This window comes from Zonotrichia leucophrys, unplaced genomic scaffold, assembly GCF_028769735.1.
Source record: "Zonotrichia leucophrys gambelii isolate GWCS_2022_RI unplaced genomic scaffold, RI_Zleu_2.0 Scaffold_38_522144, whole genome shotgun sequence".
NCBI lineage: Eukaryota > Metazoa > Chordata > Aves > Passeriformes > Passerellidae > Zonotrichia > Zonotrichia leucophrys.
The window spans coordinates 309305-416590 of record NW_026992243.1 but is presented as its reverse complement, the minus strand read 5'-3'; the positions used below and the strand labels follow the sequence as shown (position 1 = coordinate 416590).

The window sequence follows — 107286 nt, the reverse complement described above, 5'->3', positions numbered from 1 at the left end:
CAGGAGCCATTGGCCTTCTTGGCCACCTGGGCACACTGCTGGCTCATGTCCAGCCTGCTGTCCATCAGTCCCTGCAGGTCTCTTTCTGCCTGGCTGCTGTCCAGCCACTCTGTTCCCAGCCTGTAGCACTGGGGCCAAATTGCAGGGCCTGGTACTTGGATTTGTTAAACCTAAAATTTCTGGATCCAGCCCCTCAGTCCAGCCTGTCCAGGTCTTTCTGGAAAGCCCTTCTGTGCTCCCACAGATCAACACTCACATCCAGCTTGGTGTCATCTGCAAAGATATCCTTGGTTCCATGGGACCCCTCAGTGTCACAATGGCCACTTGGTTACACCAGGCCCTGCACTGTCACACTGATTTCTTTGGTTCCAGTAGACCATGCCGAGCAACAATGGTCTCCTTGGTTCCATGTGGGTGCAAAATGTGACAATGGTCTCCTTGGTTCCATGGGGCCCCAAAATATGACAATGGTCTCCTTGGTTCCATTTGGCCCCAGAGCGTCACAATGGTCCCATGGTTACATGAGGTCCCACGCTGTCACCACGGTCTCTGTGATTCCACAAGTCTCCTCAGTGTCGCAATGGACTCCTTGTTTCCACAAGGCCACACAGTGTCAGAATGGCCCCTTGGTTCCACTGGGCCCTGGAGTCTCCCAAAGATCTCCTTGGTTTTGCAGTGTCAAAATGGTGAAACCCCTTGGTTACACAAGGCCCTGCAGTGTCACAATGGCCTCTGTGGTTCCACGAGGACCCAGAGTGTCACGGTGCACTCCCTGGTTCCATTTGGCCCCAGAGCACAACAATGGACCCTTGGTTCTGTGGGGCTGCACAGTGTCACCATGGTCCTCTTAGTTCCATGAGGCCCTGCAGTGTCACAATGGCCCCAGAGTGTCCCATTCATCACAGAATGACAGAATCAAATAGGCTGGAAAAGACCTTTGGGATCATCAAGTCCAACCAATGCCCTAATACTGCCTTGTCACCCAGACCATGCCACTAAGTGCCTCTGGAGAGGGACAGTGACTCTGCCACCTCCCCCCTGTCCAGCCCATTCCAATGCCCACTCATCCTTTCTGTGAAGAACTTCTTCCTATGGTCCATCCTAAACCTCCCCTGGTGCAGCTTAAGGCTGTGTCTTCTTGTCCTGCCCTCCAGCAGATCCACACTCACACCCCAGCTTGGTGTCATCTGCAATTTGTGAATGGTGGACTCAATCCCCTCATCCAGATCATCAGTGAAGATATTAAACAGGACTGGGCCCAGCACAGATCCCTGGGGGACACCACCAGTGCCTGGACACCAGCTGGGTGCAGCACCATCCCCATCACTCTCTGGGCCCAGCCTCCAACCAGCTCTTAAATCTCCCAGCAAGGAGAACCTGCCCAAGCCGTGGGCTGCAGCTTTTCCAGGGAATGCTGTCAGAGACAGTGTCAAAGGCTATGCTGGACTCCAGGCACACAAAATCCACAGCCTTTCCCACATCCACAGGTGGGTCACCAGGTCATAAAAGGAGACCAGGTTGGTCAGGCAGGACCTGCCACCCCTAAATCCACGCTGGCTGGCTCTGATCCCTCGGCCATCCTGTGGGTGCCCTGGGATGGCACTCAGGGTGATCTGTTCCATAACCTTGCCGGGCACCCAGGTCCAACTGACAGGCTTGGAGTTCCCCAGCTCCTCCTTCCAGCCCTTCTTGTGGATGGGCTCACACTGGCACCTCCAGTCCTCTGGGACCTCCCTGCTGAGCCAGGACTGATGGCAAATGATGGAGAGCAGCTTGGGGAGCTCATCCACAGCTCCCTCATCCCCCTAGGATGGATCTCATCTGATCCCACACACCTGTGAGCATCTGAGAGACTCAGCAGGTTACCAACTGCTTCCTCCTGGATTACAGGGGCTGTTCTGCTCCCTGTGCCCATCTACCAGATAAGAAGAACACTTGTCCTGAGGACAGCCTTTCCTAATACTGAAAATTGAGACAAACAAGGTGTTAAGTAGCTCAGCCTTGTCTTTATCTCTAGTTACTGTATTTCCTACTGCATCCAATAAATAGTAGAGGTTCTGTTTGTCTGGTGTTTTGCTATAATTTTATTTATAGAAACATTTCCTATTATTTTTCACAGAAGTGGCCAGGTTAAGCTCTAGTTGAGCTTTCACCTCTTTCCTTTTCTTTTTGCATAACTTAACAACATTCTTAAACACTTTCTGAGTTCCCTGTTCCACTTTTCAAAAGTGATGCACCCTCTTTTTACCCCTGAGTTCCCACAAATGCTCCATGGGCAGCCAGGACAGTAATTTTCCTCACTAGATCATATTTTGCCACACTGGCAGAGGCTGCTCCATCCCCTTAAGATTACTTTCTTGAAGCGTGTCCATCCTCCCTGGACCACTTTGTTTATAAGGGCTGTTTCCCTTTAAAGAATCAGTACCTGATTTGGTACTCCCCAAATCAGCATCCTAAATAAGCCAAAGTCTCCCCTTCCTAATTCCAGTGTAGAAGTTTTGTTGCTGCCCCTCCTTCTTTCACAGAACATCGAAAACATTATTATTTCATGGTCACTGTGCCCCAGGCAGACTCCAAGCCCCACATCTGCCACCAGCCCATCTCTGTTTGTGAACAGCAGGAGACAGAGCTTTCCTTGGCAGTGGGAATCTTACTAAAAATTCTGTAAAACAGAAAAGTCCTTAACCCTAGTGTAGCATTTAGAAACACCATTCTTTATTCAGTGGGATGCACAGGGAATAGCTCCTCTCAAAGCCGTGCATGCTGAGTACAGGAAAGTTTCTGTTCATTTTCTGTATTTTGCACACAAATTCATTGATTGCCCTGGACTAAACACACATATGATAATCATTTCTCCAAAATCATTACCACATTTCCTCTCCCCACTACCCATGCGTTGTTCTGTCCTGGAGGTCTCTCTGCTGGTCCCTGTGTTCACAGACCCCGATGTTCCAGTGGGCCTGACTGAGCTGACAAGACACTGAGGGTGGTGAGTTTCCAGTTCCCCTTCTCACACAACGGGCATTATGTGGTTTCCATAGGCCTGGGGTTTTGGAGAACAAGCTCCAGGTGTCAGCTCAACAGGTGGAGACAATTTATCATCTGGTAACCTGAGGTCACAGAGTGGGCTATGATATCACAAAGTGGGGGATGTGAGGTCATGGAGGAGCTGTGACATCATAGGTCATACCTGTGACATCACAGGGCAGCAGTCTGACATCACAGAGCAGACTATGTCATCATAGAGTTGGTTGTGACATCAGAGACCAGCTGTGTGACATTAGAGAATGGGCTGTGACCTCACAGACCAGGCAGTGACATCCCAGAGAAGCTGTGTGACATCCCAGCAGGGCTGTGTCAGGTCACTGGGTTGGTCACTCCGCCCCAGCTCCCCCTCACAGTTTCTCCCAACAAGTCCAATGCTGTTCATGCCCAGCAGGGTCCCTGTCCCCTGGGATCCTCCCAACCCACCCGGAGTCACAGCCTCCAGCAAAGGATGTTCCGCAGCATCCACCCCAGAGCCTGACAGGGGACAAGGGACCAGGGCTGTGTGACCAGGACATCAAGGACGCGGATTATCCAGGTCACTGTGGCCTGGGTTGGGTTCCCCAGGGCAGGAAAGATGTCTGGCAGCTGGAGCAGGGTCTAAGAAGAGCCTCCAAGGTGGGGCTGCAGCCCATGGGCTGTGAGCAGAGGCTGAGGGAGCTGGGCTGGTCCAGCCTGGAGCAGGGAAGGCTGAGGGGCTCCTCATCCCAGCCTGGCAGTGCCAGCAAGGAGGGGATGGAGAACACAGAGCCAGGCTATTCACCGGGGGGGCTGGTTGGAAAAAAAAATCCAATGGGTGGAAGGGGAAAGAGGGGAGATCAGCCAGGACAGGAGGAGATGAAATGAGTCAGGCTGGTTTCAGCACTAAAAGCAGCCTGACCTCCCTTCTCCATCCAGGACTGACAGCTTTGCAAATCAGGATTTGTTGGAGCAGTTTTTCCCCCACTCCAGGACAAGAATCCTGATAGAATAACTAATTGTGTTTGTATCTATCATAGAACCATGTTTGTCTGAAAGTAGTTTTAATATGGAAATCACCTGTGGATGGTGGACTCATCAGATACTGCTGGGATGTTGCACATTGCTCAGGGAAGGGCTGTGATTGTTATTAAATTGTGTCCTGTTCAACTGTGGTCTGTTGGCCATGAAGAGAAACTTTCTGTGCCTCTGAGTCTCACCAGCTCCTGACCCCCAAAGGTCAAACCTGATGAGTTGTGGTTCCCACTCCAATGGTAGCACCTGCATCTTCCTCCATCCCCAGAGCAGAGCTCCCTTAACCCACAAAGTCCCTGGCAATGCAGGGATGAAGGAAACAGGACAGGCTGTGGGTATCAGGTGCAGGGCAGACTCAGGGAGAAGAATGACTTTTGCATTTGATGGAGCTGTGTCTTCCCTTGGCTTTGTTGGCTGAAAAGAAATGAACATCCCTCTGTGTCTCAGGAAGCTCCTTCTCCAAGGAAAGCAGGTGGGAGTTGGAGCCAAGGAGCTGAAAGCTGCAGGTGCAGCCTGGGCTGGAGGGAGCTGAGATTTGCACAAGGCTTCTGAGTGCCAGGGCTTGGATGGGGGAAATGGTGGGGTGGGTGTAGGTACAGAGTCTGATTGATTGTCAGCCATGAAGGGTCTTGATTTTCATATCTATTCAAACTGCATGAGGAGCTACTTAGATTCAGTGTCAATAAGAGACTGCACAGTCTGATTTATGAACAGGAAAAAGTCCCAAACAGGACCTAAAAAATGTTTTCTCACTGTCTTTTTAAATATAAGGCATTCACTTAGAACACACTACTGAAATCTATCAAATTAACCACAAATATTTGAACACTTAAACTCCAGAGGCTTGGGTTCTTAAGGTGTTCTGAATGTTAATGAGCCCTGGGATACTGAATTCCTGCACTGAAGACCTGAAGGCTGAACAAGCCTCTGGAGCAGTGAAATTCAGCAGCAGCCTCCAAGTTGCTGAGGATGTCAGCAGCCCCCACTGAGGCCATCCCTGCCCAGAGACCGTGGGCGAATGGGCAGACAAGGAACGCGTCCCTGGGGCTGGGGCAGCACAACTCAGAGGCAGCAGCGGCTCCAGCTGGGAAATGGAGTGTGGAATGTGGCTGGGAAAGCCCTGCCTGGGCTGGGCCAAGCAGGACACACAAGCCCTGCTCCCATCCACTAAAAAACAACTCTCTCAATGAGATATTTATAAGAAATTACAATTGTTTGTGTACTCTGAGGTGGACTCTCTAGAGAAATACCAACAAGAGATTCTCAGGAGCTCAAAACAACAAATCAGCCTTTACTGGCAACTTTAGAAAATCAGACAAGCTTTACCAAAAGATTTATTATGACACTGTAGTGGTTTTTGGTTTGTTAATTTAAGATTTTTCTAATCTTGAGATTTCTTAATTAATGTATTGATGAGTGTGGTGGGTTTTAGTTTCAGTTAATTATTTATGGATTTACTTTTATTACTTTTTAAAACTCTTCTATGTCAAACTAGGGCAGATATTTGATCAACAAAAAACCCTTCTCAAAAACATTGACTTGGCCCATTCAACTTCACACTCTAAACCTGGTTAACTTAATGTTAATCAAAATTTGCAGGAGCACAGAAACAGAAGAAGAAGATAGAAACAGAAAGATAGAAACAGAAGACCAAAAAGATACAGAGAAGCACACAGACAGCTACCACCTTCTGGATTCCAGCAGTGTTCAGATGGAAATTCCAAGAGGATTCAGGGTCCAGATGTGTGCTTGCCTTGTGGTCAGCCTTCAATATCCCTTGGTTTCCCTGGGCCCTTTCCCCAGCTGGGCCTTGGGGGCATTTGGTCCCTCAGGAGCTGGGCTGGGGCTGCAGAGGTGGCTGTGGAGCATTGCTTGTGCTGTGCCAGGGACTGGCAGACACTGCTGGGCTGGGATAGAGGCTCTGGGGGGATTGGGGTTCCAGGGCAGGGCAAGGCTGGACCTGCCCCTTCCTCCCCCACACACTAAAAGTTTCACGCCAAAAATCTTCTCCAGTCTGCCACAGTAAGGCAATGTTGGACGTGAAGTCCCTGGCCATGGGCACCTGGCCAAGAAGGACAGCTCTTTTCCATAGGAAGGAAAGCACAGAATCTTGCCAAGTGTTTTGGGAACAGATGAGAGTGACCATCATGAAACCACTGCCAGCCAGACTTGTCCTGGCAATATTCCTATGGGAACAATCCCTGGATATAAGGAAATTTGGAGGTGAAACTCCAATTCTGGCCATACGTGCCTGGAGCAGAATGTCCGATCTTTTCCATAGGAAGGAAAGCACGGAGCACCACTGTATCAATAGTGGATGAGACCCTCAACATGCCAAGGTCAGCCTGACCTCTTGGGAGGTCAAACCAGCCAGACCTGTACTGTATTCCTTTGTTTTTATGGGGCCCTGAAGTGTCACAATGGTGCCTTGGTTCTGTGGGGCTCCACACTGCCACAATGGTTCCTTGATTTCAAGAAGACCTGAAATGTCACAATGGACCCCTTGTTCGATGGGATCCTATTGAAGTGAAGGGAGACGACCATCCAATTGATGAGCATCGACTCCGATTTATTGATCAAACCAGGCACCTTTTATAACAGTGTTAATTCACTTCATGCATATTGCAAAATCTTAGCTCCCGATAGGCTGTAGAGAAAACTTCAGCTCCTCCTTTTGTTTACAATACCTGAAGTTTGTTTATTGAGACTAAGATCAGTGTTCTCACCATGATATGAAAAGTTCTCAAAACCTTTATATCTGTTCCCAGAATGGCCATCTGTTCCCAGAGCAGCCAAGGACAGAATATTTGCCTGTTTTTGAGAAAACAGTCTGAGAATCTTGTTGTTTATATAAAAGGTGGCTGAGAACCTTAATTATTTACAGAATCAAGCCTGGGAACTGCTGCTTTACAGCGGCCTTTTATTTTTCCCTTAGTTGAATACCTTCATGGCCTCTTTCTTTAAGCCATGCTTGAACCAGGCTCTCCACACTTCCCCCGTTTCTTTCTTTTTGAGAAAGGAGGTTAGTTTGCCAAGTTTTCTCTATCATCCTACCAACCATATTTTGAATACAACCACAAAGACAAGGTAAGATAAGTAAAAGTACTAAAAGCATACCTAATATCCCTATAGCATACATCACAATTCTTAACCATGGTCCCAATCCTAAACCTTTCAGCCATTCATCAATTCCCAACCCTTCTTCTTCTTTAAGATTGTGAAGACCTTGCTGTAGCTCTTTTATCTTAGTATGAATTGATACAGAATGATCAGATAAATTCATGCAACACATCCCTTCAAACTCTTCACACCCATGGCCTTGTACTAGAAGCAGAAAATCTACAGCGGCTCTATTTTGTAAAACAGCATGATTAACACTTTGCACATCTGCAGTTAACATATCTAATATCTGTGAAGTCTTATTTAATTCACCCTTAGCCCAGCACCCCAGTTGTTTTGCTAAATTCATCGCTTTGTTTGCAGCACCTCCTGGCAGGATAGTTGAAACCACCACTTGTTTCAGTTTACTCCAGAACCATGGGTCTCCTATTTGACTACAGTCTAGGTCATGTCAGCTACGCTTTTGTCTGCTTGCATTTTGGCTTAGTTGCATTAACACAGATATGTTGGGGTGAAATAATGATAATTTACCCAAGTAACAAGGTCCACCCTGTGGCTGGGCCGGTACACCATTCCAGGCTCTATCTCCGCAAATTAAAAATATCCCAGTGGGTAATTTCTTAGGTGTCATGATACTAGAGCCTTTACATTGGTTATAAAGCTGTTTGGATACCATGTCCAAGCCCAGAGATGAATCCAGAGTGGCCCAGGTTCCTCTATGCTGATTCACCTTTGGAGGGTTTAAAGAATTAAAACTGAACCATCCGCCGTTTGAAGTGCTAGTCATGCTGGCATTTGCACTTCCAAAAAGATCCAACTCCTCAGGAGGGGAGTGCAAAGGAGTGTTAAGTGATTGAATTAATAAACACTGGCGGTAGCCGTCACTCTGACTGTCAGTGTACCCTCTTTGTAGGGGCAATTTAATGTTAGTCATATTACGCATGCATAGAGTTCGGTTATTAATAAGACTGCAAAATTCTTGAGGAGACCATACTGGAAGTCCTACCAAGCATGTTCAAAATGGGTTAGTAACTCCTCCAAGACTGAGACAAAGCGATGACTGATTAATCTGTCTAGCCAGTGTTATCCATATATTATCTCTAGGTTGATTAAAATGTGTTACCCTTACTTCTTCAGCTACCACTATGCTAAACAGTATGACAAACACGAACCTCATTTTTCTATTCTTCCTCTTGCCTTCTTTTTCTTGTCAGTTTTTAACCTTGCTGTTCCTGATACTTGTAGTCCACACCTCTGTAATCTCTCAATGCAATGATCTAACGCCTTATTGGGATCTCCGCTTATGGGCCCTATAACAGAATGTTGTGTTAAGGGCACCAGTTTTCTGCACCTCGCAGAGGCTATATATGACCCACTTTGAGCTTTAACCCTTTTCAAAATACACTGTACCTCCCACCGATAGTAGGCTAAGATTTTCTGTTTGTGGGATTCATAAAGGCTTAAAGCTGAGGCGGTGTTTAGCCCTGTCTGACTCCGTAGTGCCCATTCCCAATCATGTTCCCATGTATGTTTATAGTTACAGGGGTTGCACCACAAACGAAAGGGTAATGGCTGTTCCACCCAAAAAGTCTTATCACAACCCCTACAACACAGTGCAACCCAAGCAGCACCATTCGGGCTATGGCATTCAAGACAGTTCTCCCTTGCTGGTCCTCTTATGTGGAAAGATGACAATGATTCGATAATGTCAATCAGCTCCCGGGCTGTCCGGCAACGGCGTGTTATTGCCCTGTCGATCGCTTTAGAGTGTCCCTTCAGTTGTAGCAGTAGGGGTCGCAGGATCAGGGGCAGCTTCTTCTCCAGACGTTCCTTGTCCTCTTCCGTGAGGTGGTCCACCAATCGCTGCATCAAGAACAGGTTTAGTCCACTTGGCAGGTACCCACAATGCTCCTGCAGGAGTGGAAACACAAAGATATCATCTTCCCCAGTACAGGACCTTAGCAGGATCCTTCCATAACCCTGTCTTAGGATCTCGATATTTTACCCATATTTCCTTTTTCTGCTCAACAGTTTCCTGTGGCTTATAGTGTAATTCTGCTGGGGGTTGCCCTGCTTCTCCAAATACACATAAGTGATTAATCATGAATAGACTTTTTAGCAATCTTGCCTGGGGGTCAGTTACTTCCTCATGCTTGGCTAAGTACTTTTTCAAGGTACCATTGGCTCTTTCGATGATAGCCTGCCCAGTTGGGGAATTTGGGATACCTGTAACATGTTCAATTCCCCAATTTCTTAAGAATCTCCCTATCCTTTGACTGATATAGGCAGGACCATTATCTGTTTTAATTCTTTTTGGTGTACCCATTACTGCAAAGCAACTGTACAAATGCCTTTCCACGTGTATAGCTCTTTCTCCCGTCTGAGCTGTTGCCCATATATATTTGCTATAAGTATCAATAGATACATGCACGTATTTTAGCCTGCCGAAACTAGGGACGTGTGTGATATCCATTTGCCATAACTCGCTTGTTTGCAGGCCTCGTGGGTTTACACCTATGCCTAAACCAGTCCCCCCATTATGGTGACTACAAGTTGGGCAGGCCCTCACAATGGCTTTTGCTTCTGTCAGTGTTATCTTAAATTCCCTACTTAAGACTTTTGCGTTTTGGTGAAACATCGAGTGGGCTTCTCGTGCCAATTGGTGACTTGATAGAGGTGTGCTTTGTGTGATGGTAACCAATCTGTCTGCCCTATCATTCCCTTCTCCTAAATCAACATCCCATTTGTGACTTCTAATATGAATTACGGCATAAGCGTGCTCCCTGAATCTTGTAGCTTTTTTCAACTGCATTAATAGTTCATATAGTCTTTGATTTTGCACCTCTTTTATAGAAACATCTTCAATTCTTGCTACAACTCCCGCAGCATACAAGGAGTCTGTAACAACATTCAAAGGGTCCTTAAGCTGTGCCATTGCCCATACCACTGCTAACAGCTCCATGGTTTGTAAGCTGTCCACTGCTTCCGCTTGCAGAATGTGACGTTTCCATACTCCCTTTTCCTGCCAGGTTATTGCAGCAGTTCTTGACTTCCTGCCAGCATCTATAAATGCAGTAATGACACCTGATATAGGGGAATTTTCTCGCTTTGGGCGAATTATCCAGTCCCAGTCCCTTATCCACTGAATCAAAGCTGGCCAAAGCTGATCTGTTTCAACAGGGCAACATGCACCTAAGAGGGCTTCCTGCAGTTCTTCTGAATTAGTCAAACACCAGTCCAAGGTATCCTTTTTCATTGGTATTTTGATGGCAGCTGGTTCTGCCCCAGCCACCTGCAGCATCCTTTCTCTGCCCTTCTTTATTAGATCTGCTAACATTTCAATTTTTTGAAGAAGAGTCTTAGTTTGCTGTAGCAGGGGGGAGATCCATTCTAGTATCCGTGTTTCCCCCGTTTCCTGTTTACATTGCGTAAGTGCTCCCAAAAGATATTGTGGGCCATTCCAAATGGTCAAATTTATGGGTAAGACTGGATCCCTTCGGTAAACATGCCCATGTGTAACACAGTCCATGATTTGCTGAATAGCCCGCTGTTGTTTGTTGGTGATACACACTGAATGAGTTGGGTCAGTTCCTTTTAACAGTGGGCGCAGCTCATTGAGTAGTTCATTTGGTATTCCCACCATTGGTTTTAGCCACTGTAAATCACCCAAGAATTTTTGAGGATCATTTAAAGTGGTTATTTTTGTTTTTAATTGCAATTTCTGAGGTTTGATGGTTTGTTCTGTCATGGACCATCCCAGGTATTCCCAGGGAAGAGTTGTTTGGATCTTTTTAGGAGCTACTACTAAAGAATATTGTGCCAGTGTGGTCTTTATTTTCTGGACTTGTTGTTGTGTGAAAGGTATAGGCTGAGCAAATAATACATCATCCATGTAATGATATATCACTGTATCAGGCCATTGTTTTCTAAGTGGCTGCAATGCTGCATTGACATAAAGCTGACACAAGGTGGGGCTGTTGCGCATGCCTTGCCGAAGAACAGTCCACTCAAACCTCTGATCAGGTGCTTCTTTGTTGATCGTAGGTAATGTGAAGGCAAACCGTCACATATCCTGTGGATGGAGGGCGATAGTAAAAAAGCAATCCTTTAGATCAATAATCAGTAGAGGCCAATCCATTGGAATCATGGCTGGGTTAGGTAATCCAGGCTGTAATGAGCCCATAGGTTCCATTTGCTCATTAACAGCACGCAAATCATGGAGCAACCTGTATTTTCCAGACTTCTTTTTTATTACAAAGATTGGAGTATTCCAGGGGCTGGTGGATAAGCACAAGTGTCCCTGTTGAAACTGTTCTGAGACGAGCTGATGTGCATGTTGAAGACTTTCCCTTTTCAAAGGCCATTGCTTAACCCAAACTGGGGTGTCATCAATCCAGGTAATGGGAATTGGGAAAGTCCAAGCAATGGCTTTTACTCCAAAGGGTGTTCATTAGTCAAGACCAGCCCCAACTGGGCCATAATGTCCCGCCCTATAAGGCATTGCACTGTAGGTGGCAGCTGGACCACTGAAAAAATTGCTGTGAGCTGTTTTCCATCCATGTAAACTCAGAGAGGAGGCGAATGGCTAGCCAGGGTAAATCCTCTGACCCCGGTTACTGCAGTGGTTGCTGGCTTCAGAGGCCAGTGTTGAGGCCAACAGCTAGGACTAATAATGCTGGAATCTGCCCCAGTATCCAGCAGGCCTGAAAGTGACCTTTTTTGTCCTTTGAACTCTACTTCTACTCTTTTCTTGTGTCTTTAAGAAAGGTTTAGAGTTAACAAGGTAAGGCCTCCTGTAGAGCCAAAACCACTTTCTCCCCTCTCTTGATCTTTTATAGGTTGTATTCCCTTAGTCATTTGTTCAAGTGGTACCAGCTGAGCAATCCTTTGTCCTTTATTAACTTGAAGAGGGGGAAAAGGTGTGTATGCCATCACCATAATCTCTCCCATGTAATCTGCATCGATAACGCCAGGCAAATAAAATAGTCCCAACATAGAGGGAGATGATCTTCCGAAGAGCAAAGCACCCACCGCTTTATTTTGTATGATAATAGGTCCCTGGATCCCTGTCCGGATTTTATGCAGGTGCGGAGTCATCAATGTAACATCTACTGCGGCTGCCAGGTCCATGCCGAGGCTCCCTGCTGTGGCGGGTTGGAGGCAGGAGGGGGTGCGGCTCCCTGCTGTGGTGGGCTGAAGGCAGGAGGGGGTGCTGTTACTGCAGCAGCGATGTGTGTCGGGGTGCGGCCACTGCGATGCGCACTCCTGGGAAAATTTCCCAACTTCCGTCTACAAGTGCCCGTATTGTGAGTGTCTGAACGGCATTTCTGGCACCAGAGTCCTACAGCCTGGCATTCCCGGCGCATGTGGCCCATGCCTCTGCATCGGTAGCATTTCATGCGGCCTCCTCTATTTGCTGTTGCCAATGCAGCTGATGCTTGGAGAGGTGCAAGAGCGGCTAAGACTTGTGTCTGAGAGGATTTTGCCTGTTCTTGTAAGCCTATTCCTAACTGCTTAATCGCATCTACCACAAAAGCCTGCTGTCTGGTAGGTATGAGAGCCATCCTCTCTAATGCCTCCTCTATAGTCCAATTGGCACCTAGGGTATTAAGTACGCTCCTAGTAGCAGAATTACAATTTTGAAGAGCGCACTGTTTAAGTAGGGCCCCACGCATATATTCAGGTACCCCAGCTCTTTCAATTGCAGAAGCAACTTTATCAATAAATGAGCCAAACGATTCTTCTCTGCTTTGTTTGATTCCCATATATACAGGTACCCCTCCTGGTTCTTTTACCCTTTCCATAGCAAGTCTAACTAACCTCATAGCCTCCCGGCACTTCTCCTGGCCCAATAGAGCCTGTGCCTCAGTACGAAGAAAGGGTCCCAGGCCAATAAACTCGTTAACAGTAATACCATGGAGAGGGTCACCCGGCTGCCTCTGAACTGCCACACACTCGTTAACTAGTGCTTGCCAATGAGCATTAAATAACAACTGCTGATGTTGGGTAAAAATCAATTTAGCTAACCCATGACAATCATTAATCAGCAGGAGACTAGTATCAAATATATAGTCCAACATCTGTTTAACTGGTTCACTTTTAACTCCAAACTGACTGACAGTGGCTCGTAATTGAGACAGCAATTTCCAATCGATAGCAGTGATTGTCGCCTGGAGGCCCCCCCTGTCCTGAGGACTGAAGATAACTGGACAAGCCAGCTCGCTAGCTATAGTAATGAACTCCTGATCTCCCTTTTCCATCGCATCTCTTGCCAAGGCAGCCCACGCATCCCGTATTTCCCTCGCAATAGTCTCCGCTAGGTTGTTTTCCGCCCCAGTGATCGACTGATTGCTTTTTCAGAACTGACTATGCGTTTTTGGCCATGGCTGCTGCGATACAGCGGATACGCGAGGCTCAGAAGTGCTCTGTGTAGGCTGCAGTAGAGAGGGTAACAAAGTATTCTGCACAGCTGGGCTTGTTAAGGGGGGCAGCAAAGCCTGCGACGAAGCGGGCAATAAAGCATTTTGCGGCAATAAACCGGTCTTCGTGGCCTGGCTTGTCGCCTGGCTTGTAACCTGGCTTATAGCCTGGCTTGTTGAGCGGGATGGTGAGGTAGGTAATGAAACCGTCCTCATTGCAGGGCCGAGAGGAGTTCCCGACTCTTTATCAAATTCCCTACTTGGTCGTAATCTTTATTACGATCATGAGCAGCACTACCCTGGTGAGCGGCCTTTTTTTCAGCCTGAAAGTGCAACAGTTCGTTGTTAATTATACGCCATAATTTACCCCACTTCTTGGCAGTTTTATCATCTTTTAAAGTAGCCTGCCATAATACATCACCAAATTTATGCCATTCTGACAACTCGTGAACTGTGTGGGGGTTAAGGAAAATTCCCCTTTCGTAACCATAAACTATAAGTCCCGGTAATTCTTTCTGTAAATCTATCCCCTTCACCTGTCTCTTCTGTAAAAAAGCAATAAAAAGATCATATGCGGTTTGCCTTTCCATTACCTCTAAATCAAAAGCATCCTCTTTGCAGCTCCTCAAGGTCTCAGCCACACGTTTCGGCCAGGCTCGCCTGTTACGATCACCTGGAGCACAGCGTGTCTCGGTGTCTTTTCTTCCGCTTTTTTTTTTTCTGCACGCTTTTGCTGTCCCGGCTGCTACTTTTGGACTCAGAACCCGACCCGTTTCTCCACTTCTCGTGGTGCCGCAGTATGACATCCAGGGTCACCATATATCGAAGTGAAGGGAGTCGATGCTCATCAATCGGATGGTTGTCTCCCTTCACTTCAATAGGATCCCACAGTGTTACAGTGGCTCCCAGGTTTCACAATGATCCCACTGATTCCATGAGGCCTTGCAGTGTCACAATGGTCTCCATGGTTCCCCAGGCCCCACAATGTCACAGGACTCCTCTGTTCCATGAGCCCTGCAATGTCACAATGGACCTTTAAACCCTGGAGGTTTGCAGTGTCACAATGGTCTCATTTTGGCTCCACAGTCTCACAATGATCCATTGATGACAGGAGGCCCTGCAATGTCACAATAGACCTTTGGCTCCATGCAGCCATGCAGTGTCACAAAGGCCTCTTGGTTTCACCAAGAGCCATAGTATCACAATGGTCCTCTTGGTTCTGTGGTGACCCCCAGGGTCACAATGGTCTCACTGGTTCCATGAGGCCTCACAGTGTCACAATGCTTTGCTTATTCCATGGATCCTCATAGTGTCACAATGATCTCCATGATTCCATGAGGCCCCACAGTGTCACAACGGTCCCTTGGTCTCACAGGGCCCTACAGTGTCGCAGTGGTCCCTTGGTCTCTAACAGCCTCACAGTGTTAAAATGGTCCCTTGGTGTCAAAGGGCTCCACAGTGTCACAATGGTCGCTTGGTCTCACAGGGCCCCACCGTGTTACAATGGTCCCTTGGTCTCACAGGGCCCAACAGTGTCACAATGGTCCCTTGGTTCCATGGGCCCTGTGCTGCTGCATTCCCGCCTACCCTTCTCAGGCCACCCTGCCAGCTGAGAAATGCTCCTTGGGCCTCGGCCTTGGCCAACAGCCCCTGGGCTCAGCTCCTCTGCAGCTCATCACAAACACTGTCTGCTCCAGGCACTGCTGCTGCCCAACCAGCTCCTGTTTTCTGTAGGAGCAGCCCTGGGAACTGTTTTTGTTCCCTCAGTGGCACAACATCGCTGTTCTCACACTGCCAAAGAAAGCTGTTGATGCCAAGTGCGGTCAGGATGAACCATTGCTGGGACTGAAGCCCCTTTCTTGGGGCCCTGCAAACAGCGCTCCAAAAGGAGCCCTTGGAGTTCTCCTGGGCCAGCGACTCCCTCTGAGTGGGGCCTCTCCCAGCCGGGAAACTCTCCCGTTTGCTGCACTCGGGGATCCCCAACAATGACAGAGCCTGGGCCGATCCCCCAACTCCTCCAGGCTCAACCCTTTTCCCTTTGCTGGGGAGATGCCAAAGGATCCACAGGGAGCATTTCCTGCCCTCAGGGGAATTGCTCACAGGTGCCTTGCACTGACTCTTTGTGTCTGTGTGCACACAGGAGTGCCTGTGCTAGGGAAATGTGGCAGAAATGCTGCTCTCTGAGGGGTCTGAGTGCCTTGGATAGCTGAGTCAGTCAGGTCTGTAAGTAAGGCTACATTATGACAAATAAGTTAAGTTAAATGGTATTAATAGGGGAGTTTTTTTGCAAAGTTTACTATGTTATAAACTAAGTTGAATATTGTTTAATGTTGTTCCACTATTAAATCCTTAAGTCATTGGTTGTGAGGTTAAATACTGTTAAGCTCTGTTCTTTTCCTAAATTGTGAAGTTGAAGGTATCAGTTAAGGTTAGTGTATCAGTGAAGTCCTGTTAAGTTTGACCTCTGTCAAGCTTTTATTTCGTTATTCATTTTATCCTTGCCCTCACTGTCCTTGTGTCTCACACACAATAGGACAGTTCTCAGTTCATTTCTGATTTGATTGCCTGGATTCTGTTTGGTTTTGTTCCTGCTTTGTTTCTTTGGTGTGCCTGAAGTGTCCAGTCAGGAGCAGAGTGACTCTTGCCAAGGAACTTTGTGCGACTGTCCCTTAATATTAAATCTGTTTTTTGCTGATCCCTTGCTGGGGATTTTTTCAGCACTCTCAAGGCCTCGTTCATAACAGGGTGAAGGAGCCCTGGCCCAGGCTCTGGCCCTGGGGGACACGGGGACACTGCCGGGGGGTCCCTGTCCCCCTGTGCCACCCCCAGGGCCCCGGCCCCCGTCCCCGTGTCAGGCTCTAGGGTCCATCTCGTGGAACATCCTCTGGGGGAGGCTGCGGGGCCGGGGGTGGGGGGACCCGGCGGGACAGTGGGGGACCCTGCTGTGCACGAGCAGTGTTGGACTGCTCTGGGGGGAGCTGTGAGGGGTGCCGGGGCAGAGTGACCTCCCCAGGGAGCTCGCACTGCCCCTGTGATGTCACACAGCTCTTTTGCAATGCCACACAGCCACCAGTGATGTCACAGCCCACTCTGGGTTGTCACAGAGCCCCTGTGATCTCACACAGCTAACTATGAGATGTCACCCTATGATGTGCTACATCTGCTTTGTGATGTCACAGAAGTCTCTGTGATGTCACAACCCACTCTCTGATGTCACAGAGCCACCCTCGATGATGGCAGAGTCTGCTCTATTGCCTCACACTATGATGTCACAGACAGCTTTGTGATGTCACAAACCCCTCAGTGATGCCACGAGACCTTTTCTGTGATGTCATACTTGCACTCTTTAATGTCACAGCACATACTTTGAACCTCACAGCCAGCTCTGTGATGTCATCCAGCCATGCCATGGTGCCACAGCCTGCTCTGTGATGTCACAGAATCCCCTCTGCGATGCTGTAGCTGCTCAGTGACTTCCACAACAAACTCTCTGATGTCATAGACCAATCTGTTGACTTCAAAATTGCTTCCTAGAGCACTATATTCTAATAATTGATAAAGCTCCTGAACTGTGGAGTAAATAACTCGGGTTAAAATCTTTCTGTCCAGTCATGATCAGAATCAATCACAGCTGTATTTATATAAATATATCTGTTATTCCATCATTATTCCTGTGGGACAAAGAGCGTTTAAGTTCAATTCCCCCTTTCCAATCTTTTACACATAAACCTTTGACAAATTCTTGGGCTGGGATTGGATCCAGCTGTTCCCAGTCTCCTCTCTTAGAAGAAATTTCAGCAGTCTGGGAGCCCTGCAAGGGTTTGAGGGTCCATGGTGGCTGTTGGGTGTACTTTCACCTCAGGGCTCAGCAGGAGTTTCTCCAATAAAGAAATAAAGCTTTTGCCTGAAGCCCCCACTGTGCCCATGACAGGAACCCCTGTGACAGTTTAGGACATCCCAGCTCTTTGCCAGCCTGGGGACTCCTGGGATGTCATCATGGAGCCCCCGTGAGTGCCTGTGACAGATTGGTGCCTTTGCAGCCGAAGGTCCCCCTGGGATGTCACCATGGAATGGCTGTGACTGCCTCTGACCACACGTCTCTTTACCATCCCCAGAAAGCCCTGGGAGATCTCCATGGATCCCCTGTCTATGCCTGTGACATTCCAGCTCTGGAACAGCCTGGAGACTCTTGGAAAGTCCCCATGGAACCCCTCTGAGTGCCTGTGAAAATCTGATCCTTAGCAGGCTACCAGCCCCCTGTTGCTATGGTCAGTTTCCATGACAACCATCATAAACTCCCTGTTACTATGGTCAGTTTCCATGGCAGCTCCATGGATACTCCTCGCCAGGCGTGGTTGCCATGGACACCAGCTCAGGCCTGCAGCCAGAGCCCGTTGCCGTGGCAACCATTTGCAGCCCCATCCCCAGGCTCATGGGATCCCAGAACCACAGAATTGGCTGAGCTGGGAGGGACCCATCAGGATCCTCCAGCCCAACTGCTGGCCCTGCACAGGGCACCCCAACAATGCCACCCTGGGCCTGACAGCGCTGTCCAAATGCTGCTGGAGCTCAGAGAGTCCTGGAGCTGAGACCCTTCCCTGGGGAGCCTGGGCAGGGCCTCAGCAGCCTCTGGGCAAAAACCTTTTCCTGACATCCAACCTGCGCCTGCCCCAACTCAGCTGCAGCCGTTCCCTCCACTCCTGTCCCTGGGCACCAGAGGGAAGAGGTTCCCACAGCCCCAGCCAGGGACCTGCTCCCAAGGCTGTTGCCATGGCCACCAGGGCTGGGACCAGCTGAGATGCTCGCTTTCCACGGGCCGGGGTTCAGGAATGGGATTCCCCAATTTCCTGCTCCTGCTAAAACCGCGCTGCCCTCACTGCCCTCCTGCCTCCCATGGAAAGCACAAAAGGCAAAGATCCTGGGCTGGGATAAGAACAATTTATTGGGAACAGCAACGAGATAAGGAAAAAATAGAACAGAAACAATACTGATAACACAAAGAATAAATGAAACTGTTTACAGGGAGAACTACAATACAACTTCCTGGCTCTTCCCAACAACATATATCCCTTTCCTGGAAATTTCAGCCTTCTCCTCTTCTCCTCCCTCAGTCCCTTTCCTCCCCTCTGGCAATGACCTGAGGTGAGAGTGAATGTAATGACAGGGCCATGGAAAGACCCTCATGTACTTCAGTTCTACACCATGTCATTGAGAGGGGAAGGTATTGGGGCAGTTGTCTTCCCAGCATGGATCATAGAGAACATGGATCACCCACACTCTTCCCAACGTTAGACCTCCATTGGGGATGAAGCTGGAGCAGTCCACGAAGCTCCTCCTGCAGCTGGGGCACTCGCAGGACTTCCCTTAGTGGTGCCTCGGTTGATGTTTTGTCATGTTAGAGCTGCTGGTGAAGCTCTTCCCACACTGGGGACACTCGTAGGGCCTCTCCCCAGTGTGGATGCACTGGTGGGTGATGAGGTGGGAGTTTTGCTTGAAGCCCTTCCCACACTCAAGGCAGCAGAAGGGCCTCTGCTCTGTGTGAATGTGCTGGTGGTGGAGGAGATTGGAGTTGCTCTGAAACCTCTTATGACACTGGGAACACTCATAGGGCCTCTCTCCAGTGTGGATGTGTTGGTACCTGATGAGTTCTGACCTGTAGCTGAAGCCCTTCCCACATTCCCCACCCTCGTAGGGCCATTCCCCAGTGTGGATCATCTGGTGGCTGATCAGGGTGCTGCTCTGCCTGAAGCTCTTCCCACACTCCAAGCACTTGTGGGGATTCTCCCCATCATGAAGCTGCTCATGGACCACCAGCTCTGAGCTCCGGCTGAAGCTCTGCCCACCTTCCTGGCTCAGGGTGGTTCTTTCCTCCTCAGAGCACACTGGGCTGGGTTTGGAGCCCATCCTCCTGTGGAATCTCTGGTGAGTTTCCTCCCCGTTGGATTCCTGTGCCCTGGAGTCACTCATAACAACCTCTTTCACAAGGTTCTGCTGTGGGGATTTGTCCTCTCTGGTCCCAATCCTCAGCTTCTTGTCTGGGGGAGGAAAGTTAAGGAGAGGATGGAATTTGCCTCCGTGCCAGAGGGAAGGGCAAGGAGATCCCCCCAGTGCATCCCCAGCAGGACGGGGTTTGCAGCAGGGTTGTCCTACAGCCAAGGGCTGTGCTGGGCTGGGAGATGGAGCAGGAGAGAGGGGGAAAGGGGCACTGACTTCCTCCTCACCTGCCTGGGTTTCCGGGGGATCCTACCTGTTCCTCACAGCCTCCTTTTCCATCTGGCAATGGTTTGGGGATGGGAAATCCTGTTTTGGGAGAATAACAAGGGATGAGCACATGGAGATTTGTACTGGTTTTAAGGCAAATATGGGGAACGTCTAAACCAGAATTGCAATTAAATAACGAAATGAAGATCAAGGCAATGATACAGAAACCCTGCCTTAAACTGACAGAGTCAGGATATAACCTGACACCCCTGTTGGTCAGGGTGATGGCAGCAGTCCCAATAAATGGTGGCTGCAGTCCTGTTGGAGTGATGAACGTGATTCTGTCAAAGCAGTGATTTTGTAGAAGGGTCTGGTCTTCCTCTGAAGGTCCAGTGGTGGTTCTGGAGCTCTTGTCCTCTGGGAATCCAGTAGGCAAGGCAAGATGCTCCTGGTTGTAGCAAGGCTCAGCTTATGTCCAGGTAGGAATGCTTGGATCCTCCCCCTGGGCGGAGCATCCCACAATAGGATGATGGAATTTTATCAGTCCTGCAGTGTCACACAATGGCCCATTCACAGAAGATATCTCCCCTGGAGGGCGTTATCAGGGGTGAGTCATGGAAGAGATAAAGAACCCTGCCCCACCTGTTTATAGCAGTTGATGAAGATGGTGATTGAAAGCACGCATTTGGTTACATCTTGCATCTTACATCAACCTGGAACAGTGGGGTAATCCCTGCTCAGGGGGTGAACACCACCCCCCTTACCCAAACTGGCTCAGGTGTAAAACCCCCACCCTGGGAAGGCCACACACACAGGGGAAAATGTCACACTTGCCCTGCTCCAGGGGAGGTCTCTGTTCCTTGTTACTCCCTTGCTCTCTCCTCTTTTCTCTTTCTTTCCATCTCTCTCTCTATCTCACATTTACTGTTCAATAAAATCCATCTTGGATTTGGTCACGTTAGCACCTTAATTGGAGCAGTGGCATCCCTCTGACAATTTTCTTAACCATATTGCCATATTATTTTGGCACAGTGATTTCAGGGCACTTTTGTCTGACCTCAAGTGCCTTTGACAACAGCATGGTTCCCTCCTCTGAAGAGGTTGTGGTTCTTTCTGGAAGAACTCTTGGAAACTTGGACACGGTTTCTCCTTCCTCCTGGGGAACTTATGGGAGCAATAATGAGGAAAATGGCTTTTATGGGTGGCCAGTGTAAAGAAAATATTTTGTTGCCTTTCCTTATAAAGTTGTTAAAATCACTGGAGGAAAGGGAGCAAATTTTACCAGCCAGACAGACAAGGTTCATTCACCCCACGGTGAGGAACACAAGGTGGCGGAATGTCCCACAAGAAGCCCAGATCAAGTAGCTAAATTTCCGAATAAGTCTTGAATTCCCAGGCTTGGGGGGCTTTACCAAATGTGAGAATCATTATTCTCTTTATCCCTGTCACCTTTGTGACAGCTACTGAGACAGAGTAGGGATCCTCCTGAATTAGGTGAAGTGTCTAACAACGGTGAAAAGTGAAACGGCCAAAGCTGAAGGAAAAACTCGCATGCTGAGACAGCAGGGAGACAGAGAAATAAAAACAGAAAAGACCACGAGGTCAATTTGCCCCCGACCTAGAAATTCCTTTGATAAAGAAGAACTGGTCCTAAGTGTCATGCGGGATGAATATGTATGAATTTATTGTGAAACTGTATGCATATGCATTTGGAAGGGGGATAAAAGGAGGTCTGAAATTTTCAGGGGTACGCATGCCTTTTGAGGAGAATTTTTCTCCATGTGCGTCCGGCGCCGTAAATAAACATACCGAGCTTTACAACTTTTATAAAGTTGTGAGGTTTCTTCTTTTCTCCATAAAACATTATGGCAAGCCAGCCAAGAGTTCTCTGTCCCCTTGGGGGCAGGGGGGATAGACGGACCTCCAAGGCGCGTCCTAGGATTTTTTTTCCTGGTGGGGCTCCGCTTGTCTCAACTTGCCACCTGCGAGGACAGACAATGACTCACTGGCCTGAGGAGGAAGATACGGTATGTACTAAGGGGCCCCAGGGGGAGGAAGGAGAGAAAGGGAGTAAACCACCCAGAGACGTCTGGGTTCATGGGTTTAGCTGATAGAGCAGCTGTATTAGAGACAGGGTTCGTCGTTCTGATAGAGCAGACCGCTAGCGGCTTTGGGGGTAAGCCGGGTGAACCCGTGTATGTGTGTATTGGGGATTCGTAGTTCTGATAGAGCAGAACTGGTGAGCCCGTGTGTGTTTTGTTTGTGTGTGTGTGTGATGTCCGGACACTGTGTTGCTGTATGGTTAATGTGTGTAGTCAGTGCACTGTGTTTATGATCGTGCAAGTGATAAGTCTATGGTGTATAAAAGAGAGTAAATCTACAGTGCCCTACAGTGCGGGGGGGTCAGTACTCCCCATGTTTGAAGCAGCCGAGTGAGGCCAGGGGCGCCGGCTGCAGCAGGTTGCGGGGGCAGGGAGAGAAGTGCCCTGCGGAGAAGCGAGTAGAGGAATGTCAGTGATGATATTTATCATGTTTGAATGTAGTGATTTGTGTAGATTTGGTGCATTTTAACCGTGAGTATGAGCTCAGAGAGTTCCTTTGCCTTGGATGTTTGGACTTGATCTCTAGACTGTGTGCTGTTACTTTGATTGTGTCCAGGAAAATTTGATTTGAGTAAATGCCGAATTATGGTATGCTGTGTTGTGTTGAGAAAAGTGAGCACTTTGAGAAATATGCCCTTTCCCAGTGATTTTGTGTGGTGATTTTCTTCCGCTGCATTGTGGTAATTTGATTCTCAGATTGTATAGTGGTGTTTGTGGAGATTTTAAGATTTTGTTGCAACAAGAGTAGCATTTTACATAGGAGAACTATAGTACGGTGATTTATATTTAACTTCGATAAAGTGAGTTAAAGGAATTCCAAGAATTCTCCCCCTCATAGTAATTCAAGCCTTGGCTCTAGTGAATTTGAGATAAAGGGTGGGGGGGAGAGTGCGTGTGTCTGTGTCTGTGGGCATATCAGAGTTTTGGCAGTGACTAGCACAGCCTTTTTGCAAAGCAGCAAAACAATTGTAAGTAGACACAGTGCTTAATTAGATTGTGCAAGAAGAGAACTAGAAAAGACTGATATTTTGTAAAACAGAGTTTATATAGAAGGGATGAATGAGATGAATTAGTTAATGAGACTTATGAGATTTATGAGACTTTGGTTGGTACTGCAGTAAGTCTTTAATGGAAAGAATCCGCTGAAAGGATTTAAAGTTCTCTGTAACAAACAGAATAGCCTGCCTTTGTGAGCAATTTCGGGGAGCCTTTGGTACATCAAGAGGCTAGCAGGCTGTGTGAGGTGACAGTGGCTGTGCCCTGGGCACAGGGACAGCTCTGGCTGCCCCGTCTCCCCAGGGAACACGGGAATGGCCTGTGGGCAAGAGCTGGATGTGCAGGTATTATTGCAGTGCGGTGTTTATGAGAAACACTAGTATTGCTGTTTTGCTGTTCTAATAAGTGTCAAGGCACACGCCCCAAGTGTAAATTAGAGGTTTCTGGTCAAGCGGATTCAGAACCTAAGGTCTTAGAGCTTGTGTGTGGGAATCACATCTGATACCTGCCACCTGGAACTGTGTGTATAGGAGGAAAACTGAGAAACTACTGTGAAGGTCTGTAAAAAGGTTTGAGTGGAAGCGAGATAGGGCAAGGAGAAATAAATAATGAGAACTGATCAGAGCAAACAGGTTCCTAAATTAGCCCCTTTTGGGAGGGGCTCACTGGGAGGAGGTTGCCAGTAAGAGCAGCTCAGAAAATAAAAAGATTTACACTGCTTCATTGCTGTTAGTACCATTTTATAATGGGATAGAGTTTTTGCATGCTGAAATGTCTTTTGTTCTAAGAAATCACCCAGAATGACAAAGAGACTGTGAGATCGGACCGCCCTCTGGTCTTGGCCCTTGAAAGGGAAAACAAGGCAAAGAGAAAGCAAATCAAACATGTTGTTCAGCATGCAGCATAAGATAGCAACGTATGAAATCAGGCAAGGATTATCACGCTGAAATGCGAAGCAATCACAGTTCGCAAAATGAGTACATATGATTTGCTAAAGGCTTCCTCCCAAGGTAAGGGAGGAGGGGTAAAGGTGACCTTCCCAAAAGGGAAGAATTTTTGTCGGCACAAGGGTCATATGTTCAGTTTTAAATAAAGCTTTAGTACCTGTGGAGAATGTTTATGTTGTAGTGTGGGGAATGAACAACTGGCCAGTCTGAGAAGGCATACTTTTGCAAACCTTTAAAGTAACATGTACTATGTGTACCTAAAAGCTTTTGTACAATTCGCTCAATTTGCTAAACATTCTCAAATGAGAAAGGTTAGTCTGGAGGTAAATAATATAAAGATGTTAGGCTTAATATTAACAGACACTGAAATTAAGAAAGACATTAGTAAGGAGATATTGGAATAAGTAAATAAGTGTTTTCAAGGGTATGGGCCTCTGCTGCACCAGGGAGAGTGAAAGATGCTCCCCCTTGGGATGCTCCCCCATGGGATGCTCCCCCATCAAGCTTAATGAAAGAACACAAACAGTGAGAACTGAGTAGTACCCTCAAAGGGAAGGTAAGGAAGGAATCAGTCCAATAACTGATAGTACTGGATTAAGGGCTGTCAATAAGATAACACAGAATTTGTACCCTGTGGTAGCAAATCCATAGACCTTACTAACTTGTTTAACACCTGAGCTAACCTGGTTCACTGTTTTAGGCCTAAGAGATGCCTTCTTTTGCCTCCCTATCCACGAAGCCAGCCAGAAAATTTTTGCATTCAAACACAAGCTCACATAGTCCATGTGCCTGAAGGCTTCAAAATTCCCCACTCCGATTGGAGAACAGCTTGCAAAGACCCAGAGTCCCGGGAAGCTCCACAAGAGGAAAGGAGGCTGTTGCAGTACGTGGATGATCTTCTAGTAGCCACTTGGACGAGGGAAGCAAGAGAAGCCTGGATGGTAAGCCTTTTGAATTTCCTAGGACTCCAAGGATGCAGAGTCTCGAAGAAAAAGGCACAGGTAGTGAAACAGAAGGTAATGTACCTGGGGTAAGAAGTGAGTGCTGAGGAGCAGACTTTAAGGCAGGGAAGCCCTATGCCAAACCCTGAACCCCAGACAACGAAAGAACTCCAAACCTTCTTAGGCATGGCAGAGTAGTGCCAGCTGTGAGTTTATAATTATGGACTGTTCGCCAGACCCCTCTACGCTCTTATTGCCAATGGGAACTGAGATCTCCAGTGGACAAGAGACGCCACATGGGCCTTTCACCAGCTAGAGAGTGCCCTCATGTCGGCTCCAGCTTTGAAACTTCCAGATGTAAGTAAAGCATTCTTTCTATTTTTCCACGCAAGGAATTGCCCTGGGAATACTGGCTCAGGACTTGGGTCCATACCAGAGGGCAGTTGCTTACCTCTCTAAGCAACTAGATGCAACAGCCAAAGGATGGCCAGGCTGCCTCAGAGCTGTAGCAGCAGTTGTGCTGAATATTCAAGAGGCACACAAGTTTACCCTGGGACAAAAATGACTGTGCTAGTGTCCCACACAGTGTCCGCAGTACTGGAAGTAAAGGGTGGCCACTGGCTTTCACCAGAGAGGTTTCTGAAATACCAGGCCATCATGGTAGAACAAGATGATGTAGAGATAGTGGTGACTAATATTGTCAACCCAGCTTCTTTTCTCAGTGGAATCAAGGAGAAGCAGTACACCATAGTTGCCTAGAGACCACTGAAGCTACCTATTCCAGCCGCCCAGACTTAAAGGACACTCCTCCAGACGATGCAGAGACCTGGTTCACCGACAAGAAAGCGACATTGCAAAGTTCACAGTGACTACCTGCAGAGAGGTAATAGAGTTTGGACCCTTACCAACAGGTACCTCTGCACAGAATGCTGAGATAAATGCGTGCACCCATGCCTTAGAAACAGCAAAAGGCATTCAGAGTTGTGCATGCGCATGGAGCCATCTGGAAGGAGAGGGGACTGCTGACCTCACAGGGAAAGAAGAGACAATCCAGCTGTCGGAAGCAGTTCAGCTACCTGAAAAGGCATATTAAGGCACATCAGAGAGTGAGCTTAAAATTGGAGGAAAGAAATGAGCTGGCAGATGGAGAGGCAAAGAAAGCAGCAAAGAGTGAGGTACAGATTTTCTTTGAAGGTAAGCCATAATACAATAATACTAATCAAAAGAGACGTACAACTGCAAGGGGTGGGCTACCATTGAAAGAGAGCTAGTAATCCCTTCCCATTTTCGTGGTTACTAGTGAAGGAAGGGCACTAGAAAACACACTAGGGCCTAACTACCTAAAGCCTTTTATAGAGTGTGTCTCCTTTCTCGAAATGACCAAGGCTGCGAGTGATACAGAGTGCATTGAAATGAAGTGTTGACTTTGAAGTAGTAATTCCCACCAGCTTTCTAGAACACACATCTGATTGAAAGAATTGTTGTATCATTGTTAGGAATTTATATGCCACTATCACTCAGGTGAGCCGATAATGTGATCCTTGCCTCCAGACTAACCTCAAAATACCCCCCGGGCCAAAACTCGGTCAGACTAAGAGAGGCCATGGGCCTGTACAGCAGTGGCAAATCAACTTTTCAGAACTCCCAAGGAAAGGGGGGTATCAGTACTTACTGGTATTAATAAATACATTTTCAGGGTGGCCAGAAACATTCCCCACCAGAGCTGTCAAAGCTCAAGAGGTGACCAGATCATTTTTACAAGAAATAATACCATGCTTTAAAGTTCCAGCCACAATATCCTCAGATAAAAAATCATATTCCATTTCCAGAGCAGTGCAACAGATCAGTAGCCACCTGGGCATAGATTAGGAACTTTACACCCCATATCGCCCCCAATCAAGTGGCCAGGTGGAGAGAATGAATCATTTGATTAAGCAGCAAATCATAAGACTGGGGCAAGAAGTTAATCTACCCTAGCCCAAGCTCTTCCACTAGCACTATTGCAAATTCAAACTAAACCTTTTGAGCTAAAGGAATGCTGAATCCTTTTGGAATGCCTTATAGAAGACCATATAGAATACAAGGGGAATGTCCTGAATGTCCACCTACATGGTGGCATTAAGCAAACAGCTCAGAGTAATTGAGAAACATGTGGCTGGAACTCGGAGCAGCGAGTTAGATAGCCTGGGGATGATGTATATGTTAAGTCTCTTACAGAGAAGACTTCGGAACCATAGTGGGAGAGACCACTGCAAGTACCTCTCACCACCTTCACTGCAATCAAAATCAAGGAGCAGAATGCCTGGATCCATCACTCTCGGGTGAAGAAGGCACAGAAGCCCCTTCAGGAGTGACACCAGGAGACAATGAACTGAGACTAAGACTTACTCGGGCAAAATGAGTATATTGCGGTCAGGAGTAGCTCCTACTTTAGTGTACAGAATTGTTTTGTATGGAATTATAACTGAAGTTTTAGAACTAGAGAGTACCTCTACCCAAAGCAATGCTGAATGGCCTTGGTCCCTGGCATTTAATCAGTATACTGGATCCATGGGAAAACCTTCTGAGATAAAAGATTTAAACATATCTACTGTAGTAATCCACGAGAATCAGGTATGTGAGGAGCAAGAATAGCAGGAACAGGAACTGTGAACACTTCAAGGAATCTGAGGAGAAGAAATCAAAGTAAAGTGCTGGGTCATCAATAGGATGGCTTATGAGAGACCAGATGTAATTAGTGTCTGAACCTCCCCTGGTGTATATGAACACCAGGAAGTCTGTGATAACCTAAGTGAATCAGACTGTTGGTGTAATTTCACCCTGATACAGCCTGTAGAAGCGACCTGCCTTTGAGCTCGAGTTACTATCAGACTTTCATTTGAATTCAAAGTGGACACTGCACTTTTTGCTATTTTTACCACATCGGGGCCTTATACACCCCATACTAGTTCAGACTCTACTCAAATTCCAAACTTGAACCTAACGTAGTAAAGAATGTGACTGAACAAGAGCTATTATTCAATCCAGAATGGTCTCTCAAACGTGTGGAGTTGATAATGCAAATTAACATCTCAAAAACCCAACCAGCCTGCTCCTCCTTCCTAAAAACATCCTTTGAGGGCTGGACAACATGGTCACAAAAACAGGCATATCTCAGGAGCAGACAAGAAAGGAAGGAGCCAGCTCTCCTGGTGCCTAAAACCAGGAACACCAAGAAATCAGTTTCCTTAGGTCATTTTCCAAGCTGGTTGGCTGAACCCCCAGGCAATGGCTGGTAAAGGGTGCGGAACTGCCGGTGGTAAATTAACCCAAGCAAGGAAGGTGATTATTTATAGCTATCCCTTTTCCTACTGAGATTTGGATCAGTGATTGTCCCAGTCTGAGGCAGTTGGATTCTGCTTAAAAGAGGTAGAGAGAGAGACCCCCTCAGAGCTCAGCAGCAGGCTGTAGGATTTTGAGCATCACTTTTGTGCTGAGTGTTTCAAGTAGCAGAAACCTGATCCCAGTTTCTTCTGAGGCACTGCAATGAATTTAGGCTCTTCTCTCAAGATTTCTCCTCCATTATCTTCTGCCCTGAACACAGTCCACAGCTTGATCCTAGCTAGGGGCAAGGTGGGTGAGGTTTTGTAGACCAGGAGAGACATTCCTGCTTGCCACATATCTGAGAAATCAGGTGCTTTGGAGGGAAAGGGAGAGGTTAGATTCCCTGAGGTCTCTATATTTCAGAACAAACATCTGCCTCAAGTATGACCTAAACCTCTGTCAGATACACTTGTGAAGTGTGTCTGAATTTGCAGTGTGAGCCCAGCACATCCCTCTGGCCGGGAGGGATGGTCATGGACAGAAAGCCGTTCCTGTTCCCCATAACAAACATCTAACTGGCATATTAGGGACAAGATTAGGAGTTTTAAATGGAATTGATTCAGAAATACTGATGAATAAACTGGCTACTGCAGCAGGTAGCCTAACAAAATTGAAGCAGCCTTTATAGTAATCTCTATTGGCATTAGGAACTAGCCAGTGACAGATTTCAAAAGTACTGCCAAAGTAAAGAAGTATGAAGAGGCCAGGGACCAAGACCACAAATTGATAGTAGAAGCACTTAGTATAGTTCAAGATAATGTGCCTTTAGCTTTCAGTTATATACAAGCACAGTTATGGATACAAACAACAGCAGCTCTGATCATATAGGAAATGAGTGAAGGCAATTTTCCAGCTGAAATTTGGAAAATTGAGTAGGATAATGCAATTGATTTTGAAAGGAAGTTTCAATCCTGGTGGACTATGGTGAATTTCACCTATGATACTGTTTCTAATGTGGCCACTGCCTTTGTGCTTACCATATGTAATGCCACTGTTTATGTTATCCATCCCATCACTGCCCTAAGATTAAACCATGAAAAGACAATACTCTATCCTTCAGAACATAGTGTGGGCACGAAAAGATGAATGGAAAGTGGCAGACAGTAAACTTAGAATCCTGCATTACTAGAGAACAAATGAGATTCATTTGTGAAAGCAATACTGCTAATGCCTAAGATGTGTTTGGACACTGAACAGAGTATTTGCCACTTTGAAATTCATCCAGTCACTGACCAGAAAACTGTGCTCGTATATACTGGAAAAGGGTGTATGCTTGAGAACTGCTTGTGCTGCTGTAAAAATTGATAGCAATGATGTTATTCTGTCTAGTAGAAACCATTCTAATCTCTGTATTTGTAATTTTGTTAAGATTACTGAGTGTGATTTTTCGTATTTGGTACCAGTAACATCCCACCAGCTGATTACAGCCAATTACACAGTGTATCACAGTCTACCACCTACCCCTATTGGGGTGAACCTTACATTGGTAAAACAATTAATTAAGCACCAAGACCTATTGGAAGTCTTGAAAGAAATCCAAGAAAGTGGAAAGAAAACCTTAATTACTGTCCAACATGATACAAAGGAGATAACCAGAGTTCTACAAAAATAAAATATGGATCATCACTGGTGAGATGTGATCTTTGGGTGGTCACCAACTTCAAAGGGAATCTTTAATAAGTTGTGCCACCCCATTGTAGTTTTAGTAATATTAGTTGAGATAAGCTTAAATTATATTGTTAATTTGGAACTGGAGAATGCTACAACGAATGGCTGTACTAACCTCTTTATCAAACATACATAGTGAAGCATTAGAAGACACTTATTGTCATGAAGGTTTTCATTAAGTAAAAGAATTTACTTATTTCCTGGGAAAGGGGGGAATGAGACAGAGTAGAGATCCATTCTGAATTAGGTGAAGTGTCTAGCAGCGGTGAAAAGTCTGTGAGGCCAAAGCTGAAGGAAAAACTCACATGCTGAGACAACAAGGAGAGAGAGAAAGAAAAACAGAAAAGACCACAAGGTCAATTTGCCCCCAACCTAGAAATTCCTTTGATAAAGAAGAACTGGCGATAAATGTCACGTGGAATGAATATGTATGAACCTATTGTGAAACTGTATGCATATGTATTTGGAAGGGGGATAAAAGGAGGCCTGAGATCTTCAGGGGTAAGCATGCCTTTTGAGGAGAATTTTCTCTGTATGCGTCCGGCGCCTTAAATAAACATACTGAGCTTTACAACTTTTATAAAGTTGTGAGGTTTCTTCTTTTCTCTGCAAAACAGTTTCTCACTACCTTCCCTTAATAAAAACCTAGGAGAGACAATTATATCTCTGTGTTCAAAAAAGGTGACTCTGGTCATACATGCCATGCCATACATGACACATGGTTTCCTTCACTGGCATCCCCAGGGCTGTGTAAGTGCATTTGTTAATGGGGCCTTATGAGAAACTCTGTAACTGCTGGTCAGAATTCTCAATTGACAAAAGAGGGAGAAGAAACACCTTTTGGTCCTCCTCCATATACTGAGGTGGCCATAGAGGTTCTCTAACTTCCATCAGAGATCTTTGCATGCATCCTCATCTCCTGAATGACCCGGTTTTCTAACAAGAGTGTAGATGTCAGGAGGGAGGAATGCTGGTGCAGGCCTGAAGAGAACATGAACTCCAGAAGTGTCTCTCACAAGGAGTGAGCTCACCCAGGAAGCCCCTGCAGAGCCAGGATGGAGCTGTGGGACAGGGCGGGGTGTCAGTCACTACTGAAAGACAAACAGGACATGGCAGAAGCAGAGGGAGGCCCTCACCAGACCCTTGAGAAATGCCACCCCTTCCCTGTCAGCTGCCTGAGAGGCCGTTGGAGCTTCAGTCCCAGATGGCCCCTGATTGTAGGGCCAGGGTCACTTTGGAATCTTTGCCTCCCCTCAAACAGAGAATGACCCAGGAGAGCAGCAGCACAGTGCTTTGGGAACGTGTGAGCCCAGCAGCCTTTGAGTCTTGGCCCACAAAGGGCGTATGGGAAGTTGAAACCCATCCTCTCTTGCTTTCTGTGCCGGTGCTTCTAGAGAAAGAGCACGAGCACACTGCCTCATCTGAGATGCCATGTCAGACTCAGGGAGAGCTGTTCCCTGCCTGAGAGCAGGAAGAGCAGCTCAGGCAGCAGGTGGAAGAGACACAGGATAATGGCCAGGTAAGCCTGACTGGCCAGGGCACAGAGGGAAGGGCAGGAAGAGGGGCATAAACCAGAGCTCTTGGGACTGAGGAGGCCAGGAGTCCCACAGGCACTGGAAGCACTGAGCCTTGCAATCTGCAGAGATCAGCGCCAGGACAGGAGGTTTGCAATGGAGGCTGATGTGGGGAAGGAAGCAGAAAGAAATGGCTGAATAAATGTGATTTTGAGGCTGCAAGAGGAAAAAAGCTGAGCCTGATGGCAGCTCCCAGTCCCTCACTCTGCTTTTGTGTGTACAGAACATCAAGACAGAGCCACAAGCAGAGCTGCCTGAAGCTCAGAGTGACATCATGGCAGTGAAGAGAAAGAACAAGGAAGACATGGGAAGAATTCAAGAGGAGAATCTCCATCTGCAGAGGGGCGATCAACAAAACCAGGTGAATGAAAGAGTGGCAGCCACTCCACTCATGAAACATTGTCTCTTTTGTTTGTTAGAGAACATGAAGGAACAGCTGGATGCAGAGCTTCAGACAGCTCACACCATGATCAAGGCAAGGCATAAGCGGCTGGAGGAAGAAATGAAAATCATCAGAGAGAAACTTAATCGCTTCCGTCAGTCTCTGCAAAACCAAGTGAGTGAAAGAGGGATGCAGCCACTGCAGTCACCAATCTGGTGGTTTCTGCCCGTCTTGCCTTTCCAGTGCAGAGCAGTGGGGAGTGGGGTGATGCCTCTGAGTGCCATCCTGCTGTATTGTGTATCACAGTCACTCTGAAGGACATTTCCTGGTGTGCTGAATCTCAACATCTGCCCTGGACAGTGAAACTTGTCCTTTGGCCTTTTGGCCAGCAGTCATCCAAATTGATTCCTGCTGACCTGTTCCTGCTCTCCGTTTTTCTTGAGGTGTTTCTACAGTGGAATTTGGTGACCCAGATGGAGGATTGAAACAAGCTGTTGTATCCCCTGTCAATCTGTTCTTTGCCTTTCCTCACAGTCGATGACTCCTGGCTGACAGGGACAAGCTGTAGTGTCTGACTGCTTTGTTCTGTTTGACTTGAGGTGCGAGTGTTGCCGTCTCACTGGGCAGCCTGCGAAGACTTGCAGGGAATATCTGGCAATGAAGGACCCCAAGTTAGAAGTGAGGCACAGGAACAGTGCCCACCAGAAATGCTCCAGGTCCAGCACATCATGGGCTCTGAACCTGCTGCTGCAGCAGCATCACCTCGAGGAAGCCCTTCTCTTAAACCTGGGAACTCAGGCTCAGGCAGTTCCTGGGAACAGGAAATTGAGGAGGAGTACCTGGAGCTGCTGGGTACGTCTGGGGTGTTTCTTATCTGAGAGACAGTGTGTTGTGTGCAGGTGTCAGCAGAGCTGCACCAAATGCTCTTCCTGAGTTTGGTGTCACAGGGCCATTTAGGACTCCCCAGAGGAAGTGCTGTGCTCCGAGGCAGCGAGAGAGCGATCTGGGTGTTCCTGCTGCCTCTGAGGGACCTGGGACTGGCTTGGGTTTGCCTGAGCTTCCCTCTCTGCTAAAGGCTGAAGCAGGGATTGTTCTTGGATCTGCAGAGGGATGTGACCTAGCAAATGATCTAGGCAAGCCCTGTATGCTAGTGGCCAATTTTTAGCTTCCTAAATTCTCCTTAGACTCCTGACTCCTGACTTCCAACCAGTCATCAGAGCAAAAAAACTTCACAGAAATGGACTGGCTTTGGAGTTTTGTCTTTTTGGTTGGGGATTATTTTTTTGGGGAGGGGGATGGGATTGCTTTTGTGTTGTTCATTTTTGGTGGGGGTTTTTTGTTGTGTTTTTCTCCATCCTGAAGGAGCCCTTCTACCCCACGTCTTACTGATGTCATTTTTATGACTCTTACTGTTACCACTAGTACATCTGCAGTTTATTTTCATGAGAATTCTATACTTTTATCAATAAGAGAATGCTATCTTTTTGTCAATAAGAACTACTTTGAAAGAACATCAGGTTACAGGACAAATAGAGAGCACGAGGTATTTTCCATGTGCCCCCAAAGAAAAAACAGAGACTTTGATAACAACCTTCATTTAATCTTCTAGTTTTATGCTTATCAAGATGTGTCCAAGAGACACATCCAAGTGGCGTGATCAAATAAAACTGTACTGCAGGCATTTCTCAGGAGAGAGCCTCCAGCCCAGCCATGGTATATTCCTCAGATCCATGGCACTTTTCCGTACCCGATTCCCACTCTTTCCCATGACTGTTAGAATCCTACCCATTGGCCCAGGCCCCGCTCAGATCAGTCTCTAGGAAAACACATCAAATCCTTTGTGGTTCTGCAGCACAACCCAATGAATCTGCTTCTTGCCCATAACAGCTGCCAGTGCTGTGCTCTCAGATGAGAGACCTGGTGGGGCTGAGACCAGAGCCCAGTGGATTCTGTGTCTGTCATCACCTGTTGGGACAAAAAGGGCACTGATCTGCACCTCGGCGTGGCTGATCTCAAAGCCCATCCTGTTATGTCCTGAATGGGGGCAACAGCTTGTCCAGGGCTCAGGCTCACTCTGGCTTCTTCCCATCCGTGCCTGTCAGTGCTCATGCTTGGGCTTTGCCAGCCTTGTTGTGGTCGCTGCCGTGTCCCTGAGGGCTGGAGGGACTGCAGAGGCTGGAGCCTTCCTTAGCTGGGAGAGGGGCATCTTTGAGCTCAGCCTGCTCATAAACAGGTCAGGGTCCTGATGCTGAAAGCCCCGTCAGGATTGGTTATACCTTGAGCTACTCTGGTTTACAAATGGAAAGGCATTCCTTTTGCAAATTGCTGAAAGGTGGGGAAGATGTCCTCCTCTCCTGGGATTGCACGTCCCTGTGCTTTGTTTCCTGTCAAGAGAACTCTTCAAAAGACTGTACAAATCAGTCTCTGTGCTCGCCACCTGTGGTGCAGAGCTGTCTGCCTGGTTGTGGTCGTTGTTACCCAGCTGACCACAAAGGGCTCAGAGCTCCAGGCACTGGGGCTGCCTTTTGTATCTCCTGGAAGCTGGGATCTCAGCTTTAAAGTCAGCATCTTGCATTTTGTTTCTCTCAGGGAGAATGGTGAACCCCACTGAAAATCCCATGATGAAATACATCCATCTGAAATATATTGGCAGCGGGTGAGTCCAACAGCAGTTACTGCTGCACAACCATGACCCAGGTGTTTTTGGGGTGGAATTTCTATCCAGCGTGAAGTCAGGCCAGCTGCAAAGATGTTCACACACTGGGGCTAGATTGTCCCATCTCTCAATGCTTCTCAGAATTTGTGAGTGGGCTCAGAAGGCATTGTCAGAGATGCCTTGCTACCGAGGTCTTGCCTGCATCAAGGAACAGGACCTGGAAGGTCTCCTTGTCTCTCAAGTGTGGGACAGCTCTGTGTTAATTTCTTTAGCAGAATGTCTCAAAATCATACTGGCACACTAATGAAAAGAGAAGAAACTTGCTTGCCTGGAAGAGCAACCTACGCCCTATCAAAGCTGTGAGATAACAGTTCCCAGGAACAATTCTTTCCCCTGGTTTAAAGAAGGAAACACTCTGTGGTCAGGATAGGAACTACACCGTTTAGACAGTGAAACCCAAGAGGAAAAACTAAACTCCCTTTAGAAGTTGAACCCCAGTGCTTCAGGAACAGGCCCAGTGCCCATGCACTTGAGAGGAAAATGCATCATCTGCCTTCCGGCAGAGCCCTCCTGCATCCCACAGGTTTTGACACTTCCAGCAGAGATCTCCTGTGTGGGCTGGCTTTCACTGCAAGATCTAAACATCTTCTCCTTTCTCTGCTTCTGTTTTGTTTCTAGGACTTTTGGAGATGTTTATAGAGCACTCGACACTACCACAGGAGGAGAGGTAAATGTCAACAGCCCCTGCAGACTCTGCTGCACTCGAGGGCTTTCCCCTCTGGTGTGGGCTGTGGCTGGAGCTTTGGGCAGAGCTGTGCTGAAAAGGCACAAGAAGCACAGATTGGTGCCAGCCCACAGAACAGATTTGGGACTTTGTCCTCCTCAGCTGCTGGAAGGAAGGCACAGAGGGCAGCGGTTCCTTTCAGAGAAGGACGCGCTCACTTGCTCTCCATTGCTAAAACAAAGGTGGTGCCTTCAAGCACCTCACTGCTCTTTGGGGCTACAGCTTCAGAGTCCCGAATTCTCATTTCTGGCTGCCAGCAAATCCATCTGAAAGTTACTGGTAGTTCCTTAGCCACCTGCAGTAGGAACTGCACATAGGGAGAGATCTGCAAGGCATCCCTGAAAGCCCTAAGCCCTGCCCATATCACAAGATGTATCCACAGAGTATTAAGGCAAGGATTACTTCTTCTGAGTCCCAAACAAAGCAGCAGAGAGTGTGGTCAGAGGTTTGTGGGTGATAGTTGAGACACTGCTGTTACCAAGTGGACAAGGCAAAATGTCAGTGGCCCCACGTGTCCTGTAACTGGCTCCCAAAGGAGCAGAGAAATGGGCTGTTGGAATGTCATTTCCTAATTACTGCAGTGCCTAATCACAAGGCAGTTTGGCACAGCTCAGCTGTGTCATTGCAAAATCACTCGCTCCATGTGCCTTGTGGTCTCATGCCACCAACCTCCCAGGTTACTGATTTTCAATGTCATTTTAGGTGGCAATAAAAACAAAATCTTCAAGGACTGAGGAGGAAGGAGCTAACCTTTAATGAAATAATGATCATGAAGAGGTATAGGAGTCCCAATGTTGTGAATTATTTAGACAGGTGAGAGGTCGTGGTCTTATCCCATGGATGTATGTTTACGCAAAGCAAACATGAGAGTTTAAAAACCCACTTTGGTTAGTGGCAGCAAGTAGAGCTGTTATTTTTATTTATTCATATTTCTCTACTCATCTCCAATGGATGAGAAGAGAGTGCATCTTGTCTGCATGAGTCTTCCCTGGCATACCTAGTTTGATAATTATTCAAAAAATGTTCAAAACCTGGATCAGCTGTATCTTCCTAACTCAATAGCCTCAAAGTTCACTGCCTCCACATTTATTTGGGATTGATTTTTTAAAGTTTCTTAAGTGCAGATGAACCATCCTAAATTTCCCTTGGATTGTGGCCCCTCTTTGCCATTGCTATGCATGCCAGGAAGACTAGGTGCTTATTTCCAGAAACACCATGCCAGGTTTTTTTATCTGGGCTGTTTCTAAACCGCACTTTTCATTTGCTGCCCATCTAAGACATCTCCTTTTTCACAGATGTGTCTTTCTCTTTGAGACTGCACAGATTGCAAACAATGCACAGCCAAGAGGGAATGTCTATTCCTTTGATTCTGTCCTTGTCACAAAGGCATCTGGAAATAAGAAACCTGGAAGCAAAAAATCAACACCGCCATGCATGTTCATCTCCACGCCCTTGTTTCCTTCTTTCAGCTACCTTCTGGGTGAGGAACTGTTGCTGGTTATAGAGTACATGGATGGAAGTGTCCTGAGCGATATTGTCAGCCAGACCTGCCTGTCTGAAGCTGAGACAGCAGCCATCAGTCGGGAGGAAGGTCAGCAATCCCATCTGTGTTTCCAAGGGCTTGGGCAGGATTTTCTGGGAAACAAGGGCTCAGAACAGGAGAGGTTTCATGTGCCAAGCTTGTTTCTGTGTTGCTGGTATGCTATGGGCAAGTAAAAGCATCTCAAGTGAAAGGCCTGCCAGTGCCCCTGCACTCCCTGTACTCAGTGTCAGTACTCTTATCTCCTGCTGTTGTATTCTCGCTCTGTCTCTTGTATTTGTATTTGCTGTTCTCCGCCTTGTCTCTCTAAATATTTGCCTGGAGTCTGTCTTCACTGCATTCCTTGCCTGTAAAAGCAAAGGTGCTGGTGTCAGGATTTGAAACAAACAGCAAAGAAAAAAGAGAGAGACTCGTTTCTTTCAGTCCTCAGCTAAAAAGGATAGGAGTGCAGCCAGAATGCTCTTTGCTTCTGAGCACATGCACTGCAGCATGAGTCATCCTGGCTGGTTTGCAGGGCACAGTCTACAACGGCAGGTGCTTTTGCTCTTTCAAAAGCTGACGTGCCTTTCCTCAGAAAGGTCCTGCTCTGCAGGTGTTGGAGCAGCAAGCTCTTCCTCTCAGTGGCCATTACTGTTCTGCCATTTTCCCCCACTCTCCTGGAGAGGGAATCTTTTGGAGCTCTTTCCTTTCTTGTGTGATGAAATCACATCACTCATTTTTGCCCTCCTCTTTCTGTTTTCTCTCTCAGTGCCTGCAAGGACTGGATTTTCTTCATTCAAATGATGTGATCCATCGAGATGTGAAGAGTGACAACATCCTTCTCAGAACCGACAGTTCTGTCAAACTGGGTCAGTATATTCTTGGTCAGGTGCAGCATTCCAGGGATGTGGGTGTGGGGCTGCTTGGAGTGACTGCCAGCTCCCCAGAAATGGTGCTGGTGGCAGTGCAGGGACCCCTGCGGCGAGCTGAAGGCACAGTTGCAACATGCACAGAGGTATAAGGAGCCACAAGCAGCCAAGAGTGGCCTTGCTCTGTGCGTGTCCATTCCAGAGGGAGGGAGTTACAAGTCTAAAGTTTCCAAAGAACAAAAGCCACTGCTAAGCAGTTAAAAATGGGGATTTTTAAGTCACCATGCCAGGAGATTCACAGCACCCAATTTCAACTTCTACTGAGGAATTATTTTGCTAGCTTCCTAATTGCACAGAATTCAAATAAAACACAGTATTTTGCTTTCTCTCAGCTGATTTTGGCTCTTACTCAGCTCAAGCTGAGCAGAGCAAATGGTGCCGTAACCGGGACTGCCTTGGTGGATGGTGGGCCTGAAGTGGTGACAGGTCATACATATGGCCACACAAATGGACATATGGTCTTTTGGAATTGTGGGAATTGAAATGATAGAACAAGAACCTCCTTACTTGAGTGAAAGTTCTGGCACGGTAAGGAGCAAATACTCACTGATCCCACTGTCTTTCTCACCTGTCCCCTGTCCTGTGTGCCATTGGACAAAATCCCATTGCCATCTGCTGGAACTACTTCCACCAAGGTCCCCTCCTAAAAATGTCCCTGCAACACATCAGCATCTGCTGTAGTTTTGGTTGCATCAGTGGGGGAAATCAAGCCTTACCACATGCAAACAAACTCCAAACAAACTCTATTCTCAGGCAACACTTTCCTTTGGGTTAGTGGTTCCAGTTCTTTCGTCTGTGTAGATGGCCTTAATAACAGGAAAAAAGCATCTTAAAACTCTTGTTATCTTTCCAGAAATGAAGGAAGGAAACCCAAACCCAACAAAGTTTCTAAAACCATGGTCTTTGGAGAGGAATCTAACCCCATGTGCAGTTTCTTCTCACTGGGAAACATGGGCATGAGGGTGTAAAGGCCACAGAGTCTCTTCTGCTTCTTGTGCATTACTGCTGAAACACTCAGTGACCGTGTTTCTCTCCTAGCCCAAGACACATTCTCCGCATCACCAAGCCAGAGCCTGGTGATGTGGAGAGCCTTCCAAAACCTCCTGTTGTTTTCCTGGCACTTTCTGGGATGGGCCTACCATTCATGCATTGACTTGAGTAGCCAAATGACTAGAGGGTGGCCATAGGGATGAAACCTCTCCTTCTTCTGACCTAGACAATTTTTATTTTGCTGCAAAAAATGGGAAGCTGAAATTTTCAGACTGCTGAGAGACAGAGCTGCAGGTGGCTCCTGTGTGCCCAAGCAGGCATTTTCATCCCAATACATTTGTGCAGGCATCTTAATGTGTCTGTGTTGAAGAGGAGATGGTAAATGTTTGTTTCCCTACCTGGGTATTAACTGATGGATTTCCTTTCTTTTCTTCCAATTACCATTGTTTTCAAGAACAGCACAAAAAGCTTGATGAGTTTTGTTCTAGGGCACGTGCGCTTAAAGGACCAACAAGCACTGCAGAGATGTCTTTCATGTACTAACCCTTGAAATTAGTTAGTATAGCAAAGTCCCTCTTCCAAAAAGCCTCTCAAGCTGGCATGAATCCTCAGAGAAGCAAATGTCCTTTTGCTGATGTAGTTCCCACTAACTAGGTCAGTCAATGAAATCAGCTGCCAAGGCAAGATCTGCGGGATGGTGGAAAAGCTGTGGCTGCATCGGGGTTTGGGTTTTTGGTTGGTAAAGGAAAGTTATCTCTGGGTCTCTGCCAGGGCAGAAAGTGCCACTGCAGAACAGAGGTTAAACAAAGGGATCTGGGAGAGCCTTAGAGATGTGAAAGCAGGAGGTGGAGCCTGGTGTCTCCTTTTTCTCCAGGCTACACACCTGATAGCCACAGTAGGGACTCCACAGCTGCGGCAGCCCAAGCTCCTCTCGGCTTTGCTGCGTGACTTCCTGAGCTGCTGCCTGCAGACAGACGAGGAGCAGCGCTGGTCTGCCAAGGAGCTCCTGCAGGTAAAATGTGAAGGGGCTGCAGGTGAAACAGGCTCTGAGGGATGGGCTCCTCCTCCACTCAAGTCCAAGGCATCAGATGAGCCCCCTTCCTCCTTACCTCCACTCTTGCTGCTCTTCAAATGAAAACAGTGAGGAATCCTAGACTGGGCTGGGCTGGCAGGGCCCTGTAAATGTCCTCTGGTGCAGGTGTCCTGCAATGAGCAGGGACATCTTTAAAGAGATCAGGTTGCTCAGAGCCCTTTGTCACCGGAGCCAGAATGGTTGCAGGGATGGGTCACCTACAAGCTCTTGGGGCTAGCTGTGCCAGGGTGGCACCATGCTCCAAGTAAACAAGTTCTTCCTTAGACCTACTCTGATTAGATGCCCTTTGTGTTTAGAAATATTTGTCCATATCCTATTGTAACTGGCCCTGTTAAAAAAGATGTCCCCCACTTTCTTCAAAGCCACTCTGAAGTCTTGGAAAGTGGCACTAGTCTCCCAGGGGTCTGTTCTTCACAAAACTGAATAACTCCAGCTCCCTCTGCATTTCCTGTGAGGAGAGGTGCTCTGTCCTCTGACTGTTTCTGTCACCCTCTTTTGTGATTTGGTGGGATGTTCAGTTTTATCTAATGCAAAAGAATTGAAGTAGAGCAATGCAGGGTACAGAGACATGAAATGGTGGTGGAGGAACCCAAGGAAGCTAGTCCCAGCCTAGGGGTCAGAGATTTGGCTGTGGGCAGGAGGGGCTGTGGGGGGCTCACTGTGAGCCTCTGAGGGGCCCTGGTTTGTGCCCCCCAGCCCACCCTTAGAGGTTTCTGCCACGCAAACAGGGACAGCTGGGAGGGACTTGTCCCAGCCCCATCTGCTGCCTGGCACGCTCAAGCAGACGGGAACTGTGCCAGGGTTACTGCCAGGTTGTGTGGCAGAGAGGGAACTGCAGGGCCCAGTGCCACTGGGCTGGCCCTGCTGGGAAGGAAGGTTCCATCCAGCACACGAGGGGCAGGGCATGGAAAGGCAGACACTGCTTTCTGTCCCTGTGGGAATCAGCACAGTGCCCGTCTTTCAAAGGCAGGGGCCTGTGTGAGTCATTGGAGTTTCCTGAAAGGAAGAAAACCCAGGGACAGAAAGCGCCATTTCTAGAGCACTGGCAGGGCAAAAATCCCAGCATGATGAAGAAATCACAATAAACAGATGAGTGGGATTCTGGGCCAGGTTTGCCTGTGATGGCAATGTCTTGCACACTGGAGATGACTGGGGAGCAGATGGTCCCATTGCTCCTCTTTCTGGGTCTTTCCAGGAACTTTATGTATCCTGACTGAGTCCCTGAAACAATGAGCTTGGAAAGTAATGGTTCACTGTTCTTTGTTGTATTATTTTTTTTTCCAGTGAACAGCATTCATTTGTAACTTCAGCCAAGCCACCATTCATCCTGGCACAACTCATCAACTCAGTGAAGAAGACAAATAACCCTAACCCTAAACCCTAACCCTAACCTTAAATGCTAACCCAAACCCTAACCCTGTCCCTATCTCTAACCCTTACCCTATCCCTAACCCTTACCCTAACCCCAACCCTAAGTCTAAGCCTAGGCCAAAACCTAAGCCTAAGCCTAAACCTAAGCCTAAGCCTAAGCCTAAACCCAAACCTAAACCTAAACCTAAGCCTAAGCCTAAGCCTAAGCCTAAGCCTAAGCTGAAGCCTAACTCTAACCCTGGGAGACTAGAACATAGCAATCATGTCAACATGTTATCTCTGTTACCAATTTAGAGTAGGATTGTAGAGTAGGGTTTCTGAAGAGATTTGTAGCATAGAATTATAGATTAGAGTTGTAATTAATAAAGTTTCTGAAACATCAACTCATTTGGAAGATTCTCCTCCTTCTGACCCCTTCAGAAAATTTAACATTTCCTTCTGAATTACCAATTGTTTTTTATTGGTGCTAAGTCATACATATGGCTTCTTTTGTATGGTTTCATAAGTGAGGAGGGCTCTTCTTCATTCATCCTCTCCAGACCATACTGCCTTTGGAATATGACCCGGAAGCTGTCTCAAAAACATTGAAATCCAACTAAAGTCTTCATAAACACAAGTTAATAGCTTACTTTTTGTTAAAAACAGAAGCTGAAAGGGCGAATGGCTCTTGCATTCAGTAATTCACACATTTTAAAAGAAGTGGCTCTCTCCTCTTCCTGTGGCTATCTTGTCTCTTCAGGCTAGAAAACATTTCTGGGAGCATTTTCTTGCTGCTCCTATATCTCTACGCCCTTGGAATCTGATGCTAATACTATATTTTTCTAAAATTAGAAAATTTTAAATTTCTGTAGGCCCTTTCATTTTGTAATTTGCACCTGTCACTCGGGGGGAGGGAGGGGGAAGTCTGATAAGTTTTTTTTCTTGTAGGCCTCTCAAATTGCAGCCCATTGCACTTAGCTGCAAAATCCTAGGTCATGCTAACAGGATGCCTGAAATGGACACTGGTAGAGGGTAAAAAAAATTGCCTGATACAGATGCTATCAACTATTTTTAGTTCCTGACAGTCCAGTATTTCCCTTACCGAAGGGATACCTGTTCATATTTCTTTCTCTTTTTCTTGCAACTCTCAGTTCTGTGATGACTGAGAAACAAAAATACAAAGTAAGGGTGTGCAGAGTAGATGGACTTTATGAGAATTAGGGGGCAATTTGACTATACACTGATCTGTATGATTGCCTTCTTCTGTGAGATTGTAGTGGTGTTGTAATATATGTTGGGAAATAATTCATGCTCTAAAAGCATGTATTTCATAAAGATTGCAAAATCCAAACAAGTCTCTGACCACAAGCAGCCTGAGAGGCAGACCTCTATTCAAAATCCGAAATTCCTGAAGGTGGCCTAGATAACAATCGGCACTTTAGCCCAAGAATAGACACACCCAGTGCGATGATCACCATTATCCCGAGACATCTTCATGTCATGGAAGACGCCTAAATGTGATCATTGCCCTGTTGATAACATCGATCAAGATAGCCAAAGTCGCCAGAAAGATACGTGTGAATACGTGACTTCCCTGAATCTGATCAGCGCTGGCTATCAACAAGGAAATGGCGATTGTCCAGCTCTGCACACTGAAAGAACCAGCTATGAATATGCAGAGTTACAAAAGAAACTGGGACTTCTTTGCTCAGGCATAATAAACTGTATAAAGCATCCCTACAAGAAGCAGCTCTCGTGAATGGTGGAGGGTCCGATGCAATAGAGCAGCCGGGTTCACCCAGCACAGAACCCGGGCTTGACACTGTCTCTTTGGCTGTGGTGGTTTCAAAGACCATATTTTAGTCGCGGAAAAAGATAAAGAAATCTTTTCGCATTTTTTTATAATTTGGCTTTTGACTGATCATTCATAACAGTTCCATATAGATGATTCTACATTTGGTGTCTTGCTGCGTAAATCAAGAGCACAATCAGTTCATGATAAGCACCAGTACAAGCTGGACTTCCCAGAGCAGCCAACTGAAAGAATCTGAAAAGAAGAAATGCAGGAAATGCCTTGGTAAACCTTGCCTGGAAGATGGGTGACTTTTTTTCAGTAATCTATAATCCATTCCCTTGGCCTTTGGCTTTCTTAACAAGGCCATTTGCATCCCAGATTCCCCATGAAGTGCGAAGCCTGAGCTTGTGGAAGTGCCTGAAAGATGCCCTGTTTGTCTGCAAGGACATTCAACTGGAACAGGAGCCGGAGCGCTGTCTGGGGAAGCCTCCTCTGAGCTGGAATTTGTGCCATGCTGGGAGAGGAGGAGGAAGGGGAGAAGGCTGGCGCTGTGTGGCAGGAGCAGGAGGTTTGGGCTGCAGGACATTCCATCTATGTCGCTGCCCCGCAATTGGCAGCCGTGCCCAGGGCTCTGGGCCTGGCCCTGCGTACAGTGAGCTCCCTGGGCTGGGCTCAGGTTCCCGCTGGGACTGGGCAGAGCCTGGGCTCAAACTGGGGGCAGCAGCCTTACAAAAGACATCTGGGCATCTGCGTTTCCTGCTGCTGTGAAGGAGCAATGAAGCGAGTTTAGAAGTTCTGGTTTCTGCTTCTCCTGGTTGATTTTTTAATTTAACTCCACACTGCGGAGGCGAATTCTGTGACAGCCTCTGGCAGCTTATTCTATTTCAACAGTGCCAGCAACAGGGCTCTGTTTGAGCCCTGCAAATGTGGCCTGTGAAGCTTTAATTCCCCTCATCTTAGTGTTCAGGCGCTGGTGAGCATTCCAGTATCTGCTGCTCTTTATGCCTGTGACAAAAACACTGACTTCACTGTCATGAAAGCACCGTGGGTAGCTCTGGAACCTGATCCTTTCTTCCTCTGAGGGCTGGCTCAGGGCAGCACAGGCGGGCCCTGAGCAGTCAGGGCTGTGTGTGGGTGCTGGCTGCTCTGCTCCAGAATTGAGCTGGAAAAAGCCCTTGGGAACCGAGGCAGGAGCAGGTGGGAAGGGGCCAGCGCTGCTGCTGCTCCTGGCCAGGACACCCGGCTGGGCCGGACCGGCGCCCCCTGCGCTGTGCCTGCTGCTGCTGCCAGAGCCGGGCGGGACTCAGGGACAGGGAACGGACACGGGGGGACAGCAAAGGCCTGGCGGCTGCAGGGATGGTGGTGCTGGGGCGGGGGCCAGCACAGAGCTTCAGCCCGCAGTTAACCCTGAGGGAAACGCTGGGGAAAGGCTCCATTTCAGCCTTTCTGCACTCGTGGCTGTGAAGGGACTGAAATGAAAGGAGAACAAGCAGGGCCTGATCCCTTCTCCTTTGGGAGGAGCTCCAGGACTGCAGCTGTGAGGGACCATGACGGGCTGTGAGGGGCTGTGAGGGGACATGAGAGTCTCTGAGGGGCCATCAGTCATGATGCACCATTAAGGGCCTTGTGAAGCCATGAGGGCCATGGGGAGCTCTGAGAGGCCATAGGGGCCTGTGAGGGGCTGTGGGATGTCAGGCACCTCATGGAACCAAGGGGCCATTGTGGCCCAGCAAGGTCTTGTGGAACCAAACGGACCATGGTGACACTATGGAGCCTCATGGTACCACAGGCCCATTGTTACACAGCAGCCACCACAGGGCTGCAAAACCAAGGAGATCATTGTGACACTGCACAACTCTGGAAACCTGTGAGCCTACCAGTGAAAAGGCAGCAGAAATGCCCTGGAGAGACACACCATAGGCTCTGGGCATTCCTCAAAGCTCAGGGTGAGAAAAAAGGCTTCCCCATGGTGCTCTGCAGCACTATGTTAATTTGTCCCAGTTCTGTACTCTCCCTTGGCCTTCTCTACCCCTTTAACTCTTATATGTTCATGTTCTGGTGAGTTCTCCCTTCCCTGTTTTCCCACTGGCGTGTAACCCTGCCCATCCACGCTGGCATTTACTATTGGTCCCTTCCATGTGTACTGCCCCTGAACCCTCAGAGCACTGGATCCCCGGTGCTCTCCTCTGCGCCCTCTTTCCCTGTATTCGTACCCTGGACTCTCCTTTGTCTTTGTCTTTGGCCCCTGGACACTTTCAGCATTTCTCTGTGTGTGTGTGTCTGTGTGTGTGTTTGTCTGTGTCTGTGTCTCTGTGCTGGTGCTCTCGTGGTTCCTACCCATTGGCACAAGAAACTCTCGGGGAAGATTGTATCCAGACCACCTCAGACTGCAACAATAACTGCCTTTTTTAATTTACTTTGTGGTGGGAATGAACCATTCTGTCTAATCATGATCAGAATAAATCAGAGCTGTATTTATATAAATTTATCTGGTATTCAATCTTTAACCCTGGGGGGAAAATTGCATTAAAGTTCAATTCCACATGTCTAATCTTTAACACCTTTGACACCTTGACTGGGATTGGATGCAACCGCTCCCAGTCTCCTCTCTTAGAAGGAATTTTAGAAGTCTAGGGGCCCTACAGGGGTTTGAGGATCCATGGTGCCTGCAGTATGTAATTTCTCCATCTCATGTCTCAGCAGGAGTTTCTCCAATAAAGAAATAAAGGTTTTGCCTGAAGCTCCCACTGTTCCCATGACAGGAACCCCTGTGAGTGTCAGGCACATCTTGGCTCTTTGGCAGCCTGGGGACTCCTGGGATGTCACCTTGGAGCCCCTGTGAGTGCCTGTGACAGATCGGTGCCTTTGCAGCACAAGGTGCCCTGGGATGTCACCATGGATTGGCTGTGACTGCCTCTGACCACACAGCTCTTTACCATCCCCAGAAAGCCCTGGGAGGTCTCCATGGAGCCCCTGTCTGTGCCTGTGACATTCCAGCTCTGGAACAGCCTGAAGACTCCTGGAAAGTCCCCATGGAACCCCTCTGAGGGCCTGTGACAAATGTGATCCTTAGCAGGGAATGATCACCAGCACCCTGTTGCTATGGTCATTTTCCATGGCAACCATCCCCAGCCCCCTGTTGCTATGCTCAGTTTCCATGGCAGCTCCATGGATACCCCATGCCGGGGGTAGTTGCCATGGACACCAGCTCAGGCCTGCAGCCAGAGCACCTTGCCATGGCAACCATAGGCAGCCTCATCCCCAGGCTCACAGGATCCCGGAACCACATAATGGGCTGAGTTGGGAGGGACCCATCAGGATCCTCCAGCCCAACTGCTGGCCCTGCACAGGACACCCCAACAATGCCAGCCTGGGCCTGACAGCGCTGTCCAAACGCTGCTGGAGCTCAGAGAGTCCTGGAGCTGAGACCCTTCCCTGGGGAGCCCCGGCAGGGCCCCAGCAGCCTCTGGGCAAAAACCTTTTCCTGACATCCAACCTGAGCCTGCCCTGACTCAGCTGCAGCCGTTCCCTCCACTCCTGTCCCTGGGCACCAGAGGGAAGAGGTTCCCACAGCCCCAGCCAGGGACCTGCTCCCAAGGCTGTTGCCATGGCCACCAGGGCTGGGACCAGCTGGGATGATTGGTTTTCCACGGGCCGGGGTTCAGGAATGGGATTCCCCAATTTCCTGCTCCCACTAAAACCATGCTGCCCTCGCTGCCCTCCCGCCTCTAATGGAAAGCACAAGAGGCAAAGATTCCGGGCTGGGATAAGAACAATTTACTGGAAACACCAATGAGATGAGGAACAAACAGGAACAAAAACAATATTGATAACAGAAGGGATAAATAAAACTCTTTGCAGGGAAAACTAAACACAACTCACTGGGTCTTCCTGGCCACAATTTCCCATGCCTGGAAATTTCACCCTTCTCCTCTGGGAGAGAGAAAGAGTCCCTTTCCTGCCCCTGGCAATGATCTGAGGTGGGAGTGAATGTAATGACAGGGCCATGGCCAGACCCTCATGTTCTTCCATCCCACATCATATCATTGGCAGGGGCAAGAAAAGGTACAGATGTCTTCCCAGTATGGATCAAAGGGAACATGGATCACCAGGGCTCTTCCCAACATGGGTTCTCCCATGGGGAATGAAGCTGGAGCTGGGAATAAAAGTCTTCCTGCAGTTGGGACATGGGCAGGGTTTCTTTTACTGGTGACTCCGTTCGTGTCTGGTCAAGTGAGAGCTGCTGGTGAAGGTCTTCCCACACTGGGGACACTCGTAGGGCCTCTCCCCGGTGTGGATCCACCGGTGGGTGATGAGGGTGGAGCTGTGCTTGAAGCCCTTCCTGCAGTCAGGGCAGCGGAAGGGTCTCTCATCTGTGTGAATCCGTTGGTGCTGGAGGAGATGAGAATTGGTGTGAAATTTCTTCTGACACTCAGGGCACTTGTAGGGCTTCTCCCCAGTGTGGGTAATTTAGTGGATGATCAGTTGGGGCCTCCTACTAAAGGTCATCCCACATTCCCCACACTTGTATGGCCTTTCCTCAGTGTGGATCCTCTGGTGGCAGCTCAAGAGAGACTTCTGCCTGAAGCTCTTCCCATATTCCCCACATTCATAGGGCCATTCGCTGGTGTGGGTCTTCTGGTGGGAGATCAGGTTAGAGTTCTGGCTAAACCTTATCCCACATTCCTTACACTCATTGGGCCTCCCCCCAGTGTGGGTCCGCTTGTGCCTGATGAGGTGGGAGCTGTGCTTGAAGTCCTTCCTGCAGCTAGGGCAGAGGAAGGGCCTCTGCTCAGTGTGAATCTGCTGGTGCTGGAGGAGACTGGAGTTGGTCTGAAACCTCTTCTGACACTGGGCACACTCCTAGGGCCTCTGCCAGTGTGGATGCGCAGGTGGGTGATGAGGGCGGAGCTGCAGCTGAAGCCCTTCGCACACTCCCCACACTTGTAGGGCCATTCCCCAGTGTGGATCATCTGGTGGATGATCAGGGTGCTGCTGTGCCTGAAGCTCTTCTCACACTCTGAGCACTTGTGGGGCTTCTCCCCATCATGAAGCTGCTCATGGACCACCAGCTCTAAGCTCTGGCTGAAGCTCTGTTCATCTTCCTGGCTCAGGGTGGGTCTTCTCTCCTCAGAGCACACTGGGCTGGGTTCGCAGCCCATCCTTCTGTGGGATCTCTGAAGCATTTCCTCCCAGTTGTAATTCTGCACCATGGCACTGCTCAAAACGGCCTCTTCCTCCAGGTTCTGCTGTGGGGATTTGTCCTTCTTGGTCTCCATCCTCAGCTCCTTCTCTGGGGGAGGAAGGACAAGGAGAGGATGGAATTTGCCTCCATGCCAGAGGGAAAGGGAAGGAGATCCCCTCAGTGCATCCCAGGTAGGACAGGGTTGGCAGCAGGGGTGTCTTGCAGCTGGGGGCTGTGCTGGGCTGGGAGATGGAGCAGGAGAGAGGGAGAAAGGGGCACTGACTTCCTCCTCACCTGCCTGGGTGTCCTGGGGCATCTTCCTCTTCCTTGCAGTCTCTCCCTCCATCTGGCTAAGTTTTAGGAATGGGAAATTCTGTTTTGGGAGGAAAACAAGAAATGAGCACACTAAATTTTGTATTGGATTGAAGGCAAACCAGGGGGAGAGTCTAAGTCAGAATTCCAATTCATAAACAAAATTAGGATCAAGGCAATGATACAGAAACCCTGCCTTAAACTGACAGAGTCATGATATAACCTGACACCCTGTTGGTCAGGGTGATGGCAGCAGTCCCAATAAATGGTGGCTGCAGTCCTGTTGGAGTGATGAACGTGATTCTGTCAAAGCAGTGATTTTGTAGAAGGGTCTGGTCTTCCTCTGAAGGTCCAGTGGTGGTTATAGAGCTCTTGTCCTCTGGGAATCCAGTAGGCAAGGTGCTGCTGGTGTTGCCAGCCTCAGCTTATATCCATGTAGGAATGCTTGGATCCTCCCCCTGGGTGGAGCGTCCCACAAGGGGATGATGGATTTTTATCAGTCCTGCAGTGACACTCAATGGCCCATTAGCAGAAGATATCTCCCCTGGAGGGCGTTATCAGGGCTGAGTCATGGAAGAGATAAAGAACACTGCCCCACCTGTTTATAGCAGTTGATGAAGATGGGGATTGAAAACGTGCATTTGGTTACATCTTGCATTGCAACCGGAAACAGTGGGGTAATCCCTGCTCAGGGGGTGAACACCAGCCCCCTTACCCAAACTGGCTCAGGTGTAAAACCCCCACCCTGGGAATGCCACACAAACAGGGGACAATGTCACACTTGCTCTGCCCCAGGTGAGGTCTCTGTCCCTGTCACTCTCTTTCAAAGGCTGGAGGCTTTGCCAAATGTGAGAATAATTTTTCTCTTTGTCCCTGTCACCTTTGTGACAGCTACACAGAGCTTCCCCTCCCTTTTCATTACCCATATAGGGCCTAATTTCGACTTTTCTTTCTTCAGAATGTGCCAGCAGCTGAGCTGGAGCTATGCAGGACCAATAGATTTTGGATTTGCCACAAAACAGCTTCTATTGTAAGTTTATAAAATTTTGGGATTTGTTTGCATTTCCATCACAAGTGACTTGTGGGAAAAGCAAATTCAAGGCATTTTATCTAGGATTAATTTTGATTTCTGACAAGAAACAACATTACTTTGTCTGGTGCCCAGGGTTGATCGAGGAGCCTCTGTGCCTCTGGCCCTGGGGTGTGCTTCGGGAGGTTTTACCCTGTCCCACACCATTCCCTAGGAGGTTTGTCCCAGTCCCTGTCACCCCAGGCCATTCCCCAGAGGGTCTCCATTGTTCTCACCCCAGGAAATGCCTGGGGGGTCTACCTCCCTCTCACCCCTGTGCCAGGGGATGCTCGGGACAGTCTCTGTCCCTCTCAGCCCAGGGGATGCTTGGGGGTTTCTGTCCCCTCACCCTGGGGGATGCTCAGGGGGTCTCCATCCCTCTGGCCTCAGGCAATGACTGTGCAGGGCTGGGGACCAGGGGCTCTGTGTCCCTCTCACCCCTGAGGGTGCTCGGGGCTGGGGGAGCTTTCTGCTGCCCTGAGTGTGGGAAGGGCTTCAAGTGCAACTCCCACCTCATCATCCACCAGCGCATCCACACTTGGGAGAGGCCCTACGAGTGCCCCACCTGTGGGAAGAGGTTTCAGACCAGCTCAAAACTCCGTCTGCATGGGCGGATTCACACAGAGGGGAGGCCCTTCTGATGCCCTGACTGTGGGAGGGGATTCAAGCATAAGTTCACCCTCATCAGGTACCAGCGCATCCACACAGGGAAGAGGCCCTTTGAGTGTCCCCAGTGTGGGAAGAGTTTCACCCAGAGCTCTGACTTGACCAGTCACCAATGGGAGCACCGGTAAGGGACATCCTATCATTGCCCAAACTGTGGTAGATAGGGTCAGGCGTTCGGAAGATCTCGCGATGTAACGGGAAGGCAGGGCCCCTGTTCCCTTAGATAAGAAAATTAACATAGGAATGTAGCCCCCTAAACTAGATGCCAGTAACTTTCTATTCCCTACCCAGTAACTTTCCACTCCTTACTAACCATAGATGGTAAAGACAGACCCGCTCTGACGTAGAAAACCCCTAGATTATAAAACCCCACGAGAAGAGATAATAAAAGCCTTTTGACCATCCACCACATTGGTGTCTGCGTGTTTCATAGACCTGAGTGTCATGGTTTGAGCCTGGCACAGAGCCAGTGCCCCCCATGAAAATGCTCTCACCCTGGTGTCTGCTGTGAGATGTGACCAGGAATAAGCAAAACAGGCTTTAGCTTAAACATAAAGAACACTTTATTACCTAAACTACAGGGAAATAGGGAAAAACTATAAGGAAAAGAAAAAAAATTGAAAACCTTACAAAAACCACTTTCCTCCTCCCCACTACCTGACTTTCCCAGTCCGATACATTCTCCCAAATCACCAACTGCCCAGCCTGCACCACACTTTAGTATACTCAAACTTCAGTTCATGAAGAGGAAAGGAGTCCTTCTTGTTCCATAGGCTTCCCCTGGAAACACACTGAAACCTCGTGTGCTTCCCTGTCACTTTGGCACCGCCCGGAAAAAGAGTCCTTTTGCCGCTTGTGACATCTTCCTTCCATGCCCAGTGCTCTCACCACTGACTCATGGACCAGAGCTGCTTTTAGGGTTGTCTTTCAAGGATGCCTTGTCTCACTCCAAAAAGGCACAGTCTCTGCTTTGGGACATCTGTCCCCCCCATATTTTTCCAACCCCCTGGGGCCGGGGGGTCCTCACGATGAACCCTCCTGGTTCTGAGCCACTGCTTCCCCCTAAGTGCAGTCTCTGTGTCACAGGAACAACTGAGTCCATGGCCACAAGAAAAGTCCAGCCAAAAGGCCACTCCAAATCATCTCCCCCCATTCAATCATCTCCACGTTCTTCGGGCCAGGTCCTTGTCTCATCTCATCTCTTATCTCCCTTCTTATTCAGCTTCAAGGAGGATTAGCATTTTTGCAAGGCCCCAATCATGAAAGAAAGGGGTTAAAACTTTCAGTCTCTGTCCCGGAGCTGCAGCACTCCCACACACGCTGCCCACACGCTGCCGCTGCGGCCGGGCACTCTTCCCCCCCCTTCTCCTCCTGGGCCGGCTGCTATCACATTCGGTGTCGCCGACTCTCTCTCTCTCTCCCTCCTGGGCGGGGGGGGGGGGGGGGGGGGAGGGAATGGCTGCCCGAGGGCTGACTCCCTGGGGTCTTCCACCCTTCCATCCTTGAAGGCCTCCTCACCTCCCATTTCTATCCAGGCCCAGGGCCTACCACGTGGCTGCCCCTCCCCCGCCCAGCAGCAGCGGTCTGGACGGGGGAGAGATCTGACCTCTTCGCCGCGACGTCCCAAGAGAGCCTCCCAGGGCCAGAGCCCTGCTTTTAACCCCTGTGTATTCTCGGAGGTGTGTCCAAACCCCACCAGGTGTCAGTATCAAACTCAGAACATCCATTGGTTTGACCACAGCATCCCAGAATTCCCACTCCTTCCTGGTCAAACCACCACAGACCCACACGGGTGAGACCCAAGCATCAACGGTGTTTCTGTGTGATTTTGCTGTTGGGGCTTGTTGCCAGAGGACAAGCCAGCCCAGACCACTACCCCCATCAGCCATTGAGGTGGATCATGCAACACCTTAGTAGTGACAAGTTGCTCAAAGAAATCACCACACCAAACACCTCATCCTTTGTGCTCCGCGTTACCGACCTGTTTCCAGGACAACCAAAGGTAGACCCCAATTCCCCACACGCCACACACATGTACCTGTCCTACTGGTGCCCAGCTTCAAACCCAGGAAAAAGCTACTGCAATCACCCAGGGTGGGGATATTGTGGGCACTGGGGCTGTGAAACCATTGTTACAGATTCCATACCGTCAGGGCCTGGGTGGGATCCACAAGAGCCCGACAAATTCTTACAGTTCACCTGGGCACCCAGCAGCTGCAAAATACCCGTCTTCCTCCAGGGAAGCTTTTATCGCAATCACCATAAAATCCCAAAAATTCGGAAATGCACTAGCTATAACATGACGGTCTTGCAGCCACATCACCCCAGTTGGGCCATAGGCCGAACGTGGACAGTAGTCCTTCAAGGGTCAAAAGAAAGAGTGAATGTGCGAATTATCAGGCCCCAACCGTCGGCGCCCCGAGCGGTCGGACCAAACAAAGTGATTAAAAGCATGCCGAAGGGGAGAAACGCAACCTACCCTAAAACCTTACCCACAGGAGTCAGCAAAGTCCCAACCAGCCACGTGGAAGCCTTTCAGACAGACCGCGCTGCCAGGTCGGACTCAGACCCAATCCTTCGTATGTTAGAAGCTACCTTTATATCCCTGAACGAATCCAACCCTAACCTAACCGAATCCTGCTGGCTTTGTTACGATGTCAAACCCCCCTTTTATGAAGGAATCGCTTTAAACACTCCCTTCAGTTACTCCACAGTCGATGCCCCTCACCAGTGCAGATGGGAAACCCCTCGCAAAGGAATCACCCTGAGTCAAGTCACAGGCCAGGGCAGATGCTTTGGCAATGCAACCCTAGCTAGGCGGGGAGGCAACGTCTGCACCAAAGTTGTCAAACCTAACAGGAAAAACAATAAGTGGGTAGTCCCATCCGCACCTGGGATGTGGGTTTGCCAGCGATCTGGAGTGAGTCCCTGTGTGTCTCTTGCCAAATTCAATGACTCTAACGACTTTTGTGTCCAAGTTCTGATTGTTCCTAGGGTCCTGTACCACTCAGACGAAGAAGTGTACCACCTTTTTGAGGAACCCAGCCAGCTCCACAAAAGAGAAATAATAACAGGTGTAACGATCGCGATGTTGCTTGGTTTAGGAGCAGCAGGAACGGCAACGGGTGTCTCAGCCCTAGCGACCCAGCACCAAGGACTGTCCCAGCTGCAAATGACCATCGATGAGGACCTGCAAAGGATTGAGAAATCCATCTCCTTCCTGGAGAAGTCAGTCTCCTCTCTCTCGGAAGTGGTCTTGCAGAACAGGCGAGGTCTGGATCTCCTGTTCTTGCAGCAAGGAGGCCTGTGTGCCACCTTGAGAGAGGAGTGCTGCTTCTATGCAGTCCACACAGGAGTCGTAAGAGACTCCATGGCGGAACTCCGAAACAGACTGGCTCAGAGGCAGAAGGACAGGGAAGCCCAACAGGGCTGGTTCGAGTCCTAGTTCAATCAATCACCATGGCTAACCACTCTGATTTCTACCCTAATAGGTCCATTGGCATTGCTGCTTCTAGCGGTTACCTTCGGACCTTGCCTGCTGAACAAGCTGGTCTCATTCGTTCAGACCCGCCTAGAATGGGCCAACATCCTGTTCATACGCCGACAACAGTTTCTATGAACTCAACCAGGGAACACTGCCAGCCACAAGTCCTAAACTTGACTGGCGAAAACTTACTCAGGTTTACCAAACCCCTTTCTCTTACCGAACTACTACCTTATATCTCATTTCAGTACCTATGTATATGACTACCTCATTCATTTGTGAAAAAGGGGGGGGAGATGTGGTAGATAGGGTCAGGCGTTCGGAAGATCTCGCGATGTTATGGGAAGACAGGGCCCCTGTTCCCTTAGATAAGAAAATTAACATAGGAATGCAGCCCCCTAAACCACATGCCAGTAATTTTCCATTCCTACCCAGTAAATTTCCACTCCTTACTAACCATAGATGGTAAAGACAGACCCCCCTCTGACCCTTAGATAAGAAAATTAACATAGGAATGCAGCCCCCTAAACCACATGCCAGTAATTTTCCATTCCTACCCAGTAAATTTCCACTCCTTACTAACCATAGATGGTAAAGACAGACCCCCCTCTGACGTAGAAAAACCCCTAGATTATAAAACCCCACGAGAAGAGATAATAAAGGCCTTTGACCGTCCACCACATTGGTGTCTGTGTGCTCTTTGGCCGAGCGACCCTGGAGAGTTTGGGTTGCCATGCTGTCTCTCCAAACCAGGTCGCCTGCCTTGTATCAGAAGGCAACAGCTCTGGCTTGCCTTGGCATCTTGGGGGCCACCTCTCATCTGCCTTCAAAACACTGGGCAGCTGTGCTTTTCTGTCCAGGGAAAAAATCATCTTTCAAGAGAACATATCCATAGCCAAAATTTGGAATCTGCCTCCAAAATTCCTGATATCCAGTGACAGCTCCAAGACAAAAGCTGCCAGGACTGTCTAGGTTCCCTTGCCTTCCTTGGGGCGAGTTCTCATCTGCCTGTGAAACACTGGGGGTCTGTACTTTCCTTCTTTTAGAAAAGAACTCTCCTTCTAGTCCAGGTGCCCATGGAAGAAAATTTGGGATTCGGCCTCCCAATTTCCCTCTATCCAAGGATTTCCCCAAGAGAAAAGCTGTGAAGACAAACAGGTCTGGCTGGCCTTGGCCCCCTTGGGGCTGCCTCTAATCAGCCTTTGAAACACTGGGGCTCTGCCCTTTCCTTCCTGTGGAGAAGAACTGTCATTCTGGTCCAGGCACCCATGGCTGAAATGGAATTCCACCTCCAAAACTCCACAAATATTCAAGGGCTGCTTTCAGACAAAAGCTGCAAGGACAGACAGCTCTGGCTGGCCTTGGCCTCTGGTGACTGCCTCTGATCTGCCTTCAAACCCCTGGGGCTCTGTGGTTTCCTTCCTATAGAAAAGAACCGTCCTCTTTGTCCAGGCACCCATGGCCTCAGGCACATGAGCACTGTACAGGGACAGAGGAGCTCTGTGCTCAGTGGGGTGGAAACTGAGGAGAGCAGAGGAGAGCCCTTTGAGGGACTGAAGGGAGGTTTCAGAGATGGTGAATCCTTTTTGACATAGTGGAAAACAGCTTGAAATAGGAAAAATTAATGCCAAGGGCATCTGGGGAGGCCCAGATTTGGGAACAAAGACAATGGAGTTTCCCTCCCAGGGCAGGGCTGTGTTGCAACACATCCCCCAGAAGGAGTCTGGAGCAGCCCAAGGCTTTGTGTGGGCAGGCAGAGGCAGGCAGGAGGCAGAGTTGTCAGCAAAGGAAGGGCCCAGCCAGGTGGGGCAGCCGGGGAATGCCGACAGCCTGCAGGGACAGAGGCGCAGGGCAGGGACACCGTGGGACAGCCTGGGCTGCACAGGGCACAGGGATGGGCAGCAGCTGCAAGACAGCCCTGCCAGAGCCAACTTGGGCAGCACTTTGGCCATGGCTGCTGGGCCTGGGCCTGAGGCAGGAGCAGGAGACAAGTGACCCTTGCAGGGCTGGGGCCTCATTGCCTCCTTGTCCCTGCTCAGCAGCCTGGCAGGGGCCGCCCCATGCTCCTGCCCTTGCCATTGCACATCCCCACATGCCAGTGCCCATCCCGGGAAGAGCCCTGAGCAAGGAGGGAGGGACAGGATCTGCCTGGCCAGGGGCTGGGGCTCAGGCCTTGGCCCTTGGCATTCCTGAAACACATCCAGGTGTGCTCAGCACCAGAGACACCTTTCCCTTGTTTGTCCCCACCTGTCATCACTTCTTCCAGGGTTCTGCTCTAACTGGAACCTAGGGACACTTTCTGATTCATGTCTCTCAGTAGGACCCATTAAAACTTCAAGAAATTTCAGAGTTTGAATTTAATTTTAAGTTTTTGAGAAATGTTTTGAAGACACTCTCAGGGACTGAGTCTGATGTAAACAACACCAAATCCCCAAGAGGCTCATTAAAGTCCTTGTGCTGTGTCTGTGCTACTGAGCTTTAAAGGAACAGCTCTTCCCAGGACCAGATCCTCTCCCAGCCCAGCAGGGCTGAGGGCTCTGCCTGCAGGCACTGAGGGGACAGGACCCAGGCAGAGACAGGCTGAAGGCAATCAGGAATGGGAAGACAATTGAGCTGAGACTTCACTTGGGGAAAGACCTTCACAGCCCTGTGCATGGTGAGTGTGTGGGTGCAGGGCAATGTCCCCTGTGCTCCTGGAGGGATGTCCTGAAGCCAGCACACCCCACAGCCTAAGGGATGTGCCAGGAGGACTCTCCCAGTTTCTCTGTGGCACAGGAGGAGGAGGAGGAGGAGGAGGAGGAGGATGTGCTGCAGAGCAGGCGTGCCCTGCTGAGGGAACTTGTCATGAGCACATTCAGGGCAGTAGTTTCCTGCTTGGGTCTCTGATTTCCTGAATCTGTGCTCACACTTTTCCCTGGCTCAGCTTAGTGACAATGCAAACTCAACTGTGCATGGCAGAGCAGGGGCTGAGCCTCTTAAACCATCACCCTGAGGATTCCTGGGCACCTCAGCAAGTGCCTGCACCTGCCCAGCCTCCAGATCCATGCAGCATCACCTTTCCATGGTGCCCAAGCTGGGGGAGCTGTTCTTTCATCCCTGCAGGGCTGAGCAGCTGCAGGGCAGGGCTGGCCCAGGGGCAGGGCTGGGCTCTGGCAGCTCTGGCAGGGAAGGAGCCCGGGGCCACAGGAGCAGCTGGGGCTGGGACAGCTCCAGCAGCAGAGCCGTGGGCAGAGAGGGAGGGAGGCAGTGCTGAGGGAAGCCCTGTTGCAGGGCAGATGTGGCACCTGCCGGGCCTGCCCTGCAGGGCACACACTGCCCTGAGCAGCACAGCTCTTGTGTCCCCTCGCAGCCAGCACAGCCCTCAGCCCAGGGGCTCGGGGTCCTCAGTCCCTCCTGGGCCAGCAGAGCAGCCCCAGAGATGAAGGGCATCTCTGCAGCCAGGTGCCCATTCCCTGCTTACCAGGGCCTGAGGGCCACTGTCCTGCCCTGCTGCTGCCTGGCAGGGGCTGGGCAGGGCTGGCCGGGGAAAGGCTTTTCCTCAGGCCCGGCTCTCTCTCTCTCCTTGCCTTGCCCAGGTGCTGCTGGCATTGCTGAGGGGCTCTCTGCAATGGCAGTTCCAGCTGCAGGGCCAGCCCCAGCCCTTGGGCTCCTCCTGTGCAGGCTGAGCACAGCAATGGGGTGTCCCAGCTCCCTGTGCCTGGGGAGCCCAGGGCAGGGCATCCTGGGAGGCTGGCAATGAGCCCACTCTCCTGACTCTGGGAAAGGCAGGAGCCACTCTGTGTGCCAGGGATCCTTCTGCTCTCAGCAGTGTCTCCTGGCTGTCCAGGGTAACATAGAAGTGGATTTCAGAAAGGTGCAAGTCCCAGGCAGCTGGACCAGGAGAGAGGGACAGAGCAGCTCCCCTCAGTCTGCACTAAGCCTCAGACAATCCTCCTGCCTCTCTGGACTGTCTGTTCTTCCCAGATGCAGCAGAATCTCTCGTTCTGCCTTCTGTTATCCCCATGCCTTCACCCAGGCAGTTCCTCTGCCTTAGGGGAAGATTCTTTATCCAAGTCCCAACACCAGGACTGGCCCCTGCCCTCACTGTTCCTCTGCACTGACTGGGGGTCAGGGCTGAATCCCAGGTGTCCTGCAGGGCAAGGTCCAACTCCTCACACAACATTGGCCAGCAGCAATCAGGGCTCCAGCAATCAAGGTGAAGTAAGATCTCTGAGACATGGACAGGGGGAGGTGTTTAATTGCAGAAATGAGTCTATGAGAAAGGGCTTTGACTTTTCTGTGAGAAATCTCCCCTCAGTTATCACTGTCATTCCTTCTTCAAAAGGTTCCAATATCTGAAGACAGCAAATGTCCAACAGTATCTCCATCAGCCACTTCCTCCTGCTGGCATTGGCAGACACGCGGCAGCTGCAGCTCCTGCACTTCTGCCTCTTGCTGGGCATCTCCCTGGCTGCCCTCCTGGGCAACGGCCTCATCATCAGCGCCGTAGCCTGCGGCCACCACCTGCACACGCCCATGTTCTTCTTCCTGCTCAACCTGGCCCTCAATGACCTGGGCTCCGTCTGCACCACTGTCCCCAAAGCCATGCACAATTCCCTCTGGCACATCAGGGACATCCCCTACACAGGATGTGCTGCACAACTGTTTCTGTTTGCCTTTTTCATTTCAGCAGAGGTTTCCCTCCTGACCGTCATGTGCTATGATCGCTACGTGTCCATCTGCAAACCCCTGCACTACGGGACCCTCCTGGGCAGCAGAGCTTGTGCCCAAATGGCAGCAGCTGCCTGGACCAGTGCCTTTCTCAATGCTCTGCTGCACACAGCCAATACATTTTCCCTGCCCCTGTGCCATGGCAATGCCCTGGGCCAGTTCTTCTGTGAAATCCCACAAATCCTCAAACTCTCCTGCTCACACTCCACCCTCAGGAAACTTGGGGTCATTGTGGTTAGTGCTCTTCTGTTGTTCAGTTGTTTTGTGTTCATGGTTTTCTCCTATGTGCAGATCTTCAGGGTCGTGCTGAGGATCCCCTCTGAGCAGGGACGGCACAAAGCCTTTTCCACCTGCCTCCCTCACCTGGCTGTGGTCTCCCTATTTGTCACCACTGGCATTTTTACCTACCTGAAGCCCCCATCCATGTCCTCCCCATCCCTGGATCTGGCAGTGTCAGTTCTGTACTCGGTGGTGCCTCCAGCCCTGAACCCCCTCATCTACAGCCTGAGGAACACGGAGCTCAAGGCTGCAGTGAGGAGACTGATGACTGGATGCTTTCAGGAGCATTAAACTGGTTGCCAAATTCTGCAAATTACCTTTTATAGAAGTCGTCTTTGATACTTCTTGTTGGTTTCATTGTTTTACTTCTATAATATTGTCCCTAAACAAAAGCCATTTATACTGTCATATTTTGTTTTGTTCCTCCACATCTTCACTGTTACCCACAGACTCTGTCAATGAGGAGCGATGCTCCTGGTGGATTTAAATGACCTTAAGGACTTCCAAGCAGACTTTTCACAAGAGATCCCCCTTTTGTTCCTTCTCTGGAGCTGCAGCAGCAATGTCTGTGTGCAGAGCTGGGGGCAGATCAGTGCTGGCCCAGCAGCTGTGCCCAGCAGCAGCAGCATTGGTGTTGCCAGTGCTGCTGCCGTGGCCCTGCCCCGCTGCCCTGGTGGCCCTGGTGTTGCTGTAGGGTCTGAGTGTTCTCGGGGCCGGGCACAGCCCTGGGGGTGGCAGTGCCGGGGCTGCAGCACGGACAGGCCATGGGCACTGCTGGGGCAGCGCTGACGCCTCAGGCCAGGGGCTGGGGGCTCCAGGCTCCTTGCCCAGGCTCTCTCAAGAACACGGCCAGGCCAATGCTCAGCACAGAAAAGTCCCGTGAGCAGCCCCAGGCTGGCCATGGTCAGGCTGGGGGCAAACAGCATGGCTGGGCCTCTGCAAGGGCCCTGGGGCAGATGGGAAGGAGCAGCAGAGCAGGGGCTGATCCATCCCCAGTGCGCTGCACGGCTCAGGGCAGCGTCCCAGAGCGTCCTGATGAAGCTGCCAACAACATCTCCCCTCTGCAGCCCTGGCCTCTCCCCCAGCTCACACAGGTGCATCCCATCCTTGCAGGCACAGACACGGCAGCACTGGCTCAGCAGCCCCTGTTTGCATTGCACAGAGCAGGGGGAGCACCCCCATGCTGTTGGTGTGGGGACATGAACCTGAGGGAGCACAAATGCCATCAGCCCCTGAGGCCAGCAAGGGCTGGGGGACACCAGGGATACCACTCAGTTTTGTCCTGGCCTCTGCAGTCAGCCAGAAAGTTTGTTCCCATCAGCTGGGAGTTTCCTGTCCTGCTGCAGATGCTGTTGCCACTGCTGCAAGGGTGGTTTCAGACTGTGCCAGAAGGAGCAAGCTTGGAAAGACCTTGGAGATCATCAAGTACAACCTGTGCCCTGACACACCTTGTCTCCTTGAGTCTCCTTTTCTCCAGGATAAACAATCCCAGCTCCCTCAGTCACTCCTCACAGGACTTGTGCTCCAGAACCTCACCAGCCTTGCTGCCCTTCTCTTGACATGCTCCAGCCCCTCCATGTCCTTCCTAATCGAGGTGTGGCCTTACCAATGCTGAGCACAGGGGAAGAATCCCTGCCCTGCTCCTGCTGGCCACACCATTCCTGATCCAGGCCAGGAGCCATTGGCCTTCTTGGCCACCTGGGCACACTGCTGGCTCATGTCCAGCCTGCTGTCCATCAGTCCCTGCCAGTCCCTTTCTGCCTGGCTGCTGTCCAGCCGTTCTGTCCCCAGCCTGTAGTGCTGCTGGGGTTGTTGTGGCTAAATGCAGGACCAGGCACTGGGACTTGTCCAACCTCACCTTGTTGGATTTGGGCCCTGGATCCAGCCTGTCCAGGGCCCTCTGCAGAGCCCTCCTACCCTCCAGCAGATCCACATTCACACCCAGCTTGGTGTCATCTGCAAATTTTCTGATGCTGGACTCAGTCCCCTCATGCAGATCATCAGTGCAGATATTGAAATCCACGCTGGCTGGCTCTGATCCCTCGGCCATCCTGTGGGTGCCCTGGGATGGCACTCAAGGTGATCTGTTCCATAACCTTGTCAGGCACCCAGGTCAGGCTGACAGGCCTGGAGTTCCCCAGCTCCTCCTTCCGGCCATGCTTGGGGATGGGCTCACACTGGCCCATCCAGTGCTCTGGGACCTCCCTGCTGAGCCAGCACTGATGGTAAATGATGGAGAACAGCTTGGGGAGATCATCCACAGCTCCCTCATCCCCCTGGGATGGATCCCATCTGCTCCCACACACCGGTGAGCATCTGAGTGGCTCAGCAAGTCACCAACTGCTTCCTCCTGGATTACAGGGGATTGTTCTGCTCCCTGTGCCCATCCACCAGCTCAGGACAACACTTGTCCTGAGGACAACGTGGCTTAGTCTTGAAAACTGAGGCAAAGAAGGGGTTAGGTGTTGGAATCCCTAAAATCAGACGGTTTTTAGGAAATTGTTAAAAAAGAATATGTAGGCCTCAGGCTGAAGTTCTGTTACAGCAGAAAAGTTTCCCAAGCAAGCAGAAAAGTTTCCCAAGCAGCATACGTGACAAATAACAATAGGACTCTGTAGAATTTGCTTTAGGATGGCAACAAGTTTATTTAATGTATATCTTTAGAAGGTTACCATGAATAGAGCTCTGTTCTTTGTCTTTTATGAAATAGTCTTTGTTTTAACTACCATTACGTATGTTTTATAAGATTAGTTAGAAGGCTTGTCAATATGTCTTGTTTTTTTGTATGATTGGCTGAAATCTAAACTGAGATGATTGTATGTCCTTCTGTATTACCCCACCTTCTGGCACATTTCCCTGTAGACCAGCGAACTGTTCACATGCTGTCTCCATTGTAACAATGTTCTGAGACTGATGTGCCAACAATAAAAAGTCTCTTCCCTGGTCTGGATTTGTCCAGTGTTGTCCATATTTGGACTTTTTGCCGCGGCAAGTGGGTTCCTCTCTTAAGACGTGGGTTCCTGCACAATTGGACCTCTAGCTACCCCTTACCCCAATAATTGGTGCCCCATCCAAGGACGTAGAATAGAAAAAAAAAAATGAAAAATCGTGGATTTACCGGCCGCGGAGACTCAAGTGTTAATCAAGAGGATGCTGTATCATCTCTCCTGCTGAAGCCAAGGAATTTGTAAGTAACTTTTCTCAGGAGTGGTTTGGGTAATGAGAAAACGAAAATGGGAACAAAGTTACCAAAAGTTGGATGTTACAAGAGACTGTATCAAAAAACAATGTTACAAGAAAAAGGTCTTTATGGAGTCTCAAAAACTGAGTTTAAAAACTTAGTCATCTTGGTTAAAGCGAATACGCAAGATTTGAATTTACAGTCTGCTTTTACTTTTCATTTTTGGGATCAGATAAAATGGAGAATATATAATTTAGTCTCTCTTAAAAAAGATGAAAGCTTAAGAGCGATTATGCCGACTTCTAAGGTGAACTCGGACTCAGAAAATAAAGCTTCTGGTTCTGTCTCTTTAAATTCCAGTAAACCGGAGACTGTGTGTGTATCGGAGAATGTAACAAATGTTGTTTCAGATTATGAAAGTAATGTTTTGAACTCTGTTGAAAAAAATCTTTCTTCTCTCTCTCTGGGAAAAAATGAAACTCTTTCGGACTCTTCTTCGCGTTGTTCTGCTAATGTAAAAATATGTGACTCTTGTAAGTGGGAAGGGACAAAATGTGTAGAAAATGTAAATGAAAAAGTGATTGTACTTCCTAAAATTGTTTGTGCAGGGACACTGAAAACTGAATTAGATTCTTCTATGCCTGGGGTGGAAGCTGAGGGTGTCGCTTCCACTTGGGAAATTGTGGCTCCGGGTTCAATTCAAAGGTGTCGGATGCCTGGGGATTCTGGGAACTCTTTTTCAGTTAAGCAAAAACATGATTTTTCTGGTGTTTGTCAATCCGTAGATACAGAGAAAGAAAAATTGGCTTTAATCCAAAGGGTGGAGTACTTTGAAAGGATGGATAACTCTCAAAAACCTGAAAAAACACGGGTTGAGTTTTTAAAATGTTATTATCCTAAATCTTGTATTTTAAAACAAAACCATGCAAGCCATAATTCTGAGTTTCAGGATGGCAGCTCTCCAGCTGAGTTTTTCTTGGCAGGGAGACAATGTGAAACTTGTGGTAAAGTAGCAAATTCAAGGTTAAAATCTGGCTACGTTCCCAGAACAGGGGAACACGCCTCTGTCCCGGCCCCTTTGGGCCGGGCTTCGGAGGAGGCGTGTTGTTTGTTGGAGCCCACCCCTGCCTTTCATGGCAGGGTTCCAAGGGGGACGTGTTGCTTGGAGGTTTCTGCCAAAAATTTAGAGGCGTGTCCTCATGATCAGGCTGGCCGGACACCTGGCATTGGCCAAATTCCCGGACCCAGACAAGTTCCCAGAGTTGGCCAAGGTGTTGGCCAAATTCCCGGAGCTAGTAGAATTCCCAGAATTGGCAGAATTCCCGGACAAGAGTACAGTGTCCCTTCCCGGAATTTGGATTTGGTCAGAGTGCCTGAAAGGTTTGGATTTAATGATTTTTCAGGATCAGAAAATGTATTGATTAGAAACAAAGGGAACATTCAAACTGTCATTGATCAAAGTGACAATTTTGATTTTCCATTAAAATTACCGGATTGGTCATACATTAATCAGAAACTAGAAAAAGATTCGGATTTAAAGAAACAATATCTTGCTTTACCAGTAAAATATGGAAGAAATGATAGAAATCCAAAATATGAAAGACTCAATCACCATGATATAAAGGAATTACGACAGGCTTTGAGAGAAAGTGGATTTTCTTCTCCCTATTTTAATAGTGTGTTGAAAAATACTTTTAACTCTTATGATTTAGTTCCTGCTGATTGCAGGAATGTGGCATCTCTGATCTTAACCAATTCACAGTACCTACTATGGGAATTACAATGGAAAAAATTACTTAACAAGTTGGTTGAAGGATATGCAGATACTGATTACACCGATCTAGATGTTGCTCAATTAGCTGGTGATTCACCTTATAATAGGCCTGAAAATCAAGCAGCAGAACTGCTTCAGCCTGTTTTAGCAGACATTAAAGATGCTGCTAGAAAGGCCTTGCTTTCACTTGAGCCTGCTGGCTTACATTTAAGTTCTTATCCACTGATCAAACAAGGTGGAACTGAATCTTATGGTTCTTTTTTGGATAGATTAACTCAAGCTGTTGAAAGGCAATGCCCAGATGAACAAGCCCACTCTTATATCATTCAAAATCTTGCTTATGTAAATGCTAATGATGAATGTAGGAATATTATTTTATCTTTGCCTGATCAGCCTCCAACAATTACACAGATGCTAACAGCTTGCAGTAGACTTATGGGTTCACAAAATGCTGCAAATTCACAGGTCAATGCTTTGGAAAAAACACTGGAACACAATATGACACAACGAATGGATAAAATTGAAAAGCTTTTAGAAAAACAAGAAAAATGTTGGGAAAACTCTGTTAATGCTGTACAAGTAGACCCTAATAAAAAGCCTGTCTGCTTTGCTTGTGGTAAACTAGGGCACCTCAAAAAGGATTGTTGTGGGACAGCAAATGAAATTTCTATTTGCCCTCGATGCCAAAAAGGAAGGCATCTTGCTAAATACTGTCACTCACTATTTGACATCAATGGCAACCCACTGTTGTTAAACTTCAAAAACAGCGCATTCCACCGCGCTCAGACACAAATTGTGGTACCCACTGGCAATGGGTAAATATTCCCACTGGGTTGGTCATGTCACAAAAGGATTGTCATGTGTAAAAATTCCAATCAAAGTGACTTTCTACCTGTCATAAGATATGATTGTCATGATATATATGATCTGCTAATATCTTGTTGTGCAAGTTTTGTCCTCAGTTCACAGAATTTTCCAGGATTCAAGATTCTACACTGGATGATCTGCTCATCACAGCCTCAATGCAGACAGAGATGCAGCAAACCTGTGCTGGTGTTGGGACTGAAATCCAAAAGGCTGGACTTGACATTTCTACAACCAAACTTCAAGGATGCAACAAAGATCCAAGGCTGAGACATCACATCTTCAAAGAAGAACATTAATTCTTCAAAGAAGACAACCTCATCACTGGACTTTGACTGTGGTTCGAGTTTTTCAGCTTTTCCCTCAATCTTTTAATTTAATTTAATGAATAAAAGGTTCAATTTTAAAAGATGTTAGCAATGAGACTTTACATCGTTGGCTTTCATGTCTTTTTACAGCTTTGCAATATATAACTAATCCATGTTTTGTTTTTCACATTAGGGTATTCATGTTTCCGTGGACACGTTCTCTGGTGCAGTTTTTGCTTCCCTTCACACAGGTGAAACCGACAATCATGACTGTCATCATTTCCTGCAAGCTTTTGCTTCATTGGGTGTACCCCAAGATGTAAAAACTGACAACGGTCCCGCATACATGTCTCAAAAATTGGCCACATTTTTAAATGAATGGGGTGTTCAACACATTTTTGGTATTCCCCACTCTCCCACAAGCCAAGCAATCATTGAAAGAACATATCAAACTCTAAAACGCATATTAAATCAACAGAGAGGGGGAATGGAGATCACCCCACAGATGAGACTGAACAAGGCTATGTATATTTTTAATTTTCTAAACAGTTCAAGTACAGAACCAGATCCACCAATTTTTAGGCACTTTTTAAATAACACACAGGCAAAACTGAAAGAACATCCTCCTGTTCTAATTAGAAACCCTGACTCTCGACAGATGGAAGGTCTGTTCCAAGTAATAATTTGGGGAAAGGGTATGCTTTTGCCTCCACAGGTGCTGGAATTAAATGGATTCCTGCCAAAAACGTCAAACCATATTGCACTTCAGAACCTGCAGTCGAGCCCAGAACCGAGGAAGCAAGTACGCAGACATGAACTGAATCGAAGGATCCCGGGTCTGGCCTGACGCCTCTTGTGCCTGACATTCTTTGTGCATCGGTGGAACCCATGAACTCTGATTTTGTGTCAATGTTATTTATGAGTATGCTAATTGAATGCTGAATGTTTAACAGAGCTAATTTTTGGCAAAAACTTAGGTTATTGTTTTTGTGTAGAGAAAATTCTGCCAAAACTTAGTTCATGAAAGAGATGGGGCAAATTCAAATAGTATACTTGTTTTGCTTGATTTTAATTGTTTTTTTGTTGGGAGTTTGGCTGGATAAGGACTGGAAAAGTACAAAACCGTGGCTAATTCCAAGTCCTGGACCTGCATAGATAGCATGTCCTTGGGTCCTAGCTGTATTATAATAACAAACAGTGAAAGAGACATGAGAAAAGAGAGATGTAACCCCTAAGGAATGAGGAAGAGTTCATGGTATAGTTTAACCAATAGATTGCTTGGCTTACAGAATATTCATAAGCTTAATTTTTGCCATATAAGTGTTTGATACTTTCTTCAATAAACTGGACCTGAAGGACCTGTTGGACCTGTGATGAACCAGCTGGCATCCTGGTCCCCTTCCTTCGACACATGGTGACCCTGAACGCTGATCCCCCTTGTCTCGACTAAAAGAAAAAGGGGGAGAGAACATGCCACGGTCGAGGAAGTTGGAGCTGGGTCCTGAGCAGCCAGGACGGTGCCGGAATTTTGAAGCACCCTCGGGGTTCACATCGGTGACCTGAGCCATTCACGTGCTGCCGGAGCCTGGAAAGCTGCAAAGAGTGCTCATGAGGTATGAAAAGGCAAGCAGCAAACAAGTTATTCGCCGCGTATCTAGAATGGCGAGAGATAAACGGGATAAATGTGTTATTACCCTACGGATACGCTGAAGAAACTTTCCTTAACCCACGAATGGCCTATGAACTCTCAGAATGGAGAAAATTTGGGGATATACTGTGGGAAGCAGTGTTAGAAGATGATAAAACAGTAAAGAAACTGAGCAAGCCATGGCAGGTGTTGCGCAATACACTGTTTCAGCATGTCTCTGAATGCAAAGCAGCAGCCGTGGCTTGGGACGCCTGCAGGGCTGTGCCACTCCAAACTCGGCATGGGCGCAGCGGCGGTAGTGCAGCTGCGGGGGGAGGAAGGCGACACATGCGCCGTGGGAGCCGCTGCGGAGCTGAGAGCTGCAGCGCCACACCCAGCACGGGGGAAGCTGCACCGCGCAGCCGCGGGGGAGCCGAGCAGCCGCGGGGGGAGCCGAGCAGCCGCGGGGGGAGCGACCCGACCAGTGGTAGCTGCAAGCGGAGTCAGCCTGCCGGCGAGTAAACAAAGAGCCCAGCGCGGGGGGATCGGCCCCCTCCGACACACGCGTCGCGGGACTGGAGTGCTTTTTCCAGCGGGAGCGCTTCTCCCTCTGCTCCACAGCCGGCAAAAGCTTCCGTTTTAGAAAATAAACAAACGACACCAAAGGATATCAGGACGTTTCTCACCTAAGTGTTAAAAGGGACTTTTGTTTTTCCTAACAGACTCTAAACATCAGAAGCATAGACTTTAATCAGTGGAACATCAAACTCTGAAATTGTATTTTGAAAAATTTAAAAATGTTGAAAATGTGATAAAGTGGTTGTAGAAATAAGATGTAATGAGTGTGTTTTTTGTATTTTTTAAGCTTTGCTTAGATGTGATAAATGTAAAAGCAGGCACTGAATTCAAAAGAATTTTTCCCACATGTATATCTTGTTTAGAATAAACTCCTTAGGTTTAAGCGTGTTCAAAGATAAAATGCTGCAGCAAACACGTAAAAAAAAAAAAAGTTGTTTTAGCTTAGTATTTTAGACTCAGGCCTGTAAGTTATAGTAAATGCTATATTCTATTTTTATAGTAAGTTTTATTTGTTACTAAGTAGCTTAAATTAAATTATCTATTAAGTGCTGTTAAATGTTAAATGGTGTTAAGGTTTTAATTTCTGTTAAGTTTAAAAGTTATTAAGTTCTGTTAAGTTTAAACATTTTAAATTTAAATATTTTAAGTCTAGGTGCTATTAAGTTTAAGTAACGTTAGATAGATTTATGCTTTTATGATAGGTGTTTATTTTATGACTTGTGTGCAAAATATTGTTGTGAACATTAGAGAAACTCTAGTTAAAAGAGACAATCAGAAGTATTTGTGAGTAGAACTGGTTTTGTTTGACATATATTTGCTGTTTGAGAATAGAAAGCAAACTTTCTTTTGCTTATTTTTGTGGGTTGTATTAGCACACCTGAATTTTGTTTGAGCCTTGTAGCACATAGAATTCTTTTTTGTATCTGTTGTATAGCATATCCTATAAATGGTATTAGCCTTTTTGGTTTGTTTTTCTAGCTTAGATCCCTTGTAAGAGAGAAACCTTGCTAGCTGAGAATATTGTTTAGTTGTTAGAATTGCCTATTCTTGTGTTGCAAAGAGTGTGACACAGTTAGCCCATAGAACTTTTTTTAAAAAAATAAAAACAGGGGAAGTGTTGGGAGTTTGGCTGGCTAAGGACTGGAAAAGTACAAAACTGTGGCTAATTCCAAGTCCTGCACCTGCATAGATAGCAATGTCCTTGGGCCTAGCTGTAGTAGGATAACAGTGAAAGAGACATGAGAAAAGAGAGATGTAACCCCTAAGGAATGAGGAAGAGTTCATGGTATAGTTTAACCAATAGATTGCTTGGCTTACAGAATATTCATAAGCCTATTATTTGCTGTATAAGTGTTTGATACTTTCTTCAATAAACTGGACTGGACCTGAGGAACCTGTGATGAACCACCTGGTGTGCTGGTCCCCTTCCTACGACATTTTGTCGTGCAGATTTGCCAGTGGATCAACCGAAAACGAATGTTTGGGTGACCTTAGCCAATGCTGCCAGATCGGATACTATATGTTTGTCTAATTCGGAACCAGAAAAGCCTTTTTCAACCTGTTTGGTTGGTGTGCCAGTGAAAGAGTTGCCTTTGGTCAAAAAACAATCCAATGGTAGGCCAGGTGGAATTGACAATGGAAACAATCCCTCCTTCAATTGGAACATTTGGTCCAAAAAACTTCTCAGGGCAGCATCTGAACCTCAAGAATTGGAAATCCTTGGTTCTTTGACCATGGATTTTTGTTTTACTTTTATGACTCGTGCCTGGCGAAAAGGTGACCTCCCAAAGTTTAGTGTCACTCCTCATTATTTTGCATATAAAAATTTGAAGTTTTGGTGTAATGTTTCAAACAGTTGGGATGTGTTTCTGGAGACGGATCAATATCCACGGCGATTGCCGAAAGGGTATTGGTTCATTTGCGGAGACAGGGCTTGGCAAGGCATTTCAGCTCACCTTGAAGGTGGCCCTTGTAGCATTGGTATGCTCACCATAATTGCCCCCACTGTCAAAGCAGTGATGAAAAAGAAACAAAGGAGAACGAGAGCTGTTCCTCATTATGATGAGAACTGTCAGAGTGATTTTATGCCTTGGAATGCTGCCAGAAGGGTTTCAGCAGGTATATTTTTACCCCAATCAGCTTCAGCAGTGGCATTAAGACAATTAGATAGAGTTGGATGCTGGCTGAGCAAACAAGCTAATGCCACATCCTCTGCAATCAGTGATATGTTGACTGATGTTGATGGTATTAGACATGCTACTCTTCAAAACAGAGCAGCCATTGATTTTCTTTTACTGGCACAAGGGCATGGTTGTGAGGAATTTGAAGGATTGTGTTGTATGAATTTGTCTGACCATTCTGAATCCATTCACAAAAGCATTCAAAAATTAAAGGATCTGACAGCCCAAATTAAAGAAGATGGAGGTTCCTGGTTGGATGATTTGTTTCAAAAATGGAGTTTTGCACCTTGGCTAAGGAAACTTTGCAAGATAGGTCTTTACATATTAGGTGTTCTAATACTGATATTTATAGTGGTACCTTGTATACTTTGTTGTGTTCGGCGAATGATGAAAAAAACAGTCTGAGAAATTTTTGTCATACAAGCAGGAGAGTTAGGAAGTAGAAGCACAGAGAGTGTTCGAAATCTCACGAAAGCAGTAGATGAAGGTATAGACATGAACAAAGGTTTTGAATTAAGACCTTGGAATCGACCAGAGTTTTTCAAACAATGACTAGTGATTATTACCAAACGTGATTCATATCTCTTTCAAGGATTGGACCTTCACAGCATTAAGTTGCTGTGCCATAATATAGCAATGCTTTAGTGCAAATAGGTCTCCAACAGATAATAAGCAGAAATTTTGCAATAGAGCTATAAAACACAAGTAGTAAGCGACAAGAAAATGAAAGCTTCTGGGTCAAACAGAGATGGGGAATTGTTGGAATCTCTAAAGTCAGAGGGTTTTTAGGAAATTGTTAAAAAAGAATATGTAGGCCTCAGGCTGAAGTTCTGTTACAGCAGAAAAGTTTCCCAAGCAAGCAGAAAAGTTTCCCAAGCAGCATACGTGACAAATAACAATAGGACTCTGTAGAATTTGCTTTAGGATGGCAACAAGTTTATTTAATGTATATCTTTAGAAGGTTACCATGAATAGAGCTCTGTTCTTTGTCTTTTATGAAATAGTCTTTGTTTTAACTACCATTACGTATGTTTTATAAGATTGGTTAGAAGGCTTGTCAATATGTCTTGTTTTTTTGTATGATTGGCTGAAATCTAAACTGAGATGATTGTATGTCCTTCTGTATTACCCCACCTTCTGGCACATTTCCCTGTAGACCAGCGAACTGTTCACATGCTGTCTCCATTGTAACAATGTTCTGAGACTGATGTGCCAACAATAAAAAGTCTCTTCCCTGGTCTGGATTTGTCCAGTGTTGTCCATATTTGGACTTTTTGCCGCGGCAAGTGGGTTCCTCTCTTAAGACGTGGGTTCCTGCGCCATTGGACCTCTAGCTACCCTTTACCCCAATATTAGGTACCTCAGCCTTTCCGTCATATTTGGTAACCATATCTCCCCTAATAATGAATGGAGATTCTCCTTGTACCTTCTTTTGCCATTAATGTATTTATAGAAACATTTTTATTATCCTTCACAGAAGTGGCCTGGTTAAACCTTAAACTTTTACCTCTCTTCTTTCTGCATGACCTAACAACATTCTTAAACATTTCCTGAGTTACCTGCCTCTCTGTCCAAAAGGTGATGCACCTTCTTTTTTGCCCCAAGTTCCTGCAAAAGGCCCATCACGTACAGAATGTCACCTGTTGGCTAAAGTAGGCATCAGAGGAGGAAAAGACAAGAGTCTATAAATTAAAAGAGGGAAAGCAAGCTAGTAAAGTAAAAGAAGTGGCTGGGAAGGCTGACAAACCTGGGACCTCCTTGACCACTTACCTCGTCCTACCCTTGCAGTACCTCAAATCCTTTCTTCGATTCCTCTTTCTGTGGACCCAATTCCTCCTCCTCTCCCAGCTGTCATTCTTTTACCACCTCCTAACCCAGTTATACCTCCAACACCTTCCCCTCCACCCTCTGCTTACTCTCTTTAACTTCACTACTGTCCCCGTACCTCTACCATCTCATGCACCCCTTATTCACCAGCAAGTTCCTGCTCTGCCTCCCCCAGCACAAATGAGAAGCCAAACAACATCTCAGAATCTCATGCCCAAGAGTGAAGTTACCCAGTCAGCCTTCGCAGCTGATGTTTTACCACTCGGACCAAAGTGGCTGAAGTGGAAAAATTATTCCCCCTCAGAGAAGTTCCCATGGGTGGGGTGGCCAGTTAGATTGGATTTGTAAACGCTCCTTTGACTGCGTCCGAAGTTTGAAACTTTAAGAAAGAATTGGGAAATTTAGTGGGTAGGAACAGCAAATCACATTGATCGATTTTTAGCCCCTAATATTTATACATGAGGAGATTTGTACATCTTAAACATCCTATTTTCCCCAGAAGAGACTCGAATAATAAGAACTACAGGAATGAAAATTTGTGAGCGAGAAAATCAACCCAGGTCCCAAGGTATAAAAAATGCCTTTAGTGGAGCCTGACTGGGACCCTAATCAAGAAGAGGGGTGTCATGGTTTGAGCCTGGCACAGAGCCAGTGCCCCCATGAAAATGCCTCACCCTGGTGTCTGCTGTGAGATGTGACCAGGAATAAGCAAAACAGGCTCCAACTTAAACATAAATAACACTTTATTACCTAAAACTACAGGAAAAATAGGGAAAGACTATAAGGAAAAGAAAAAAAAAAATTGAAAACCTTACAAAAACCACTTTTCCTCCTCCCCACTCCCTGACTTTCCCAATCCAATACATTCTCTCAAAAAACACCAACTGCCCAGCCCAGCACGACACTTTAGTATACTCAAACTGCAGTTAATGAAGAGGAAAGGAGTCCTTCTTGTTCCATAGGCTTCTCCTGGAAACACACTGAAATCCCGGATGCTTCCTTGTCACTTCGGCACCGCCCGGAAAGTCCATTTGCCGCTTGTGACATGTTCCTTCCATGCCCAGTGCTCTCACCACCGAGACATGGATCAGAGCTGCTTTTAGGGTGGTCTTTCAAGGATGCCTTGTCTCACTCCAAAAAGGCACAGTCTCTGCTTTTGGGACAACTGTCCCCCCCATATTTTTCCAACCCCCTGGGGCCGGGGGGTCCTCACAAATGAACCCTCCTGGTTTTGAGGCACTGCCTCCCCCTAAATGCAGTCTGTGTCACAGGAACAACTGAGTCCATGGCTACAAGAAAAAGTCCAGCCAAAAGGCCACTCCAAATCATCTCTCCCCATCCAATCATCTCCACAATCTCCGGGCCAAGTCATCTCATCTCTCATCTCCCTTCTTATTCAGCTTCGAGGAGGATTAGCATTTTTGTAAGGCCCCAATCATGCAAGAAAGGGTTAAAAGTTTTCAGTCTCTGCTGTCGGTCCCGGAGCGACGCCCACGCACGCTGCCCACACGCTGCCGCTCCGGCCGGGCAGTCTTCCTCCCCCTTCTCGCTGGCTGCTCTCCTGGGGGGGGGGGGGGGGGGGGGGGGGTGCTGGCTGCCCGATGTCTCTTGGGGCTCCCCCACCCTTCCATCCTCGAAGCCCCCTCAACCCCCACCTCTGTCCAGGCCCCAGGCCTTACCGCATGGCTGGCCCCTCCCCCGCCCAGCAGCAGCGGGCCGGGCGGGGGAGAGAGATCTGAACTCCTCGCCCGACGATGTCCAAAAGAGGAAGTGCCAGGGCAGTGCCTTGCTTTTAACCCCTGTGTATTCTCGGAGGTGTGTCCAAACCCCACTGGCTACACCAGGTGTCAGTATGAAACCCAAAACCTTCATTGGTTTGACCACAGCTTCCCAGAATTCCCACTCCTTCCTGGTCAAACCATGACAAGGGGAGAAGGAATATGAGAGATCACAGGTCCCTGATGACCAGAGGGATGAAAGAATCAGTCCCTAGAGGGAGTAATACCAGGTTAGTGTTTGACAGCACCTAGGAAAAAGACAAGACTCCAGCACCATGGCTTAATAGGCTAAAGCAAAACTTCCAGATTTACTCTAATGTTGACCTAGATAGCCCCGAAGGCCAAGTCCTTCTCAACACAAAATTTGTAACTAAATCCTGGCAAGATATCAGATGAAAATTAGAAAGAATAGAGGACTGGCAGGAAATAAGTATAATGAACATCTGAGAGAAGCCATAATAGTATATCTGAGAATAGAAGAAAAAAAGACAAAAACAAAAGCTAAAATTATGGTAGCCATAGCCACAGAAAGTGTAGGAGCCAACAAGGGTGGGCCAGTAGAACCACTTAGAAGAGACAAAGGTTTTATTGGACCAAAAGGGGCTAGGGCTCTACTCAGTGACAAATATTGTAATTACTGTGGAGAGAAAGGACATCTAAAGAGAAATTGTAAGAAATTCCAATTAGATGAAGCCATAGCCTGGGAGCAAGAAACTCTAGAGAACATCTTAAAAAGAGATGAGAAATATGCGGAATAGGGGTGTCAAGGGTTCTATGCTCTGCAGAATTTAATGAATCATCTAGAAGAGCCCTTGATAAATTTTGAGATTGGTCCCCAGAATGATGAATTTGAATTTTTAGTTGATACCGGAGCAGACAAGTCATGTGTGACTAAAATACTAACAGGACTCACAGTCGGTAAAAAGGTCTGCAAAGTTTGAGGGGCCAAAGCAGAATCATTTGAGGCCCAGATTATAGAAGATGTAGAAATTAGAGGAAATTCAAGAGAGTGTTGAGCTAATTTCATTTACATCCCTAGTTAGGTTGTGATTTATTAGGATATAATTTACATATCAAATTGGGAATTGGAGTAATGCCAAAAGAAGGAAAAATGGTAGTACAAATAATGGTTTTAACAAAGGGAGACATAGATGAAATCAACTCAAATGTGTGGGCGGAGGAGGGAAAAATTGGTTGTTTGAATAGACCACCAGTACAAGTAGAGCTGCAGAAAGACATCTCCCCCATTTGAGCAAGGCTGTATCCAATTTCCCCAGAGGGAAAGAAAGGACTAGCCCAAATAACTTACCAGCTATTAAAGGAAGGATTTTAGAACCATGCATGTCTCCACATAATACTCCCGCACTAGCATTGAGAAAAGCTGATGGAAGGTATTGATTAGCACAAGATTTAAGAGAATTTAATAAAAGAATGGTTGTGAGGCACCTGGTAGTACAAAACCCGTGCACCCTTTTAAGCCAAGTACCTAAGGAGCATGCATGTTTCTCTGTCATGGATTTAAAGGATGTCTTCTGGGTGTGTCCCCTGGCTGAAGAGTGCCAGAACTGGTTTGCCTTTGAATGGGAGGACATAGAAAAGAAAAGAAAACAGCAACTAAGGTGGACAGGTCTTCCTCAGGGGTTTAGAGAATCCCTGAATCTCTTTGGCAAGCTCTAGAAGAACTCCTAGAACAGTTTAAACCTGAGAATGGGGCACATATTTTACAATATGTTGATGATTTACTTGCATCAGAGGGAGAACAAGACTAAGTTAGAAGTTCTAGCATACAGTTCCTAAATTTTTAGGGGAAAAAGGCCTAAAAGTAACACAACAGAAGCTGCAATTTGTAGAACAAGAAGTAACATATCTAGGACATATAATTGGCCAAGGGTATAAAAGGCGAAGTCCCAAGAGAATGTTGGGAATTCTGTCCATCCCTGCCCCAAAGACCAAAAGGGATGTTGGAAAATTACTAGGTTCGTTTGGGTATTGCAGATTATGGCTTGATCAGTATACTAAAAGTGTTAAATTTCCATACAGCAAATTGAACGAATCAGAGCCTGTAACCTGGACCTCAAATGACAAGGAACAGGTTCGGAATCTGAAAATTAAATTGTCCCCTGCCCCAGTACTGAGCCTATCAGACCTTATAAAGAACTTTGACCTATTTGTAAACATGGAAGAGGGGATAGCTTGTGGAGTCCTTACACCGGATTGGGGAGGATGCAGGAAGCCGGTCGCATATCTCTCAAAGTTACCAGATCCAGTAGCCAGAGGGTGGCCAGCCTGTGTACAAGTGACAAAGGCAACAGCCACCCCAATAGAAGACACACAGAAAATAACCTGAGAGGGGAAGATCCGGGCTCATACTCCACACAATGTAAAAGCTGTTTTAAGTCACAAGGCCCCTCAGTGGCTAACCGAATACCAAATACTAAAGTATGAAGTCATCCTGAAAAGTACCAAGGGCCTTGAATGTGTCACTTCAAAATGTTTAAATCCAGCCCAGTTCCTCACGGGAGAGCTGTTAACAGACCTGGAGCATGATTGTTTAGAAATTATTGAAATGCAGACTAAAGTGAGAGAAGATTTAGAAGATGGGCCCCTCCCATATGGGAGAATTTTATTTACAGATGGATCATGATGAATGGTAGCCAGTAAACGGGTCTCAGGGTATGCAATGATAGATGGGCAGAACATGCAAGTTGAGGAAAAAGGAAAGCTACCTTCAAATTGGTGTGCCCAGTGCTGTGAAATCTGTGCCCTGAACCCTTACTAAAACTGTATTGATTTTTTATATAAATATAAAAACAAGGTAATAAAAACTAATACTGTTCTTTTAAATAAACATAAATATACTAAATATAGAAATGAAAAATATTAACACTAAATAATGTTTTAAAGAATAAAAATAAAATAATAAATCGCATGAACATTTTTGGATGTTTTGGGATCTCAGTCCCAGGGGGCGATGGTGAGGCTGGGCATGAGGAGCAGGTTGTCCAAACAGGCTCAGCCTGCAAGGGGTTCATTCTTCTCCATGCCCAGACCTCCTAAGGAGAAATTCACCATCAAGATCACTTAGGGAATGCTTCTGCCACCTCTTCAATGAACTGAAAAATAAAAAAATGCACCCTTGATTAAAAAACCATCATGAAGTGCATTTTGGAATCTCCCTCCTGAAGAAAACTCCAAACTGACTCCAATCACTGCACAAGCCCTGGAGACTCAAAGACAATGGAAGGGAGACAAAGAGCTCCTGAGGTCTTTCTGTATTTTTATCAGCCCCATGGTGGATTTGGGGCTGGGTCCAGGAGCCTCAGGCAAAGAGAGAAGGATAAAGAAGCTGCTCAAGGAGTCAGCAACAAAACTCCAAGTGCCTTGGAGCATGGCTGGGCCCCAGTGGGAGCAGGGAGTGCCACAGGCTGCCCAGGGCCTGGTGAGAGCAGATCCTTGAGGCCAGGACTGCAGGGAGCCCAAGGCTCTGAGCAGGGCCTGGGCTGGCTGGAGGAAGCAGAAAGGCCAAGCCCTGAGCCCAGCCTGGGCCAGCAGGGCCTGTCCCTCACAGCTGCCTCGGGGCTCTTGGTGGGCCAGGGGGATGGGAGGGGCAGCAAGGACAAATGGCATCAACCTGTAGCTCCTGCCTGCCTCCTCAGGCAGGCCGAGGGAGAACCAGAGTGCAGCCTCTGCCAGGAAAGTTCCTCCTGTGGGGCCTCCAGAGGCGCTGCCCGAGCCCAGGGCACAAAGGCCTGGGTGCCTGTGGCCCTGCCAGCCCTGCCCAGCCCTTGGCCATCTGTCCTGCAGGCTGTGCCCCCTAGGCATGCTGTTCCTCTGCCCTGGCCAGCTGCACTCGCCCATCTCGCTGTCCCCAGCATTTCTCACCCAGCATTTCTGTGCCCTCCCTGGGCTCCCTGCACCCAGCACTGCCGGTTCCTGGCACACAGAGCCCGGCCACGGCCCAGCCTCACGCTGCCACACTGCCAGCACCAGCATTCTGCCCTGTGAGGGACTTTGCTTTCTCCTCAGCTCCAGGCTGAACCTTCCAAGCTGCACTTTGGGGAGGTTTCCTGCAATTCCCACTCCCAGGAAAAGCTCTGTCTCCTGCTGTTCACAAAGAGACAAGGGCTGGTGGGCGATGTGGGGGTCAGAGGCCATCTGGGGTACAGTGACCATGAAATAATCAAGTTTTCAATTTTCAGTTAAACAAGGAGGGGGCATCAACAAAACTTCTACACTCGACTTACAGAGATCAGACTTCAGACTATTCAGGATGCAGATTTAGGAAGTACTGGACCAGGTACTGTTTTTTGAAGGGGAGAAGCCCTTTAAAACAAAGTTGTCCAGAAAGGATGGGCATACTTCAAGAAATCAATCTTGAAGACATAGGAGGAGGCTGTCCCTATATGCCAAAAAATGAGCCAGCAAGTACAATATCTGGCCTGGCTGGTGTGAGAATCTGTCTGAATTTTCCCTCATCTGCCTCACAATTGTCATTGGGAGAACACTAAAGAGAAGACCCTCCCTGTCTAGAATCTCTGGCTCTGAAGCAGAAAGTCACATGCCAAAGGCCCTGAGACCTGAAAGCACAGTGTTATTTGTTTTCACAGGTGTGTTTTCTGTATGCTAAGAAGGGGGCACCATGCCCCATTTGCAACAATAGCAGTTCTGGAAGCTGTCCCACCTCTTGGCCTGGCTGGATTTCTCCTGAGATTCAGGTGGTCTCCCACAGAAGATCCTCACCTGTTTTACAACCACCATGACAGACAGACTGAGATGTAAGAAGCTTTTCCATCAAGGACTGAGACATGAAACTCCTAAAAGGCCCCTCTGCTCCTTCCAAGGACTGGGACTGAAACCCCCAGCCCGAGGGAGGTGTGTGGGAGTGGCAAGCTGACCAAAGTGAGATGTTTGCCTGCAGGTTGTGACCACTGGACCAAGAAAACAAAAGTTCTTTCCTGCTGCCTAGCTTGGACTCTGTGTACCCCCCTTTCTATCCTTTGTTTCAGTTGCAAAATTTATTCTCCCTTCCCCCAACCAAAAGAGTATAATTGGGGTGCAAATGAACTGTGCCTTTGAGATCTCCCTGGCGTAACAGGCGGGCCCTCGACTGGACTGGACCAAAGGACTTCGTCTCTGCGTTGGTAGCTATATCTCCCCCCTCTCTCTCTCTTTCTCTATCTTTTTCTCTCCCTTAATCCCTCTATCACATTTTTGCTGTGGTTATTTCAATAAAGCTGCATTTATTTTTATTATCACTGCAAACCCCCTTGTACCATGTTGGTTTTTGCACCCTGAGATCATTCCTACGAACCATCAGGTCATCTGTTCACTAGGACGGATCGTGACAGCTGGGCATGGTGCTTTAGCAAGAACTCAGGGGAAAAAAGAGGGTGCATCACTTTTGAAGGGTGAAGAGGGGCAGGAAACTAAGGAAGTGTTTAAGGTTGTCGTTAGGTCATGAGAAGGGAAATTAGACAGGTGAAAGCTCAATTAGGGCTTAACCTGGTTGCTTCTATGAAGGATGATAAAAATGATTTTATAAATACATGAATGGCAAAAGGAGGAGCAAGGACAATCTCCATTCTTTACTGCATGCAGGGAAGGATATGGTTACTAAAGATGAGGAAAGGCTGAGGTACTGAACACCTTCTTTGCCTCAGTTTTCAACAGTAAGACAGGTTGTCCTCAGGATAAATGTCCTCCTGAGCTGGTAGATGGGCACAGGGAGCAGAACAGCCCCCTGTAATCCAGGAAGAAACTGTTGGTGGCCTGCTGAGACACTCAGATGCTCACAGGTGTATGGGATCTGTGACAGCTATAGCTGTTCTACAGCTGCATAAATAATTTGGCCATGACAGAAACTTACTGGACCAACCTCGTTCATTAGATGGTGAAAGTAAACAGGTCCCCGGGTATGTCACTCATAGGCTGGATTGAAGCTCAAACAAGAGGACCCCAGCCAATCCCTTCAACCATGGGTGCACCCACATCTTTGGCCAGTGAGCTGGGCAGAGTTGGGACCCTTGTCCAATGGTGTGCAAACTCAGGAAATTCAAAGCCATGTAAAAGGGGGAGTCCGACAATAAAATCATCTGTTGCTGCATGACTTCGGTGCGTGTATGTGTCACATTCCCGTGTGCATCTTCAGTGAAAGGGGCCACTGTGACCCTGTGGATCCAAGCAGACCATTGTGACTGAGGAACCTCAGGGAACCCAGAGTCCATTGTTACACTGTGGGGTTCTGTGGAACCAAGGGGAGCACAGTGACTTTGTGGGGCCTCATGGAACAATGGAGACTGTTCTGACACTTTGGGACCCACTGGAACCAAGGGGCCATTACAGCATGGCAGGGCCTCCTGGAAGCAAGGGGACTGCAATGAACCCTGTGGGTCCCCATGGGATGAAGGGTCCAATGGAACCAAGGATACCATGGTGACACTATGGGACATCATGGAACCAAAGGTCCATTGTGACCCAGCAGGGCCTCATGAAGCCATGGAGGCCATTTTTACACTTTGAGGCCTTGTGAAACCAAAGGGCCACTGTGGCACTTCAGTGCCTTGTGGAGCCAAGGGGACCACAGTGACACTGTGGAGTTCCATGAAACCAATGGTCTGCTGTGACAGGGCCTCATGGAAGCACGGAACCATTATGACACTTAAAAAGAAAGGAGAACATTGTGACACTGTGGGGTCCCATGGAACCATGGGACATGGAACAGATCTGGTTGGTTTGGCCTCCCAGGGGCCACCTGACAGATGCAGCTGATCTTGGAGTGTTGAGGGCTACATTTCATCAGCCCTTGGAAAATTGTTGCCCTGTGCTTTCCTTCCTATGGAAAAGAACCATCTGTCTTTCCAGGTGCTTTATGGAATCATGGAGACCATTGTGACACCAAAGGCCTCACTGAACCAAGGGGCCATTGTGACACTACAAGGCCTCATGGAAGCAAGGAATCATTGTTACATTATGGAGTGTTGGCAGGCCAAGGGACAGTTGTAGCACTCTACGGCAGCATGGAACCAAGAAGTCTATTGTGACACTACAGGGCCCCATGGAACTAAGGATTCATGGAACAGTGCTGGAACACATGGAACCAAAGGTGCATTGTGACACTGCGGGGCCTCATGGAGTGCAAGAGGCCATTATGACACATTGAGGCCTCGTTGCATCAAGGGGCTCTACGGGGCCTCATGGAACCAAGGAGACCCTTCTGACACTGTGAGTCCCCATAAAACCAAGGGTCCAGTGTGACACCATGGAACCAATAAGACTGTTGTTGGCTGGTTTTGGCAGTACAAAAGCTCTTTGAATCAAAAGTCCATTGTGACATTGTGGGGCCTCGTAGAACCATTGAGACAATTATGACACTTCAGGACCCACTGGACCCAAGGGGCCACCGTGACACTGTGGGCTCCCATGGAAGCAAGGGGCCAGTGTAACACATCCAGGCCTGGTGGAACCAAGGGGCCACTGTGACCCTGAGGATCCCAATAGAACCAAGGGGCCACTTTGAGACTCTGAGGCCTCATGGAATCAATGGGCCATTGTGGCATTACACAGTTCCATGGAAACAAGGAAACCATTTCAACACTGCAAAGCCTCATGGAAGCAAGGGGCCAGTGTGACACTGGACCAAGGAGACCATTGTTATATCATTGGGCCTCATGGAAACAAAGATCTGTTGTGATCCTACAGGGCCTCATGGAACCAAGGGGCCGTAGTGATGCTGCAGGGCCCCAAGGATCCAAGAACACAGAACAGGTCTGGCTGGCTGGGCCTCCTGGGGGCTGCCTGACTGGCCCAGCTAGCCTTGGCATGTTGAGGGTCACTCCTCATCAGCCCCTGAAACTCTGGAGTTCTGTGTTTTCCTTCCTGTGGGAAAGAACTGTCCTTCTCCAGGGGTTTATGGCCAAAACTGGGATTCCTCCTCCAAATTTGATTATAACCAAGGATTATTCCCATATGTCACCTGCCAGGACAGATAGCCCTGGCTGGCCTTGGCCTTTTAAAGGCCACATCTCATCTGCCTTCAAAACACTAGGGGCTGTGCTTTTTTACCATAGAAAAAAAATCTTTCAAGTCCAGGTGTCCATGGCCAAAATTGGGAATATGCTTCCAAAATTCCCTATATCCAAGGATAGCTCCCAGACGAAAGCTGCCAGGGCTGTCCAGATTCTATTGGCTTCCTGAGGCCTAGCTCTCACCTGCCTTTGAAACTCTGGGGCTCCATACTTTCCTTCCTGTGGAAAAGAACGGTCCTTCTTGTCCAGATGCCCATAGAACAAAGTGGGGTTTGGCCTTTCAAATTCTGTTTATCCAAGGATTCTCCCCTGACAACAGCTCTGGCTGGCCTTGACCTCCTTGGGGCCCCCTCTAATCAGCCTTTGAAACACTGGGGCTCTGCCCTTTCTGTCCTATGGAGAACTGTCATTCCAGTCCAGGCACCCATGGCTGAAATGGAATTCCACTCCCAAAACTCCCCAAATATCCAAAGGCTGCTTTCAGACAAAAGCTGCAAGGACAGACAGGTCTGGCTGGCCTTGGCCTCTGGTGACTGCTTCTCATCTGCCTTCAAACCCTGGGGTTCTGTGGTTTCATTCCTATAGAAAAGAACTGTTCCTCTTCTCCAGGCGTTCTTGGCCTCAAGCACTTGACCACTCTATAGGGACACAGGAGCTCTGTGCTCAGTGGGGTGGTGATTGAGAACAGTGTAGCAGAGCCCTTTGAGGGACTGAAGGGTGGTTTCAGAGATGGTGGATCCTTTGAACATGGTAGAGAACAGCCAGCGAAAGAAAGAATTAATTCCAAGGGCAGCTGGGGAGGCCCAGACTGGACACCAGGAAAAATGAATTTCCCTGGTGTGACATTGTGACATCACAGTCTTCTGTTATATCACAGCACTGCTGTATGACATTACAGGGTGACATAACAGAGTTAGCTCTGTGATATCACAACATCTGGGTAACATCACAGGTGGTTGTGCGACATCACAGGGGCAGTGTGACACCACAGAGAAAGCTGTGTGATATCACAGGGGGCGGTATGACATCACAGGGGCTGTGTGACATCAAAGGGAATGTGTGAGGACACTGAGGAGGTCAATACACCCTGGCCTTCCCTCACAGTTTACCCCAGAGAAGTCCAACACTGCTCGTGCACAGCGGGTCCCGTGTCTCCCCCATCCCTCCGCTGGCGTCTCAATGATCCTTATATTCCATGGAGCCATAGAGGTCCATGAAATGTAGGGATCATTGTGACACTTTGGGGTGTCATGGAACCAAGGGACCATTGTGACACTGTGGGGCACCATGGAATCATGGAGGCCCATGTGACACTGAGGGGACTCATGGAATCATGGAGACCATTGTGACACTGTGAGGCCTCAGGGAATAAGCAAAGCATTGTGACACTGAGTCCTCATGGAACCAGTGAGACCAAGAGGACTATTGTGACACTGTGGGGCCTTGTGAAACCAAGAGGCCTTTGTGACACTGCGGGGCTGCATGGAACCAAAGGTCCATTGTGACACTGCAGGGCTGCATGGAACCAAAGCTCCAGGATGACACAGGGGGGCCCCCTGTCATCAGTGGCCCATTGTGACACTGTGGAGCCATTGTGACACTGCAAACCCCCAGGGTCGAAAGGTCCATTGTGACATTGCAGGTCTCATGGAACAGAGGAGTTACGTAACATTGTGGGGCCTGGAGAACCAGTGGAGACCATTGTGACACTGCAAAGACTCATGGAATCATTAGGACCACTGTGACACTGCAGGGCCATATGAAACCTAGGGGCCACTGTGACACTGCTGGACCCCATTGAACCAATGGGCGAGTGTGACACTGAAGGTCTTCTTGTAATCAAGGGGCCATTGTGACACTGTGGGGCCCCATAAAACGAAGGGAACACAGAAGAGGTCTGACTTCACCACCCATGGACTACCTGACTGGTCCAGCTGACCTTGGCACATTGAGAGTCTCCTCATCTGCTATTGAAACACTGGGGCTCTGTGCTTTCCTTCCCAAGGAAAAGAACTGGCCTTCTCCTCCAGGCACCCATGGCAAGAATTGGGATTTCACCTCCAAAATTCCATATATCCAAGGATTGTTCCAATAGGAAGATTGCCAGGACAAGTCTGGCTGGTAATAGTTTCACAAGAGTCATCTTTCATCTGTCCCCAAAACAATGGGGAAAGCTCTGTGCTTTCCTTCCTATGGGAAAGAACTGTCCTTTTGATACAGGTGTCCATGGCCAAGACTGGGATTTCACCTCCAACATTACCTGTTGTGAGAGACTGGAGGACATTGTTGGCTCAAAACATTTTGTCGGGGGAGGGGGGAAGAGGGAACAGGTTCAGACTTGCCCTGCCATGGAACCCCAGCCCTGCCCTGCCCTGGAACCCCAATCCTCCCAGACCCTCTATCCCAGCCCAGCAGTGTCTGCCAGTCCCTGGCACAGCACAGGCAATGCTCCACAGCCACCTCTGCAGCCCCAGCCCAGCTCATGAGGGACCAAATGACCCCAAGTCCCACCTGGGGCAAGGGCCCAGGAAGATCAGGGGGTATTTAAGGCTGACCACAAGGTAAGCACACATCTTGACCCTACCTCCTCTTGGAATTTCTATCTGAACAACACTGGAACCCGGAGTTGGTAGCTGTGTGTAAGGTTCTCTAAATCTTTATTTTTTCTCTCTCTCTCTCTCTCAATTTCTTCTATTTATGTTCTCTTGCAAATTTTGAATATGTTAAAACTGAGCAGGCTTAGAATTTGTGAAGTTGAATGCTCCAAATTAAAGCTTTGATAAGTGGGTTTTTTTTATTGAATATCATATTAAATCATTTGCCAAGTTTCCAAAATTTTCTAAAATTACCAGTAAAGGCTGTTGTGTTTTTGAGCTCCTGAGGCTCTCTTGTTGGTATTTCTCCAGTGCATGTAATTCAGAGTACACAAACAATTGTAATTCCCTTTAAATGTCTCCCCAAGAGAATTGTTTGGGGGATGGGAGTTGGTGCTCTGCTTGGCACAGCCCAGGCAGGGTTTTCCAAGCCACATTCCACACTCCATTTCCCAGCTGGAGCCGCTGCTGCCTCTGAGTTGTGCTGCCCCAGCCCCAGGGACGCGCTCCTTGTCTGCCCATTCCCCCATGGTCTCTGGGCAGGGATGGCCTCAGTGGGGGCTACTGACATCCTCAGCAACTCTGAGGCTGCTGCTGAATTTTCCTGCTCCAGAGGCTTGTTCAGCCTTCAGCTCTTCAGTGCAGGAATTCAATGTCCTAGGGCTCATTAACATTCAGAACACTAACAAGCCAAGCCTCTGGGAATAATTTAATTTTCAAATCTTTTGTGGTTAATTAGACATATTTCAGTAGTGTATTCAAAGTGAATAGATTCTCTGTAAAAAGACAGAGTAGACTTTTTTAGGTCCTGTTGAGGTTTTTTTATCTGTTCATAAATTGATATGTGCAAATTCTAGTTGACACTGAATCCAAGTACCACTTCATGCAGTTTGAATAGACATGAAAATCAAGACCCCTTATGGCTGACAATCAATCAGACTCTGTCCCTACCACCACCCCACCATTTCCCCCATCCAAGCCCTGGCACTCAGAGCAGCCTTGTGCAAATCTGAGCTCCCTCCAGCCCAGGCTGCACCTGCAGCTTTCAGCTCCTTGGCTCCAACTCCCACCTGCTTTCCTTGGGGAAGGAGCTGCCCGAGACACAGAGGGATGTTCATTTATTGTCAGCCAAAAAAGCCAAGGGAAGGCACAGCTCCATCAAATGCAAAAGTCATTCCTCTGCTGGAAATTACATCTACTTTCCACAGACATTCTCAGAGCAATGGAAAATACCTTCTGTGACCAGCACAGATCCCAAGGGCCCCCCCAAATACTCCCTGCCCCAATTCTGCCCAGATTTGCTCTTTGCACACATGAGTCACACGATGAAGTCAGGAGCTCCCTCCATGCCCAGAGGGAGGAAAAGAGAGAAAGGGGATGAAAAGCTCTCCTGCGCAGAGCCAAAGTCCAAGTGCAGCCCCTGCAGTGGGAACCACAACTCATCAGGTTTGTGTCCTTTGGGCTCAGGGACTGGTGACACTCAGAGGCACAGAAAGGTTTCTTGCAAACAAACAGAACCTGATCATTTGAATAGTTTAATAACCATCACAGCTCTTCTCTCAACACTCTGGGATGTCCCAGCAGGATGTGACATGTCCCCTGTCCCTCAGTGATTTCCATACAAGAACAATTTTAGATAAGGACAAAAGAAAAAACAATTCTGTGATAAATATAAACATAATTGAGGTGATGACTATTTATATATTTAAAATATATAAATTCAGAAATCATGGTCAACTTCTTACACTTCAAAGCATTAAATCAGTCAGATGAGAGGTACTTGAATGACCAGAAAGGACCTAGAGGAGAAAATCTGGGAGCAGCAGGAAGTACAAAGATCCAGCTGCTTTAAATGAAAATATGTTCTTAGAAATGGCCATTTAAACAGTACTTGAATGACCAGAAAGGACCTAGAGGAGAAAATCCAGGAGCAGCAGGAAGTACAAAGATCCAGCTGCTTTAAATAAAAATATGTTCTTAGAAATGGCCATTTAAACAGGAGAGCAGGAAACACCTGAATGAAGAGTGTGATTAAATAATAAACTAAATATTGCTGACACAAGTAGATAAGAAGATCAGTGTTTCTTCTTCTGCCATCAGTATGCTTCCAGGGAATCCCCGTTCCTACTAGGAAAATTTTGCCATTTCTCAAAAGTACTCAAATGACCCACATAATAAAGATTTGCTTGTATATTATGATAAAAGCAGGTATTAAAAGCTGTGCCCCTTTCCAGGCAGACATCAGTTGTGTGCCTATGAACATCCAGTGCCACTTGTGCCCTGAGGTGCCCAGCTGGGATTGGATCTTTCCAAGAGCACCTGAGGAAGAGCAGAGCACCTTGCAAGCTGCAGGTCCCTGACAGCCCCACAGGGCTCCTGTCCAATCAACATCTGCTCTGCTCCAGTCTGAAACAGGGCCCAGCATGGTGCTGGGATCATCAGAGAGCTGAGGTGTGTGCTGGAATTCAATGCCCTCCCCATCCCACAGCAGCCCTGCATTTCCCTCCTGCAGCCTTGGTCTCCAGCACAGCCATGGAGGCTCCTTGGGCTCTGGAGTGTTGCTGCAGCCCCCAAGGGCAGCTGAACTCTGCCTTTGGCACACTCAGGCCTGGCCAGCGCAGGCCATGGTCAGCAATTGCTTGTGTGAGCCTGGCCTTGCTGTCAGCCCTGGCAGCGGCTGTGTGGCCCCTTTGTGGCCCTGTGCTGGCCCAGCCATGATGGCCCAGCCCCTGTGCAGGCCCAGCCCAGACCAGGAGCATTGCGGCTGGGAACGGCCCCTGTGCCGTGGTGCCCACAGTAGCCTTGGGGTTCTGTGCCCCATGGCCTCACTGCTGGGCAGCCTCTGCCAGCTCCTGCAGAGCCCATGGCACCTGTGGGGCTGCACAGACAGCCCTGCCCCGGGCTCTGCAGGCCTTTGGGCCAGCAGAAAGGTTGGCTAAGGCTGGCCATGGCTGGGAACTGGCCCTGAGCCCTGCAAGAGGATGGAGCTGGGCCACAGCCAGACTCAGCCCAGGCCAAAGCTGGTCTCAGCAGCCAGGGCTGCCAAGGACTGGGCACAGGGGCGGGCACTGACAGATGTCCTGGGCTCCCTCCCTGCGCCATCCATGCCACCAATGGCACAGAGCAGCCTCCTCTCTGGGCCACTTGCCTGTTTGAAATGCCTTGCACAGGTGCTGGCCCTGCCCCACAAGGCCTGGCCTGAGTCCTGCCCCTGCACGCTCAGCCAGGCTGAGATGGACACTGATGGTTTCTGGGCCAGGCTCTCAGAGCCCAGCCCAGCTCCCTGCAAGCTCTGCCAGCTGCCCTGAGCTCTGGGCAGCACCAAGGGCCTCTCCCCAACCCGGCCCGGCCGGCTCTGGCCCCACAGCTCTGCTCAGGCCAGGCTGCTCTGGGCACTGCCCCACGGCCTCAGCCCCTGGCAAGGGCACAGCAGCAGCTGCAGCCGCCACAGGACTCAGCCTCAACCATGGGGGAAGGTGCTTGGCCAAGGCCAAAGGAGGCTCCCTGGCTGCCCTGCTCCCCTCGGGCTGAGGTGCTGAGAGCTCTGCAGCCCCTGCTGCCATCCCATCTGCCCAGGGCAGCATAAGAACCGCGGCCTTCATGCCCTCAAGAGCTGCTCCTTCTCACGGCAGGTTTGTGTCCTTTGGGGGTCAGGAACTGGTGAGACTCAGAGGCACAGAAAGTTTCTCTTCATGGCCAACAGACCGTAGTTGAACAGGACATAATTTAATAACAATCGCGCTGAGCCATGTGCAGTGTGCAATGTCTTTGCCATGTCTAATGAGTCCACCATCCACAAGTGATATCCATACTAAAATTAATTTCAGACAAACATGGTTCTGTGAGAGATATAAACGAATTAAGTTCTTGTTTCAGGATGCTCATCCTGGAGTGGGGGCAAAAAAGTTCCAACATTTCCTGATTTGCAAAGCTGCCAGTGGTGGATAGAGAAGGGTGGTCAGGCTGCACTTGGTGCTGAGGAAATGCTGAAACCAGCCTGACTCATTTCATCTCCTCCTGTCCTGGCTGATCTCCTCTCTCTCCCCTTCCACCCATTGGCTTTTGTCTCCCACCAGCCCCCTGTGAAGAGCCTGGCTCTGTGTTCTCCGTCCCCTCCTCGCTGGCACTGCCAGGCTGGGATGAGGAGCCCCTCAGCCTTCCCTGCTCCGGGCTGGACAATCCAGCTCCCTCAGCCTCTGCTCACAGCCCAAGGGCTCCAGCCCCACCTTGGAGGCCCTTCCCAGACCCTGCTCCAGCTGCCAAACATCTTTCCTGCCCTGGGGAACCCAACCCAGGCCACAGTGACCTGGATAATCCCCGTCCTTGCTGTCCTGATCACACAGCCCTGGCCCCTTGACCCCTGTCAGGCTCTGGGGTGGATCCTGTGGAACATCCTTTGGTGGAGGCTGTGGCTCCAGGTGGGCCGGGGGGATCCCAGGGGACAGGGACACTGCTGGGCATGAACAGCATTGGACTTGTTGGGAGAAACTGTGAGGGGGAGCTGGGGCAGAGTGACCAACCCAGTGACCTGACACAGCCCTGCTGGGATGTCACACAGCCCCTCTGGGATGTCACAGCCTGCTCTGTGATGTCACAGCCCATTCTCTAATGTCACACTGCTGACCTCTGATGTCACAGTCAACTATGTGATGTCATAGTCTGCTCTGTGATGTCAGACCTCTGCCCTGTGATGTCACAGCTGGCTCTGTGATGTCATAGTCTGCTCTGTGATGTCAGATCTCTGTCCTGTAGTGTCACAGTCTGCTCTGTGATGATGTCTATGATGTCATAGCTGCTCAATAACATTACATGCTGCCCACTCTGCCATAGCCCACTCTGTGACCTTAAAACCAAAAGGGTCCAGGAAGGATGGACACATTTCAAGAAAGTAATCTTAAGAGGGAAGGAGCAGCCTGTCCCAGTGTGGCAAAAGATGAGCTAGTGAGGAAAATGACTGTCCTGGCTGCCCATGGAACTTGTGTAGGAACTCAGGGGAAAAAAGAGGGTGCGTAAATTTTGAAAAGAAGGTCAGGCAACTTAGGAAGTGTTTAGGATGTTATTAGGTCATGCAGAAAGAAAAGTCAAGAAGTGAAAATCAATAAGAGATTAACCTGAGCACTTCTTTGTTGCGGTGTGTTGCAATGTCCTGTTTTAAACTTCCGGGTCCCTTCCCAGGTGTGCCTACGCCTCTCTCCCTGCCCCCTCGCCCCCTTGCTGAGTGAGCCCTGTCAATCAGGTTTAAGATTCCAGCAAGGCGTCGTGTGGTTAGTCAGATTCAAAAGATGCCCCTATGCCCAGAGGTCATTGGCCTAAGTGTCATCCTCCCTTGAGACCCTGCCCCTCTCACCTGGTTGGTAACTCACCTGTCCCCTCCCCTTCCCCTGTCCCCGAGCTTATAAGGTTAATGAGACCATGCGGCCGGTATTCTGTTAGCAGCAGTTGCCCCGGTGCAGACATCTCTGTAACCATGGAATAAACATCTGGCAACCCTCCAGCAGAATCCACTCCTATTTTCTCTTCACCATCGCCAGAAGCTCTCTCTCCTGAGGTAAACAGAGTCCTGACAAGCCTGGACTTGCGTCTGTGCCCCGCTGCACTCTCCAGCAGCCAAGGTATCTCTGGGGTAAAACACCACAGTGCTGCCTTTGGCCCAGCAGCGAGGGTCAGAACTGGCCCAGGCACCATCTAACTGGTTATACTGGGATCTTATTCCAATATATTGGCGTCCCCGGGTGGGCAAAGCGACTCCGCAGCCCGAGAACAGACTTGCAGTACCTCACAGAAGCTCTGGCAGCCGTGCATCCAGCTGGAAGGGCTTTGGTTGCATCGCCCTCAGCTAGAGACTTTGGGAATATTCCCAGAAGAAGTTTCGTGGACTGTTCGGCACCTCTGGAAAGCCCAGCTTCTGTTTGGTGAGCAGATTTTCCAGAGGGAGAAAAGGGGAGCCTCTCTTGCACCCAGAGAGAGGTCCTTTTCCAGTGGAGACCTGCCTGCCTTGACCCAGCCTACAGCTTCCATTGCACGTGAGTATCTCTGCTTTCGGTAGAGCAGAAGCTCAAAAACAGACTCTGCTGCGAGTTCTGTTCCTTTTTGCCTTTGCATTTTTGGCTGCGCAGCCCCACAGACGGGAATTCATTGCGTTCTAGACTTTTAGCTTTCTGCCGCATGTTTTACTGTCTTTTAGAATTCGCGCCAGAGCGGGATCGCTCTCTGCCCTTCCCCCCCGGCTCAGCAGCGTGCTCGGACACGTGTTAGGAGACTCTCTTTCTTTCTCTGTGCGGGGGAGGGGGGAGGGCTCTCTTTCCACGTGGCCGGGGGATCTGCGGGGTCGGGAGTGTTCTCTGCACACGCGGTGGCGGGAGGGCCCCCCGGTTTCGGCTGCCACGTGGAGTGGTTGCTCTCTCTGCTCTGCAGGGGGGCTGCATTCCACGGCGGGAGAGGCTTTGTTTCTGCCTCGGCTCGGCAGGGCGTGCCCTGCTGCTGCTGCCCGGGAATTTTAAAAGCAGTGTATACAGCTGCATTGTGAAGCTTTTGTCTGCTCGTTATCGCTTTCTATCTGTGGTTTTTTTTAGAAATTGGTAGCTGATTTTAGCTTTGTTTTTGGTCAGGCGGGATTAAGTACTTTGCTTTTTACATCTAACATGGGTTCCAAACTTAGCATTGTACAAAGGGGAGTGTATTATAATATTGTTAGCATTTTAGTCAATGGTAATGTGAAATTCTCTAAAGGAAAATTGAAACAGTTTATAAGATGGCTTTTTCTGCAGTTCCCAAACATTTCCCCTGAAGAAATCCACAATATTCAATTCTGGGATAAAGTTGGGAATGAATTGATAACCTTAGGACAATCTGGCAAATCACCCTCAGCTAAATTTGTGTTCTGGAGTTTACAAATTCGAACAGCATTGCTCAAACAAAAGGAAATGGAGAAAAAGCCAAATGTAAAGCCATGTACCTCTGCTCTCCCTGTTTCTCCCAGCTCTAAAATCCCTAAACCTCTTTCCCCAAAACTTGGTATTTTAAAGAGAGCACACTCATTGGGAAGTCGGCTCCCAGAAAGTGCAAGAATACCTGAGTTGTCTTGTTCACAAAGCCCTGGCCAGGCTGTGTGGCTTTCCCAACCCCCTGTATCCCCTCCTCTGAAACCCAGAGCACGTGTTAGCTTTCCGGAGAGCAGTGATGTCCAAAATGGCCCCCAATCCCTAGGGGGTCCACAAGATGGTGGATGCCACGTGGCATCTTCCCAAACCTGGTCTTCTTCTTCCCAAAATCCTCTTAAGCATTCCAAAATTCCATCCCCATCCCCCTCTCCTCCTGTTCCTCGTGGCACCTTCCCCCCTTCCCCCCCCTTTCCTGCAGTACCCTCAGCTCCGCCCCTCTACTCCTCCCAGGGGGCGTCTGCTGACATGATGTCACCAGGTGTCCCCGCCCCCTGCCAGCCCCTTGACCCTGCCCCTTGTTCCCACGGTTGCCCCGCCCCCTGCCGGCGCCCTGTTCCCGCCCCCTCCCCAGGTTCCCACGGTGGGGACACACCCACTGCCTGTCCCCAAACCTGTAGCTGTGATCCCAATGCTTCTGATTCCAGGGATACAGAGCAGGGGACGGCAGACCCAATGCATAGTCCCATGTTGTCACTAGCTCCTGTTACGTTTCAGACTGCAGCTCAAGCCGGAGCAGCCCCAACTGATAATTGGAGCTCCTTTGGACGACAATTGATTAAAGAGATCTGTAAATCTCATAAAGAATATGGTCCACACAGTCCATATTTCCGTGGCCTTTTAAATTCTGAATTAGGTAGGACTGTTGTGATTCCACATGATTTAAAACAGCTTTTTTCATGTCTCATGACATCCACGGAATTCAAATTATGGGAATCAGCATTGAAACAACTGCTAAAAGATGCTCTCCCAGGCTTACAGGCTTATACAAACACAGCGAAAGACAACAATGGTAACCCTATCACCATTGAGCACCTCTGTGGTGAAGGCCAGTGGTCTTCTCCCTCAGTCCAAGCTGCTGCAATTCCTGCAGAAACACTTGAGAAAGTAAAAGAAGCAGCTGAAAAAGCATTCTTTTCCCTCCAACCTGAGGGGCCTTTTGAGCCCTGTAGTAAACTCAAACAACCACCATCAGAGCCTTTTTTGAAATTTGTAGAAAGGCTAACTAGAGCCATTGAAATACAGGTTAAAAAGAAAAATGCTAGGGAAGCAATTTTAGAAGAAATAGCGTTTACAAATGCAAATGAACAGTGTCGAGTGGCAATCCTGAGCCTTCCTATAGAACCTCCCCCTACACTAAAAGATATGCTTCTAGTCTGTAACAGGAAAGTGCCTCTGATGACTGTGGCTGAAGACACCAGACCAAGGCTGCTGCCAAGACCACTTCAGCGTGTCGCTGTTGCCAGCCCTGCGCCTTTTCCCTCAACACAGCAGTATCCTGGGCAGCAGCGGAGACCAGCAATGGTTGAGCCCACTAAACCATGCCTGCTTTGTAATAACCTAGGACACTGGAGTAACCAGTGCCCCCTGAAAAGGGAATTTGATGAATTTAGAAATGGCAGCGGAGGAGAACTACAAGCCCTCCCTGGCGGTCAACAACAAAAAAACTGAAAAGGGAGCGCCCGCCTGCCAGGCGTGCAGACATAAAAGGAGCAGGCCAAGAGAATAAGGGTAGCAAAACAAATCAAGCGCGTGATAATATTAACATTTGTGTAAGTGAAGCAGGTGCTTCAAAGACCAAGTCTGCTAGTCCACTGTTGAAAGTGAAACAAAATAACCTTTGTTATGTGTAGTAAACCCCTCAGGTTTAGCCAGGGCCCCTTGGAGAATAGAATGCTGACACAGCAGCAAAGAAGTTTCCTGTCTCCAAGGACATCCGCCTTGTACCTTATCCCTATAGCCATGTAAGGCAATATTGTGTTAAACCCTACTATTGGTCACTTATGGTCACTCTAACACCTTTGCCATTGGTCAGGATTGGATCCAGGCCAAGGGTATAAAAGTAGCATACTGTACCCCTACTAACTCGGAAGAAGAAGAGCTGAGACCCTTCACGGACCCTACAATAAAGCCATACTCGTGGAACAGCCAGTGTCTTCTGCTTCTCCTCTCTCTACCGTCTGCTGGAGCCTTAGGCCAAGGGAAAAGCTACCTAGCAAGCAAAGCTGAAATCACAAGAGCTGCCTAATCACTAAGAGCTGAATATCTCCCTGCTTGCTAGGGGCTAACCCGCGGCCTTGGTCTGAGAGCGAGCTGGCTTCTAGCACCCAGTCCCCTTGGGGACTGAGCTCTGGAGCTGTAACAGCTTGCATAGGATAAGACCAAGCAAGGCTCATTTAGTTATGATTTAAATGATTCTGTATTAACCGCATCTTCTGTCAATGAGCCTTACAGGTTGCAGCTGACAGAGTCACTCCACCTGAAGGACACTGACTGGCATTTTGTCTCTGTAAATCCTGAACAGAAGGGTACTTGGAACCAAATTCGTTGTAAGTACATGATCATTGCGGACAAAAACACACCACAAGAGATCGAAATTGCTCCGGGAATGACAACATCAGATCCCAAGAAATTTGTTCTCAGCCTGCACTGTTTCCACCCACCCCTGTTTCTTCCCAAGGGACAAATTGTTGCTCAAGCTATCCCTGTGCCATCTTTACCTGAAAATGTCGATAAACAAGGGCCCACAGTCGCCCGGGTCCAAGTTATTGGGACAGATAAACCCAAATGGTGGTGCAATGTCAGTGGGGGTGGGGAGTCAAAACGCATTGAGATGCTTGTAGACACAGGTGCAGACTGCACAGTGATTCCAGTACAAGACTGGCCAGCACATTGGCCTTTGCAAAATGTTGCTGGTCACCTTCGAGGTGTAGGAGGTCTGCAATTGGCAAAACAATCCAAAAGCATTATTCAATTCGAGGGTCCAAACGGACAATTGGCAAATATCCGTCCATTTGTGTTAGATTATTCAGAACCTTTGTTAGGGAGAGATTTAATGGCCCAGTGGGGTGTCACAATTGATATTCCAGACTCTCCACAGCATTTTTGGGCAGCAGTCATTGAACAACAGCGCCCCACCCAAAAACTGAAATGGAAAACAGACAAACCAGTTGATGTGAAACAGTGGCCACTCAGTAAACAAAAAATAAAGGTGCTTGAGGAACTAGTAGAAGAGCAACTAAAAAAGGGCCACATTGTGGAGACCATGTCCCCATGGAACTCTCCAGTGTTTGTCATCCAAAAAGCTGACAAAAAGAGGTGGCGACTCCTCTGTGACCTCTGACAAATTAATAATGTAATTGAAGATATGGGTTCTCCCCAACCTGGTATGCCATCCCCAACAATGCTTCCCCAAGATTGGAAATTAGCTGTTATTGATATTAAAGATTGTTTTTTCCAAATCCCATTACACCCTGATGATGCACCGCGTTTGGCATTCTCTGTCCCTTCTATCAATTCAGAAGCTCCTATGAAAAGGTACCATTGGACCGTTCTTCCTTAGGGATTAAAGGTATCTCCAGCTATCTGCCAGTGGTATGTCTCTTCCCTGCTTTCCCCAGTGCTTGCAGCCACAGAGAAGGCCATCATCTATCATTATATGGATGATATCCTTGTGTGTGCCCCCAATGATGATTTACTCACACATGCGCTTGACCTAACGATCGATGCATTGATTGTTGCAGGGTTCGAGCTCCAGGAAAAGAAAATTCAAAAGATGCCACCTTGGAAGTATTTGGGCTTAGAAATTGGAAATAGGACCATTGTTCCTCACAAACTAGAAATCAATCCAAGGATCAAGACCCTTGCGGATGTCCACAAGTTGTGTGGGTCTTTGAATTGGGTAAGACCATGGCTTGGTCTGACTAATGAAGACCTTGCCCCTCTTTTCAATTTATTGAAAGGGGGAGAGGACCCAGGTGCTCCTAGGTCTATTACCCCACAGGCACGGAAAGCTCTAGAAAAGGTTCAGATTGCAATGTCCACAAGACAGGCCCACCGATGCCAGCCTGACCTGCCATTCAAATTTATCATCCTAGGTAAGTTGCCACACCTCCATGGAATTATTTTCCAGTGGGAGGAAAAACAAACACCTAAGGCAAAGGACACACCAAAAAAGGACCGGGACCAGAGGGACTCTCTCTTGATCATAGAATGGGTTTTCCTCAGTCACAAAAGGTCCAAGAGACTGACAAAGCCTCAGGAACTGGTAGCAGAACTGATCCGGAAAGCAAGGACCCAGATCAGGGAGTTAGCAGGATGTGATTTTAAGTGCATTCACATTCCAGTTGAGTTAAAATCAGGTCAAAATACTATGAAAATACTGGAACAATTGTTTCAAGAAAATGAAGTGTTGCAGTTTGCTCTGGATTCCTACTCAGGACAATTTTCGGTAGCACGGCCCGCTTGCAAATTGTTTGAACAAGATGTTCAATTTACTTTAAAATTAAGAACTGCTCTAAGTAGGAGACCTTTAAAAAGGGCTCTAACTGTCTTTACAGATGCATCCGGGAGGTCCCACAAGTCCGTTATGACTTGGAAGGATCCTCAAACCCAGCAGTGGGAGACGGACATTGCTGAGGTGGAAGGTTCACCTCAGGTTGCTGAATTGGCTGCGGTTGTTAGGGCTTTTGAAAGGTTCTCAGAACCATTTAATCTGATTACAGACTCTGCATACGTGGCAGGAGTAGTATCCAGAGCAGATCAAGCAATACTGCAAGATGTATCTAACATCGCACTTTTTGAATTGCTCTCAAAACTGGTAAAGTTAGTCACTCACCGAGAGCAACCATTTTGTATGATGCATGTCAGGTCACACACTGACTTGCCAGGGTTTATCGCTGAAGGCAACAGAAGGGCAGATGCTCTTGCTGCACCTGCAGTGATGGCCACTCTCCCAAATGTTTTTGAACAGGCAAAAATCAGCCACCAGCTTTTCCACCAAAATGCACCTGGCCTGGTTTGCCAGTTTAACATCACTCGAGAACAGGCCAAAGCGATTGTGGCCACGTGCCCAAATTGCCAACAACATGCACTCCCTACAGTGAGTACGGGAGCAAACCCAAGGGGACTGAACAGTTGTGAACTGTGGCAAACAGATGTAACACACATACAGGCTTTTGGACGGCAGAAATATGTTCATGTTAGTGTAGATACCTTTTCTGGAGCGGTCTATGCTTCTGCCCACACAGGAGAATCATCTATTGATGCTATTAAGCACCTCTTACAGGCTTTTTCTTTCATGGGCATCCCCAAGGAGCTGAAAACTGGTAATGGGCCTGCTTATAAATCCAAGGAATTCGGGAGCTTCCTGCAGCAATGGGGAGTAGAGCACAAAACTGGCATCCCCTACTCCCCTACAGGTCAAGCCATTGTAGAAAGAACTCACCGTGATATTAAAAGGGTCCTGGATCAGCAACAACAGGTTCTGAAGGTAGAACCTCCCCACATCCGGTTATCCAGGGCACTATTCACAATCAATTTTCTGAATTGTTCTTTTGACAGCCTGAACCCACCCATCCTACGCCACTTTGGGGGGAGCAGTCACAGGTTGATGAAAGAAAAACCTCTGGTTTTAGTAAAGGACCCTGAGACTTGGAAAATGGTGGGACCTTACAAATTGGTTACTTGGGGACGTGGATACGCCTGTGTGTCCACCCCCTCTGGTTTAAGGTGGGTTCCTTCCAAATGGGTAAAGCCCTATGTTCCCAAAGTCTCAGAGAAATCTGCAGAAGCACCCCAGGTTGCTCACGCTGCCTGGAGAAGAAAACGCCACACGCGTTCTCTGGAGGAAATTCCATTTAAGCCTCCTATCTGGAATAGTTTGTAATATATGTTTGTCTCAAATTTTTGTACCAGTTTAGATCCCACTGTTCGTGTGTAGCCTCGAGACGCCATGAGACCAAGCCTGCTTCTCGTCCTACTCGTGATCATCCCACCTGCGATCTCTTACTGCAGCCCAAACCACATATGGACTACCCTTGACAAAGGCTCTCGGACATCAACAGAGAAACTGACAACGGGCTGAATGGACTGTTCAAAGGCTGGGGACTCTCAGGCTGGTTGGGATCTATTCTGAAAACTGCAATTTTAGTGCTGTTTATTTTAGTTATAGTTACTGTAGTTTTTAGCATTGTTTTTGGACTAATTAAACGCATGGTTCTCAAGTTAATTTCAAGCTCATCTCCCCCTCCTGAGGTCTACCATTTGGAAGCCCTCAGTGCTCCAGTGGATGACCTGGAGGCCTCAGTGGAAAACACTGACCCTCCTGTAGAAGAAGAACCGATTTACCAACCATGGTTTGGCAATCATTCTGCACCATAAACACAGTCCTCTTCTTTTTAAACAAAACTAGGGGGAGAAGTTGAGGTGTGTTGCAATGTCCTGCTTTAAACTTCCGGGTCCCTTCCCAGGTGTGCCTACGCCTCTCTCCCTGCCCCCTCGCCCCCTTGCTGAGTGAGCCCTGTCAATCAGGTTTAAGATTCCAGCAAGGCGTCGTGTGGTTAGTCAGATTCAAAAGATGCCCCTATGCCCAGAGGTCATTGGCCTAAGTGTCATCCTCCCTTGAGACCCTGCCCCTCTCACCTGGTTGGTAACTCACCTGTCCCCTCCCCTTCCCCTGTCCCCGAGCTTATAAGGTTAATGAGACCATGCGGCCGGTATTCTGTTAGCAGCAGTTGCCCCGGTGCAGACATCTCTGTAACCATGGAATAAACATCTGGCAACCCTCCAGCAGAATCCACTCCTATTTTCTCTTCACCATCGCCAGAAGCTATCTCTCCTGAGGTAAAAGGAGTCCCTGACAAGCCTGGACTTGCGTCTGTGCCCCGCTGCACTCTCCAGCAGCCAAGGTATCTCTGGGGTAAAACACCACAGTGCTGCCTTTGGCCCAGCAGCGAGGGTCAGAACTGGCCCAGGCACCATCTAACTGGTTATATTGGGATCTTATTCCAATACTTCTGTGAAAAATATTGGAAAATTTTTCTATAAAGAAAATTAATAGCAAATCATGGGATTTGCTATTATATTTCCTCTTTTTTAGGTACAGTGGAGAATATAGTAACTAAACATGAGGAGCAGCCTATTCTACTTAACATCATGTTTGTCTCATTTTTCAATATTAGAACAGGTTGCCCTCAGGACAAGTGTTCTCCTGAGCTGGTGGATGGGCACAGGGAGCAGAACAGCCCCTGTAATCCAGGAAGAAGCAGCTGGCGACCTGCTGAGCCGCTCAGATGCTCACAGGTGTGTGTGATCGGGTGGGATCTATCCTAGGGGGATGAGGGAGCTGTGGATGAGCTCCCCAAGCTGCTCTCCATCATTTACCATCAGTCCTGGCTCAGCAGGGAGGTCCCAGAGCACTGGAGGTGCCAATGTGAGCCCATCCCCAAGAAGGGCTGGAAGGAGGAGCTGGGGAACTCCAGGCCTGTCAGCCTGACCTGGGTGCCTGACAAGGTTATGGAACAGATCACCTTGAGTGCCATCACAGGGCACCCACAAGATGGCCGAGGGGTCATAGCCAGCCAGCGTGGATTTAGGGGTGGCAGGTCCTGCCTGACCAACCTGGTCTCCTTTTATGACCTGGTGACCCACCTGTGGATGCAGGAAAGGCTGTGGATTTTGTGTGCCTGGACTTCAGCAAAGCCTTTGACACTGTCTCTGACAGCATTCCCTGGAAAAACTGCAGCCCACGGCTTGGGCAGGTTCCCTCCTTGCTGGGAGATTTAAGAACTGGCTGGAGGCTGGGCCCAGAGAGTGGTGGGGATGGTGCTGCACCCAGCTGGTGTCCAGGCACTGGTGCTGTCCCCCAGGGATCTGTGTTGGGCCCAGTCTTGTTTAATATCTTCACTGATGATCTGGGTGAGAGGATCGAGTCCACCATTCACAAATTGCAGATGGCACCAAGCTGGGTGTGAGTGTGGATCTGCTGGAGGGCAGGACAAGAAGACACAGCCTTAAGCTACCCCAGGGGAGGTTCAAGCTGGACAACAGGGAGAAGTTCTTCACAGAAGGGGTGAGTGGGCATTGGAATGGACTGGCCAGGGGGGAGGTGGCAGAGTTACTGTCCCTCTCCAGTGGCACTTAGTGGCATGGTCTGGGTGACAAGGCAGTATTAGGGCATTGGTTGGACTTGATGATCCCAAAGGTCTTTTCCAGCCTATTTGATTCTGTCATTCTGTGATGATTGGGACACTCTGGGGCCATTGTGACACTGCAGGGCCTCGTGGAACTAAGGGGACCATGGTGACACTGTGCAGCCCCACAGAACCAGGAGTCCATTGTTGTGCTCTGGGGCCAAATGGAACCAGGGAGTGCCCTGTGACACTCTGGGTCCTCGTGGAAGCACAGAGGCCATTGTGACACTGCAGGGCCTTGTGTAACCAAGGGGTTTCACTATTTTGGCACTGCAAAACCAAGGAGACCATTGCGGGACTCCAAAGCCCAGTGGAACCAACGGGCCGTTCTGACACTGTACGACCTCATGGAACCAAGGGGACATTGTGACACTGCAGGATCCTGCGTAACCAAGGGGCCACTATGACACGATGGGGCCTCAAGGAATCTGGAAGAATGTTGTGACACTCTGTGGCCTTGTGGAAACAAGGAGTCCATTGTGACACTGAGGGGACTTGTGGAACCACAGAGACCATGGTGACAGTGTGGGACCTCATGTGACCATGGGGCCATTGTGACACTCTGGGGCCACATGGAACCAAGGGGCCACTGTGAAACTGCAGCATCAACGAGAACATTGTGACACTGTGAAGCCCCATGGAAGCAAGGAGTCCTTTGTCAGATTTTGGGGCCCCGTGGAACCAAGGAGACCATGGTTGCTCTGAATGCTCTCATGGAACTAAGGAGACCAGTGTGACAGTGCAGGGCCTGAGGTAACCAAATGGCCATTCTGACACTGAGGGGCCCCTTGGAACCAAGGACACCTTTGCAGATATCACCAAGCTGGGTGTGAGTGTTGATCTGAGGGAGCATAGGTACCTGGACAGGCTGGATCCAGGGCCCAAATCCAACAAGGTGAGGTTTAACAAGTTGAAGTACCAAGTCCTGCACTTTGGCCACAACAACCCCTGCAGTACTACAGGCTGGGGACACAGAGGGTGGACAGCAGCCAGGCAGAAACGGGACCTGCAGGGACTGATGGACAGCAGGCTGGACATGAGCCAGCAGTGTGCCCAGGTGGCCAAGAAGGCCAATGGCTCCTGGCCTGGATCAGGAATGGTGCGGCCAGCAGGAGAAGGACAGTGATTCTTCCCCTGTGCTGGCACTCGTTGGGCAGCACCTCGAGTGCTGTGTCCAGTTCTGGGGCCCCTAGTTTACAAGGCACATGGAGGACCTGGAGCATGTCCAGAGAAGGGCAACAAGGCTGGGGAGGGGTCTGCAGTGCAAGTACTGTGAGGAGTGGCTAAGGGAGCTGGGGTTGTTTATCCTGGAGAAGAGGAGGCTCAGGGGAGACAAGGCAGTGTCAGGGCACAGGTTGGACTTGATGATCTCCAAGGTCTTTTCCCAATCTTGCTGATTCTGGAATTCTCTGAAACCACCCTTGCAGCAGTTGCAGGGTGAGCCCTGGGCCTCCTTTTCAGAAGCTCCAGCAGCCCAGGTCCCTCAGCTTCTCCTGCCAGCCCCAAAGCCCATCCTGTCAGTCCTGCAGAGCCTCTGCAGCTCCTCCTCACTGCCCAGAAAAGGGAGCCCCAGAGCCAGACACAGCAGCCCAGATGTGCCCCCCTGGCCTGGGGTGCCTCTGGCAAGGGAGCAGCATGAGGCACTGCAGGAGCCTGCAGACAATTCCTGCAGCACTTGCAGGATGATCCTGCTGCCCAAGGGATGTTCCCATGGTGCCAAGTCAGGAACTGCAATGGGGAGTGAGGCCAGAGAGGAAAGGGCAAACAGGGATGGGCTGTTTGCAGGGGAGGGAACAGGGGTAGTCAATAAGATGAAATTTGTAGCAGGAAGAGAAAAGAAAGCAAAGGTGACCCCAAGGAAATGCTGAGGGCAGTTTGGGGGTGGCTGCCAAGCAGCCCTGGCTCTGATGAACAGCATCTGCAGTGGGACAGGAAACTCCCAGCTGCTGGGAACAAACTTTCTGGCTGATTGCAGAGGCCAGGAAAAAGCTGAGTGCTTTCCCTGGTGTCCCCCAGCCATTGCTGGCCCCAGGGGCTGATGGCATTTGTGTTCCCGCCTGCTGTGTGCAATGCAAACAGGGGCTGCTGGGCCAGGGCTGCCGCGTCTGTGCCTGCAAGGATGGGGCACCTGTGTGAGCTGGGGGAGAGGCCAGGGCTGCAGAGCGGAGATGTTGTTGGCAGATCCATGAGGATGCTCTGTGACGCTGCCCTGGGCTGTGCAGCGCACTGGGGATGGATCAGCCCCTGCTCTGCTGCTCCTTCCCGTCTGCCCCAGGGCCCTTGCAGAGGCCCAGCCATGCTGTTTGTCCCCAGCCTGACCATGGCCAGCCTGCAGCCGCTCACGGGACTTTTCTGTGCTGAGCATTGGCCTGGCCGTGTTCTTGAGAGAGCCTGGGCAAGGAGCCTGGAGCCCCCAGCCCCTGGCCTGAGGCGTCAGCGCTGCCCCAGCAGTGCCCATGGCCTGTCCCTGCTGCAGCCCAGGCACTGCCACCCCCAGGGCTGTGCCCGGCCCCGAGAGCACTCAGGCCCTGCAGCAACACCAGGGCCACCAGGGCAGCGGGGCAGGGCCACAGCAGCAGCACTGGCAACACCAATGCTGCTGCTGCTGGGCACAGCTGCTGGGCCAGCACAGATCTGCCCCCAGCTCTGCACACAGACATTGCTGCTGCAGCTCCAGAGAAGGCAACAAAAGGGCATCTCTGCAGGAAACTTTGCTGGGAAATCCTTTAGTTCCTTTAAAGCCACTGAGTGGACTGCCCCTCATTGACACAGTCTGTGGTTACAGGAAAGGTAGAGAGTGACAAAATTATAAATAGCACAAACAATGACATATTTTTGCAGATGTTATCGCAAAAGTAAAACAAAGAAAAAGAACTTCCAAAATGAAACCAACAAGAAGCATCAAAGATGACTTTTATTACAAGTGATTTGAGCAATTGGTCAGCAGTTTAATGTTCCTGAAAGCATCCTACCATCAGTCTCCACACTGCAGCCTTGAGCTCCTGGTTCCTCAGGCTGTAGATGAGGGGATTCAGGGCTGGAGGCACCACCGAGTACAGAACTGACAGGGTCAGATCCAGGGATGGGGAGGAGATGGAGGGGGGCTTCAGGTTTGCAAAGATTGCAGTGCTGATGAACAGAGTGAGCACGGCCAGATGAGGGAGGCAGGTGGAAAAGGCTTTGTGCTGTCCTTGCTCAGAGGGGATCCTCAGCACAGCCCTGAAGATCTGCACATAGGAGAAAACCATGAACACAAAACAACCAACACCAAAGAGGCACTAACAGCAAGAAGTCCACGTTCCTTGAGGTTTGAGTGTGAGCAGGAGAGCTTGAGGATCTGGGGGATTTCACAGAAGAACTGGCCCAGGGCATTGCCCTGGCACAGGGGCAGGGAAAATGTACTGACCGTGTGCATGAGAGCATTGAGAAAGGTACTGGGCTAGGCAGCTGCTGCCATTTGGGCACAAGCTCTGCTGCCCAGGAGGGTCCCATAGTGCAAGGGTTTGCAGATGGACACATAGCGGTCGTAGCACATGATGGTCAGGAGGGAAAATTCTGCTGAGATGTAAAAGGCAAAAAAAAAGACCTGTGCAGCACATCCTGCATAGGAGATGTTCCTGGTGTCCCAGAGGGAATTGTGCATGGCTTTGGGGACAGTGGTGCAGATGGAGCCCAGGTCGCTGAGGGCCAGGTTGAGCAGGAAGAAGAACATGGGTGTGTGCAGGTGGTGGCCGCAGGCTACGGCGCTGATGATGAGGCCGTTGCCCAGGAGGGCAGCCAGGGAGATGCCCAGCAAGAGGCAGAAGTGCAGGAGCTGCAGCTGCCGTGTGTCTGCCAATGCCAGCAGGAGGAAGTGCCTGATGGAGCTGCTGTTGCACATTTGCATTATCTAGACATGGTAATCTGTAAGAAAAGTAATCATGGAATAGTTGGGTTTGGAGAGGACTTTAAATATCCCAGCACAGCTTAGGGGCACTTTCCCCTTACTGCCTGCCCAGGGCTCTGCTGCCTGGAGCTATCCCTGCCAGCAGCTGCTCCCTGTGCCCAGGGCTGGGCCCTGCCAGTGCTGCCAGAGTCCAGCCCATCCCTGGGGTCTCAGCTCTGCCATACAGACCCCTCCCAGCTCAGGCACTGCCCAGGGGCAGCTCTGGCTCTGCAGGCTCTGATGGCAACGTCAGATCACCCTGAGGAGGCTGGAAAAGTGGCACTGATGCTGCCTCTGAGGGGCCCTGGACTGATTTCTGTCACTGCCTGGTGTATTCAGATCACAGTGAAATATTTTTTTCTGTTTTCCTCAGCCTGAACTGAGAGATGAACATCTATGTACAATTTCCCATCCAGACAGTCCAGAGCAGTAAATAAATAGAGGAGGATTTTCCCTTTTATGCAGTCCCTGAATACCTCTGCTCCCTGTATAATCTACTTGGAAACATTCTGGAGTTGAATGCCATGCTGGGAAGTAGTCCTGAACAATGCAGCATCCTCACCACACAAGAACACTTCCAAGCCTTACCAATTGTGTTCTCCCACCCAGATCTTGTCCCCCAGTGCTGGGAGCAGCTGCCAGGGCTGGCTGAGAGCTGTCCCTGGCAGGCAGCAGAGTCCCTGCCCCAGCACAGCGCCCTGGGCTGCAGGACCCTGCTCTGCACGACAGCCCTGGGCACCCCTGGCTGCTCTGCACAAGAGACAATCAGAGAATGTACTCACAGGGTCTGCAGGCATTGGGATGTTCCAGCTTTAGGAGATGGCTCCAGGAGCTGCAGCTGCATTGTCCTGCAGCCAGAGGTTCCTGTGCCAAGGGCTGGCGGTGATTCTGCCCCAGGCACTTCTCAGCACCTTCCCAGCCCTGACTGATTGAAGCTCTCTGTGCCTCTGTGCTGCTCCCAGGGTGGCTGCAGGCAGTGCCCCAGCCCTGCTGGGCTGGCAGAAGAGCTGCTCATCAAGAGAAATGTGCTTTTGAAGCTTTGCTTGGTCACCAGGAGCTGCCTCTGTGCCAGGAGCCCAGCCCAGCTCTTTGGCACAGACACAGCACAAGGCTGTGAGCAGTGAGCCTCTGGGGCTTTATGCTCAGGCCCTGAACATCAGTCCCTGAGAGGGAGCTGAAGAAACCTCTCCAGAACTCCAAGTCAGAATCCAACTCCAAAGTTTCTTGGACTTTTAATGGGTCCCACTGAGGGACACAACTGAGAAAGTGTCCCCAGGCCCCAGGCAGAGCAGACAACTGGAGGCAGTGATGACAGGTGGGGACAAAGAGAAGACAAGTCTTGGTGCCCTGGGGCACAGCAGCAGGGTCTGTGCCACCAAGGACTGTGAGGAGACACCTTGTCCTGAGGCCCTGGGGCCTCCTGGCACAGCCCCAGCCAGGCTGGGCACTGTCAGCCCCTTGTCCTGCCCTCAGCATCCCCCCCTAGCCCACATCCCAGTGGCCTCAAGGATCTGCTGGAAGGAGTCCCTGGAGAGCCTTGCTCAGGAATGGCCCTGGGGGATCCTTGATGCTCCCAGGGACTGCAGGTTTTTCAAAGGACTTTGGGTTTGGCTTTTGCCTTGGAGTCTCTGAGAGGTTTGGGCAATCATGGCCTGAAATTATCTGCTTTAATGAGTCCCTTGAGAGCTTTTGTCAGTAACAATACTCAGTGGGGCTCATTAATCTTCAAGGTACTTAAGTTATTTTAAGGTACTTGGTGTTTCACTTTTCATACAAACTCTATGAGAAGTTTGTGCAATCATGGCCCCAATTATCTACTTTAATGAGTCCCTTGAGAGCTCTGTACTGACACTCAGTGGAGCTCATTATTACTTTGAGATACTCAAGATTTTTAATGTACTTTGGATTTTCCTTTCCACACTGAGTCTCTGAGAGCATTTAGTGCCATCCTGGCCTCCAATTCTTTCCTCCAAAGAGTTGAGGAGTAGCCTGTGTTGGGAATGACCTCAGTGCGACCCATTTATGCCTCGAGACACTTTGGGTGTTTCCTCTGACTTTGACTCCTGGAAAGGTTTGTGCAGCCTCCTCTCAGGCCCTGAGGTTGCAGGGCTCAGCTCCAAATGCACCACAGGGCTCATTAGGCTCAAGCAAGTCCTGACAAGCTGTGGTTCTGCCTTGATTTTCCTCTGCTCTTGTGGAGTTCATCAGAAATGTTTCTGTAGTGGTTTTGGTTCACCATTTTGAGATTTCTCAAAATCAGTTTCGGTTCAGTGTTGGCTAATTACCAGTGCACTCACTAGAATACCCTTACTCATTTCCTGCTGCGAGATAGGATTAGGAGAATGGAAAAACAGACTCTAAGTTTTAAAAGGGTATAAATTAGAGCTTATAAGTAGTAATTAAAGAACTAGAAATAAGAGTCAGAACAAAACTTTCAGAACACTTCGCCCCTCCATACAACTTTCTTACTGAGAATACAAAGAGACAAACCCCAAACTATTCAGTCACTTTACCACCTCTAGAATAGCCTTTTTTCAGTTCACTTAAGGAGAGAAGTTCCTCTTGGTAATGTTATGGAGACTTCCATATAAGAAAACAGTTCTCTTGTGGCTTTTTATTTCCACTAATAGCAGCCACCCAGAAAAATCTGTAATTGTGAAGTCCCTCCAACTTCTTCACAGCTTTTCCCACAGTTGTCTTTATGGGCCATGTCAACTAACAGGGTATTAGTTTAAAGATAAGCTGTTTAAGAGCAAAAGTTCTCTTCATCTATCTCTGAAATCACCTTCATCTGACTATGACAGAGCTGTCAATCACACAGCAGGGGCAGTGCTAACCCAGGTCTTATTGACTGAGCTGTCAATCACACAACAGGCACTGTTGGTACCTATGTGTGTGTCTTTCTACAGATCTTTGTCTTGCTGTTGTTCTCTGTTTCTTCTTCTAATCGTACTTACCTGTAACATTTTTGAGTAAATTAACATCTTCAGAATTAAAGGTTTTAAGGTTAAATGGGCTAAGTTAGTGAAGTTAATGTTATGATGAGAGGTTTATGTTGAAGTAGATGTTGTATTAAAACCTTTGCCAAATTTCCTGGATTGTCTATATTTTGCCAGCAAAATTTTGTGTCATTTTGACCTCTGAGCTCAGTTAGTTAGAGCCTGGTGCTGGTATAATTGAGGTTGTGGGTTCAATCGCTGTGTGGGCCATTCACTTAAGAGCTGGACTTGATGATCCTTGTGGGGCCCTTCCTAGCAAGAATATTCTTTGCATCTGCCCATGTTGAGACTATCTGGTTGGTGTTTCTCCTGTGCACCAAACTCAAGTCAAGGATTACCCCCAGCATTTCAGTGTTCTGGGTGCACACTGCAAGCTCACAATGGCCTCTTGTTTTCATGAGGCTCCACAGTGTCTCACTGGCCCCTTGCTTCCGTGGGCCCCAACAGTGCCACAATGATCTCCTTGGTTCCACAACTTCCCACAGTGTCCCACTGGCCCCTTGGTTCCATGAGGATCTGGAGTGTCACACAGGTTTATGACATTTGTCCTTGCTACCCCTCACATCCCACTGCCCCACAAACAGCCTCGAGCCACCCATGAGGGACAGGCCCTGCTGTCCCAGGCTGGGCTCAGGGCTTGGCCTTTCTGCTTCCCCCAACCAGCCCAGGCCTTGCTCAGCATTGCAGTTCCCTGCTCAGAGCCTTTGACTCCCTGCAATCCTGGCCTCAAGGATCTGCTCTCAGCAGTCCCTTGGGAGCCTTTGGCACTCCCTTCTCTCAGTGGAGCCCAGTGATGCTCCAAGGGACTTGGAGTTTTGCTTCTGATTTCTTGAGCAGCTTCTTCAGCCTTCTCTCAGTGCCTGAGGGTCCTGGACTCAGCCCTAAATCTACTATGTGGCTCAATAAAATACAGAAAGCCCTCGGGGTCTCTTTCTTCCTTCAGGACACCAGGGCTTGTGCAGCTGGTTGGAGTCAGTCTGGAGTTGCATTAATAATGAAGATTTCAAAGTGCACCTCATTACTTGCTTTCTTTAATCAAGTGAGTATTTTTAATTTTCAGTTTAAAGAAGAGCTGATAGAAGCATTCCTCAGGTGATCCTAATGCTGAATGTCTCCTTAGGAAGTCTGGCCACAGAGAAGAATGAGCCCCTTGAGGCTGACCCTGTTTGGACAAGCTGCTCCTCACCCCCAGCCTCACCATGTCTGACATGGCCCACCTGGCACTGACATCCCTGTGCCCTGCAGCTCCATGTCCCAGCCCATTGCACCACATCCCACCTGCTCTCCTCAGGGCTGTACCTGCACACAGGCTCAGGAGAAGTTTTCCTGTTGGGAAGGAAAGAATGGAAAAGCCTGAGCAGGTTTCCTGAACAACTAACCCCACTCAGGAACCACCTGCTCAGTCCAGGCTGCCTGGAATGGTGTCACCTTTCTAAAAGGGACAGTGTGAGCAGAAATGATCTCTGGAAGCAGAATTCTCTGAGTCTTGCAGCTGAATTCTCTGTCCCTGTCCTTTCCCTGGATCTCTGTTGCAGATGGAAGCTGCTGGTGCCATCCTCACCTTTAACATCTCTCTTGAATGCAAACAGATGTTCCCAGGTGTATTAAGCAGGATTTGCTCAATGTTTCTATAAAAATTTTGTGTTCCTCATGGAGTAAAGGGGCCATTTTGGCACTGAGAGGGTGACGTAGAAGCAAGGAGTCAATTATGGCCCTGGGGTGCCATGGAACCAAGGGGCCATGGTGACCCAGCAGGGCCAGGTGGATCCAGTGGTCCATTGTGACAGTGTGGATCCAAGGAGACCATGGAGATGCCCCCAGGACCTCATGGAACCAAGGAGTCCATGGTGGCCCAGTGGGGCTGCATGGAGCCAATGGTCCATGGTGACACTGCCCATTCAAGGAGGCCATTCTGACACTGTGG

General features: G+C 48.7%; 1 protein-coding gene and 2 pseudogenes across 1 annotated transcript; 2 read left to right on the top strand and 1 right to left on the bottom strand.

Moving 5' to 3' along the window:
• Window positions 1-18941: 18941 nt before the first annotated feature.
• Window positions 18942-48398, bottom strand: LOC135460408 (zinc finger protein 501-like; annotated as a pseudogene).
• On the top strand, window positions 31060-40935 carry LOC135460411 (serine/threonine-protein kinase PAK 1-like; annotated as a pseudogene).
• A 9532-nt stretch (window positions 48399-57930) lies between the features above and the next one.
• LOC135460407 (olfactory receptor 14A16-like) lies at window positions 57931-58863 on the top strand. Its single transcript, XM_064737219.1, has one exon. It carries the CDS (start codon window positions 57931-57933, stop codon window positions 58861-58863), a length of 933 nt encoding a protein of 310 aa, XP_064593289.1.
• Window positions 58864-107286: the final 48423 nt, after the last annotated feature.

Coding starts and splice junctions, on each gene's coding strand:
- LOC135460407 (XM_064737219.1), top strand. CDS start 57,931: ATGTCCAACAGTATCTCCATCAGCCACTTCCTCCTGCTGGCATTGGCA.